The sequence below is a fragment of the Dryas octopetala genome, chromosome 1 (genome assembly GCF_963921425.1).
Source record: "Dryas octopetala chromosome 1, drDryOcto1.1, whole genome shotgun sequence".
NCBI classification, from domain to species: Eukaryota; Viridiplantae; Streptophyta; class Magnoliopsida; order Rosales; family Rosaceae; genus Dryas; species Dryas octopetala.
Genome location: NC_141366.1, coordinates 13,370,864 through 13,493,787, shown reverse-complemented (window position 1 = coordinate 13,493,787; position 122,924 = coordinate 13,370,864). Strand labels below are relative to the sequence as shown.

Sequence of the window (122,924 nt, the reverse complement as noted above, 5' to 3'; positions counted from 1 at the left end):
ACAAATCTTTTTCGTTTCTTTTTCTTGTACCCATTTATGTGCTTGCCTTTCTTTTCTAGTAGCATTAAAATTGAAAGCAAACTTGTTGATGAATCATGAATCAGAGAGTTGTTATAAAAACCATAATGACCCAAAGCAATCCTTTAGCTTTTATAATCACATGCATGAAGAATATATATGCATATCTTGTATGTCTCTTTCAAGGTTCACATTTGGTTATTAATTACTATCCCCTAGTGCAAACCTAAATGGCCATGACATTCTTTATCAACTAAGTAACACCCCATTTAAGACTACAGTCCACAACACCATGAGAACACCAATCCCAAAAACCCCAATGAGACTTGTCTAGGAATTAATTAGTCCCCAAGTGTTGAAATCAAAATCTAGAACCACCAATCCAATCTCTAATATCCAATTCCTTGGATGTCCCACCAAATCCTCACCTAATTAAGTTGGCTAGCCATGCACAGAGACACCACAATCCAGGTTCATTCAAGAGAGCATCAACTACCAAGATTTTGATCATTCACAAATTAATTGAGCTTTCTGTAATTGATACTCTCATAGAAGGCAAGCTAGAGGGCCTAGAACCCCACACACAATTTGCACACAAATCAAGCATGCTATAGCGGCAATTAGCCATCCAAATTTTTGGTCAAGCAATTGAGATTACTACAACTCCAAACGCGTGACCAACCGACGCGTGTCGTGTCGATACGATGTGGGTGTCATGTGATCCCATCTGAAATTCTGAATAATAATACTACGGTCCATGTCCATAGCCTGCTCTGATGTGCATGACACTCGCGCCGTCCTAAACACCCCATGAAACCTCGTGAAGATCTTTGCCAATCATGACCCTCCACGTCACCAACCGGGCCCCACTTTCTTTCCATTTTTGGGCCTCTCTCTTCCCTTGAGTCTTTAAGACCGTCGACAGAGAATCGGAAGGCCCCTAGCTCTTAGGCCCACTGGGGGTGTGGTCCCCTTTCTACGTGGCAGGTATGTGGGGCCCCCACGCTATAACATTTGAAGAGAGAGGAGTTGTACGGAGGGATAGGGGGTTTGGGAGGAAAAGGGGAGGGTTGTTGGAGTTGGAGGGAGAGGTTTGGTACGTGTGAAGGCGGTTGACACGTGGGAGGATTGTGTTCTGAAATCCGATACGTTCTTTTCGGAGTTGCTGGGTTTGGACAGACATGGTGGATTATCGGCTTCTGTTCAGCAGATTGTGCCCTGCATGGAATGATTGGATTGGCTTGTGTTCTCTCTCTCTCTCTCTCTCTCTCTCTCTCTCGAGGCTTTGTGTTTTTTATGGGGACCACTTCACACGTGTACTGGGTTTTTCTTGTTATTGGGTTTAGGTGTTAATACAGTACCAAGCATCCCCATAATCAAGTTTATGCAGTAGCAATTAGCAAATGTCTTTTGTTGTCCTCCTGGAATTTTATCTAGTTTTCTTATCATTCATCCCACCCTACCTCGTTCCTACCTCATGTCACTTGAGCTAAACCTCTTGAATTATACATGTATTGAGGGTTCTTATTGTATATTGTATTTTTTTTTTTTAAGGTGTTGAAGGCTAGTTTGAAGCTTGTGGTGACCGTACAATTGAACCAGTTGAATAATTCGGAGCTTTTGGGTTTTAAATTATAGTCATTTTTCAGTTTTTATCTAGGTTGGTGTGGAATTGAACTGATGGGAATTGTTGAATTGCCATTCTACTCAAATTGAGAATCAAGTTCTTCAAATCATTTTCTTTATGTGTTGGTTCTACTTACCCACTCATACTGTTTTGACATGGGTTTTATGTGAATTAGCATATGATCGAGCAATATGGTTCTGTTGGTATTTGTTATGCAGATATCTCAGAAGTTACATATTTCTGTTTTTACATGATAAAACTATTTGTACTATATTTTTAATACTACATTTATACCACAATAAATCCCGCTTCTATCAAGAATACCAGTGTGGTATAAAAAATGTGATACATCTAGCACCATTCTTTCATACATGCAAGACCCCATAAATCTCAAAACCCTCCAATACTCATTGATCCCACTAGTGCCAAAGGTTCATTCATTTAAGTAGATGGTTCCATGTATGGCTTTAAATCAAGTAGATGAGCCTTAACAATGCAAATTAAAAAGCACATATATTGAGCCCTCTCAAACTTTTATTTGGTACATACAAAATAATTGGACTCAAGGGGGTCATTATAGAAAGAATCGGCAAGCAATCTTGTGCCCTAGATGTTTCCTAGTGGTTGCTATAAAGAAACCAGAGCTTAGAGTAACTGTTAGTTCTGCCTTTATGCAGCTTGTGAAACACCTACCCATTTTTTAACAAAATAGCAAAAGGTCCCTCTCCGTTCCCCACCCTTACATATTTGTACATACCAATAAGACAGTCATAAATTGATGAGAGGACCACCCCACAGGCACAGTGAGGACTGAGGAGGAGATATAATTATTTAGATCTCAATCTTAACTGAGATTCGGTCTCTTTCTCTGAGTGTTTCTCTGAGTCAATTGTTTTTACTATATTGCCCTCAACCACCATCCCCAAATAGACAATCTGTCCCCCAAACCCAGCTTTGGATGGGATAGGACACTAGGGCAGTCCCATATGACATGCATGGCCAGTGAGGCAGTGGTACATGTAGATTTAGTACATGTCTTACACTGGGGTTTATATGGAGGGACCAGATGAGTAGCATGCAGATGATGGGGTGAATCAGGGCCGTCCATAGAAGGCAAATATGGGCAACAAATATTCGGTTTCCTATAGGCATTTATGTACACTTTGGTGAATTTTGCATGCATCAAGAAGTCGCTGTCATCTGTTAGTTGTGTTTTGGCAATGCAAAATTTTTGTACAGAACAAAGACCCAGACATAAAAGCAAGATATGTCTGAGATGTGTCTGGGGTGCATATATAAATTTGCAGTAATATAGATAATGTCTGTTTTAAAAGAAATTAAAACACTGCATTTATTCCCTTTGGACTGGTTGAGGCAATGATTCATGTAAGAAGAGTACATATGCCTGAAAGTAACACAAATAGCTTTTCATTATAACCAATGAGCAATCCACTCTTTTCTTAATTATGAGTTTTGTTTTTGAATAATATTATCTACTTGTATTTTGTGTTTTACAGCCCCCCTGTGATCTCTACATAAGTACTAAGATACAATATCAACTACACACACTATTCAATATGGAGTGATGCTATTGTCTCTTAACCTGTTCATCCCATCCACTGGCTTTTCTTATCACCCCATATTTGCTTTAAAAAGAAAAAAAAAAAAAAAAAGCAATTTACTCAACCTACTCAGCTGTTAAACTAAATATATCCAATGTGTGTGTGTAAATATATACACAAACGCACACAGGCAAGAAATGAACGGCTAGATGGACCGTGATGGCCAATTTGGCCACCAAGGAGAAACTGGCTTGACGTTCTCCAAAGAAGCCAGTGATCCAAAATTCTATTCTCCTAAGGCCTTCTACAATAGTGATCTTCAAATACCCAATACCCAAATCAATTTTGGGTATCAAAAAGTATAAAATATAGATTTTGAAGATCACCAACACAATAGTGTTGAGGCCCAAATATGAGGATATTAATATTTAACTCATTTATTTGTTGGTGGGTCAGCCATTTAATTTGGTAATAGGCAAGCCATTTAATAGCTTTTATTTGTTGGTGGGCCAGCTATTTAATTTGGTTTTGGGTATAGTCTATACCCAAAACTGGGGATAACTTTTGGGTCTCAAAAAATTATGGGGATCACATTCAAGCCCATTGTGGTTGGATTATACCCATTTTATACCCAAAAAATGAGTTTGGGAATCAGATTCAGACTGCATTGTGGAAGGCCTTAGGACTACATGTCCTTTAGCACCCTAAACAGTTTAGTTGAGAAAAAAAAAAGGGAAAAAGGAAGAAACATTTAAGAGATCATAAATCTTGGTTAGGCAAGATTCTTTTCTTATTTCATTCTCCTGATTTGGAAAACGACCCACAGAAAAGGAAAAATTTCTGCTGCATATAGACTTATGACAGAAATCAATATGGCAGCAAGATTCTTTATTTCTTTTCTTCTTTCTTTCTCCTTATTTGGAAAATGACCCACAGAAAAAGGGAAGTTTCTGCTGCAATTACAATAGAGACTTTGAAAGCAAAATCAATATGGCATGGCCTTGTTTTACTTTCTCTCAACTGAGAAACATAACAATACAACGAGTAGGACATGTCAATTGCCAACCAACAGTTTAGTTGCAAGTAACAATTGTATCTTTAAAAAACACAACACCAAGAAGACTTGCATCTCAAGGACAGGATAAACAGGACAATGGAAATGAAGAAGAAAAATTATGATTTCACAATGGTGGGATGTGGGTACCAAAGAAAATATTCCTTAAGTTGCCTATATACATACATCTAATTTATGTGCAAAACTCGAGAGGGTATGACGCACCTAAGGTTTAAACTTTGACCTATTTACATATCCAATGTAGGCTTTGCAAAAGCTACACTCTTAGGAAGGATGAATGATGCACACAACATCCATTTTCCTGGTGCAACAAGGCGTACCCTACGCATATCTACATCAACTGCCACTTCTGACAGTGCAATTCTTATTCTCTGCATTAATTAAAAAAAAAAGAGGTAAAAGATGATAACAGGAAACAACATTACCCAAAATACACAAAACACATGTGAGTATCCAGCACTGTACCTCATGAAAGTCAAACTCCGGATCTCGAGCTTTGGAGAATCCATAAACATGGATCATCGGCAAGGTAAATTCTTTATCCATGGATCTGTCTCTTAATATTCCCCGAAAGGCATCTGTTCATGGAAGCAAAATCACAGAGAGAGAGAGAGAGAGAGAGAGTTTAAGTATTGCATAACAGTAGAAATCCTACTTTAACTACCTTCAGAAACCAACCGGTTAACAGTTTACTACTCTGTCATGCATTGGAGAACTATAGTGGTCAACAAAAGCAAACAATTACCATGGACCCAACTAGCCCAAAATGTGACCCTATCCCCCAAGAACCAGGTGAACACTTTAAGTAGTAACATTTAATTAGTGACTTTTGCCTTCCCGTCAATCATGTATCACTAATTGCATGTGCATAACACAAAGAGAAACTACAAAACCCATTAATAAAGCAAAAGAAAAACTGAGCGCTACCAAGAAGATTTATCACACTTAAAATATGATTGAGTAGAGATGAGCAGTTACACAAGCCAACAATTAAAAGAATGAATAGACTTGCAAGCAAGAAGCAAAAAAAGAATCAGTCCAACACACCTAGATACTCTGCAGCATCATTTGGCAAATTCATGACCACTTGAGATATAGACTCAGCTTTATCACTTGCAAACATAGCGTTAATGAACCTCCTTCCATCCATGTTGAAGACCTAATGAGTGGTAAAAAGATCCTTAATATGAAACACACTCATTTAAATTTTTTTTTTTAAAAGATGCTGACTGCTTGGTCAACCCATGCTACGTATGGGGTTGGGAAGGGGAAGGTTACTGCCTTCAATGAAAAACTTTAATCATATTCATTAGATCCTACTGCAATGGCTACTTTCATACCTTAATCTTCCTTTCAAGTTTGTTGAGGACACTATTCCTTTCCAGATATTCAATTGCGCAGGGATTCAAATCATTGGCATATACTCGTTTGACAACCCTTGCTGCAGATATAGCTATTGGACCAACCCCGGAGAAAACATCACCTGTCAATAGATAAGAAATATGACTGTTTGAAAGTAACTGGCTCCAAATTGATATTTTAAAATGTATAGACTGGGAAAACTAAAATGCAGAAGTTCTCTTCTATAACAGTCGCTGATTTACCATAGGATATTACAAGATGACTAATAATATGCAGAGCTTACGTGCAGGAATTTAGAATTAATGGTTAGAGCACTATCGCTGCAGGGATCTGGTTGAGCACTTTTCTTCTTATTCCTTTTTTTTTTTTTGTCATTTCTTAGTTTTTCAGAACCAAGAACAAAACATTTTCTTAGTTTCAGGACTTCAATGGGTTCAACCAAGTAGGCGTGCCTTTGTATAGTCCCCATGTATTCCTTTTCCCAACATTTATTCTTTCTAAGAAACAATTAAATATCTCCCCCCCCCCCCCCCCACCTTGTCCCAAAAACAAAACAAAAAAACACAATAATTTTGTAATTTTGATCATTACGAAAGGCCCCAACAGCAAAAAAAATTTAAAACTTTTAAGGATATGCAGAATGAGGCCAAGATGAAAACATACACACAACATCTTTGCATGTAAAGCTGTTCAAGAGCCTTTGTCTTTCAGTTGCAAGCCTGGAATTCCAATAACTGCATGAAAGAAACATAAGAATGTGATCCTTGCCAGTCATTCATATTCATACAATAAACAGCAGACGTTGACAACAGCAAAAAAGAATGAAGAAAGGAAACACAAAATGGGAAGGCATAAGATGAAATTTCAGCACATTGATTCTGTCTGCTTGACACTAATTTCACCTCTGAATCTCTTATTTATTGACAATTATGAATCTCATGAAATGATAGTTATTATTATTTATATTTGAACTCCCAAGTACCAGTAAAACTCTGCCCCTAGAATCTAGAACTAAACCAAACTTCGTGTAGACTATCTCAAATCAAATCAAAGTTCTATCTCAAATCAAAGCTCATTGTCTGGTGCTGATAACTTCACGATTCCAACTATCTTATCCCATGTTCATGAACAAGGGTCATGTACTGTGAAATAATAAATTCAAGAGAAGGGAGGGGAAGAAAATGTTATTAACCAAACAGCCAAAAGTTTCCTCACAATAACATAATTAACATAGAAATTGATCAGTTTCTGCATTACTAAAACAAATATTCGAAAAATTTCAGTTGAAATTTCCATTAGATTGCAAGCTAAAAAACATACACTGTTGCTAGATCAACCTGAAACCGCAACCCATTCTCCACTACTGTCGTCACAAGGGAATGATTCCCAGCTAAAACCTCAAGCTGCATTGTTCTGTAGTCATTATGAATGACATCAATTTTATTGACAACTGTCTGAATCTTTGGCTTATTTTTATCAAGAACCACCTGCGAATAGAAGATAGCTTTCATCCATTATTAATTAATACAGCGATTGAGCAGCACATTGTTAAAATGGTAAATTAATTAGATTCTAGAATTAAGCACCTTTGCTATAAGCTTTTTGTATGGTAAATGCTCATCTCTCAGGTTTAGGTGTGCAATATGCCCAACTGATTCAAAGGCTGAAGGAATAATCATACCTTTGGGCAGCAAAGCCTCTAACATCTGCCATAGAAGTTAAACCCATGGTTATTATCATTTTCAGCTATCGATATTGAATCAAGCTTATCCAATGTAAGCATTTAATTGATAAAATTCATTCCTTGAATAAAAAGTCTTTCAAAATTTATCATGGAACGGAAGAGGGGGAAAATAAGCTGATCATGAAAAATTCATCTGATATGCAGAAATTTTTGGACTAAAAGCACCCAATGCATGGTTTAATAAATCACTATGAATCCTTCAAATGAGAAAAAAAATTAACTACGAGTTTTTTGGTTTTTTCAATCTAATTTTATGGTTCAACTTTGGTGTTGTGTATGAATGAATTGATATTACTGCCCCCCAAGAGATGGAAGTAAATCTTGAATAAAGAAATGAAAATGGCAAGACAATAGCATGGACTAAATAAACACACCTAAGATATACCTCATTCATCTGCCAGTAATCATAAAATAGAGTCAGTTTGCATCTCACAAGCTCAAGAGTTTGCCTCACATCTTTCCCAGTATTTTCTTTCAGCACCACCTAAGGGACAGAGCAAGAACATTAGACACAGTGTCACAAGCCAATGGAAAATAAGGTCATAGAGCAAAAATGGTAACAAAACTTAATAAACATTCAGAATTGCTAAAAAAAAAAACACAACACCTTGATTGCCTCAGGCAACTCCTCCACGCATTTGTTCGCGTACCGCTCGTCCAAGAGCAACAACCGCGTCGAACCCCTCCATTTCTTCCTGCCCTTAAATTCTTCCCCCAGCAAACCCTTCAAGTCCTCCCCTTCTTCTTCTTCTTCTTCATCATCATCCTCCACAACCTCCAGCACACAACACTCACCCTTCCCACTCCTCTTTTTCCCTTCACCACCTTTATCTTCTTCACTCCTCCTCCTCCTCTTCCTCTGCGTCGGTGGCCTTGACATCCTCGCGAGGTTGCGAAAATTCACGTACCCGCGCGAATTGAAAGTCTTCACCAGCTTTTCTCTGTAGAGCACGGGATTCAAGTGCTCGCCGTCGCCCTCGGATTTTCCGTACATGCGGCGATTGAGCGAAACAAGAGCATTTTCGTCGTCATCGAGCTCGTCTTTGCTCGGATTAGCAAGAAGCTCAACGAGCTCGTCTTCCACCTCGTCTCCGGGGACTCTGGCAATGTTGCGAATGCGAGGCCAGTTCAGCAAGTGGCCTCGGAGGCGGCTCTCCAGGGCAAAACAGTCTTTTGACGGGACTCGAAGCGCGGCGATGTCGAAAACCCTACTGAAGCTTTCTTCGCTGAGCAAATTTTCTTCTTCTTCTTTGTCATCTTCTTGCTGCTGAAGGTGTGAGGGTTTGGTGAATGCGACGGGAGGGTGAATTGGGGGTTTGGTGCCCTTGTGGAGGGAGGGTCCATAGAAGAGGTCTGGGTCTGAAATTTGAGCTTGAGTGGTGGTGGAGGAGAAGGAGATGATGAGGAATTTTTTGCGGAGTGAGGGTATTTTGGGGAATAAGATTTTGGAGGGGAGAGTGGCGAGGGTAAGAGAGTGGGGTCTGAGGAAGAAGAGCTTGCTCACCATTTTGGGGAGTGATGGTAGTTGATTGCGGTTTGCCCGGGAAAATCAGACCTCACGTTGACAAGGGAATTGAGGGTTTAAGATCATGTGTTACCCACGTGACCTTGGCCTCCTCTAAAAGTCTTTTTTTTTTGTTTTTCCTACTTTTTTTAGAAACTTAGGTGGAGTTGATTTTGGGTTTTCTAGCAGGAGGAATGCTATTTTGGGTTTTTTTGGCAAGAAGATTGCTCGCATTTGTGCTATTATATATTTAACTATTATTAAAATTGTTTATTTATTTAATAATATTTAGATAATTAAATAATTTTTTAATTGATTAATATTTTGTAAATACGATTTTTGAACTGACTTAGAAAATGAATGGTATCCATTATAAAACTATAATGCAAAACAATAAGAAGAAGAAAGAAAGTACCAAAAAAAATAACTAGTGTTTCTCTTCTGGGCAATAGTACTACCAGTCACAAAAAAAGAATGTAATGCTCTCCTAGTAATGTATTAGATGCCATTTTATTGTTTTTTTGGCTAGGACTTTGTAACTTTGGCATTTTAATTTTTTAAAAATAAGTAAAAATGCAATGAAAATAAATAAAATGAACAAACTCGTCACCAACACATGATTTTAATTACATTACAAACTCAGTTGCTAATACTAGAGAAATCAAAACAATTCCCAAATTAATCATGTATAAGTGTTTTCCCTTGGTCAGATCTAACAACTAAAAGTTTAAAACATTGTCATATCATCTAACACTTTTTGTTTAGACTAAAATTTGGGATAAATTTTGATGACTAATGTTATCAAACCAAACAGTAAAAAAAAAAGAGACCAAAATATACATGCATTGTATATTTGTATGCTTTTTTTTTTGGTCGAATACGTACAATGTGTTCTTAAATGACCCAAACAAATTGAATTTCTTGTCTTTGCCCCTCGTAATAATAAAGTAGATGCATAATGAAAATGTTGTACGTCATCGCCAGCGAGCAGGTCGAGGAAGCCTTGCCAGCAATCCTCCCATGACGAGTTTCTTCTTGAGATCCGAATGGTCGACCTCTAACGAATCAATCTTGGGAGGCTCAACCTTGTTCGCCGCCACCGGCGACGAGTCGTGACATCCGAAACTCCAAAATGGCACGGTAAACAGCCAAGTTGAAGCACAAACGATGCCACAAATCTTCCCCCAAAATATCAACCCCAACAGACTCATAAGCACAAAACACAACCCCATATTCGAAGGGTAACTCGCTCTAATTTGCCTCTGCTCTTCATCATTTGCATGCCCAATTTCCTCTAAATTAATATTTGAATTTGATCGAAACGACTTCGTTCTCTCCGACATTGTGGAGTTGGTTTTCGAACTAAGGGACGAGTTCGATCGGAACGACCTGATTCTGTCGGACAAGTACTTTGAATTGGCTTTTAGACTGGTACTGATGGATGACCCTGATCCGAACGACTTGATTCTCTCAGTCAGAGACGACCTCGAATGGGTGGTTGACAATGAGGAAGACGAACGTTGTGATGATGATGATGAAGAGTTCAATGAAGATTTGGAGAAGATGGAAGCATTTGAACTTAAGGACGACGCCGTTTTGGAGATTGTTTTGGGGTCCTCTTCTTCGGACGACGATAAATGATTGTACCTTAGACTTGAACTCTCATAGCCTTTTGCTAGTTTCCTTGTTCGAATCTTCCTGGCCTGCAATATGTCAATATATGTAAGACAATGTTCATGGTAATTAAGGATCAAAAATACCGGCCATCACATGAATCAAATTTTGTTAATTATGACATCACTAACGTATGTGGATCTCAAAGTCTTTGGGGGTGAATTTCATGCAATAGTTATTAGAGTGGACTTGTTTTGTGAATCGAAAAGAAAAAAACTGACCAATGAGGTCTCGAACAAAATGGCCTTCAAAAAGCGATAAATTTTGCGGCGTTCTTTTTTTGTTTGTTGGCCTCCGCCGTTTTGTGGTTGATGGTATCCTTCTTTAGAAGCCACCGGTAAAACCCTCACGGGGCACACGACGGCCGCCGCTTCCTTGTCTCCGACAGCAACGCACGTGAAAACAGGCTTGCCCCCGGTGGCCGAGCCTGGACCCGACCGAAAACATATGAACAACTTGATAGCGCTCTTCAGTTTCTTCTTCTTCTTCTTGATCACTTTGGTCGACGTCGACATTGTGCAATTTTGATCCATATTTGGTTTATGTACGTGATCGAGATCAGATCAGAAAGGGTACGTACGTACGTACGTGGTTTTTAATTTGGTTTACATGGACGAGGATCTAGCGGGGTGTTTGGGAGCCGAGAAAGTTGGGGTCAGCGAATCTGAGAAAGCGAGCTAGGGAACTAAAGGAAGATGAAGAAGAATGCGTTTGCCATTTGTGTCTGTTGGTGTGTGTGCGTGTGGGTTGTATTTGTACGTTGAGGAATTTCACTGGCCGGCCATATCGCTTCGTTTGCTCCGTTCGTTAATTTTAAAATTAATTCAACTGAGAAAATGTACAAAAATAACTTTAGTGAAAAATTGACCGATCGACTATGCCAAATACTTCGTGCTGTTCGAATTTAGATTGGGAAATGTGCTATTTTTTAACGTATTTGGGTTTTGGCGGTTTTCTGTTTTTAGGTTTTGACATCAATCTGGCCAATATTATCCAAATCCAATCATAGGATTATCCAATTGTCAACCATGTATTGAGTTGTCTTGTGCAATTTATACCAAATTTATACCGAGGTTCTAACTTAATTCGGTACGAGACCAAATTTATAAATTAATTCATCTGGTTTTTGATCTGTTTATAGTTAATATATATAAATTATTGGGATTTTTCTGATTTTTCAGCTTAGAGATTCCCAACCTCCATTTGCGCAAATTTATATATATATATATATAATAAGAACTTATGAACGGTTTTATTTGATTTTTCAAATATTCTTATTTTAGATTTTCGAATGTGTGAGTTGGATTTGAGTTGATGGATTTGTCGAATCTAATGCCTACATGCACCTACCAAGTATAGTGACTGAGGGCCTATTTGCAAGTGTTTTTCGGAGGCTTAAAAACCTCTTTAAACAAAAATATTTGCAAATCATCAACCACACTTTTACTTGCATTTGAAAAGAAAATTGTAAAAATGTTTTGGGCTATAGAAACACTAAGTGTAAGCAACTTTTAATAAAAGTACGTGTTATTGAACAAAAATGTTTTCCACAAAAGTACTCCCAAACTTACACTAAACAAAATGTCATGCCTATGGGAGATTCACCATGGACCATGGTCAATTGCACGGATGACCACCCAATTGACTCGAGTGAAAAAATTTATTGATTAGATCGAGATGTTCCCTAGATTATGGTTGTGATGAAAAATCAAAATCTGTAATTATCATCAAGAGTGGCTGGTGTGGACAGTAAGTCTCTGTAGGTACTTTAGATGCAAATACAAGTTCTAAAAAATAACAGAGTAATTTTATTTGTTTTTATTGTCTAAGAAAAGGTAGTGAAAGTCCAATTGATCATCAAATCACAAACTGAAAATGCCAAGCCAAATGATTAATCAAACATGAAGTCAACTTCATGTTTAGGTGTTGGGTTTTGTTATTTTTGTTTTATTTTATTTAGAATACTATACGCATATTTGGAGAAAACAAGATAAATAGTAAGATCGAAATGGGTACAAATAACATGCTCTCTTATAATGTTTTAGTATGTTTATAAAATTTTAACTTCACTCGTCAAAATGAAGAGGTGAAAGTTGACCTGATTCAACTCAAATTCGTCTAAACCAAACTTGAAATTTAAAACTTTGTACAAGTAGGTTAATTAAGGGAGTATGAGTTTGAGTTGACAAAATACCGTCCCGATCAAATATGTGTTAATGTTAGGAGTTGGGGTTCAACATGTCCTTGGTTCGATTATAACTTGTTGGTTTTGCTATACATCTAAAAGCCCAACAGGCAACAGGTCCTAAATTCAATCGGCAAAAAGATCCAAAGATTAGGGGATTCAGCTCAAATTTACTCTTTGTACAAGCGGAAGGGGCTAGGCCCACTCGTTATATTGGGTTGAACTTAGATTGGTGATGAAACTGCTTAAGAAATGTCAATCAAGTATTAAATTTTTTTCCTCATTTAAACCTCAAATATATTGTATTTGATGCCTTGATGGTACAAATTTGATATTTAACATAAAAACAAATAGAAGATAAAGAACATTTAACCTTGAAGTTGAACTCGAATACAAACTGAGTTCAACTTCACAAATTGTGTTCATCGAGTTGAGCTCGAGTTGGGCCCAAAGGCCCCAAACCCAACCCAAATAATTTTAATTTTTGATTCCCCTTTATTTGATATTTTGATTCCTCCTCCATATATTGTTACCAAATTATTTAAACCTGCAAAACGTACTGAACAGTCTGAACCTTCTCGAGACGGGAAAAGACTAGCTACATTTCAAAAACTCAAAAAAAGGATAAAAAACGTGTCAAGTATTGTATACAAAGTACAAACATACAAATACTTCTCCTCTCTCTCAAGAAGAGACTTTGCACTAGCTTTAGGGCAAGGAACAATATTTATTCTTCATCTCTCTCTCTCTCCCCCTAAAATTTCTAAAACCCTCTTTTTTCGCAAAGGGCTCTTCGAAAACCCTTTGATTTTTGCAGAGGCTGCGATGTTAGACCCCATGGACCTGCTCCGATCCAATCTCTCCCGGGTTCGGATCCCGGAGCCCACCAATCGCATCTACAAGCAAGAATGCTGCATATCCTTCGACACTCCGGTAACCTCTTCCCTCCTTCTTTTGCGTTTGGCTTCCGAGAAACTGCATGAACAATCAAATTCACTCACTGCCACTCACTTTCACTACTTCAAACTCGATGCTTCACCACTACTTCGTTTTAAACAGAGGACTTTTAGTAGCTGATTCTGTTTACTTGTTGTCTTCTGTTTGGCTGCTGCGGAAGTTTAGAAACAACAAGGAGCTACTGCAACTTATTTAGGATCAGCTAGTTCACTATATGGCATATTTTCTTCTTTGTTTTCTTAATTTTTCTTTTTATTTTGTTTTCTCAGTAGCTAGTGTTTTCGAATTCAAGTATTTGGTTGGTGTTTTTGGGCTTGTTAGAGTTAACTTATTTCTTATTGCATAGTAATCAAGACTCTTTTCATTTTTTGGATGCTGAAAAAGTGAAGAGAAAGAAAGCAGAGTTAGTGAGGTTTTCGGTATATTTGTAAAAGCAAATAAATAAAACCTACACGAACTAATTCTAAGGTTTCAGTTACCCGGTTTCTTACAAAATGAAATAGTATTTTGGTTTTAGGGGTTCTGTGTTTTATTCATTTTCTTTTTGGTTTCTTAATTTCGTATTATTGTGATTGATTTTTTATTTTTAAAGTCATAAGGAGGTTTCGATTCCCCTTTGGCCTTAAAATGTTGAAAAATTCTCAATTTTATATGGAATTTAATAAAATATATTTTTTTAAAATTTTATTTGGGGTTCATTTTCCCTAATTGTGCTTTCCTGATGAGTTTCAGAGATCAGAAGGTGGCTTGTTTGTCGACATGAACACATTTCTTGCTTATGGGAAGGATTGTGTGGGATGGAACTACGAGAAGACTGGAAATCCAGTTTATTTACATATAAAGCAAAACAAATTGTTGGTTCCTGAAGATAGGCCTTTGAAGAAACCAACGCTCATGGCTATAGGTAATTTTAATAAAAATGTTCTATGCCTTTGTGATGATGGAGGTTTTTGGTCCTTGAGATTATATCTTTAATAGTTTGGATGATGTAATTATGAAGGCGCCATTATCATTGTTGGATATTTACTTGTTGTATGGAAGTAATAGTTGATGAAACAACATTGATTTTCTGGTAACCACAATGGAAGCTACAATATGTATAATCATCCAAGACTGGGAGTTTTGAAAACCACTCAGTTCCCTCTGAAAATGAAGTAGTTGCTCATAATCACTAAAATGAAGTAGATGCTTATAATCTACCAAAATCGAATGTTTTTGATATTTAAGGAATTGATCTCTCTCTATCTCTCTCTACTTTCTAGTATGATAGTGCTGAGTCCTATTTTCAAGCTATATAAGTCAAGAATGTTTTTCATAACTTATTGTGCTAACAAGATAGGATGCAGATGTTTTTGATGTACTTCAGTTTATACAGTATTGTTTTATGTGGTTAGTACAGACTACAGAGTAAATGTATTTATCGGTCATATTGCTTAAAATTTGTAATATTGCAGGAAGAGATATTCTATCTCTTTCTGTACAAGGCTTAATGTTTCTATTATTCTCTACTAGCTATTAGCTGTTCTGTAGTGAAGGAAAAGTTTAATCTATATGATATGAGTTGTAGGTGTTGATGGGGGATTTGACAACAATGAACCTGAATATGAAGAAACTCACAGTATAGTCATATTGCCTGATTATGTAACTCTTCCGTTTCCTTCTGTTGAGTTACCAGAGAAGGTGCCTATTTCTTTTCTGTTTGTTTTTGATAATTATTGATGTGACATTAAAAAAAGCTATCATATGGTGGAATGAGTATAATTTTATTACTGCAGGTAAGATTGGCAGTCGATGCCATTTTAATGGCTGAGGGTGCTGAGAGGAAAGAGCAACTTGCAGCATGGACAGCTGATAAGAAGCAGATTAGTACATATGCAATGAATTTGCAACAGATTGACAATGGTATTATTGTTCCATCATCTGGGTGGAAATGTTCCAAGTGTGATAAAAGAGACAATCTTTGGTTAAATCTAACTGATGGAATGATTTTTTGTGGGAGAAAAAATTGGGATGGAACTGGTGGCAACAACCATGCCATTGAACACTATAAGGAGACCGGCTTTCCGCTTGCTGTAAAGCTGGGGACAATTACTGCTGATCTGGAAGGAGCAGGTAATGCTACCTTGTGCTGTAAAATTCTCTGCAATTTTTTATTATATTTGTATTCATGTGCTTGTGTTTATGAGCACATTAAAGTTATGCATTTTCTATGCCAAACATCATGTTCATGAATTTAAAACGTGCTGTTTGGCACAGAAAGCACTTAGGCATCCTTACAAATCCTGGAAAGTATGACTTAATAGATTGATATTCTAAATGCAATTGATTCTCTGGATATTAATGAGTTTGTCTTACATGTATGGATTGCTAATGACGAGTAACACATTGTGGCAGCTCAGATGTTTTCTCTTATCCCGAGGATGATAGTGTTTTGGACCCACATTTAGCGCAACATCTGGCATTTTTTGGCATTGATTTTTCATCATTACAGAAGGTTGATTATGTCTATTTTGAAATATGTTTATGACCTACCTATTGTTTTTTTTTTTTTGACACAACATCTCTATTCTCAACTTGTGTTGGATTTATGTTCATAATACAGATGGTTTAGTTATTTTTTTTCTAACAGTTTGATTAGGTTGTGCATTTGAATTTCTGTACTGTTAGGACTGTTATCTTGTTAATGTTAAATTGATAGAATAAGTTGAATAACAATACCATTCTTGTTTTCAGACTGAGATGACAACTGCTGAAAGAGAGCTTGACCAGAATACCAATTTTGACTGGAACCGAATTCAAGAAAGTGGACAGGAAGTTGAACCGATATTTGGACCTGGTTACACTGGACTTGTCAATCTTGGAAACAGGTAGCTTGGTACCTGTGGACTGCTGCTGAAGACATTGTATTAATTCAATATTATCTTGATTTCTTTTTTCTTTTTTCTTGCAGCTGCTACATGGCAGCGACTATGCAAGTTGTGTTCTCAACACATTCTTTCTATTCCGGGTTAGTTCATATTATATAGTTTCTATTAAAAACAATCGATTTAAGAAGGGAGTTTGTTTATGTTTGCTAACATTTTGTCATCTTATTGCATCAGATACTACAAGAATCTAGGTTTGAAAATTGCTTTTGAGAAGGCTCCAGCTGACCCCACTGTAGACTTGAACATGCAGTTGTAAGTAGCGAACAGATTCTTAATGTTGATTCTCTATATGCATTTCTGTCATCTGATATAGTTTATTATATGTTGCCATTTGTGATAAGACAGCCAAGTTGTGTTACTTGTTAGTTGTGAATCTTGTGACCAATATTGATTTGTGCCTATGTATAAAAACTTTATTTTATACATTGGTTTAAACGCAAGTGTGTGGTTGTGTATTTCTGTTATTTTACTTCTGCAAGTAGTGTCCCTCTCTTCTTCTGCCTTTCCTTCTAAATCATGAAAAGATTAAGTTGAGTCATAACCTAAATCATGAAAAGATTAAGTTGAGTCATAAAAAAGCAGGTTGAGGAGGGAATTATCTTTATGAGTCATATGTATTTAAAAGCTTTGGTGTTGTATGGTAGATCAAAGCTGGCACATGGTTTGCTATCTGGAAAATACTCTGTTCCTGTAGCAGAGGTATGTTTGTTATAACAGAATGGTTTCTTTGCTTTGATGGTTTCTGCCCCTGTTTAGTTGTTGGTTTACATTTATTATTTGCTATCCAGGAAAAAGATCATACAAATGCGACCACTCCTACAACAAAATCTGTAAGCTTTCTGGATAAACATTCAAATCCTGAGTTTGTTTTTCCCTTTTTCTTTCCCCCTTCCCCCAAAAACTCTCAATGGAACCATGGGTTGCTGATAAATTATGTTATGAGATTTTCGTCCCTATATATATATCTATCTATATAATTCTCTTCCTTTTGCAACTTATGTTTGCTTATTCATCCTTAATGTTTTGGTATCAGTAGTGCCAGTTTGACCAAAATGTGCAAGACACGTACTTGCTTCTTGTTCAAATATTTGCTTTTATATTGAATCTTGACAAGACTAGTGTATGCACATTAATAGTCTTGTGTAATTAATTGTTCTGATATATCTTCCCTCATTTGAGTAATATATCAAATATAAAAATGCCTTCCCTCCTTTAGTTAGGATATGTGAGTTTGATTTGATGATTTGCTTTTGATTTGTCCTGATTCTCTTTTATCTTGTTCACCTTCTACAAATATTAGAAACAGGAAGGGATACCCCCTCGTATGTTTAAAGCAGTTATAGCTGCCAGCCATCCAGAATTTTCTTCCATGAGACAACAGGTACATCTACCATCTTTCGATACAAGCTTTTTAATTTATTCTGTCAAATAAATGTGTATCTTGCCTTTTATTTTATTTTTTAGGTTGTCTTATATTCTATAGAGCTTTGTAGTTAAAAGGTTCTGTCTCCCCCTCTCCCCCCCCAACCACCCTCCCTTTCTCCCTTCCTCTCTTTTTGCCTATTTCTCTCTGATTGAGGGGTAGCATTTGCAACCATTTTGTACTACGGGAAAGTTCTTTTATCCTTTGGTATATAATTTTCACTGTTATCATTGTTGTTGTCTGCTCTTTAATGTGAATACTTGAAAACCAACTTTTGTTTAGGATGCCTTGGAGTTCTTCCTACATTTTCTTGACCAAGTTGAACGAGCTCATGCTGGGAAACCTGACGTTGATCCTGCAAGGAGTTTCAAGTTTGGTATTGAAGATCGTATTTTGTGTTCATCTGGAAAAGTTGCTTACAATAGAAGGCTTGACTACATTCTTTCTTTAAACATCCCACTGCATGAAGCTACTAATAAAGGTCAGTTTCTCTTGGGTGATTATTAGTATTGGAACATGTTCCAATAATTGATATTCTTATATTCTTTTTGCTATGAAAATCCAGAAGAACTTGAAGCCTTTCAAAAATTGAAAGCAGAAAAGATTTCGGAAGGCAAGGAAGTGTAAGTTCATATGGTTTCAATATCATGTTTTCACCTGTGACAACCCTTGTAGACTTTGTGCTAAGCATGTCTAATTCTGCCAGATCCAGTGATGAAATTGTACGTCCAAGGGTTCCTCTAGAAGCATGCCTTGCAAGCTTTTCATCTCCAGAAGAGATACAGGATTTTTACAGCACTGCCTTGAAGGCCAAGACAACAGCAGTGAAGTAAGCTTTCTGGTTATTTCTAGATGATGTTATTTTTGTCTGCTAAAGATTTTTTAGCATATTATAATGATTGATAAAAAATTATTTATTCGCTTTCTTCCCCTTTTATACCCTGCAGGAGCGCCGGTCTAACTTCGTTCCCTGACTATCTGGTGTTGCACATGCGGAAATTTGTAATGGAGGCGGGCTGGGTGCCGAAAAAGCTTGGTATTTTCTCTTGGCTTCCTAAATTTCTTCTTCATTTATATGGTTGAGTTTTTGTAGGCTTCTCATTGTTCTTTGTATTTGTCTATGTAGATGTCTATATAGATGTTCCTGATATCATAGATATTAGTCACATGCGCAGTAAGGGACTTCAACCTGGGGAAGAGTTGTTGCCAGAGGGTGGTATGTGTCACAAATTTTTCTCTTTCCAATATGTTATTGGATTTTATTCAGAGAAGTTGTACATATTTCTTAATTGCACCTGTATATGTGTAATTGTGTATACAATGATTAAGTATTCCCTTAAGTGTCTTTTGTGTGGAATTTTCACCCAATTTATAGTGCATCTCAGTAGCACTGTCCCTTGCATTTCAGTAGCATACAAACTTAAAGGTTGAAAAGATGTATGCATCATCTAACCGCATTATGCTACTTTGTCATGTCCTTTACTAAATGACTTAGAAAAGTGTGTCAGCATCATTAGAGAGTTCCTTTTGCAATTTTGGTCTTCTATGGTATTTGCTTAGTTATGCTTGCGTAATTGAAAATGATATGATATGGTTCTCTTTGGATTTTGTGTTGACTACTTCGCAGTTCCTGGGGAAGAGGAGGAACCAAATAAGCCTTTGGCCGACGAGAATATTGTTTCCCAGCTTGTTTCAATGGGGTTTAATCATCTTCTCTGTCAGAAAGCTGCCATTAACACCTCAAATGCCGGAGTGGAAGAGGCAATGAATTGGCTACTATCTCACATGGATGATCCAGGTAAATTGATAACTGCTATCTTGACTAGAGCTTTCCTTCATCTCGGAAAATAGTATCTTGCTAGCAAGAGTATGTTGACTTGTTATGTTTTAGGGCACTAAATGTACTCTTCTTTTTTTCTTTTTCCAGATATAGATGCTCCTATTTCTCAAGGGGGACAGAATGTGGTTGAGCAATCAAAAGTTGAAATGTTGATTTCTTTTGGTTTTCAAGAAGAAATTGCTCAGAAGGCACTGAAAGCATCGGTACAACTTTTTTAGCGTCTTCTCTTTCTGTTGAGGATTGGTATCTTTAATTTATGTATTTAAGATTTTGGCAACTTTTTTTTTTTTTTTTTTGTGTGAAGGGTGGTGACATTGAGAAAGCAACAGATTGGATATTCAACAATCCTGATGCTTCTGCTTCATCTGATATGGATGCTACAACATCAGACACTGCACCTACTGCCACCGATGCTGGACTGCCTGATGGGGGAGGAAGTTAGTATCTTATACCTTGTCTTTTCTTTAATAAAAGAGTATTGAAACAATAAATCTGCCAAAGTGTATTTTTTTTAATGTGTTTGGTATTTTGTCACTTGGCTCTATGGCAGGGTATAGACTCATTGGAATCGTAAGCCACATTGGAACCTCTACTCAATGCGGTCACTACGTTTCCCACATCTTTAAAGATGGTAGATGGGTTATTTTTAACGATGACAAGGTTGGCGCTTCCGTTAATCCCCCGAAGGACATGGGTTATCTTTATTTCTTTGAGAGACTAAACAGTTAGAGACAGACAGACACCAGGGTTTCAACATTGGAAGTTATTCAAAAGTGGGGAAAAAGAAGGTAGTGCGCAATTTTGGGGAACCTCAGCAGTGCAGTGGCGAACACATGGTGGGGGCAATGGAGCCTACCGACCCCAATAGCTTTTAATTTTATTTTTATTTTTAAATATTTATTGATAATGAAGTTTATAAATACAGTACAAATTTGGCATAATTTGTTTTAGAATAATCTCGGATTGATCCTTTTGAGTTCTCATATCCTTTTACCCATTTATCAAAAAACAAAAGAAAAAACCTTTACCCATGGTTTTGGCAACGATCAATTTCACATGGACTTGAAAAACCCTTTATTTTTTCCTATTGCAAACGCCATTCATACAATACTTGAATCTCGAAGTAATAGCAGAAATTGAATGCAAATTTAGGGGGGTGTACTCAATCAAGACTTTTAAAGACTTTTGTTAAATTAAAAAGTTATGAGGTACTCAATCAAGACTTTTATATACTTTTAAAAAATCTATGAAAGTCAGGGAGTACTCAATCAAGACTTTTTAAAAGTCTATGAAAGTCATACGGTACTCAAAATGTCAATAACTTTCACAGATTTCTCAAATCCATAGACTTTGAAAGACTTTTGGCATTAAAGTATGCATACCAAATCTTCTTATTTCTCTTCCATTCTCCTCCAAGACTTTGAAAGACTTTTGAGAAAAGTCTATCATAATTCTGAAAGTCTGTCACTTAAAAAAAGTCTTTAAAAATCTGGATTGAGTACACCCTCCTTAGTAGCGAAAAAGTTGGCAATAATGTGCTACTAAATTCTAGTGAAAGCAGAGTTCAGAGTTCAATAAGTTACTTCAACAATTGTTGATCAAGGCATCCTTTAAGAACAATGCATCTAAAATGCCTTGTGTCGTAAGAAAAAATAATTAATTTATTTCTTCTGTCGCTCTCCAGATGGTTCTGCTTCTATTTTGGGAAGCATGAGCTAATACAACAATTCAGAGAGATCATCATAAAACAATGGGGTCGTGGAACATAAAATGGCATGTAAAGGAGACTAGATAACTAGAAGAAAGTCCGTTTTATTTCCCTTATTTCTCTCAAGTACAGTATGTAATCCTATGTATCCTTCTCTTTTCTATCAAAAATTTTCCGGGGAAAGGAAATACATAGCACCTTCTTTTGGGGGCTTAGTGAAAAAAATAAAAATATGACACCTTTCATGGGGCCATAAGTCCTTCAATGGTGTAAACGAGGGACTCTGCCCAGTCAGCCTTAAACAGCAATGTCTGCAAAGTGTGCATAACGTCATATTCTGGATCAAGCTTCCGCTGCCACCCCTACATAAAGCAACAAGTAAATAGAATCAGAACTGCCCGGCATAATTTAGCACAGAGGGCACAGAAATGAATAGATTTATGTACTTCTACTAACTCATAATCATTCATATGACATCGATTACATATTAAAGCCTAAACGTGCTAAACATGGTCAGGCATGCCTCTTCTTTCTCCAACTCTATAGAATTTCAATAACTATATTGAAATCTAAGTTTTATCAGGTACAGTTATTGGGCATTAGTATGTGTCATTGTGTCAAGGTGTTTGACTTGCATGTAGATGTTGGAAGAAAGCAAGGCCTTACCTCAAGAACCAAAGTGGTTACCATCACTGTGCAAACATTGCCATCTATGCGGACTTTATGCCGCCTAACTTGCTCGAGCAATTGCTGCATGCAGTGAGCAGGATGAATGACGTCACCTTCTGGGGAGTCCCACAATTTGAAAGATCTGTCCACTTCCTGTTAAAGAAATGTATTCATATAGTTATTTCCATATAAGAATAGGTGACTGAGCTATCTACTCATAATACACATGTTAACAGAGAGCAACACATTTGCACAACTTGGATACCCAATTTGGGAAGAAAAAGAAAGTGGGAGGGCTTACAAGAATCAAGTTACTAAGGACATGTTTAAGCTTACATCTTTAGATGCAAGACTCAAGACCACAGTCTTATTATGAGGCCTCAGAATCTGATTCCAAAGTTGGACAACACCTTGACAAACATATAGGTACAATAACATATATTCTACGAATCATTATCAGTAATTCCAATTATGGTCAATTACAGCAAGCCCAACAGGACACAAAAAAAAAAAAAATTGTCCAACAAGAATAAATTTCGACTTACTTTGATTCAGCATTTACAAGTAGGAGTTCATATTGATGCAAATCATGAAGATAAAGTACCTAGAAAGTGTTAAGACATGGCCAATGTCCTTTAAGCACAGTAGCACCTCCTCCCCCTTAAGAATAAGAGTGAAGGGTGAGTCTCGGGATTCAATCCTTGGCTGGTGTATGTGTTGTGGTCTTATCATTTGTTGGAAATGTTTAAATAAATTTTATGGATAAATGAGGATCAAAATATAACAAAGAATACTACATTAACATACTAGACAACGTATGAATTTTTCTTGTTTTGGGTAGAAACGTATGAAAACTCCTACAGAAGTGGCAAAAGTGACGAGTGTGAAAGCCTTCAATTTTCAATAACAAGAACTAGCATTTTACCTCAATAAAAGCCCTTGGATTTGGGCAGTTTTGTTGTCCAGATAATCTAAGTGTGCACTCTGCAACATTTCGACCATCCCGAAGAGCAACAGCCTTAAAGAATTCCACTAAATTCAGTTGATCTCTCTTAGAAAGTTCAGCAATCATGCCCACATCAAGGAAAACAACATGAGGCCTCAGTCTAAAGAGTTGTTTATTTGGTAACGTGCTACGGTTTACTCTGACAAGAATATTTCCAGGATGCATGTCAGCATGAACAAAATTATCTACCTGCAACAAAAAATTATATATCTCAGCATATACATCAAAGACAACAACTGTCAAGCATAGGCTACTTCAAAATCACATCAGATAGACTACTAGTTTCTAAAGTCAACAAATTTTGGGTTTAGGTTCACTTGTTGACTATAATATAAAATGCTTTACCTGGCCAGTTCTTACACAGGCAAATGCCGCAAAAAGACTGAAACATGCATGTAGTGAAAACTTTCAAATCTTATACCTACCACAGAGTGGTTAAACATATAAATTTCCAGTAGCCTATGATATCTGTTTTTTATACTTGCAGAAACATTCAACTAGCCCAAGTCTGTCAGGGTCATTGAACAATTACATTTTCAAGACTGGTTAAGGGTGCAACATAAATATATGTCAAAATGGAGGAAACCAGTAAATCAAGATGAAGGGTAAACATAAACTATCACAAGTTATAAGATAACAAGAAAGGGAAGGTAATAACAATGAGAACACAAAAAATTGTACCAGAAGCATCTTTAGTAGGGCATGGGTCCCAATGTGAGCAAGGGCATTTTTTATTGGTTCATGTCCTTCAAGATCATCAACATAGTACTGAACACTTTCTCCCTGTTCATAAGTTTCCACTAAAACAGACGGGTGCACCAGGGGATATAGAGGCCTTGGAAATGAGACATCCTTCCAACTTCGAAAATTATAGATAAAACGACTCAAGTGTGCAGCCTCCCTTGACAGGTCAACTTGTGTTATCATGTAAACGGCAAATTGCTGTAAGGTTTCATCCAATCTCCACAGTTTCAAAGAAGGAATGAACCTTGAAATTTTGGCTAAACCACTAATTATCATAGAATCCCTTCTAATCGCTTCACCAACACCTGGATGTCTAACCTTAACAGCAACTACAATGGGCTTGATCTGCTGACCTGGGTATCTGTATTTGAGTATAGCTTGATGGACTTGAGCAACACTTCCCGATGCCACAGGTTCCTCATCAAATTTTTCAAATATTTCAGGCAGCTTGCGACCAAATGCCTTTTCAATACTGTTTTTGGTGAAGTAAAAACTATGTGCTGGAGCTTTAGAGTGAAGTTTTGCAAGTTCACTACACAAATCTCTTGGGAAGAGATCTGGTCTTGCAGCAGCCCATTGACCCCATTTTATAAATGCTGGGCCTGCTTTTTCCAGTGTGAGATGGACAACACGAAGCCATGTTTTCCTAAACCGAGTGCCAAGGGAATCGGCAAAAAGGGTCATAACTATGCATGGTGAGAACAAAACTGCTAGATAAATTGCTCTGATAAACAATATAATACACTCCAGAAGTGAAAACAAAAATGAGGTTAAATAATCATGTCCATCTTGGGCATGAAGATATAGAATGTCCTTTGTTGGGAGGCCTTTTGCTTCTGCACATGTTCGCTGCGTCCGAGAAAACTCTCCAGCTACAAAGGCAAAAACACCAGGAGCTACTAAATTTGAGCGCGTCAAAGCCAAGCTCACGGCACGGGCAAATTGACCTATTGGTGGTAAGGTTGGGCCCCTATAGGAACATAAGTGAGAAAGCTTTTTCCAAGCAAATTGGGCATGGTGAGAAATTTTCCTCCTTGCTGATAGGCTATATAAGTTCCTAGAACCACTACTCTTCAATAACTCATCTTTAGCTTTATGTAACATAAAAGGGAATTGCCCTCTTAAAAAATATTTATGCCACAAAAATAATCTGCCTAGGGTGTAAGGAGCTCCAACTGTGTAATATGCCCTATTATCTGCAACTTTTAAGTAGCTAGTTCTCTGAACTGGAAAAAGGGGTCGTGCTACCCTTCGTACATTTCCAGAGGCCAGAAATCTGCATCACACCAAATTTCTTCACAATACCATAACACAGTCCATCTAAGCTACTAAACTGAAAAATAGAACACAAACATGAAAATAAATTAAAGATACTACTCCAAGTATTGAAAAATATTGTCGGCTCACTACTGCTCCGAAAAGTTCAAACTATTAGTATATGAAACATCAATTTTATACTCTGACATTTCCTCTTATGTGTAGGCATCACCCATCATTGGAGAGCCCAATTAGTGAAATCCAGCATAAATTGAAAGGTCGCAGATGTAGAATTCAAATTCAGGATCTCCCAATTTGATACCATGATAAAGTTTATTACTTTAGTACTGTTTCGAAATGGTTAAGGTGTTAGAATGGGAGAGAACAATAATATTTTATACTCCAAGCATTTTGAGGAGTTTGGACTAGAGAGAAGAATGACAGAGCTAATCTAACCATAATACTGCAAAAAAAATGAGGACCTATCACAAGTTTTAGCCTTGTGATCCATGCTTATTTGGGCTCTGTTTATTTCCTAGGAAATGTACATCAGTGTAGTTCTGAATGTAAAAAGATTATAAATTAAGCAATAACTGAAACATAAGTTAAACCAATCGAAAAATTGAATAAACAAAAACCCAGTTGAGCTTGAGCTGACTGATCCTCTCTGTTAGGTAAATGAACAATTGAAAATTGATGGTTCATTATTATTCGGACCCAGAAAGCAAAAATCAGCATAAACCAAGACTAATAGAACTTTATTGCTTAGCTAAGGTGTGATTTCCCATTTGTTTTGTTTTCCCTCAGTTTTCTCAGCAACCAAACAAAGTGCAAGAAAAGAAACGATTCAACCAGACCAACAATGAAAGGTAGGAAAGGGACCTGGACATGGTGATTGGGTTCGTAATTGTCGTACTCTAGAAAACGCAGGTGGCGCAGTGGACTCGCCGGCATTTATATCAAAACAACGGCGCATAAACAATCATCAGCGTTCTGAAATGTTTCGGACCTCTGCCACCGTGGACGGTGGTGGTGGCGCATGAAGGCGGTGGTGGTTGTTGCTCCACGTGGCAGGTTCTTGCGGGTCGGAAGGTTTTGATATTCTGTTTCTTTGGGTAAATGGTGGGAGGGATCGATAAATGGTGGGATCTGCAGAAGAAACAAGTACGAATATATGATCGGGCGTTGGTTTTGCCCGACTGCACAGTTGGGTTCAAGTGTCAATGTGTCATACCATTAGAAAGTTAATTACAATTTTATCCATTCATTAGAAAGTTAATTACAATTTTATCCATGTAAATATTACTTAGAAGTTAGAAGAGTATTTTTAAAATAAAAACATTAAGAAATTGGCACCGTTAACTTAAGAGTTAATTACACTTACAACCCTTGAGGTTTATCGTCTTTTCACATACACCCTCTGGGGTTTCAATAATTACATATACACCCCCTGAGGTTTTAAAACTCCTCCTGAGGTTTTAAAACTGTTATATATAACCCCCTATAGTGAGACAAAAATGATAAGAAATTATACAAAAAAATATGCTAAGGAATTAAATAGCCTAATAAGATTATTCAAGGTGTAAGGTCCAACCTGAATACAAATATTTTTTATTTATTTATTTTTTTTCTTGTAGGAGGTTATATGCAACAGTTTTAAAACCTCAGGGGTGTATGTGTAATTATTGAAACCCCAGGGGTGTATGTGAAAAGACAATAAACTTCAGGAGGTGTAAGTGTAATTAACTTTTAACTTAATAAGATTACCCGTTTAAAAAATAATGTTTAAATCACCAAATAAAATGTCAGTATCTTATTTGGCCGCACTAAATGAAATTTAAAGTAAAAATTTGTTTAAAAAATAATATTTGAATCATCAAATGAGATGTCAGTATCTTATTTGGCCGCACTAAATAAAATTCAAAGTATACTTAATTTTTAGTAAAGAAGACAATCGTCACGACTTGGTGTTGATAGCTGGGCATTTGGGATTTCTATACTCCAGTTTGAGAGTTCTGCAATTGGCCTTTGGTTATGAGCATATACATTGTGTTTTTTTTTTTCTCCAAGTGAGGGGGCCGGGCTACTTGTAAATATAGCTGTAAGATTCAAAAGAATATAAGCACCATACAATAATACATTGTGTCTCATTTTCTAACAGTATGCATATGTAGCTACCTTTTTCTTTGTTGTCATTTGAAGCCTTTCAGAAACTCGTATCAGATTCATGTGAATTATACAATTAAAAATCCCAAGATAAAATCAGAACAACATTTTAAACTCCAAGCAGAAACTTTGATCCTCATCAACATAATATCCCGCTTGCTACGTACACAGCCTCAACAAATTAATTAATACACAATATTAATCAATTTGCTTACAAGAGTTGGCTAAACGTTTAAGCCATTGGGATTAATCATGTCATACATTAAGATATTACTGCAGAAACTATCCTTCTCATCTTCAGTACTACCACTGTTGACATAGCTTGATGAAGGTGTGAATAGAAAACTCATATTCTGAAGCTTGTGATGATCACCATGAACATTGTTGGAAATGCATGTCTGCTGGCTAATATTGATTGACTGATGATTGGAGCCATAAGAGCCCAGCTGGTTTGTTATGGGAACAAAACTCTGATCAGCTGCTACATTTGGAGCTTGATCTCCATTACTTTGCCACAATTTGGTGAGGCTTGGAGAGAAATGTTCCTCTTTGGTTTGCATGAGTTGGGTTTGATGGTTCAGAAATTGGGGATGTAAAGTGTTTGATGTTGTGCAAGATGGAATTTCTCGAACTGGGTTTTGGAGCTGCTGGTGGTTTGGTTGGAATAAGCTGCAGGGTTGGAATTGGTTTTGATTGTTAACTTGGAAAAGGCCAAGTTGGTTTTGTTGATGAACATGGTGTTGTGATAAGAGGGTGGTGGCCAAGTTGAGGAGGTCTGGGTCCATTATAGGCCCAATTCCAAGCAGATTTGGGAGATTAAGCTGAGATGATGATGATGATGATGAAGAGTTGTAGAGAGTTGAGCAGAGAACAGAGGATAGTTCAAGAAGATCAAGGCGTGGAGTATGAGTCACAGGGTCAATCCCCATTTTCAGTAGCCTCTTTCTGATGTGGGTGTTCCAATAGTTCTTGATCTCATTGTCTGTTCTTCCTGGCAAGCGAGAAGCAATTGCAGACCACCTAATCATTAAGATAGAGAGGGTGTATATTTAATTAGCTTATATTAAGCAAGAAACCAAATTTTATGATAATGGAAATATATAGGTCATGTGATAAAGTTCTTAATTAATGATGTTGTTGATTACACAAACCTTTTAATAATTTGATATGTTATGTTATCATATTCTTATTTAAATTAAATTTCGAATAAAAAAATTCACATATTCATTCGTTCAAATTGACAATTTAACAAAGTACTCTAAATTGTCTAACAACATAATATTTTCAATAAATTAACCAAAAAAGGTAGTTTAGTTATACTTTATTTGTTTGCATAAGACAAATAATTATAAGTAAAAATTGATATAAGATTAGGTAGCTAGAATAATACAAGGGAATGTGCTATTACTTGTTTCCCAAAACACTGTGTAACTGTATTATAATCTCTTCTTCTTCAAATGAGAACCTCCCCCTCTTAATATCAGGTCTCAAATAGTTTGCCCATCGAAGGCGACAACTCTTTCCACACCTTTTCAGTCCTGTATATATACATGCAATGAAACAACAAACAAAGCCTCAATTAGTATACACTTAATTACAATTAAACATTAAAGCACACCACTTTACATGAAAATACAGAATTAGCTAGCACACACTAATAAACAAAACAAACCTGCATTCTTGGGCAGAAGTCGCCATCTGCCATGCCCGTGTTTTTGAATGAAATCAAGGAGCTTCTGATCCTCCTCAGGAGTCCATGGACCCTTTTTTAATCCAATTTGGTCGCAACAAGGAATTTTCCCCATAATATATGATGGTCTGAATAACTACTACTTGGAAAACCAATTAATAATCACTTAGTTTTGAAGAGAGAAACTTGATCGAGCTCTTAAGCACACAATTAGTATACAATAATTATTGGTGTGAGCTGGCTAAAGAAGCAGAGAGCACAAATGTATGCTCTAGGGAACGTGTGAGAGTATATATAAATAGTTGGGGGAGGAAGGCGCGCAAGCCTCTAAGAAAATTGGCCAAGTCAATGGGATTCGGTACCGCCCCTGTTCACCTCTCAAGCTGACGTGTCTTGTTAATTATAAGCAAAATTTACTATTTGCAAATTCTCTCTCTCTTCTTCTTTTTTTTTTTTTAATGAATGCAAATTCTCTCTTTCTGATTGTAAATGTGAATTGTGAAATATATAAAGTCACTTATTGATCTCTTAATCAATGAGATTATGTTGCGCAATAAAATCAGTGAAAGAGTCATGCATGGACCCGAAATTGAAAAAAAAAAAAACAAACAAACAAACTGTTTCAGTCTAGCTTTTTCTTTGCTAACCATTTTATTGCAACTGAAATAGACTCTTATTTGCTGACATTTAAAAACAAAAATATATCCTGGTGTAATTGACTCTTACTTTACCTTCACATCAATAATAATTATAAGAGTTCGAATATGCCATTCAATTAAACAATATTTTGTAGTTGTTTAGATTGCTGAAAAGGGTAGGCCTCAATCTTGAAGATGACAAAAAAGTTTCCAGTTGTGATTGTGTTTAATTAATTACAAATTAAACATGGAAAGATGCACTATTTTACAATTAATTAATTAAATCAACTCTCTCTCTCTCTCTCTCTCTCTCTCTCTCTCAATCTCAGCTGGAGTGATCTGATGATGATAAACATATAAATGATATGTGAACGGGTAGTTTTTACCCGATTTGTATGTAAAGTCGTTAATCTATGTGTGTGTGTGACACATTCAGATCCCTTCTAGCTAATGTCTAATTAATTAATCAATTAATTCTCTCTCTCTCTCTATATATATATATATTGTGTGTGTGTGGGCTAGCTTACCACAATTACTAGCTAGCTGTCACCAAAACAATGGCACCACGTTAGCCCCTACTGACGCAATAGTAGACCCTGCTACAGGGAATTATAACATCATCCTGTTCATACGTACCCAATAGCATGAAGCATTGCCAATTTCACACATGGCTTCGAGCCTCCAAGCCGCTGAGCTAGCTAGCTAGCTACTGTCAATTATTTGATTGAATGAATTGATTCTTTTTCTACAGAGCTAGCTAGGCAACAAATTAAAACGACCCGTACTAAGTGATACTCTCACTAATTGATTTATTTTTTTCATCCTAAAGAAATTGCCAATGTGGCTGATTGGTAGGAAATAGAAGTACGGACTTTAAATTATTTTGATGTTTAATCATATGCATGTAACGACAAAAGGAAGAGCTAGTTGTTAAAGCAATTTCAGAAAGAAAAGTTTGAGAAGCTAACTAGTATATAGAAAGATAATATATATAGATTTGGACATCAATGACTACTATGCATGTATATATATATATATATATTCGATTGTTTCCGCCCAAGAGGTCAGTCAGTCAGTAAGTCCAAAAGAAAAAGATTTTTAAGAAGCAAATTGGTGCTGTATATAAGTGCACGGCAAATTAGCCACCTATATTAAGATTTCTTTTTGGTAAATAAGTAGAAAGCTAAGTTTGTGTGGTTCTCTAGCTAACACGTGAATTATATATATGAACGTAGTATTTTATCTAAAATCACTTGGTAATGAATTGAGAAGCTCATAGAATGATATACTGTACGTACATGGGAGGTAAAGTTTAGCATTCTCATACTCTCAACATAAATTTGAAATTAACTTTATTTGCAACTATATATTACTTCATGGTGACTGATTGGATAAGGTCTAAATCTTCAACATTATTAATAAGTCCTACTAATTCTTTGATAAGGAACGATATGTAACAAGTACATGCATGCGTCAAACAAATCCATGTATATACCCACGCACCCATATATCTAAAGGATATTAATTAAGGGTACAATTTGTCAAAAGTAAGTAGCTGTATAACATGTAGTTTTTTAATTAACATGCAGGTAAAGTTTCAGTCTATCTATGGCTGTGAGTCAATATGTACAGTATATAGTATAGCTAGCTACCACATCTCAAAACTAATACCAAAGGCCAAGGGAGGTCAAAGAACACGAATATCCATATATATATATATAATGCTTTTATATAACATATTGCCCATCATGATAGGACTGGACATTTTGACTAGCTAGAAATCAAGCTGAAATGTTGACAAATCTTGCAGCAGTGGTACCTAGTACTCTTTCTAAAATGCTTGTGTTCAAGAGTAATGTGGTACAGGTAGTCTTTCACTATTAATGTTTCGTGTCACGAACATGCAATAATTTGCTTCATGGTCAATTGTCCCTAGCTCACCACTATATGCCTAGCTACGCTCTTAATTTTCGATTGACAGGAAATATAACAAGACAAGAAAGATGCCTATCTAGAGACGACTATGAAAACCATGACTTTTGACTAATCACATCATATTCCATTTATGCTAGCATCTCTATTTCTGGTAATTTTAATTGACCATCCATATATAAGAAGCTGGCACATGATGTACTGAGAAATTAAGAGTCCATTCTAGCTGTATTGTACAAGAGGATGATTGCGATCTGGATAATACGTACATAATTAAGTGAGGAACTGATTTTTTTTGTCCCATGCAAACATGTCAATTTTGTATATATATATATATATCATTGTCACAGACTCACTGTATGGCACGTAGCTTCTCGTCAAGAGAAGTTTGGGAGAATTAATAATTAAGATTGAAAGCACATGTATGATGAATGAAAAATATAAATGTGGTGAGATGATGGACAGATCTATGCGGTCATGAAACTCTTGTGGACTCTTAGTGTTCAAACATTGAACATGAAACATGTTCTACTTCTTCAATCTCAATTTACTCCTCAAATTTAGCTATACGTATGTACACATAACCTAGCTAGCTAAGGAGAAAGATAAGGTTCATTAATTTCTTTTTTTGGTAACAATCGGGGCTCAAAAGCTCAAACACAAAAAAACTACACTATACACTACAAAAACGAAGAACACTACAAATATCATTTCTAAAAGATAATTAAGATTTATTTCAGTAGCTAGTAGTTACTTATTAATTAGTATAGTTGCTTGTAATTACCTCTAGTTTTGATAAACATTAATTCTTTAATATAAGATGACCCCTAAAAGGATTCGTTCACACATGTTTTTTTTTTTTTTAAGAAAAAAGAAAATTTACTATATATATTGATTAAGGAGTACCTCTGGGCTCTGGCTTCAAGGTTGGGGATTATTTAGGAATGCATCAATTTCTAAGCTATAAATTGATGGTCTCACATTTTACTTCAATCAATCAATCATCACTTCATCCTTATGCACCACGCGCGAATGACAGATTCATTTGAAGCCCATAAATGATTGATGTTTGGATCAGCGCATCCAATATGCATGTAGTAATTTTATGTACAGTTAATCTACAGTCTATTTTTGACAACCTCTATTATATTATTGACCGAAAGATTTTACTTAAAAAAATGTGAAATTTTGCATAATGACTAATAAGAATTTGGATTTATTTTTTTTATAATTAATTAATTTTAAGATAAATGTCTAAATTTCTTTATATAAATATATTTTACAATAAACAATGAATTAATATATAATAGAAATTTATGTATAATTTAATGAGGTTAATTATGAACGCGAAATCCTCCATTTTTGTCTGTGAGTAGTAGTTTAAGCCATGCTTCGACAAAGTGAGCTCAGTGGCTAGCTAGTACTAGCTAGTAGATATATAACTAGCCTAGCTACATGTACGTATTGGTTAATGTATTAGTTACCACTTAACCATCAATCTGATCGACCAAAAAAATAATAATAATGATCAATCTTGTTAGTCGTAGCATGAATGCATGATCATCATGAGTCATGACCAGACCAGAAGGTCTTATGTCCTTAAGGACAAGCTAGGCGGCTCCTTGTTTACAATTAATATTTTTGGTTTTCATTTGCTAACGTGGCACATGACTATTTGTTATGAGAAGATTATAAAGGAAATTAAGGTGTTTGGAGGACCATGGAATCATGGATTGTGTGCTGATATCTTTTAGTTAAATACACACATATATTAGTGGGCCTGTTTTTCGATTGAGACTAGCTAACTGTGAGGGTTACCTAATCAGGTAACTTGTATGAAATTTCTTTTAAAAAAAAACACAGAGATACCTTTTATATATACTTGCGCATTAATATATATTAGAATATCTACAGGATATATATGCATGAGGTAATAGAACAAAAATTAACCACTTTAGAATATATATATATATATAAGCAAATTATTATGTATTTTATTCCCCGTTTCATCCTGCTAGATTATGTAGTGACAGGATGCAAAGGATTAAACCATGTAACTATATATGTAAATGTAAGTAATTGATAAGTGTTCTATTAGCTATTGAATTTTCATCCAGGGTTGGTTTAGAGCATAATAGCGTCTTATTAAAATCCAACAAGTGTTTGAGTAGTATTTCTATCTTTCTCCATTTTTATAGCGTGTACAAATTTTTTATGGGTGATATTCCTTTTGTGAATTTAAATCACACATGCAATTAATAATTTAAATTCACAATCTGATCAACATAAAAAATTATTATATTGTCAAGCATCTAATATATAAGAGAATTATGTATCTTCAATTTTTCCTGGCCAAAAAAAATGTATCTTCAATTTTTCTATAGTATTCATATATATTTTAATGTAATTTGTTAATTAATACAAGCCCTAACAATTATATTTAAAAAATATTTAATTTCATTTAATATAACGATCTTAATTGAAAAATATTTTAATCTCTAGCGCTAGATCTTAAAATATTTTTCAATTAACTTCAAATTTTATTGTAAAATACAGCCTCAAATATATGCATGCGCATGAGATGATCTGGGATGAATATTAATTGATCGAGTTGTTTTTTCGTAGGAAAAAAATAATAAGGAGAAGTTGTTTTATGCTTTTGGCAGACATGTCCCATTAGAGCTAGCTATATATACTCCAACATTTGTCATGGCATGCATGTACACCAATAATGTGTGGGTATTATTAACACTCATAATCATATCTCACATAGAAAAAACAATAGAAAATATTTCTCTGATAGGATCATAATTAATCTAGTCTTATATATTAAGTGGTTTAATCACTCAAAACGACAAGACTATGGTCAAATATTATTTTATCAGGAACTGAGATATACACAAACCTATACATTTTTTATTTTCAACAAATCAGAGCTTTTGTTGAATAGAAAAATACACCGAAAGCCTCCATCATTTTCATTCTTTGCCATACTCATCATTTTGGAAGTCCCTAGAACTCCTTTCTAATAAAATAGATATATGCTTATGTAGGTATCTACCATTATAGTAATTACACTACATTAATTAAATTAGTTAAAGCATAATATGTTAGCATCATATCCTCCGATTTGGTGGCATAAAATTCTAATAGGGTTTCTAATTATGTTTTGAATAATCTAAAACACCAAACTAATTGTCCTAAATATTAAACTTTGAGTATTCAACCTAAAAATAACAGTAATGCTACATTTATCACATTTTTATACCACAATTTTATACTACTTTACATGACATTCATACATTGGACACTAAAAAACAAAATACTCTATCCAATAAAGTAATGACACATAAGGTGAGATACAAATGTAAGGAAAAAATATGGAATAATTAGCATTATTGTAAAAATAATTAGTAATTGTGAAGAGAGGTATATTCATATTATATAATGTTATGCATGCAAGGCAAAAAATTTCAAATATGAGATTTTATTCTCAACACACCTCACTATGAGTGATATGACTAATCGAGCCAAATACGTGGACAACTTACATTAGATGATGTGATATATGTGTGATTGTTGGGCTTGACATGTTGATTAATTACCCCCACTGATATTTTGGTTTTTGTAGCATTATTCGAATATAAATTTTAAAAAAAAATCCTAATTAAACGTTAGATATATGCTTAAGTGGTAGAAGGCTTACATCTCTCCTACTCGTTTATGGTAAGCAATATGCACTTGGCATAACCATATCCATAAGTAGATTTTCTTGTGGAGAATTTATACTAATAGATCAATTAATTGACAATATATATTGTATTGTAAGCCTTGACTCACCAACTTATTATTTCTAATTTGGTACATCGACTACGTACCTACACATGCATTATTATCAAATATTTCTGCTATGATGTATATATACATTTAGTTTCAACTAACCTCGATCATCTGGATGTTATATATTTTAATTAATTTGTACGTGCATGGATATATTAATTATTTATAGGGGTTTCTAATAGATACAAGATCTATGCATTGTGGACATGGGTTTACGTGGCATATATTGCGTGCTAATTCTTAACTTTGTTAATTTTCTCTTCATAGATTATATATATGGGGAATGCTATAGTGCCCTAATTTTGTGCCTTAATTACATGAAATTTCATGTCAATTAAAATGTTATAATTCAATTTTTTTTTTCGGTTACATGACTGGCTTAACGCCAAGAACATTATAATTCATTTGACACATAAGCATTTTGAAAAGACTATTTTACTATTTGTACCTTTCTTATAATATATATATATATATATATATATATCTACAGGGCCCTTCCAATAAGGGATTCCTCATTTAGTGTTAAATGAGAGATCACCCTATGTGGCCCACACGAGTTGTTTTGTATTAATCCGAACAGTCCATTTTTTACATCTTCATTGATAGATCATCTCTGCAAAAAAATCAACCAAAACCGAAAATCGTTTACTCGTTTGTTTAAGCGGTCAAAGTTTAAAACAAATAGACGAACAACAAATTCCTCTATAAACACCTAAACTTTGATGATAAATATATTGTCATATCATTATTTTTGGGCTTATGATCAAAGATCAATAATTGACCAAAATTGATTGTAAGGTTAATTTTGTAACCCCGAACTAATAGATATTGAATGTGTGCTAATTACGCATACTGCTCTCAGTAAGGTAATTTAATCAGCTGTTCCAATTGAATCTGATGATTTAAATGTACCAAATTACCTCATTGAGGGTGCACTCAGATTCACTACTAAAAAACAGTTCATCTACCACGGACATTGTCCGTGGTAAATTTAAATTAACCACGGACGGGCCGCCCGTTATGTATTGGGATGTGGTAGATTAGCGCGGTCATCTACCACGGGCAATGTCCGTGGTTGAATATAATATTGACCACGGACAATGCACGTGGTAGATTCTTATATATGACCACGGACACTACATGTGGTAGATTATCATATACGATCACGGACAATACACGTGGTAGATTATCACATACGACCACGGACACTACACGTTGTAGATTATCAATGCCCGTTATAAATTACCTTATCAACTACGGTCAATGCCCGTGAAGAAAGTTAAATAAGCATAAAAAAAATAAAATATATTAAATAATATTTTAGCAATTTTATTTGTCAAAATAGACTATATAAAGGAAAAATAAATATATAAATATTGAATACATATTATAACATAAGAAATGATAATATCATAATCAATATTATAAGTCATTACAATTAAAGCTACCAATTAATTAAACTAGTTTCATATATATGTCTTGACATAAACCAAATAAGTCTTAGGATAATATAAAAGCCAAGTGGTTGACTAACATCAAAATATAGTCTAACTAATAACTAAGGTTCTTCAACACTAATGTATTTTGATGGCCACGCAATCGTACTCGCTATAGCATCTTCAAGAATATGAAATTCACTCGTAGCACGGTATAAAGAGACACCCTCCACTTTCACTTTCCTTACCCAAACTTTCCAACAATCAGGACCAAGCACCATATGATGAACCATAGCTTCAGGATTTGTAGATTCTATGCCTCCTTCTGCAACAACTTTTCCAGTTCCTAACCAATGTAGTAGCTTGCATTTAGACCCTCTTGAAGCATGAGGTTGCAGCTACATACCAACAAGAAAAAAAAAATCTCAATATATGAACAAATTGGTTTACTAATGCAGAGGTTCTGTTATTTCTAGTGGGGTTGCCATTCACTTTTTTGCCCAAATGATTCAGCAAAATCAGTATCTTAACCATTATGGCAATCAAGATTCTTCTGCCCAATGCATTGCCTTGGTCTAATAAAACACTTCCTCCTCAATGTTTTCAACATGTTTTGGCTTGAAGGGGAAAAAGGAAAAACAAAAAATGCAAGAAATGAGTCCCCTTCGTTTTGGGTTTCTTATTATGGATGCAATGCAATGCAATCACTTGTGAAATGCAAACAACAATTAGATCAGCCTCAGAAGGATATTCAGCATCAAACAAATTGACACATTACAAAAAACAAAAAAATGATAATTTAAGTACCATTAATTCAGCCTCAGAAGTATAAAACCATATATACTTAAGTACCATTAAATTACCCTGTTGTGGAATTACCTGGGAAGTAGCTCTGCAAGTTTTTCTTCCATCATTCCTACTTATTTGCAGACTTGTTTCACATCGTTGTGACTACAAAATTTGAAAGAAAAAAAATTAAAAGTACAGACTTAAAGTACAGATCATGTGCTCTTCATAAATCATAGACTGTATGGTTGGTATCCATCATCCTCCCGAGTCTTCTAACCTCTACAGAATCTAAGCCAATCAAATGAAAAAAATATTACTGCAACTACGATGCCAAAATATCAATATATTTATTGATGAAAGTCCTCAAGTCAAATATTTTCTCACAGAGACTCCAGTAGTTGTAATAGAAATTATAGAATTACATCACACAACATCTCACCTCTTGAGTTGCTCCATAATGAGACATAAAAACATACATACGAAAAAAACTTTTGATATTATTATTGTTTAGGATCAACAGTAACTTGATATGGTATTAGAACTTCGTTGTCTTTGACATCTTTTGGATTGATTCCCGATAACCTGTTTTTCTAGTAATTCCTTCAGTTCCGCATGAGTATGCCACATTTTGTTCCCAGTTATAAGTTACTGAGCAAGCCTTACACATAAGGGGACTGTTAGTGTTTTTCCATACAGCTTGATGTATATCGTTGGTCCAGTTCCTAACAATTCAAAAAACTTAAGCTGTTAGTAACAGCTTAAGTTTTTTGAATCAGTGGTAACTGTGCACATCCATGATACTCAATAGTTTTAAGTTTTGCCTAATTGTAGGTTACGAAAAACCCAAAGACAAGCCATTTGGTAATATTGTGCAGAAAAAAAATAAGCTAAACACTCGCCCTCAAAGCAAATGCTCATGTGATGAAGCTGAAACTTTGTGAGCAGTATTGAAATGAACAAAAAAGGAGCCAAATCATTGCTTGACCCTCCCCAGATATAAACCTTTAAGGCCTCCTAATCAGAAATACATCTTAAATTCTCAGCATGGGCAGCATAGACAATGGAACATATTTTGTGTAATGCATATCAGAAACTAGGAGTTTTCAATCATATATAGCTAGTAAAACATGCAACTAATTAAAAAATGTACCTGGACACTATCTTTAGAAGCTTGTTTCGAACCACTATTACTGCCTTTTAAACCTGCTATATCATGTTGTAACTAATAAAAAATAAAATAAAATAATTAGTGTGCACTCAATTAAAATATGATAAATCATCCACAAACAAATCATCCAGTGAACAAGTAGTGAATCAGACTACATTACCTGCTGAGTAGGTTTAGAAACTTGCCCTCCATCATTCTTAGCTCTTTGAATATTTGTACTACCTCGTTGAGATGACTAACAAATATCCAATAAATGAAAAAGAGGTAATAAAACAAGAGTTCAGTAATCCAGGGCAATGACACATGTTTTAAATAGACATATATGTTTTTACCTGAGCCTTATTTGTAGAAGCATGCACCACATCATTATGACCTACATTGTTACCCTTAGCTCCTGTATCATGAATCTACAATTTCAATAAAGTTAGACTTCATGAGGTATTAATATTAGTGACAGGATTAAGAATTAACATTTTTATCTTAATTTATGATTACCTTCAAATGGTAACTACCAAGTATAATAGCAGTTAATTCTTTCACCGTCTCCCGAAGAGCTCGAACATCTTCACTAAGTTGAGCATTACTCACCCTACCAGCTGCTTGGGCCTCAAGTTTTGAAGGTGTTATTCCAACACCAAGTGCTCGAACACGACCTCGATGTTCAGGTCCAAGGGCTTTTGTTATGGCATCATTCTTTATACTAGAATTATCTGTAGATGGATCCTGTTTAGCCAAATTTATCTCATCCTGCATAATTCAAAATCAACTATCTTAATAAAACCAACCAAGAAAAAAAAAAACATAAGGCTAATTATAACCAAGTTTTCATACCAATTTCTTTGCAACTGTTTCATTAACTGGTTCACCGTTCTTTCATGTACGTGCAGCTACCCAAAGATCTACTCTAGTCAATTCTTCATCAGGTGTACCATTGTTTCTCTATGCATGACATTACATTACATTACACAGTTTACAATCTATAGGTAAGACATTGTCAATAGATGAAATTAATATATGTAGAACTATTCGTACCATTTCAGCCTCCAAACGTGCATATCCTTTACGACTAATCAGGTGGGGTAGAGTATGATGTGCCTTCAATTTTTTGAATTTTTCACTAGTTTCCTATAAAATATAAACATTTAAATTGAAATTTCATGCTCACCCACATTTTAACAGTAGAGAAATGAGAACTGATTGCAAACTTAGAAACTAACCGCAAACTTAGAAGACAATGCATGTTTAACAAAAGCAGCCCACACATCTTCGTCATCAATATTATCAGGCTTCAATTTTTGAATGTCGGTCTCAGGATCAGGACCCTCAGCAGCTTCTCTTATTTCTCGCCTCAAATTAGATTTGTGGTGACGCCAGCACCCAGACATTTGGTTTAATAGATGCTTCTTGTGGCACTCTTCAATGTCATATTTTTGCTGCATGAAATTTATGCAGTGAGAAGATCATTACATTGAGTACATATTACATGAAATCCATCCATATATATAGATATGAAAAATCAGAAAAATAAAATGAATCAAAACTACGAAAAATATGTTATTATTATCTTACCTTCACTGCCACCCATAAAGCATTGTGAACAGTATCAGGAACATCACTCCAACTATCATAAGTTACCGGTACCATTTGTCTTGCAAGAATCCCATACGATGAACTCAATTTAACTGAAGCAGCACCATAATGTCGTCCTTTGTCATCAAACAAAACACCAACCTCTCTAGCCTTTGACACGGAACGATAATCCAATTGTGTTTTTCCCCTCGCTTTTCTCTTTTTGGATTCATTTGCATCATTTTCAGGGGGTGGAGGGTTAGGCTCCTTCTCTATGGAATCAACATATCTAGACATCTAATTTAGGTAAACCAAACTTTTGTCAATTAGAAGATGTATAAACATAATTAATTAATATATCATATAATTCACATAAACAAAACTGGACAAGTAACACATGATATAAAAAATAATATAAACAATGAAGGAAGTACACATAACTAAAATAAAGCTTTTTTCATTCCTTAAAAAGTCAAAATACATTTATAAAAGCAAGGCAAATTACACTAGAGTACCCTCACACCCCCTCCGAACATACTCTTCATCTTCATCTCCTATATTCTCATCAAGTTTAGATATATCTAATGGTGTATGTGCAATGTAAGCATCCTCGTCGAAGGTTTCTAGGTCATGATGAAACCCTCTTGGAGGTGCTCTTAGAACAACAACCCTAATCAATTAGGAGCCAGAACAATGGAACCAAAGAATAAAGCTAAGCAAAAAGAAATTCCATCCCATTCCCAGATAGTAACATTTCACTGAGTGCAGTCAAACCTATATTATTACACAAATGACTATGAAAGAACCATGAGTGTGCACTTATTTTTTTATATCTAATAATTAAAGAACTTATGCAATTATAAACTAGTCAGCCTGACACCTCAACCCAAAACCAAAAAAAAGGCAGCTTGGTATTCCATTAATCTAACCAAGATCTGACCAAATATAGAAAAGAGGCATGCAAAATCAGTCTAATTCCACAAGATTTTCAAGGATAAACCTCTTCCTAATATGGAAAAAATTCATTTTCAGAGAGAAAATATTATAAACTAAAGTTTGCCCACCTTTATTGTGTTATTAAATGACAGTACGGCAAATTAATTTACTAGAAAAACTATACAATACACCTTTAATTAAAGGCATCTTGAAGGTGTGAAATTATATAAAAGGTGTCCATACTATATTAAAAAGGATTCAGAGATAATTACACATATGTTGATACTACTTTAGCAAAAAAACATGGCACTCATGAACCCTTTACATCAAAAAAACAGAGGGAAGAGTTGATACAATTAGACATTCAATTGCAAATGAGATTGGTAGACATATATAAGATGGGGAAGGCAGGGCATTTGCCATTGTTTGAGTCAGAGAGAGCAGAGGGAAGAGTTGTATATAGGCTGTTTTCTGCGTCCATTTTTGTGGGCATATGTTTGATTTGGGTTTATAGGGTGACTCACATCCCAAAGCTAGGAGAAGGTGGAAGGTTTGGTTGGATGGGTTTGCTGGGTGCTGAGATATATATGGTTCAGTTTGCTGGTTGCCATTTGAAAGTGGTCAATGGAAATAAAAATTGTTGCAGGACATTAAAAATTAAAATTCTGGAAAACCAAATATAAGGAAAACCAAAACAAACAAACAAACAAAAAAGAAGAAGAAGAAGAAAGCCTTATTAAACAAGCATACAATTAGACATGAAACCTTATATTACTAGACAAGCATACAATTAGACATTCAATTGCGGAAGAACCACCCATGGGGCCCAAATTAGAGAGTAGCTATTCATTTGCAATAAAACCAAGTAGAAACCAGGAAACCAAACACACAGAGACATATATAAACATCTAAACTCAATTATATATGTTTGTGACTACACAGCCACTGCACACTTACCAATCTCACATCCTAAAGCTTCAAATGAAATTAATATAACTACAAGAATCTATCAAAGCATCCACAAGCTGTAAATGAAATTATATATGTTTGTGACTGCACAGCCACTGCACACTTACCAATCTCACATCCTAAAGCTTCAAATGAAATTAATATAACTACAAGAATCTATCAAAGCATCCACAAGCTAAAAAATTGTTTGCCCGTAAACCCCATATCCTTGATGGTCTGCTTGTGGTCATTTTAGTTTTTAGTTTTTCATTTAATTTTATTAAAGGTGGAGAAGGAAAGTTCAAAGGATGGTGAGAAGGATAGTTCAAAGGAAAGTTCCTCCTACCTTGTATTTTATTAAAGGTGCAGCTCTGGAGGTCTGTCTTGGAAAACCTGCGAGGGAAGGTGTGCCCGGAATTAGCAGCTGCGACAAGAACAACAACCTACCAAAATACAAAAATGCAATTACATCAGGTAGCAAACAATATATCAATATCAATTTCTTTTCTCAAATCTAAATTTGTCCACAAATCGAAAGAGAGAGAAGGAGAGAGAGAGAGATCGAGATCACTCACCGAACCGAAACGGCCAAAGATGGAGCTACTGGTGCTGGCGTGCTTCGGAGAGATCGAGAGAGTAGTCACTGCTAGAAGAATAAAAAAAAATTAAACTAACAAATTTTACATAAATCCAAGAAAAAACGAAAATCCAAGAAACCCACCCAAGATCGAGAGAGTAGTCACTGCAAATTTTTCTTCTTCAGATCGGGGCAAAAGTGAACTCTCTTTTGCTGGGTTCAGTATAGGGCGCGCGCCAATCTCAAAAAATTTCATTAAAGGGCGCGGGACTGGAAAAATTTAGGACAAAAAAAAAATCTTTCCACCACGTACATATCTCGTTGTACATCAAAAAAAGGCGCTGTGGTTATTAAAATTATTAACCACATACATATACCGTGGTGGAATAGAAAAATGCGCTGTGGTAATTAAAATTTTTAACCACGTTCATTTCCCGTGGTGGATTGTATTATAGACCATGGGCATTAAATGTCCGTGATAAATTAACTTCTTTTAACCACGGGCCCGTTATTGACCGTGGTAGTATAACTTTATTTATAACGGGCTTATATTGACCGTGGTAGATATATATTTTTAACCATGGACTTTTCTTAACCGTGGTAGAATTAATGTGGTAAATAAGCTATTTTCTAGTAGTGATTGAAATGTTCTCTCCCCTCTTTCCTACAGCAAATGGAAAAGTTTACATGCAAAATGTTAGGCCCACATTCTACCTTGATCCCGCCCAAACCCAGCCCACTACAGAAGGCCCACATTGTAATGTCCTCACCCTCGCTAGCCCACCTTATCGGAAGTTGCCATTTGGCGCGTTCCTCCATGTGACATGTCAGCGGAATCCAGTGTGGAACCCACCTCACATCTACGCCAATAGCGGTTGAAAACAGTTTGCTTCCGCCGCAATTTTGAATCTTAGAAGCGACGCACACACCGCGTGTCTCCACGTGTCAATTTTCCATTGGGTTAGCCACTACAAGACAATAGATCCTCTCCCACAGGATAATGAACTACCCCCACACAGCAACACCCCAAAACATAGACTGACGAGTTCAAATTTTTCTCTCCAATTTTCTCCGTCACCCGTCACCTTATTAAATGAACCTCTTTTCTTGCTCAGGCAACAGAAAAAAAAATTCATAATTGGATTCAGATATTCACTCCTTGTAATAAGATGGAAAGCAAAATCAGGGAAGATTCGAATTCCTTGCCTTTCTCCGTACCTGGTTTATTCTTGAGAGCATTGCTTGTTACCCAAACAGTGGTTTTGTCTTGAATCTCTTGCTCCGAAATTTCTCTGAAAGTTCATGTCCAGGTAAAGCATATCAATCGATTCCATGTCAAACCTTCTTATACTGCATGTACTCCTCTGATTCCTTTGTTCACAATATCACACAATCTGTCTGTTCTGTTTGGTTGTAGAGAAAACTCAGGAAAAATTTAAACACATATCACACACGTTAGGACCTGTTTCGTTGAACACGACGATAATGGAGTTTCTGAACCGCGTTTCGGTTCGTTCCGTGAATCGCTTGCGCGAGTCCTCGTTGAGGTCTCAAATTCACGGTTTTCTTTCTAAGAGGTCGAAACTTGGAAATGAATTGTCACAAACTACATAAATTTTAGTTTGCTCTTTTAATTTTGATTTCTCATTGTCATTGCTTTGAAATTGGTCCTTTTTTGCTTATGATATATGCGGCAATATTAATTAGTTCATAGAATAGAATTATTCTGATTGATTAAGAATCGCTGCTGCAGTTGGGAGGCAGTGATGGGTGATGTGAAATCCGAGAAGTTGAAGGACTTTTACATTCCGAATTACATACTTGTGAGCGGATCGGATGTGCCTAAAGTTAGACTTGTCCCTTCGTGTCCGGTAATAGTGTTCGTTAATGCCAAAAGTGGTGGTCAGCTTGGAGGGGAACTTCTTCTCACGTATCGAGCTCTTCTCAATGAAAACCAGGTTACTTTGGTCACATGTCTTTTGAGTTTGAGGTAATGGGAATCATGTATGGGATGATTGGTTCAATTTCCACTTGTCTTTCAGGTTATTGACTTGGGAGAAAAGGCTCCTGACAAGGTGCTACAGAAACTTTATGTTACCTTAGAAACGCTCAAGTTCAATGGAGATGTGTTGGCTGCTGAAATCGAGAAGAGGTTAAGAATAATCGTGAGTTTATTTGTTGCTTCTTCTCTATTAAGGGGTGCGCTGTGCGCATGAGCTTGCATGCATAGAAAGTTGTGTTCTAAATGACCATGATTTCATTCTGTTATTTCTGAACTGATAGACACTCGCATTGATAGGTTGCCGGTGGAGATGGTACAGCTAATTGGCTCCTCAGTGTAGTTTCTGATCTTAAACTACCTCACCCACCTCCAATTGCCCCGGTGCCTTTGGGAACTGGAAACAACCTCCATTTTGCATTTGGTTGGGTAATATGCTGTTTGCCAACTTTGTGTATTTGAACCTATGTTAATCTCTTGATGGTCATTGCTTCGGTTTTTTTCTCTTATTGTAATCTCACTTGCCTTGATCCTGTAGTCAGAACACTTTGTAGTACACGAGCTACTAATAATTAAATGGTGCAATTTCCTGCATATTCTTCATATTTTTCTATTTTACTTTTTGGCATTGGAAGAAAATACATCTTTGCTGTTAACAAGTATCAAGTGAAAGGTCAAGTGTCATGTCATCTATTTGCAATTGTTGGTATTGTTAGTAATTCAAAGTTGCATACATCGTTCCATTCATGTACAGATGATATATGTTAGTAGCATTCTGTCTTAGTATATATAAACTCAATAAACATTATAAACTAGTATATGTTAAGTGTTTGTTTGTGTGTGTGTGTGTGTGGATTGCATCGTGCAATCTATTTCTTTATAGTACATATCTGGCCTCTGCTGGATGCATTCACTCAAGTCAGCATTAGATTTGTGAACTAATCAGATCCTGAATTCACAGGGAAAGAAAAATCCTGGCACCGACCGACAATCTGTGCAGTCTTTCTTGAGTCAAGTGAAGACTGCAAAGGAAATGACAATTGACAGGTGAAATCCATTATATTTTGAATTTATTATGCACACACATGTAAAAGGTCCTTATGGCTTACATTACTGCTCAGTGAACCAATCTTCAATGAAGAGTGGAGACGTAGTTTATTTATATTACCTGTTTTTTTTTTTTTTTGGTGTATCTCAGCTGGCACTTAATTATGAGAATGAGGTCTCCAAAGGAAGGTTCGTGTGACCCTATTTCACCTCTAGAACTACCCCATTCTTTGCATGCATTTCATCGGGTCTCCCAAACTGATGCACTCAATATGGTATGTTTCTTGTTAATTGATCAAATGTCAATCTGATAAGTGATAACTCAATTTATCTTTCTCTCTCCCCTTTTCTTTCTTGATTATACTTTTTTTTTTGCTTCATCGTAACATGCCTTGCTTTTGCATACTTACGACTCATAACTTGTTGGCTGTTCTCAGGAGGGTTGCCTGACTTTTCGTGGGGGATTTTGGAACTATTTTAGCATGGGTAAGAATTCAAGAATGTCTTTAAAATAAGAAATTTAAGTGTCATGTCTGTGTCTGTGCCTGTGATTGTGCACAGAATCTTTAGGAGGCATGTGGTGGAGAACAACCATTCTACCATTCAATGTATTGAGGAAGGGATTTGAGGATAAAAATTTAATTTATTTTTTAAGTTCCATAAATAAAGATTCTCAGATCAAGGAAAACTGGAATTAAATAAGCATGGTATTGTGCTCATTTCACGCATCCTATATCTTATTAAGTTATTATGAGGTATCGTTACATAAAGTGTCAGTATTGTTTTATGGGAAAGTTTCCTATTTGATGTTTAGAAGCTCACATATTATGTACATTATTGCCTCATGCTGTGATATGCATGTCTACCTCCCCTATGGGATGGAGTTTTAGGTGATTGCGCTTTGCATAAACCATACAGTCTATCAGCTGTTGTCAGAATCAAGCTTATCATGACATTCTATGGAGAGGAGTGATGGTAATCATGCTAGTTATTCATAAAAGGAACAATTTGGAAGATATTAATCATTGATGTCCAGTGTACTTAAGTGAAGCCCCTTGTTGCTTTGATTTTATAAGTTAGTGTTAGAAAAGAAATAAAGAATAAAGTTTAACTTCCTTATTCACGTTGCATAGTCCTTCCAACAGTTAGAAGTGAATATTGGTTTGGTTCAGTAACTAGTGGCAAGAACTATTACATGAACCCAGTTGCGAGGTTCCTGACAAATGTATTTTTTTTATACAGGAATGGATGCTCAAGTATCATATGATTTTCACTCACAGAGGAAGCTGAATGCAGAAAAATTTAAAAACCAGTTAGTCAACCAAGTACTAAATTATTTTCTGTGTCTTTAACATCATGGTCCAAATTAGTATAATAAAGTGTATTATGTAATAAATATTGTTTATGAAGTCTGCCAACCATCCATCTTAAATAATGGTTACTTAATAGGTGTTTCCATTTGTTATAACATGGCTCTAACTTGTCTTTTGCCTGATTAGTTGTAAATGAATGTGCTACTTATTATCATTCTTTTGTTTTCTAATTGGGTCAGAGTACTTACTTGAAGCTTGGATGTACTCAAGGATGGTTTTGTGCTCCTCTAATGCATCCCTCTTCACGGTCAGTCTTTTGGCAGTTTTTTTTGGTTGTTCTTTCCCCAGATATTTGAAACCGTATGTTCCATTTGCAATTTTTTATTTTGCTCAGCTGTACATCTTCTTGTTTTTATATTTATTTTTGGGAACAACAGTACCGTTTCTTTTGAAAAAGGGGAGGGGGGGAGGGTCTTTAACAAATGCATTCTTGAAAGAGATGAGTGGACGGAAGCAAATAAAAATAATTGATATGTTGTGGTACTTAAAGTGATAGTTCACTTTATGTCTGCAGTGTTCTTAATTCAGGTAATGGGTGAATGCATTTATCTTAAGACCTATGGTATTAACCGTGCTTCTAGTTAGCCTTTTGTTTGGTTTCCCATGTTAGTGAGAATGCCTTAATTTGAACACAGGAACATAGCACAGCAGACAAAGGTTAAGATCATGAAAATACAAGGTCAATGGGAGGACCTCCACATACCTCACAGGTGATATAAATTTTTTGTTTTAACTTTACGATGACTTTTATGCTTCTTTTAATCTTTGTAGCCACTTATCCCATGAAGTTGTTTTCCCCATTTGTTCTTCCAGAATACACATGTTTGATTAGAGTGACATGTACTTTGAATAATATGTTATATATTGATCAATTGAATTAACTGATTAGGTGAAGCTTATTTTATTTCCATTTCTTATGCTTCCAATCAACATTTGTAGCCTTGTCAAAACCTTTATATTTTCATCACTTCAACTTTTTTATTTTTGATGTACAGCATTAGGTCTATCGTTTGTCTCAACTTACCTAGCTTTTCTGGTGGTCTTGATCCATGGGGAAAGCCTAATAGGAAGAAACAGCAATATGTCAGTTCTTATTGCTTTCCTATCTGTTTCAGACATATTGGCTCTTTCCTAAATTCCAATTGAAAATGCAGCAATTTATTTTGCCAACACACTTCGTTGACTATATCCAAATAATGTGTGCTTTACAGAGGAATTTAACTTCTCCATATGTGGATGATGGCCTCATTGAGATGGTTGGTTTTCGAGATGCCTGGCATGGGCTTGCCTTGCTTGCTCCTAATGGACATGGGACTCGTCTTGCACAGGTATGATATATTATCCATTGATCATTTAATGTTGTCATCTTCATATAACACAAATCAAAGTAGTTTCCAACTGATCATGGTTCAAACCTTTTATGGGGCGTCCCATACCTAAATACATTAGTCCCTGGAATATGGCTGCCCTTTCATCTCTCTTGGTTAGAAATGTCAAGCTCTCTCTCTGAAATAAATTTATTGTTCAACTTTTATACTTCACTGTAGGCAAACAGAATACGTTTTGAGTTTTGCAAGGGTGCAGCCGACCACACATTCATGAGAATTGATGGAGAGCCATGGAAACAACCTCTTCCAGCTGACGATGATACATTGGTTGTAGAAATTTCCCACTTTGGCCAAGTGAGCATGCTTGCCACGCCATTAAACCGAACAAAAAGTGTATATGACCCCCCCAGCTCACCAGCCTGTTCCCACGATGAAGATGATAGCAATGAGGAAGACTTTGTAGAAGCTGAGGAAGAGTTTGCGGAAGCTGAGGAAGAGAAAAGGAAGTTTGGTGCATCTGACACATTTAAATTTCCTGACGGAATTGACATAGCTCGTCTTAGCTAAGCCTCTAATTCTCCACACGCTCTCCCCCTGCATTGGGGTTTTTCACTAAAGTCACAGTAGTTTTTGTCCAACAAAATCTTCTTGGGCTTCAATGTGATATATCACACCATCCTGACAGTGTACAAATAGATTTTCTTGTCATTGAGTAGCGGTTTGTTATTTTGTGATCGCTCATCTGTGAACATCCTGTGGACTCGATAGCTTGTGCAGAAAAACTCTATGGTAGTTAGGCTGTAAAAAGAGAGCTCTACTGACTCAATATGTCAAATGGACTGGGACTGAGGCTGATTTCTATCATACTTCTTACTAAAGTTGGAGCCATGTACATTTTCCCAAGTGACTTTGCAATATGCAATCATTAGTCCAGTACTGCATCATTAAAATCAGGTGTTCAAAATTTGATAAGCATACCCAGCTCATTCATTTTTCTTTTGTTTTTCTCGTTCTGTATTGTCTAAATGAATTTGATTCTCAATTCCTCAAACAAAACAATTCAATTAGCTACAATATTAAATATATTAAAAACTACCTATGGTGAAGACACATAAAATTATTATGTTTGCCATTAGCAATTTTATTCGAACATAAAATTGAGAAAGGAGAGAGGTGGTTCATGAGACCAGTAGGGAGAGGGAGAAAAATGCAAAGGATAACCGATAACCTAATTAAGTTTTGGTTATAAAAAAAAAAAATCATGATGATGTGGAGCTCTTAAAGACCATTAGTTAATTAAAGGGTGAGGAAGAAATGCACATAGCCTAAGAAAAGGAGAGAACCCAAAGCTTTGAGGGATATGAGGTGAAAGGGAAGGAGTGTGGGAGTGGCCTCCCAAGTTTATTCTTTTTTTTTTAAACCAAAAAAAGGAAATTTATTCTTTTGAAGAAAAATAATATATAAGCACGTGGCAATTGATGGCTCCCAAAAACAAGGGCTGAGAGCACATGGTTTTGGTACCTATTACCACAGATTCTCTCCTAAACAGTTGGTAATTTGGTGCTGGTTTTCACTTTTTTCTAATACCATGCTGCCTATATAAGAGTAGTGGTCTATCCCTTCCCCCACAATAACAATCAAGCAAAACCCAGATTCTCATTTCAAACTCTCTCTCTCTCACCAACCAACCCCATAAAGCTCCTGATTCATATTTCATAGCAAAAGCAGAAACAAAGAAGAAGCAACAACAACAAAAATGAGTGCAGCTTGCAAGTCTTGGATTGTGGCAGCAAGTATTGGAGCTGTGGAGGCTCTGAAAGACCAAGGAGTTTGCAGGTGGAATGGTGTTCTGAGGTCACTGCAACAACATGCCAAGAACAACATCAGATCATATTCTCAAGCCAAGAAGCTCTCTGGCAGCTCTGCCTCTGCAGTTTCTAATAAGATGAAGCGGTCAAAGGAGGAGAAGCTCAGAAAAGTCATGGAATTAAACTGCTGGGGTCCCAATACTATTAGGTTTTAGAGATTAATTATGACTCTGAGTATGTGGATGTCATCCATTTTTCCATGAATTACATATATTATTTCGTTACTCGTTAATTTTTTTTTTTTCACTTTCTTTTTCTTTTTCTCTCCCCTGTTTTGGATGCAAACAATTTTGCTTACTGCAAAATTAACTTGAGGCAAAAGAAACCCAGTTTCTCATTAGGAATGTGGTTTGGGATTTGTGAATAGACTAAATGCTGCCTTCCTAAATTGAATTGAAGGCATATTATTACCATATTGGTGCTGATATTTCGGTTATGTATTTCTTTTAATTAATATGGCATCATTATGATCATTATGGTGCCACTGTGCCAGCCATTATTAAATAATGGGTTTGAATGTGGATGCTTTTTACCTTTTAATGTTTTGGGGTTTTCTTGTAAACAAGAATTATCATGATGTTCAATTCCAAAATTCTGCGTTTGATGTATTGGGAGGGATAAAATTAGAATAGGTTCTGATCTCATCCCTTGACCCTATTTACGATAGACGGTGGATGCATTATCGCATCATTGCCTCTCTCTCTCTCTCTCCTTGTTTTCCTTCTTTTTTGGAATATGTTATCTTTTACGTGATAATGAAAATTCAATGTAGATGAGAATTTTGGAGAATTTGAAATCCGAATTCCTTTAAATTTGTTCTTTACATTGTATTGAAAGAAATCTCACATTGAAGATGTGAGGGCTTGTTAGTGGCTTATAAGGGTTTGAATTACTCTTTTTATTGTCAATTAGTTTTGAAATTGATGCCTAAATTTTTTCATGGTATCATAGTGGATTATCCATGTGATGCGCCTAACGGCCACACGTGTTTTCACGTCACCTAATATAAATTGTTCACATATTAGACTTAAATGACGTCACACATGCAGGGGCGTGTTGAAAGAAATTTCATATTGAAGATGTGAGGGTCTTGCTAGTGGCTTATAAGGATTTGAGCTATTCTTTCCATTGTCAATGATTTTAAAATAGATGTCTAGATTTCTTCACATTCTAAATGCATTTGTTTTGAATTTTTAACCTAACCCCATTATAAATTGAAAATATTATTTTTAATTATAATAAATAAAGAATAGAATTGGAAAACTGTAAAAATTTTGATTCTATAATTGCCTAAACCAAACATTGACATGAGAATAAAAGTTATTTCCTAAGTACCATTTACCTCTATTGTCGTTACCCTCACTCACAAAGTCACTGTTATTGCCACATAACCATCATCACCTTGAAAATAACTTACCTGCCCCCGTGTTAGGGGGACAGGTGGTGTCACAAGAGAGAGAGGAAGAGAGAAAGAGAGAAAAAGAAAAAGAGGAGAGAGATAGGGAGAGAGGGGGGGCTGGGGATAGCAGCTGGCATCCCTTAGGATGCAGGTAAGTTCTTCTCTCATCACCATTATTGTTTTGTTGCATCAATTCTATCGCTAAGCTAATGACTATTTGGTGTAGTAGATACTGTGTTGGAACATTAATCAGAAATATGGATTTGATAACATGAAATTTCAATAATAAATAATAATAATAATATAATAAAATGTATACACACTTTAAATAAGTAAAAGGAAAAAAATAGACACAAAGAAATACTAACTGATTATGATTGAGGCTTGCAAATTGCAATGTCCTAAAGACAGAATTTTACCCCTGCACTTGTGCTTGCAGTTCTTTTGGCGTCCGTCCTCCCAGGATACAACAATCAATAATTCTAAATTGAAGCACTACAATTTTGAACTCTAGCAAACCAATTATATATTTGTACTCTCTTTAGTAAATGATAGGAGGAGAATAATAGAGTGACTAGAAACTAGAAAAATTACTTCAAAAATAATACAGAGCATCATGGGTTTATATAGAACTCAAGAGGTGCTTGTGAAAGAACACAACTAAACACTAAACAATACACACGGTGGATGTTCACAAAGAAAGATGCAACTTTTGCATCAGACATATCCTTGTGAAGAGGCACAACCAACTACTGCAATATGTGGCACTGCTTGGCAAAAAGAAAGTGATTGTTGGATTGTCAACAACACTTTTCAGTTTTCATTCAATATTAGAAATTAAATATTATAATATAAAATGAATATTATAACATATAATTTCCAACATACTGTTCAGTCTCCTTTTATCGAATTAAGTACTAAGTTCAAATTTTATAAACAATACTAAGTTTAAATTTGATAAAGGATAGTTAATTAATAAAATATAAAATAAAATAAAAAAACTCTAGCACGTTTCCTCTCACTATCACTACCATATCATTTCCACCTTTTAAAAATGTCGTCATTGTCGCTGCACCACCACCACTGACGCTAATCTATAGAGTGATGCATCTGAAAAGAAAAATTATAAAGTATGTATTTAAATTTCATAATACTTAAGAGGAACAATTTAAAGCTAACTGGTTAGTATGATAATATGAAGCTAACTACTTTTTTGGGCTTACCACATCACTAATCTCATAATCCGAACCGTTTATTTTTTAGGATCCACTTCAAATATCATTATTGCAAAAAAAATAAGTAAATTGGAAACCATTTAGTTAACTAACTGTGATCAAATAAATAGCCAAACATTGTTTTTTATAGAAATATATAAATAGCTGTTATTATAATCACATGGTTAAATGACTTCTGCTTTTGAAGATTTTTTACAAATATAATTTTTGAATTATGGCCTAAAAAATAAACAATTTGGATTATAAGATTACATCTTGTGGTAGACTCAAAAGAGTGATTAACTTCATATTAACTTATTAATCAATTAGCTTTAGTGCATTTTTGTAATACTTAATAAGTTATACAAACAAGAAATTTTGTAAATTCTAAAATTTTGAATTTCATTCTATAATTTTGAAATTTCCGATATTTTGAGATACCTTATTTTATGAGAATAGAAAAAAATTTGAATGTAATGATTGTATACGTCAGTCTTCCATGAAGAAGAGCAACCAACCCCTGGTGCGTTTGGATGAAGTAGTTTGAAATTACTAAGGAATTCACAAATGACGGAATTTAAAACGATGTGATTTAAAATTCTAGAATATGTAAATTCTCTTGTTTGGATAACATGTAAACATAATGGAGTTTAAAAACGAAATTTATGGTAGTTTTAATTTTTTATGCATCAATTCAAAAGAGTGATGGTGATGGTGGCAACAATAAAAATTATGTTTATGGTGAGTTGAATATATTGGTAGGGGTGATGGCCCACAAGCGGTGGGAGAAATGGTGGTGGCTAAAATTGGGGTGTTGGCGGTGGCGGTGGTGGTGGTGGTGGTGTCGGCAATGGCGGTGATGGTGGTGGCGGCGGTGACGGTGATGGTGATGGTGATGGTGGTGGTGGTGGCGGTGGTGGTGATGGTGGTGGTGGCGGCGGCGGCGGTGTCAGTCTCGGTGTTGGTGGTGGTAGTGGTGGCAGGGGTGGCGGGGGTGGTGGTGTTAGTGGTGGTGACGTTGGCGGGTGTGGTGGTAGTGTCGACATGGTCGACATGACTTATTTTCCTTTTGTAAAATTTGAAATTTTGAAAATGACACCAATTTAGGTGGAATTTAAAGTTGGAATTTACAGCCTTCAAATCCCAAGTTTTTTTCCACCTAGAATTTACAAAATTCTGTATTTATAGACCCAAACAAGGAAATTAGAGCATGTAATTTCTTAAATACTGAGTTTTGTTTAAATTCTGAGTTTTTTTCCTCCATCCAAACGCACCTAAATGCGTGTTTCAACCGCATTCCATTTCCACACGCATCTATCTCTAAGTTGCTTTGTATATTGCGGAATTTACAGACAAACTTCAGGTTGAAGCACTGCCAAATGTGCCTATGGTTTTGTTACCCAAACACGCACTTATTTTTTTTAAAGTAAAAAACAGCCAATCATGCACATGCAAGGTATACATCGGGGGGACCTCTTAGCGCAAATTTGGGGCCAATCATGATCAAAATCAATTAATCGTACATTCATACTTACTTGGGCCGGTCAGTACCCAAACCTGTCCATGGTTATCCAAACCTTGGGGCTAGCCTTTTAGTTTCTCCCAAACAACTGGTAAATCACTAAAACCAAAGCTGCCCTCTGGTTTTAGTTCCCCACAAACAACAACCATACAACAAGTTATGTAAGTCACCATCTGTCTTTATAGCATTACCTAAATCAATTGCAGATCACAAAGTATACCTCTCCCCACTCAAAGACCAAGGACTGTGCAGATGGAACTATGCTCTAAGGTCACTGCAACAACATGCCAGGACCAATATCAGATCTGCTCAGTCTTCTTCAGCTATATCCAAGAGGATGGCAAATCACAAACAGTCTGAGGAGTCTTTGAGAACAGTTGTGTATTTGAGTTCTTGGGGTCCGAATTGAAATGGACCAATTCATAGATTCATACTATATTCTCTCTTTTTTTGTTTGTTCTGGATCAATTTGTATTGGTTTAAATCCAACTTACATGAATGAAGGATCAAGTAAAACTTTAATTGATGAGGATGAGTGGGCTGTCTTTTTGCAATTCAAATGCCACTTTGATTATTCATCTCTCTTCCACAAGCCAAAAAGAATGCTTATTCCCTAATATTAAAATGTAATTTCGAATTCAATTACCATCATCAATAAACTACAAAGATTCTAATCAGATTCACATATTAAAATGGAACTTAAACTTAATATTTTGCATTTTATCTAATAATTTTATTGGGAAATTGAACTCAATAACCTAAGTTTTTTACCAAATAAATAAGATGATTGAGTTCAATTTTCCTAATTTATTTGAGTGGTACACGGGCTGATGTGACTAGCCGTGTGCTTACACTAAAGACTAAAGTGTAGCAACTAAAAGCTCTCTTAAGTCTTAACCACGTGGTAAGCATTAGAAGATACCAGAGAAAATAAGCAGCGGATTCCTAAAACCAGTGGCCCAGTGCCACAAATCCGGCCCACAGGTCACAACCCCTCCAAAAAAAATTTCCAGCCCACTTTCTAATCTCTAGAGATCTCAGCTTCCCTATATGTATATATATATATATATATATGATCCAACCATGCTTTACTCAGCAACACCACCACCACCTTTGCTCAGTGATCGATCATTGATCAAATCCTCAAGAATTATATATGTAATATATATATATTTACTGCTTTGTGAGTGTGATTTTGATCAAATAAAGAGGTAGAGAGAGGAATATATGGGTGGTCAGAGGCAAGTGTGCAAGTTTGAGATGAAATTCAAGTCCATGCAGCACAAGATAAACAAAGCTTTGGCAGCAGAGGAGTCATCATCAGCTGCTGGCATATCTGGCAATGAGGGAAAAACGACTTGTCGCATTGCTGGGGGTGCTCCTCAGGCAAAGAGGATGACCCTTGATGATCATCACAACAGAAGGAGAGAGAAGGATGAAAATGTGATGCAATTAATCTGTTGGGGACCCAATTAAATACATTATTTGTTACAAAGAAATTAATTTTCTTTTCCTTTTTTATTTTTCTGGGGATAGAAATTAGAAATGCTAGGCCTGTGAAATTTGAATTAGTTGTGTAGAAAAAAGAGAAGTTGAATTAGAAATATATTTCTGGTTTAATGTTAATCATAATTTTTTTTTTTTTTGTTTTCTTGCACCACTTACTTAAAGAGAGTACCATTTTCAAATCACTTTTGAGTTTGACACATGTTGAGGTCATTGTTCCAAAAATAACAACAAAACAAGGCCCATTAAAGACAGTAAAGCCTGGCCCAAAGCGAGTGCAAATAAGTACAAATTCAACAACCATAACTGGGCTTAAACTCATACACAACAGAAGCCCAATATGGCTCAACTCAGAACCAGGGAGTAAAATTTCGTTTTTTAGGTGTAGGAAATTTTAACACCATACCAAATTAATTTTGAAAAATTTCGGAGAAATTTTCGATGTATAGACCGGAGGGAGAGAGGGAAGGCAGAGGTAGAGCACCGTCGCCGGAGGGAGAGAAGAGATCGGAGAGGAAGTGCAGCGGCGCACCGTCGTCGAAGAGAGAGTAGAGATCTGGGGAGGGAGAGGAGGAAGAGAAGGAGATTGGGGGAGGGAGAGGGAAGAGAGAGATTAGGAAGGGAGGAGGGAGTGAAGGACTAGGATTAGGAGAATAAAAACTGAAAGTGATGGGGGAAGAAAAGAAAAAGGAAAGAAAAAAGAGGAAGACCACTAGAAGAAGACGAAGACCTGGAAGTCACGGGGGAAGAAGAGGAAAAGGAAAGAAAAAAAAAAGAGAAAAAAAAAATTTAGAGTCGATTGAGATTTGGAGTCTTTAAGCAATTGGAAAGAAAAAAAAAAGTTGGAATTTTATTTGGGGTTTGATTTGATCATTTTGGTGTTTCGTTTAGTTGTAAACATAAATTATGAAAAAGAAATTTATCCCCTCACCATAGAGTTTCATTCCCTTAATGTTTAGTTTTCCAATTTTGAGAATTTGTGAAATTGAAATTTTAGGTAAACCGCTGTCGCCGCTGCTGCCACTGGATTAGTTCTCTTTTAACCCAATTCGGCTCAATTTGACTATCGAAGACCATTTCCAAGTCCCTTTGAGTAAGCTCGCTACTTTTCGTTGCCACATTGGTGATTTATTCGTGTAATTTCATTATGTAATTATTAATTAGTGAAGCATTTTTTTAACAGTATTGCCTTCAGTGCGCATTATATTCATCACATATCACATAAAACCTACCATATAATTTGATTTTTTCAATGTTTTTTTATCAATATAGTAGAAAATATGTTAAATAAACATATAGTAAAATTTCATTCAAAATTTATGTATTTTAATAGCAATTTTCGTCGTTTTCATCTGATTTTTGTCGAAATTAAAAAATTTTAGAAATTTCTATCAAAAATTCCTTGCAACTCGAAATTTTATTTCTTGCTCAGAACTAACAAAGCAAACCCAACAAAACCAAATAACAATTCTAATGGGACAGAACACAATTAGAGACGGATCCAGGATTCCCAACTTGGGGGGTCATGTTAGGTGGAGCTTAGTGCCGCGAAGCGGCGGCAAAATTTTTTAGGGACCGGGCAGGTGACCGACTTCGGTGGTGGATCTGTGTGGTGTGGGTTTTGGGAAATTTAATTAAGAAAGAGAATGAGAGTAACTGAGTGAGGGGCACACTGCACACACACACAAGTTAGTAAATTCTGGAGATTTTTTTGTCTTGAAAAAATTCTCAAAAATATTGAGCAGGTGAGGCGTTGAGACCATTTGGCCATTTTGTTTTTTTCTTAAATTGACAATCAACCTAAAAAAAAAAAACATTTTAGTTAAAAGGGCTGCTCCACCAACTGGTATTAGCCCATTCCAATTGGTTTCCTTTTCAACTACGCCCAGCCCACGTAGCTTTAAGTCAACAGTCTCAGTCTCTGTTCTCTCACTCTCTCAACTCTGTTCTCTCACTCTCTCAACTCTCATCTTTCACTCTCTCTTACTACTCACCAAGCATCCAATCATCACCACCCTAGGCTGAGAGAAGTGAGGCCGTAAGGATCGCCGTCCAGAGAAGGGGGGTCGCCGTCCAGAGAAGGGGGGTCGCCGTCCAGAGAAGGGGGGTCGCCGTCCAGACACTCGGGGGGTCGCTGTCCAGAGAGATGGGGTGTTGTGGGCGTCTCGGCTGGCCGCCGGGGGGTCGCCCGACCCCCCACCTTTGTAAGTGGATCCGTCCCTGAACACAATCCCAAAGCAATCAAAGCAATAAAACACATTGTCCAAAATTCAAAAACAGCATACTTTATTTTTCTCAGACCAATTTGTTTTTTTAATTTTCTTGGTTTCTTTTAATCCCCAGTCAGCCAGAATTCATTACACATCTACTTATATTACACACAAGTAAGGTCATTACTCACCTAATCAATTCCTAACCCCCACACTATTAATACTCACCGACAACCCCCCCACACTGTAAATTCAATACACAAAACCACACCTAATTAATTTTCTCCATTCTCATAATTAATGCCCTACAAACAATCACACCTAATTTCCAAACCATCATTAAGAACCATACCCACCTCAGGTCCTCAACTGCTCAACCCAAGTAATAATTTCCATTATGTGCTTTTTAGAAAAATAAGAATTTGCATTCCATTAGCAATAATGCCTAGCCAAGGTTCGTTGCACTTTGGTAAGTAGCATGCAGCAAGTCACCTACTACTAGTTGATTGGCCCCAACACCGAGCCTATGATCGTTGGAACTTGTATTATCATTTCCAATAGGAAATCTTATTTTGACATTTTCATGGATTTTACTCTTTAAAAAACAAGCTAATTCCAAGGTACAATTGTACAAATACAATTAGGGACAGGAATATTTGCCCACACACTATATAAACTTATACATGGATCCCAAACGAAACGACACGTAGTATGCCATTAAAGAAAAACCACTCACAAGACTCAACAAGTCACAAGTCACAACAACTGAACCCTCTCACTCACTGAGATCCGATTTCGCACGGCAGTTACAAAGCCCAAGATAATCTCCATGGACAAGTCGAGAGCCACGTGGCGAACTCCAACACCAACCTGTCACGTAGCCACCGGCAGGAAAAGGACACTCAAGCCAACGAATAGGAAAATTACACGCGTCGCAGCGGAAGCGAATTAAATCCAAGTGAGTGATAGCTGAACTGAAACCGCCCTCTCTGATCCGATTTATGTCTCGCACCATTTCCCAACCTTCACCTTTGACACAGAGACTGAGAGAGAGAGAAGAAGGGCTTCCGAGTTCCGACGCTTCTAGTTCTAGAGACCTACAAAACGCGAATTCAATCAGCGAGTTTCTTAAAGACCCGAATCGGATGGCCTTAAACTGAAACCGCCACGTGTCAGTTCCCGGTGAAGAAACCATGGCCATCGCTGACAGCAACAACCGGCAGAAGTCGTACTCAGACGCGAAGCTCTTCACGCTCTGCCCGTTCTGGCAGTCCGGGGGCCAAACGTCGTCGTCCTCCTCCTCCTCCACGCAGAACCTCCACGGCCACGTCGACGGATCCAAATCGAGGCCCAAAACGGTGTCGTCCGTCGCGAGATCGCTCCTCCCTCCTCTGCGTAGGCTCCGGCTCGACCCTGCCAACAAACTCTACTTCCCTTGTACGTCGTCGTTTTTGTCATTTAAAGTCAAGTCAACGCCGTCATTGACTTTGAGTGACGTATTGTTAACATTCCTTCCACCAGCATCATTTTTATATAAAGCGCTTTAAAAAAAGTAGTTGGTTATCGCTTCACATTTGGCACTCACTCACCATTTGTGTTTATGTGTTTAATTTTGAAGATGAACCTGGGAAACAGGTGAAGAGCGCAATCCGGTTAAAGAACACTAGCAGGTCTCATGTAGCATTCAAGGTATTTCCTAATTTCTATTCAGCCCTTTAATTTTTTTTTTCCGAATATAATAATGTTGACTACTTGTATTTTAAATTTTTAAGCAATAATTTAAAATTTTATAGGTGTGGATTTTGAAATATGTGTGTGAATTAGTGTCAAACTGCATTGACCCATTTATTGGTTTGTGTAGTTTCAAACTACTGCACCGAAAAGCTGTTATATGCGGCCTCCGGGGGGTATCCTTGCTCCTGGAGAAAGCCTAATTGCGACTGGTAATGGCCTTGCACTTGCTCCCATATTCCAAATGTTCTTTATCTTACAATTGTCTGACTTCCACTTTATTGTTTTGACTATATGATGGACAGTGTTCAGGTTTGTGGAACAACCTGACAACAATGAGAAACATATGGATCAGAAGACCAAGGTTAAGTTTAAGATTATGAGTCTCAAGGTGAAACCAGGAATGGACTATGTGCCTGAGCTGGTAACATAATGCTCTTCCCCTACATTATTAGCTCATGGTCATGGCATGTTAAGCATTTTAATGCATAACATTTTAGGGTAGTATTTTAGTGCTCGTTTCCCAGTTGGTTCTATCATCTGTGGTACTTTATATCTATCCATTGGTATGGTTTCTTGCAAATTGAAATACAGAGTGGAGTACATGCATGAATAATATAAAATCCCCTTTAGGGGAACAGTAAGATTGCAGCCATACTTAATTTTGTTTATAGCTTTTAGGATAATACTAGTGATGACCTTAATTTTGTTCTGATTCTTTTCTTGCAGTTTGATGAACAAAAGGATCAAGTAACAGTTGAGCAAATTTTACGGGTTGTATTTTTAGATGTAGAGCACCCTAGTTCTGTAAGTTGAATTTGACTTGTTTAATGGTATTTCATCTACTAGAAAATACTTTTCCAATGATGACATTGTGGTTTGTTTACAGGCTCTGGAAAAACTGAAGCGGCAGTTGGCTGAAGCTGAGGCTGCAGTTGAAGTGCGAAAGAAGCCTCCCTTGGACTCAGGCCCTCGGGATGTTGGGGAAGGCCTTGTAATCGATGAATGGGTATCAATATTACTTCTAATCTGTACATGCATGTACAATGGGCTAAATTTTTTTAACTTATGTTCCTCTAAGTCTTTTGTTTTGTTCTGTTTTCCAGAAGGAACGGAGGGAGAAATACTTGGCTCGACAACAGGTTGAAGCAGTGGATTCTGTATAAACTGTGATTAGCTTTTGCTGTAAGTGCTTATGGCCTTGGTGGAAATTGCTTTTGTTGTAACAATGTACTCTTTCTGCTCATCAATCTTTGGATAAGTGGTAGGGGAAGGTGGAGAAGTAGTTAGCATTCAGATATACTATGGTAGTAGAGAAAAGTAACATGTTATTATGCCGTTATTTGTGTGAAGAATGGAATTGTGGTCATGGTGGTACCTGGCTCGAGGCTGAGGTGCCCTCTTGTAGATAATGAGTTTTGTTTTAGGATGAAAATAAGTGAACGACCCTATAGGTATCAGCGTATGTATTTCTTAAGGTTGAGGTGCCCTAAGTTTTCTTTCTTGAAATGATCATTTCAAATAATAAGAACTTTCATGGGTTTCTTGTAAGTACCGTGTGTCATATTTGACTTTGTGATGCACCGTTTTGCTTTATATTAACGGCTGGATTAGCGGTATTGGCAATTACTACAATTCCAGAATGCTTGGTGCTGCCCTATGATCTCCAATTTGAGCTTTTCTCAGCTTGAATTTCAGTTCTTTTGTTTCCATTTGTATGATTGGATATGTCAAGAACCATACATATTTGCTTGACAACCTCCTAGTTTTCCAACTATTAAACCTCTTGTGAACATCAAATTTCATAAACTATTTGGTTGAGTGGCCCTGACTCTAAACTCAACAGCATGAAAATACAGGCAATGGAAGCATATAGTGGTAGGTGTTACCATAACTATTTTTTGATGGGAAATGAAAGAAAGACTCGTCTCAACTATACCCTACTTCTAATTAGACATGAGGCTACGCCTACTGGTAAAACAAAGCATGTAGAAGTCATTGATAAGACATAATAGTACTCTACTTAAGAAAAACAATGGAACATAGAATTCAAGTTTTCCATCCTCTTCTCTCAATCAGGAAAATAGTGATTCAAGGACTCAAATTCAAAATCAGTAAACAATCATGAGCCAATTTCTCTCGCATCTTATAAACATCAAATTCCAGAAATAAGAAATAAAGAAAAACACAAACATGAAAGTTCAGAAAAAGAAAAAAGAACTCAGTACGCTACTATGTAACACACCCTGTACATAATGGCCTGCCATCTCAGTCGCCAGTCGTCCGAAGTATAATAGCGAAGAACAGAGGGACTATTAATTGTTCGGCACCTGAAAGTTCTGCGCGCCAAAATTCTGGTGCGAGTTGTTTTGAACGAAGAGGACTAACCCACACTTGGTGGCATTGAAGCCTTCCCAGAGGGGGAAGGTGAGAGTTCCTGAAATGGTCTTCTTGGGAGCTATGTCTTTGACAGTGCAGAGCTTTTTGAGTCTTCGAACAACATAGTCATTAGACAGAACCCGGCCTTTGTTCTCTCCCTGGGGGCAGTCAGTGACCAACCCACTTTCATAGAGCGCCACCATCACATTGGCACCATTGCTATCCACCTTTGTCCTCAAAGCTCCTGTTAGAGAGACTTGCAAGGAGTCTGGTGTAGGTCTTTGGAATGTTGCCTGCTCATCCACAAACAACAACCAAGTTCAGTTCCCAGTTATGTTCTTCATCATTCTCTAGTGTTCTATAATTAGACTCTCAATTTGGGCATTTGTCATGTATATTTTTGTTTGAAATGTTGTAAAACACATTACTAGAATTATGAAATGTTCAAGACTTTAGCCGCAGTAGCTTTTGCTTTCAACTAAAGTTGAACCCATTGAAATATTGAAAGTTCTCAAAGTGAAAAGTGTCAAAATTGCTTTTAGGTGTACCAGAAAGTGGACGATCTTCACTTTAAGATACACATGTGGTGTATATGTCATGTAATAACTTCTATAATCCATTACCACTTCAATAATACTTCAACAATGAGTACATAATTACGTTTTTCTTTTCCCGCTTATTAGATGGTGAAGATGACGGTGAAATATTTCTTTTAGGCCATCAATCTTTTATGAGTATTGTCAAAATCTTAAATTTGGATTCATATATGGATTTTTACACTTATTTATTTATAATAAGACGTAAGACGTAAGACGTTTATGCATATACTGACATTATTTTAGATTCAAATTTGAGTCCTTAATATTATTCATATTTAATTTTTAAATATTAATGAATTTAGATGTAGTAAGGTGACAAGAATATTATATAAATTTTCGAACCATATCGTAACCATTCATATCTCATCTAACGATTAACCATTAACATGCAAATCTTCAAGTTAATAAAGTATTTGCAATTATTTGTAACTCTGATTTAGCGATCTAAATGGACAAGAATCACAAGATATTAACAAACTGAATCCAAATATTTCTAAAAATTACAAAGTAACAGAGCACCTCTAACCTGGAACGTGGGTGCAGCGTATCTTGGTGCCTCCTTGATGGAGGCCAGCAAGGCATTCTCATCATTGCCAGCACATTGGGCCTGACCTTGAACCACAATCTGGGGGGTGAACATGGTGTCCAATTTCAAGGACTCAATGTAGGCCTTTTGTCGAACGGTCCACTGGCTCGACCCATAAGGGTCCTTCCAGCCCATGTAGTCCCAGTAGTCCACGTGGTAAGCCAGCACCACCACAGGAGGCAGGTCCATCTCATTAAAATCCCCCCTCCCAAGCCTTGACACCAGCAGCTCCGCCACCGGAGAGGTGGCGCAGCCCTGCGACGAGAACAGCTCCACCAGCACTGGCCCGCTGCGCCGCTGCTCCTCGATCGACAAGTCCGCCGTGGTGGCCGTGGCCCCGGCTTTATTGTCGACCGAGGTGCCTTTTATTCCCAAGCAGGCGAGGAGACGATGACCACGTGCCATTATGTCGTCGTCTCGTCGCCTAAGTGGTGGTGGTGCTAATAAAAGCTCAGCTCTTTTAGGGAGAGATATACGACAACAAAAAATACAAAAGAGGAGTGAATAATATTGTATGTGTACCAATATAAAGAGATGTGAAAAAAGTTATGTTTTGGTTGTATGAGGGCCGGGGAGGGACAGGTATGTGCAATGTGGGAATGAGAAGGAGGAGAGGGGGTGGATGGTTGAGAGGTAAAGGTGGCGAAGAATATTGTTATGAGGAATTCAATATTGGGGGGAATGGGGAAAATGACAGGTGGTGTGATGTGGTTGGGTTGGGGGAACGTTGCGTTGCCGACAAGGGTATGTGGGTGACACGTTGATAGTCAGGGTTGGGTTGAATGTCATTGAGAAAAAACGACATGCAGTTGCACCATCCCTACTACTAGTACCAGGGAATGAAGGATGGTTTGACAAGAAATCTTAGCTATAAATAATTTCGGAAAACTGTCATAGCGATGCACCATCCAACTACAACCACATCATTTTGCCAGCTTCTTTGGAAATCTCTGGAATATGCTTATTTAGCCCCTCATCTGTTTCACATTGTTCCAAGAAATTAAAATGGACCATACTAGAAATTGACAAAATATGACCACGCAATCATTTCTTGTACAGGATGCACACATGTCAAAAACCCAATGATAGAGCCACAGAGGACAAACCGCCTGTCCAAGATCGATTAGGACCAGAAACAAATTCACTGTAATTTTCCATGCCTCCCCTGCACCTTCAGTACATGCATTTGCTGCTCATTATACTACTAGTGGTCTTCCTTTGAGCATAAGTTACCAAAATGTTTCATTAGGTTAGCTTGATATGCATTACTCGCTCATTTTCAAATAGTTTAGTAATTGTTTGATATAAATATATCAAAATTTTGATTTCAGGAGGTCTTGTGTTCAAAACTTCACCCCATCTCCCACTTTCCATTCATCTCCTGCAGTATCAAACGGTAATTACAAGATTTGGAATGACTCCACAACATAAGTTGGTGGCCACAAAGAAAGAATATCTGTATACACGTGGCTGACCCACTAGCACCAGCCCTTTTGCTCCAAGCTCTCAATATATAAGCTCCACAACTAGCACCTCTTTATCCACATGCTTGGTGCAAAACTAGCTCTAGTTCAATTTGCTTCACTATTGCTCCGTAGAAAACTTTAGTAAACCCCCCACTCTTTAGCCATGCTAGAAGGTAAGGCAGTCATTGTTGAGACTGACATGCTTCAAACCATGCAGCAGGTTGCACTTGACCTTGCATCCAAAGCCCTCGATTTCTTTGATGTCACTGAGGCCACTGAGATTGGCCGCTTCATTAAGAAGGTTAGCTAGCTACTAATATTAATTAAGTTGTACAATTAATTATGTGCTTGCTCAATTATTAACAATTTAAGACATCAATTTGATTAATATAATGGAACATAAATTAATTTTAAGTTACTGAGCTGGATGTGTGTTTGTTTTGCAGGAATTTGACAGGACATATGGACCTGGATGGCAGTGCATTGTAGGAACAGATTTTAGTTCCTTTGTGACCCATTGCCATGGCTGCTTCATCTATTTTTGCATTGGCAGCCTTGCAATTTTGCTATTCAAGGGATCTGCAGGTCCAGAAGTTGAGGCAAACCAGTGTGCAACCTTAGAGGCAGTAAAAGCATGAAATTCTTTCTTGCATTAAATTATGCTTAATTTTCTTGTATCCTGAATTCCTGACCTTGGTAGTGTAGAGTAGAAAGAATGAAGAAAGTTTCCAGGGTTGAATTTTAGATCCACCCATAATCCTGTATATATTTTTCTTGTTTCAAAGGATTGTATGGACTGCATTATATATGTTACAGCTACCCATTTGGGAGTTTCTTCTTAGCTAAAGCCACTAGTGAATTAGTGATAGCAGACAATTAAAAGCATTCATTGTATATGTTGAGATGAAAAAGGAGATGGAATACTTTATCATGTGAAATAACTCTACCCGCAGTAGGTGAATTTTGATTGTATAGATTGGAGAGGCTCAATACCCTTATAAACTCACATTCTCACACGCCCCTGCATGTGGAACATGTGTAGCCACTCGGCCTAACACACGTACGTGGGTGAACCTGCTCTAATATCATGTATCTAGGCATCCAATCCAAAACCAATAGACAATGAGTGGAGAGACTCAATACCCTTATAAGCACTTACACAATATAATTTTCAATGTAGAAAAACACTCCACATTCTCAACTGGTTGTTACATTTTCTAGAGAGAATTAGAGTGTTTGGGAAAACTAGAATTTCTCATTATTCAGAAAAAAAAATACAATGAAGCTTTTATAGGCTTTAACTTACACCATGCTAAACTAACAGAAGGAAAACTAACTCTGCTGACCTGGCAATATACTAAACAGCTAAGACTACCTCTATCACTGATTACCAAATTGCAGTATGGAAATTGATTCTCCACACTGAAAGTCTGGGCAGACTACAAATTAATATCAGTGTGAAGATACAAAATGGGTGTGAACTGTGAAGAGATAATTTGAGGGGTCTAAATAGAAGCACCCATTTATATTTGACTCTATTGTCATCTCCCTTACATCCTCATTAGTCCAATCATTACCAAAGAACCCATGCATCAATGTCAAGGGCAATTCCCTTGTTGTATTCATACAAAACTGAGACATTTATAACATAACACTAAACTTCACAATGCATAGTACACAGCTTTTGTATTTTGACTTGTCTCAATAATCAATCAAAAAAATCATCTTGATCATTAGGCTTTGGTGAAGTCAACAGAGCCGTATACAACCTTAGCCTGTCCTCTCCCAATGAAGAACACCTTGAAACAGGTCTTCTAGGCCTTATAAACGACAATGAGGTGAGTGTCAAGCGATGCTTGTACCTCCTCCAAGCCAATTGAATTGCCACAGCAGCCCAAGTCCTCCAACCAGGTGAGTAGTACCTTGCACTTCTCTTAACCTTTTCGTTCACGAATGTGTACCGAAAATGCTGTGTCACGTATTTCACATCCTGTGCTTCAAGGCTAAAGGCCTCTGTGGTTTCGAGAGTGATTAGTGTTGAGGAAGATGGTGGGAGTCTTTCTATGAAGGGTCTTCTGAGGCACCATGACAAGAGCTCGTCCCCACTGAAGTTACCAGGGCCTAGCATACAGCAACTCTTCACACCGTCTCGGAGGACTTGGCTGCTTTGGAGGTGACCCCTTACTACAAACAGCATTCTTTGAACTGGGTCTCCCTCTCTGGTTATCTGTATCAAGATTATAAATAGTGTAACTGCTAAAATCAAAAATGTTGGAGGACAAATTTCATGTTGAATATTTAAGTGTACGTTGGAACTCAGTAACTCACTGTTTCTCCTTTTGGGAATATGAGAGACTTCACCCGGTCACAAATGTTTTCAAGAACCAGATCATCCATGTGTTGGAACAATGGTACCTGCACCAAACTTCAAAAAGTTATAAGAAATTTGCAACACACATAATAATTGAATTTTTCCCATATTAAAAAAATTTACTTAAGCCTAAGGGCCCATTTGGTTACAGCCTTGTTTCTTTTTCTTGGGAGCTTCAAACTGCACTCAACATGCATTTTGGGGCTAAAGTGAATAGTTTGTTAATTAGTGTGTGTACACTAACAGTAACATATATATATATACCTGTCTGACTAAGTCCAAGCAGAGATGATACTTGATGTCTCTCCTAAGGCCCTCAGGGAGGTTCCTGATCATCTCACATTCGTCGACGCCGCGCATGGCTGCCCATCGTTGGCGCTCGTAGTTACGAACCCGCTGCCTATACCCCTGAGGCAAGTGCCTCTTCCTCATCCACCACTCTATGTTCCTCATCTTCAATTGCATTGCTTGTTTCTTGGATGTGGTCGCATGCAAAAACACCTGCACACATAAAAAGATTCAACTTCATCATTAATTTCGCTAGACTATAAATTACAACTATTGATTAGGTGAAATCATGTACGAACGTGAATGTGTGCACGACCTTGATTTACAATTTTGGTAAACATGCTATATATTTATTATGAGATAATTCTTCAAATAAATAAACATTGAGATGGTTAATGTACCTTTATGTTTCCAATCAACATGGTGACCAAAAGGAGTCCACTGGTTAGAACAATGATGTTGAAGACAACCTCTAGCCATTCTGTTGAGCTTTCCAAGTTCCCAAAGGTGCTGCAGATATAAACAACACATACACACACATATAATTCAATTAATTAATTAAAACCGGCCATGAGTACTGGTAAAATTAAAATAAACCAAAAAGAAATTTTGAAAGGATAGGAATAATTAAAGTGCCTGAGAGTCATTAGGCCCCAAAAGATGGGAAAAAGTATCTTTTCCAAGCGGCTATCATTTGTGACAAGTTGAACAGTCCATGCATAAGCTCCATAATCGTAATGATCGGCACTGTCTAAGCAGGTAGACCTTGCTTTCTTGTTCTCTGCCCATGCCAGTCTTGCTCTGTCTCTGAGAGTGGTGGTTGTTCCATAGTAAATAGGGTCTTTGCAAGATAGTATTCTGAGGCCACAACCAACTGTTTCTCTGCATTGCTCTTTCAGGCACTTCTCTGCCCTTTGGATTCCCAACAAGTACCAACATGCTCCTGCAGCCTGCAAACATGGGATTATAGAGATAGAGACAGTGAGTGAAATATGGTTAACTCATTAAGCACTTGGGGTTAGTATTAAAGTAGGTCAAGGGTTTAGAATCGATTTCAGATTTCAGATTTAGGTGCAAACCCCAATATCACTATCCCAAATCTATTGAGACCTAATTTAAGGCTCAATAGTGGTACACCTCGCACTCACGCCTAAATGGACCAAACTTCACTTTCGGCCAACTTTGACTAAACAACTGGTAAACATATCTCTCTTTTAATTTAATTAACAAAAAACAACTATGGTTAAATCAATTATCTAAATTATGTGTTTGTCATTCAGATATCTACATATGTTTTTTGTTCTAATATTGTGCATATATTTTCTTTGCACATATTTATCAATGTACTTGTTATCATATTATAGTCCTTTAAGGGGCGTTTTGTCTACATGGGTGCCCAAATCTTAGTTAAATGACATGTTTCTGGCTTTCATAGCACAATAATGATTAGAATTCACTGCCTAAATTTGAAGATATGGGGATCCTTGGGAAAACTTGAAGTGACTTTTTTTTGGTGATCTGTTTACGTTTCTTGGCAATATGGACAATGTTTCCCAACACATGGATCACGATTGCCCCAATTCTTGTTGTTTTCATGCCTTTTTATATACACAAAACAGTAAAATAAGAAAATAACTCCCCCTCGTGTCTTATCTGTCTCTTTATTGTCGGTTGAGTTGGACAACTTTTTACCCGATCAGAACACCCTAAACATAGTACTTTTAACTTACATTACATCGAAATTCCAACTCTTTTTAGGCAAAAGTATAATATTAAAGCACAATATCACATGTGACTATAAATTATGATTATGCTGGTAAATACTACAACATATAAGATCCTACCTGATAAAGAAACATTTTCCTATATTATATTATATCAATGGCATAGAGGAATATAAACTTCGATACAAAATGAGGGATTAATGTAGCTATGGAAGAGGTGTATACTTACATGAGCTGCAACAAAATATGCAATCAAATTGAGAGCTATCCCCCACCACACAGTTCCAAAGATGTAGCCAGAGAGGTTTTGCATTCGACGCAAGAGGCATACAGAGTGATAGATCTTGGGCAGATATTGGATGAAAAACATCAAGAATACTGTCATCACTACAGTCACCGATCCTCTCTCCAATAGCGAAGGGATTACCACCCATAATATTATCTGAAATTTGTATTTGCATTCATTCATATAATTAATAATTTAATTGTCAACATTAATAAAACTTTAGACAACTAAACTTTAATAATATAAATAATCAACGTGCACAAATGCAATCTAGTATATATTACTGTTACAAAGATGCCATCATTTCTATATATAAACGTAATTAATTACACAAAGTCAATGACTCACAATGCTTTTGTACATTGTCATCCCACTTTGTGTGAGCTGTTTTCACCTAGTGCATATAAAAATTGTATAGAATGATTGTTATGAAATTAAAAAAGGTTTATACTAGCTTTAATTAGTTTCAATTTTTGAACTCTAGCTTCTACTTTGCTATGAACCAGGCACATTGCGTCAGGTAATTACAAAAATGTGCAGCCTACCGTACAGAAGTGGGCTCTACATGATGTTTTGTGAATGCCCATCGGCCATCACATTAGGCTGCTGGACACATACAATCATTTCTGAGATGGAAAAATCATTTAATATTGAGTAATCTAACTATTGATGCAATCATGCAAAATTACGCTTTATATTCTCTAACTTCGTAAAAATTAATTCATCAAAATATGTGTAAACTTTAACTAGAAACTATGTATAATAGGTTCAATAATATTACTTCTACACCCCTAAATTTGACTCGAGTGGTATGGATTGGAGTGGAGAATTAAAGAACGAACATAATTTTAGAGGCGTAGCTAAGCTAGAGTTGGCTAACGTACCCAACTATATACAATAATATTCCCACCTAAATCCAATAGAATAATGCCATGACTCATATGCTAGGTATTACTTAATTGGGACAAAAAGGTATTTCTATACTCCAGCTCAAAAAATAAAAAAAGGATAAATCTAGCGCCACCCAAAAACAAAAAACCTATAATTCTTCGATGAAGAAAATTGTTACTTTGTCTTTTTCATCATAATTAATACTTTCTTTGCGTCAACATCATAATTATTACTTCGTTTCTCAGAAATAATTATCATGAAATTTATTAAATACCCATATATAAAGAAAAAAATAACATGACAACAAAACAATTAGAAAAAAATCAAAGACACTAGATTTATTGTTATCTTATCTGATCAGATAAGAGAGCAATAAGTGTCTTTGTATCAAGACTCATCAACTGAAAATTATAGGGACCTAATAATTGCACAATGTATAAGATCACTAAAGACCTGATATATACAGAACCAAATCTCACTCACAAAAACAAAAGAGAGGCATACAAATATTTATACACACAGATATATAGGTTAAAAACAAAGAATTAAATGTACTACTCATGATTTTTACACGGTACTGTCTAGCCTTTCTAGAAAGAAGAGATGAGGACATGGCTACATCACATGTTACAACCTTTCCGCTGCATTTTATGTGTGTCCTCAGTCTGCATAAAAACAACTCATGCCATGCATCTGTCACCCTCCCCCAAACCCACTAGCCTACGACCAACCTTAAAACAAGGGAAAACATTTTCACAATGACGACAATAATCATGAAAATTATATACGAAAAAAATTTCAATCCAAGGGTCATGTCTATCTCTCTTACCATATAATCATAATAATCAGATTAATTATAAGGACAAGTGTCAAAATTATAAAACAGTTGAGAAGATTTATTTCTACACTCAAGATCTCGAGTTGAAATAAAAAAGGAAATTAAAAAGGATAATGATGATTGTTACTGGGCATTAATAAGGTACCATGTGGAATGAATTAGTTGGTCTTACCTGTGGCACAGGAAGAATGACAAAGAGGTCAAAGAGAAAGCCCTTCTTAGCTTTCAAGTAGGTTAGGGCGACGGAGCGTGGGCTGGTGTCGCGCAGCCCAATGGGCCCTTCGGCAGCGCCGCCGCCACCAACCACGGCGGTGAAGTTGCGCTTGGCCATTTTGAGCTGCAGCCACATGTTCCACACGTGCAGCACATCCGTCATGCACCGCAGCACAGTCACCGTGATCGCGAACCACCCGTCCACGAAGAGACACATGCACCGCCCGCTGATCGAGAGCGCGTAGAAGAAGAGCGGGTCGATGATCAGCCCCGTCGCGCAGACCAGGAGGAAGACCCGGTTCCATTCTTGGACCCATTTCGCTCTCGGGTCCAGCACCTGCCCGAACGACCACCCCGACCGCCTACGACCGGACCCGCCGAACAAGGCTGGCATACAATTATTTTCATCACCACGAGAAGTAGTTCCGCTTTCGTCGTCGTCAGAGGTTTCTGGGGAGTCTTCGACGACGTCGTTTACTTCTTCTTCGTCAGTAGTGTCGTCGTCGCCGTCTGTGATGTAGTGCATGCGACGCGAAGAGTGGGGATTGATTTCTGGGTGGGTAGGCATGGTGGTGGTGGGTGTGAGTATCAGAGTATGGGGTGTGGAGGAGGGGCCTTCTTAATTAGCTTATATGTGTTTGATAAAGGACAATATATAATTGGAGAGGTGGGAAGGAACTACTGAAATTAGGTAAGGTAGTACCGTAGTAGAGGAGAGGAGGAAATGCCAAAAAAATATATATTTGTCAATTTACTGGATTGCCCTCCAGTTAAAATCCACTCTGGAATGTAAATGTTACGGTGTGGTTGAGCACGTCCTGTTAGTGTGGATTTGATTGGACCGGGGATAGTTTAGTCAAATTACAGTTGCCAACGAATATTGTAATAGAGTTGGATTGACAGGTCAGCACAGATTTGCAAGTGAGTCGGGCACAACATAATTATTATCTTATCGTGTTCCGAAATTCATAATTTCAGTTTGAGTCAGATCATGAATTTCTTCGAGATGTTTCTCAAGTATTTCGAACAAAAATAAATAAAACTCTCAAGTATAATTTTGAAACACAGCATCTATGTCTGATAAATTAATGCTTCCAAGTTTCAATATTTCAATAAGGTCCATAATAAGTCCTCGAAGTCAAAGAATTCATACAACTTCATCGTATGCTAAATTCATCCTCAATTGTCCTTGTTGGGATTACTGTAATAGTTAGTTTTCAAGTGATACAGCTGTAAAATATAATTAGTTGTGAAATAAACAGTATAGTAATTGATAATTTATGTTTATAAAAGTATTCCAATTATTTATAAGTATAAAAACTCACATCAAAGTGTTTGGTGATTTAATGTAAAAGTGTCCATAACAAATCCTCGAAGTTAAAGAATTCATACAACTTCATCATATGCTAAATTCATCCTCAATTGCCTTTGTTTGGTATTGCTGTGAGAATAGTTAATTTTGAAATGAAACAGTTGTAAAGTATAATTAGTTGTGAAAAAAAGCAGTGTAGTAATTGGTAATTTATGTTTGTAAGAATGTTGTGAGTGTTAAAACCACATCAAAGTAGTTGGTAAATTTAATATAAAAGTATTGTACTTGTGTATAATGACTAAATTTTAATGTAAAAAACAGCTTTCATTCACAAATTTAAAATGCAAGTGGATAAGAGGCATTAAATTGTGAAAATTTAAGCTACTTTCATTTTATTTACCAAACACTATGGTGGTTAATCTGTAATTTTGAGAGAAAGTTGTTTTTAATTAGTTTATAAACCATAGTCCGAAACTCATCCTACATATTTTGAACGAGGCATCTTTTTATATTAAGGTGGGACGTACCTATAAACAAACATGAAACATACCTCTTTGAGGGTGAAATTATTTGGTGTATACTATACACCGTCACGTGGTGTAATCAATTTAATGTGTAAGAGTATTATTGGATGACATATTTATATTAGTATAGTATAGTATTAATAACATTCACTTATATTATGAAAAGTTTAATTGGTTATACTACATGACGATGCATCGGTTACACAAAATATTTTCTCCTCCTTGAGAGAGGATGCATAATGAGGCATTCCGTGTGTAAGAATTGGACCCTCACAGCAGCTAGCTTACACAATTTTATTAACATAAGGGTTTAAGGGCCAGTTTAGTTCAAGTTTTGGAAGCCTGTGAATGGGAAATCAATTTCATTTCCACGTTTAGTAAGTACAAGGAAGGGAAATCAGTTCATAACCCAAAGAAATCTGATGCCCTTATTGGAGGGAAAATGAAATATTTACTCCAGCTTGGATTTTGTTTTCCCCCCCTTTTTTTGGACAAAACTAACCTTGCTATTATTTTAAAATGTCATCTCTATTGTCATTCCTTAATTAAATATTCGATGAGGGTATATTTGAAAAACTGACATTTTTCATTTTCAATTCCTGCACAACCCAAACATGAGAATGAAAATAAAATAATAATTCTTGGTTTACTTTCCCAGAATTACCAAACACAAGAAAGAGAATTTTACATTCCCTTCCCCTTGAAAGATGCAAATGAATTGATTTATTAGGAAATCAATTCCGTGAACCAAACAAGCTCTAAGAGTTATTTTCATATATATATATATATATATATATATAACTTTTTTACTTTTTTAAAAGCTATTAGTTTCAACAAAATACTTTTCGGTGATCCAAAAATCAATCCGACCAGGAAGAGAGATAAAATTATTATTTGTATCACATTCTTTATACTATACGTAAAATTCATTTTTATTGGAAAAATTAAACACAAATAATATAAAAAAGGGAAAATTCATTAAATAACCCTTTTTAATAAAATTCTAACTTTTTTAATCCTTTACTCACAACTTTATCTTTTTTTACTCTTTGCCCTATTTTCAGACAAAAATGCCTTTCTTTCTCTCCCACCCTCATCGACATCCTCTTCTTCTTCTCCACAAATCATAGATCTAAACTCATCCACCCACCGATCTAAAACAATCCACCTCCCTCCCCCACCAAATTTGAGCCATCGTTGGTGAGATAAGATGTGCTTTCCTCCCACCTCTCTGCAATCTTCCACAAAGAGAAAACACCAAAATCCAACCCAATAAAACCAACGAAAGTCTTGCTTTGTCAACCTCAACGACCACCGCGTCCCTTCCTTCACCTCCACCACCTTCTCCTCCCCCCAGACCGTCGTCAACGTCACCAAGCTCCTTGTCTCATCTCATATTACATCTCATTTCAAATTTTTTTGTTTACTTTCTTCTCTTTTTTTTTTCTTTGAAATTTTGTAGGTTTTGGATGTAATTGAAAAAAAAAATTATCAAAACATTGTATTCATTATTGAGCAACAAAAGGAAAAAAGTTTAGATTGAGACTTGGGCTTTAATAAATTCATATTTTTCTATCACTTTTTTCATTTTTAGATATAAGTTTAACAAACTCTAATCTGGATATGTTACTCCATAAAATTTCGACATAGTTTTGTTGTTTCAAATATGAAATTTCGATCTAATTTTTTTTTTAGATATGAAATTTTGATTTGGGTTTAATGTTCTAGATCTGAAAATTCAACCTGAGTTTTTTATTTCAGATCCGAAATTTTATCGTCAATGACAAATGGTGCTACAACCACTTTAGATGGTATTGCAGCCAGTTTATCATATTCATCATTTTTTACCTTTTTTTATATTTTTGTTAAAATCAATTTTTTTGTCGATAGAGTGTCGACATGTCGACGATGTGCCGATTAAAAAGATATTTTTGTCTAAAAGAAGGCTAAAGAGTTAAAAAAAATAAAGTTAGGAAGGAATGGTTAAAAAAGTAAAAATTGTATTAAAAGAAATTATTTAATAAAATTTCTCTATAAAAATTGATACACCTAATTTTACTTTACGAAGAATGTTTAGCAATCATTAAAAGGGACTAGTGGGCGTGTTAAAATGATTACCCTTATGCTCTGATAGGTGCACAGTAAGCTAGAAGCTTGATAGACTTGTGCTCAGCCCAAAAAGGCAAAAGATAGGCATAACCAGTCCTGTCTTGTCAAACCTCTTGCATCTTGATTAAATTATAAGCCTTTTCATAATTCTGTTCCCCTTCCGTCCTTTTGATACACACAAGATTTCTTCTTGATTTTGAGCAAATCTCCAAATTAGCATTCTGAACTTTTTTCTTTTTAATCCGAAAGAGAGAAAAATCGAATTTGAGATCTATTCCAACATTAGCAAGAGAAATACTATTAAATCATAGTTAAATATGTCCGATGCATTGTGTTCAAAAGTGGGTACTCCATTTTATGTATGAGAACTTGACATAATTTTTCTGAGAATACACCAATATTTTGTGTAGCTATTGATAAAAGTGTCTTATTTATAGTTGAATAATCATAATATGATGTGGGTAGATAGTGATTAAACAACGTTAAGGGCTATACGGGCTCTAGTCCGGTTCTTTTTTTGGTTTTTTGTTTTTAATTATTTGTAATTTACTTTAACCCACAACTCAGTCTATTCTCAATTAATCCATCCTAAACTATTTTTAAATACGTCTAACTCAACTTATTTTAAAATTTTAGTTCAGCTCATGATTGTGGGAGTTTAAGATTGTTCAAACACGGGATGAAGCAAAGAAGAGAGCAGTTTTGCTCACCTACTTTAACTAGGGTGTATACTCACCTCCCTTCTCAAATCATAACATCTGTTTAAAAAATTAACCTGAGTTAAGATATTGTATATTTAATTATTTTTTATTTTTTTACACAAAACTCTCTCTCTCTCTCTCTCTCTCTCTCACACATTCTATCTTTCTCCTCTGCCTTCTCTCTCTCCCCCCGACTCACCTCTCGCCTCTCTCACCTCTCTCAATCTCCCCTGTCGCCGCCACCCCCCAAAACCCAGCCCCTCTCACCTCTTTCATCCGAATCCAGACGCATTGCTTTCTTCTCCTCCTCAATTCTTCTCCCAGATCCGGACACCATGTTTGAGTTGCTTTTCCCTTTCCCATTCCTATTCCCAGCTTTTGCATTTAATCTTTCCATCCTCCGCCTCACAACATACTTTTCCAGAATAAACACATCCATAATTGAACTTAATGCTTACTCCCTAACTAAATTTGGTGCCAAAAAGGAGGATGATTTGCTGAACCCAAATGTAGGATGGCGAGCAATATATATAGCCAGAGAAGAAAGTGGAAGATACCATATTACCATGGTCATTGGACCCAATGTTCTAACTTCAAACAACCAAACAGTGCCTTGGAATGAAGTAAGCAAGGGACACTTGGTTTTCGGGGAGGTTTTGGCTCCATGTTCTGCTTGGGTGTAACGGTTGTCATAGAGCATGTGTAAAGGCAACACCTTTCCTTTCACAAAATTACTGATTTAAAACTGACACTGCATTTTTTTGGGATTTTGGGGATATTAGCTGGGGGCGGTGGTTGCTGGAGGCAGAAAGAGAGGTGAGAGAGATGAGAGAGGTGAGAGGGGCTGGGTTTTGGGGCATGGCAGCGGCAGAGGAGATCGAGAGAAATGAGAGAGGAGAGAGGTGAGTCACGGAGAGAGAAAACGCAGAAGAGAGAGTGGAGAAAGAGAGAATGCGTGAGAGAGAGAGAGTTTTGTGTAAAAAAAATAAAAAATAATTAAATATACAATATGTTAACTCAAAGTTAATTTTTTAAACATATATTATAATTTGAAATGGGAGGTGAGCATTGTAATTAAACGATAAAGCATATATACATGCACATTTGTGGACAAATTTTCAAAAGCGAATATATACATAAAGATTAAGATTGAGTTGGTGTGATCTTTCTTTTCTTCCTTTTATAGCCCACGATGGTAACGTGAGAAGTAGCACCACGTATGTTATATGTACGTACCACCATCAAAACTCAGAAGGTGCCAAAATATCACGCACTTTTTAAGTACCGGCCCCAATTTGGCTCCAATTTGCATGACATTAGGAACGAGATCACCTTTTTCAAAATTGAATCCGTTATTACGATAACGTGTCTAGATTGTTTGCTTACTTTTATTTTGGTATTTATTGATAAATTTTTTTTTTTTTATGTAATGAGTGTATATATTTATGTTTTTGTAATATCTTCTTATATGCTAGTCATGTGACCACTTATTGTGAAAGTATAGGTGTATACACCCATTGCATATATGTAAGTTTTCACTGATTTATAACTTTACATAGTGTTTTATAAATAGTTAGACCTCTTTATTTATTATCAATTAATTTTATATTGAATATTTAAATTTCTTTCATGGTATCAAAGTGGTTCACTCACGTGTTTAGGCCAAATGACCAGTAGTGTAGCCATAAATTAATCATAATAGGCGCATGATAATAATAGAAAAGTCTTCAGCTATTATATCTGCTTTTAGCTTATTAATAACTGTTGTGAGAATTAACAAATTACATTTAACAAAAAGATATGTACAATCTTTTGCCATCTTTATTTTTTTAGGAGACATAACATAAGTATTCATGAAATTAACAGGGAAAACAATAACCAATTAAACTAATTAATAGAAACAAACACAACATAGCAAAAAACACACACCGAAATTCATGTTTTAATGTTCATAAAAAAAGGTTTAAGTTTTTTGTCTAAAAGGATAATGGGGTAAGACCCAAAATGGTAAGAGTGAAACAATCAGGTTCTTGGGATTGTGCGACCCCAATGCCCCAAATGTGGCTTCATTACTGTAAATAGTCACACGTGCTCCACATCATCTAATACCTAATATGAATTATTTATGTGTTTAGCTTAAATGACATCACACGTGTAGAAGTATGAGAATATAAAGTATTATCTCACACTGAAAAATTATAACAAAGGTAGATAGCCATGAGTTTGAAGAAGCCATGTCTTACATTGGTATAACACGTGCCCCCAACCGATCTCTACTTATTTTTGCTTGACTTCTAAATTTAGCTATGTATTTATTATCCAAATATAAATAAAATAAAATAAAATAAATTTGTAACATTTTTTTGGTATGAATAGAGTAACATAAATCTTTAAATTAATATAAAAAAACCCAGAGAAGTAATATAAAAAATTATAAAACTATATTATTTTATAAAAAAAACTATTAATGTATAATTTTCGAACAAGTAAAATATCAACAATAAAACATAAATAAAGGGCACTATTTCAACAATAATATACAATCCACTGCTATGGATGTTGAAAGCAATAAATCATTATTATGATTTTTGTTTGGTTTGAAATAATTGCTAGAGATCGAAGAAAATAAAAAAAGAGAGATCTTGGTGGGTTCCATTGGTGACTACCGAATAATGACGAGCATCGATCATTCCAGTCTTTGGGAAAAATCTCGAGAAATTATAATGATGACAGTAATAGTGTAAATTAAAGGGTAGTTTGGGAAATTAAACATAGAGGTCGTTGCTAGGGGTGGGGCAAAGAGTCAGGAAAGGGACTGGATGGGGAGCGTGGGCTCATTCACATATAAGTTTGAAGAAGCCAGGTTCCATGCAGCTTCGTCTTTTTGTTTGTTTCCTCATGAACTATCATTTATCACCATCTATCTATCAAAATGCTGAGTAGTTTATGTGTACACACCTTGCTTGCTTCTATGAACTGGTGGTGATGGGGGCTGTTAGCTACCTGGACTTGACACATATATTTCTATATATACCACATGCATGTTGTGGTAACCATGTAACCTACGTTTGAGCAACTCTATTATTTTCTCTAGCTACACTCTATCCCTTCCATCTAGAATGCCTTCATTTCAACAGTATAATCTTTGATTAGTAGAATTTGAGTTCTCCGGTGGGATTTGTTTTTGTTTCTTTTAATCATAACCGTTCATTACAATTTCAATGCAATTTCACTAGACAAATCTGAGTTGGATTTTTTCCAGTGTTATGACAATGTTGAATTACATATCCGTTTTAGTTAGAAGATGACATGTGACAAGAGCACGCCTACCTAAATTTATTTATTTATTTTTGGGCTTGGCACCCAAATTAGAATTTTCAACACATGTTATCTTATAACTTCATCTCTACACATATTTTCTCGTAATCCACATATAATCTAAAATATGTTATGAATCTATTTTTTATTTTATTCACACTTTTAGATATATAATATTTCATCATGAATTACAATTAAAAGTTAGAGTTTATTATAGCAATAGTCAATGAATTATATTCCGATATCACTTTAGTTCATGAATTTCATTTTAGAGTTCTGAATTCCATGAACTATTGTAAGTGTATCATTTTAGTCATTTTCGTAACTTTTGTTACATTTTTCATCTAATACACTTATCTGACACGCATGTGACCCATATTTGAAGTGTATTTTCGTCCTCACAGTATCTTACCTTTCCTACAATGTCTCATATATCCAGCCCTTATACATTCATCTTGCCCTTATCCGATCCATGTGTTGATTGCTTTCTTATTCTTCTCAATAATTTTAAAAATTATTATATAAGTGTTGGATGAGAGTTAATTTGTTGCTTCTTCCTTTTAATTATTGTTGAATTTGTGTTGCGGTAACACTTCTTAATTGTTTTGGTAAATAGTTTTTTTACACTTCACCATTCTGCATGTCATGTACAATATAAACCAACTAACCAAGGATACTTGGCATTTTGTTGGAACTGGGGTGACCCTACACGTCCTGTCACTGGGTTAAGGTTGACAGTTGAGACCCAGGGCTTCAGAATTCAGATGATCTTCGGTGCCGGCCGGTCCCGGCCGTTACTGCCCCATAATGAAACGCGCGTACAGCTAGTACCATAATTAGATTGTTTTGTTGTAAATCGTAATTAATGTTTTATTTGTTAAAAATTCGGGTCTATATTTAATATGAGGAGCTTAATATAATATGATGGACAAATGAGGGTCAATCAATGTATATATATTTTAAGGGTTAAAATTATTTTTACGAATTATTGATTTACAATCATCAGTTGTCAGCTGAACCGTATTTATACATATTGTTTAGGCTTTATGCTTATTTACCACACAAAAAAAAAAAGGGTGAGATTCACGTACATAGATTAATCTTATTAGTGGGTCCATACATATGTACAGGAAAGAAATAAATACATATGAACTTAATTATATATTAAGAAGTTAATTTCCTTCTAAAGTATCTAGCTTCCTTGTGGTGTTAAGAGTGATAATCAACTACCCCGGCCAATTAGCCTTGAAGACACTGATCGACTTAATGTCCCTACTGACAGACTGACAATTGTCATATTATCAAGTTCAACCATAAGATGATAAGACTAATAAGTAATAATTACAAAAGATGAGGGACGTCATGACCTTAGCATTGTAGGGCATTCAACTTGCCAAGGACTGAATAAGGAGAGACAAGGACACTAGAACTTGTAAAATAAATGTATGCATGTGGTCCATTAGGACCATTACATTAAAATGCCTTTTGGGTTTGGTCTACAAAATTAATATATTTGGCTTTTATATATCAATGTCCGGATGCTTCCAAGACCATATATGTACACGTCCCCACTGTCCGTTACAAATCGCTACAGATATGATACTCCCAAATTACAATCAACTTTCTGGTACATGAAAACGATGGGTCTAATTACTTACTAATTAATAGTTAACTACTGCACTGCTAGGTGCTAGCTAGCTTTTGGTTTCTTATATAGACGTCATACACTGCACAGCCTCTAGAAGCTGAAATATCCATTTCATATGATATATTGAATTTGGTACCAACGTACGTCAGCCAACTCGTAGGAATTATTATTATTGTTATTTTTTCGAGAGGCATAGGAAATCTTTTTACTACAACCCTTATATACAAGTATACAAGTATGCAACCCGTCTTTTATATTAATAGTAAATTTAAGAAACCCCTATCAAAATTTTATTTCTCCAATTAAAACCCATGTATTTCTTTTTTTCAAAATTAAGTTCTCTAACTAGTTATCAAATGACTTACTTTTCATATATTAATTTCATAGTCAGCATTGTTTAAAACTGTAATTAAAATGAAACAAATGGCAACTTTTGAATGGATAGTATTGCCACTCAGAGAGGTGAGTTGGCAGGGGTTGTTCCCACTGAAGCTTTTTTAACCAAATAAGTAACTTATAATAATTAAAGAACCTACATAAAATAAATCATCTACACTAACAAATCAATGTTATGGACCTACAAACAATTTTCAATTGTAAATATTCTATTTGACCTACTTAATCATGGTCTGGTTCTTAAAAAAAAAAAAATCATGGTCTGGACTCGAGAGAAGAGAGAGAGAGATATATATATATATATGTATATGAGTATTTTAGAACTAACTAGTTAGTAAGATAATATGACGCTAACTATTTTTTTGGGTCTACTATACAATGTGATTTCATAATCCGAGCGGTTCATATTTTAGATCTCCATTCAATGATCAACCTTACAAAAAATCAAATAAATCAGAAATCATTGAATCAAACTATTATTAAGCTAATTGTGCTAAGAAAATGAACGAACACACTTTTTTTATAAAACCTTGAAATTATTGTGATGACAATTAAATGGCTAAATAATTTTTGATTTGGTTAATTTTTTGCAAGGTTGATATTTGAATGAGGATCTAAAAAATGAACGGTTTCAATTATAAAATCACATTGTGTAGTAGGCTGAAATGGTTGATTAGTGTCATATTATTTTACTAACTGGTTAACTTTAGAGCATTTTTTGTGTATATATATATATCACATTATAAAATGTGTCTTAGATTAAGTGTTTTAATGAATCTATTTAATTTATGGATTTTTTTTTTTGATGGGAGAATAACGACATTTAAAGAATGACACAATTTAAAAACAAATTAACATTTAATTACATAATGATGCAATTTGTAGAAAGTAGAGAATTAATGAAATATTATTATTTTTCGTGTACCATGATTTTAAATATAGGGTTTAGCTATTAAAAAAAAAGTAATAGTATTAGACTCTTAAAAGATATAATTCAATGGATTAATATCCAAATGACCCTATATTGAAGTACGTACTGTAACATCACATTCAAGTACGAACAAGACATGATTCACATTCGAGTGGGCAGTACGTGCTAGTAGCATAATAGAAGGAAAAGAAGATTTCCAAAATATTTAATGTAATAATAATTATTAATAATGAGCCATACGAATAATTGAAATTAATCAGTTGCCTGTCAAACGTCATTGGACATTTGGACCACATCATTGATGGTATAATACCAAGAATATATCACCCATATATGATTCCATCTATATATATTCAAAGCTGCTAAAATGGACTTCTAATAAATTCATGTCCATTGCTACAATGCTACTTGAATTCAATATTTTAGAATATGTAGAGAGAGTATATTTTCAATTGCTGAGCGTGGCCTCATGAATTATGATAAGTTGGTATTTGCATTCATTTATATACTAATGTGATCATCATTAATTAACTACATTAATCAAGTACAATAAGAATTATCAACTATCTATTGGCTTTCTTAGCAAAATATATATTTGAGGTTCATTCCATCTTTCCTTCCCTTAATGGTTTCCCCTCTATTTGTTTTTTAACTAATTGTTGTACTTGTGCCTCAAACCACGTTGTTATGAACAATGTCACTTAATTAAAAAGATTATGCCAAGATTAAGCCAGCAAAACACATAACCTCTCCCGATTCACCAGCCAAGCCATCACTCGTAATTAATTCCTTTCCCACACTTCCTCCTTTCTCCAACTCCACCACAGTCTGCAATTGCTCGATCGTTCATATCTTTCCTACAATTAAAAATTCTTAGATCTGCCACTAATTACGTACACACGTCATTTGTAATATATTATTAAAATTAAATCTCTTTATTATTTGATATATGGGAAATGGTAAATACATCGTTATTATTTAGAAAATATATTGGCCAACCAGTTGCAATGATAATATGGTAGTGGGACATCTGATAATTGAAGGAAAATAAATGAAGGAATTAATAAATATACCGTTTGGTATCCTACTCAAATTTTTTTTTTTTTCAAAAATTAAGATTTTTTTTTTAAATGTGAGTTTTCAAAATCAATTTTTAAAATTTGAAAACGTGTTTTGTATGAAATTTGAAAACAATTTTTAAATTTAAAAAATGATGACATCTAAGAAAAAAGGAAGTGTAAAAAAAAATTGAGAAAAACGATGTTTTATCATTTTTAAAAAGAGGCATGTTTTTGAATTTTTTTAAAATTATTTTTAAAAATGATCTACCAAACACGTTTTCTTGACTAAAACTTATTTTTTTATTTTTGAAAACAAAAAATAATTTTTGAATAGGCCCTTAGAATCCCACATGACCAATGTTGCAAATGTGTTTGGCTGCATTCGGCCTCATCAAGTCATCAGCACTTGTTTGTTTGTAAGCGTTCACATGCAGCTTCCTATGGATGGTTGTCCATTCATCCGTACATTTTTCTAGAGTAAAAACAAATTTAGGAATCTGAATCTCATCCTTCCTTTTTTTTTTTTTTTTTCCACAATACACAAATTTGATTATCCAGCACAAAAATAAAAATAAAAATTTATGCTGAAAATTAAGAAAAACCCTAAGCAGGTCCCTTTTCCTACATATGATTAATTAGATAACTTAAGACTAGGGGTGATATTCTTTCTATTAATTGATGCATTTAATTTCATACCAAAATAAATTATGCATTTAATTTTGCTAAAAGAATAGGTATAAATAAAAACTTTCAAAATGAATACTGAGGGCCCAACCGGGTTCGAACCGGTGACCTCTTGATCTGCAGTCAAATGCTCTACCACTGAGCTATGGACCCAATATTAATATTTTTGAAAATTTTTCTATTCATTACTTTATTAAAATAGAAATTAAATAGATAAAAATGGAAAGTTTCACAATTTTTGTGAACAATAAAGCTTTATACACAAATGAAATTTCAGTTTCCAAGCTTGATAGCGCAAGCCTGTGACCAAATAGGACCATTAAGTGGGTTGAATATGGTGCTTATCTTGTACATGATTCTAACTGAAAATGAAATGTGGATTGCTAATTTTGTGTAGAAAAATTATAAATTTAATAATTTTAACAATCGTTATAAAATAAAATTCCTGTATAAATCTTCATGAAAAATAATTTTGTATAGATTATACTATTATAGGGTGGATTGAACCTAAATTCTGTACTTTCGCCAAACTCATCCCATGCATGTCACTTGAGTTAAATAACTTAAATCTTAATCGCATGTATAAATTTATTTTACAAAATTTACAAGTAATATAACTTGGTCCTTGACAATTGACTTGCCCAATCTAGACTCAGGCCATTTTTTTTCTTTTTAAGCCCAATGGGCCTAAACAAAACTGGGACACAATTGTCAATAGCTGAAAATAGCAGGGTACAAAATACCATGCCACCGTTCCCGTTCCCGTTCCCGTTTTTCCAGTCTCTTCGCTCTGCTTTTAAAATTCCCCGCCACCAGTTCCCTTTTCCGTTTCTAAGTCTCGCTGACTCGGCTTTTGCACTGACGTTCACATTCCTATTCAGAACTGTAGCAGAGGTAATCGTCTCTCATTCTTTGTTTGGTTACCGAGAAAATGAAAACAAAAAGAAAAAAAAATCTCGGTATTTTTTCATGAAACGGTTCGATGAATTTCTTACTATTTTTTTTTTGGTCTGAGTTGAATTCTTACTATAGGATTTTAATTTTTGTTTCCTTTTATTTTTCACACATTTTCTCAGCAGCTAAAGCATTACTTTTTTTACTCTTATTTTGGCTTTCTTCTTCTTCTTTACACTTGTTGATTTTGTGTACTTGTGCTGATAAACCCTGTACTAGGGTTTTTGTGATTTCACCTGAGCCTTTTGAATTTATTTCTCAATGGAAAATTGAAACATTGGGTTTCGGTTCATTTATTCTAACATTTTTAGCAAATGCATTCATTGAAATTGAAATTTTGTCCTTTCTTTTTGTTTTTTTTTTGGATTTTAAATTGAAATTGGGTGGTGGAGATAATGGCATGAGTAAAATTAAATTCTAGTTGAAATTGGAGCTTCATTAGCTATAACACTTTTGTGGTTTTGCACATGTTGTAGGTTTAAATAGTAGCAACTATCAGCATGGGAGACTTGTCAAGGTAAAACCTGACTGCTCTTAATATCTTTGTACCTAGTACTATGTTAAGGAAGCTCTTGGTGGAGGAACGTGCTTTTTCTTTGGTTAAACCCACAGATTGAGTAGGTGTTCTATAGTAAGCTTCTTAAAGTATTGCCACTTACCATAATGCTATGTTTAATGTGAGAACTTCCCTCGTTTGAAACTAAAAACAGAAAAAAAAAAAAATGCGGTGGGGCATACCCCAGTTGCTAATCACACTTCTCCTCTTAAGAAGGATCCCACGTTTAAAATCCCCCTCCCCCACTGTTGTAACTGATTAAAAAAAAAAACATAAAATAGGAGACTCTTTTTGGTTAGACCTTTCAGATTTGCTGGACAAAAGTTATTTCTGTTGTTATGTATAACAAATGCGTTTTCAGGGAGGAATTTAGTAATACACTTCGAATACTTGTTGCTACGGACTGCCATCTGGGCTATATGGAAAAGGATGAAATACGGCGGCATGATTCGTTCCAGGCATTTGATGAGATATGCTCAATAGCAGAACAAAAGAATGTAGTGGCTAATTTTCCCTTTTAGCTGTATTTGTAGTATCACTCAATGCAATACCACTTTTCCAGTGTGGATTGTTTCCCTTCTTTTATTCCTTTCAATTTCAAGTCCACATCTGGAGAAATATTGTATTGCAAAGCCCTATTCAATTGAACCCGTTTCCTTCTACTTTCTGTGTGAACTTATGATTTTAACCAAACATATTTATGCACACATTTTGACATTTATCTGCTATCAGGTGGATTTTTTGCTTCTTGGTGGTGATCTGTTCCATGAGAATAAGCCCTCAAGGTCAACACTAGTTAAGGCCATTGAGATTCTCCGTCGTCATTGCCTCAATGATCAGCCAGTGCAGTTCCAAGTTGTTAGCGACCAGACTGTGAATTTTCCAAATACGTAATTGCTTAAATGCACGTTTGTTTTTTGGCATGCCTAAGTTGACCTTTGATTTAGAACCCTGTATAGCCATGAGCTGTACAATAGGAATAAAACTTTCCTGTGCTGTTGAGTTGTAGGACTAAAAAATCTACTTTTTTATTGTAATGCGAGTTTGCATTGATTTTTATTTCAGAATCCTTGTTTTTTTGTATAAAATTCAGGGATGCTATTATGGTACAGAAATGCACCCATCAGTTTATAACAACATGCTTGTTTTAACAGATTTGGTCATGTAAATTATGAAGACCCTCACTTCAATGTTGGCTTGCCAGTGTTTAGTATTCATGGAAATCATGACGATCCTGCTGGAGTGGTATGAATTTTTTTGGTAAAATTGTGTGTGCATTTGGTTTTTTTTTTTTTTCATTATCAATGCTTTTGATCAGAAATACTTTTAAAGCCATGGTTGTAAGATTTTGTTAATAAGAAATTTTCATCCTATATATTTTTTTGCTTAAACCTTAATATGCTGCAAATGCAAAATAGTTCACTGGTCAAATTTGTTGGTTGTAAATGTAATAGGTGAGGTTCTAGTTTCCATGGGAATCAATTTAGAAGCCTCATCAGCTGTGCAAAAAAAAAAAACCTTAGAAGCCTCATCAGCAAATTCAAACATACATTTGCTGTAGTGAGGTGTTTTCTTAATATACAGATTTACAGTTAGTAAAGGATTTGAATGGTCTTCTGTGAAGATCTTATGAAAAAATAAGCTTAACGGTAATACATCTGCATCTAAATTGACCATGTTTAGGAACCATGAGACAAGAACCCTTAAAAACGAATCAATGTTAAAAGCTTACCAGTTTTTGTTGTCTTCTGTTCTTTTATATCCAACTACTATTACCTTCAGTGGGGAGATTAAAAAAATGAGTGTGTGAGAGAGAGAGGGTAGTTGATACTTTGGAAAATGTTTCCAGGGCTTGCATTTCTTTTAAACTCCCAACTAGAAGAATATTTTCTTTGGAAATAACAGTTTTATTATTCCCAGAAAGAGAGCAAGGAGCCCCTCTTTGGTACTTCCATACATATGTTGCATTTATCAATTTTCTCAATGTGTTTGCTCTAGCTGTTCTTAGTACAATGAATTTGTAGTTCTTAATGTTGTGACTATTGACAGGATAACCTTTCTGCTGTTGATATTCTCTCAGCATGCAATCTTGTAAACTATTTTGGGAAAATGGTTCTTGGGGGTTCTGGAGTAGGTCAGATCACTCTGTGCCCTATTCTTATGAGGAAGGTTCGTCTAACCTTTAGATATGATAAATAGCAGGCTTGAGAGTATTTTAGCTCTTTTTGTTTGCAAGCCTATAACTCCATCTGGATTGTAGGGTACAACAGCTGTAGCTCTCTATGGTCTTGGAAACATTAGAGATGAACGGCTCAACAGAATGTTTCAGGTATTTTATGTGGGGCTTCTGCTTTCTGCTTTCTGCTGTTTACTTGCAGACTTTATGTGGAATCACAGATATGTTGGGTATTCATATTTCAGACACCACATGCTGTTCAATGGATGAGACCTGAAGGTCAAGAAGGGTTGGAAGTTTCAGACTGGTTCAACATTCTGGTGCTTCATCAGAACAGGTTTTGTGTGTGTGTGTGTGTGTGTGTGTGTGTGTGTGAAAGAGAGAGAGAGAGAGAGAGAGAGAGAATTTATTCATGCTTGAAGGAAGAATGCTGATTTATGTAAAAATTTCCTTTGATTTTGGTTTAAACCTGAAGTTGTCCAGTCTTCCTAACTGCGAAGTTATCTTATAATGCCATCTGCAGAGTGAAGACAAACCCAAAAAATGCCATAAATGAACACTTTTTACCACGCTTCCTGGATTTCGTAGTGTGGGGACACGAACATGAATGCCTTGTGGATCCTCAGGTGCCAATGAATATTGCTTCTTCCCATGCAACACGCATATATGCATGCTTGCACACACAAGCTTGAGCGTGTGTCTGTGAGCGTGTCCATGTCTGGGTGTGTATTTTTGCTTTGGTTGGGGGGTTCTTAGTTCTTACAGAATTAGACATGGATTTTGCTTTTGACAGGAAGTTCCAGGGATGGGATTTCACATTACACAACCTGGTTCTTCAGTTGCAACATCACTGATTGATGGAGAATCAAAGCCAAAGCATGTGCTTCTCTTAGAAATCAAGGTTATCCATAAATCAATCTTTAGATGTATTTTTCCACAAAGCTGCATCTTTTGGTCTTTTTTATTTCCAAACTGTGTTTGATATTGATACACAAAAATGTAGGGGAATCAATATCGTCCAACCAAGATTCCTTTGACGTCAGTGAGGCCTTTTGAATACACAGAGGTGATTCAATGTTTACCTTTTTCTATATATTGCAACTTTTGGTGAATAACTAAATTTATTTGATCCAGGTCGTATTAAAGGACGAATCTGAGATTGATTCCAATGATCAAAATTCAATTCTTGAACACTTAGACAAAGTGGTAAGTTTAATTGACAAGTAATATTGGACTGTCTTGGTTTCTTTTGCCTTGTATTATATGCCCTGATGCATGTGCTATATGATGATAATATATCTTTGAATTTGTTTAGGTTCAATCTCTGATAGAGAAATCTAGGAACAATGCTGTTAACAGATCACAGCACAAACTTCCATTAGTCCGAATAAAGGTAATATTTCCATATCAGGTGAAGATGGTGGTACTGTCAATGGCGGTCCTGATATTTGCACCCTCGTATCTCGCTTAGTTTTTTCTCATATCCCATTTCTTGCCTCTGGACCTACAAAATATTTGTGCATATATTTATGGTGGTTTGTCTCAGATGTATCTTTAACCCCCCTTCTAGTGTCACCAATTGACTTCTGTGGCTTATTTGGCAGGTAGACTATTCTGGATTTATGACAATAAATCCTCAAAGATTTGGACAGAAGTATGTGGGGAAGGTACCTTCACTCCAATCTTAGATCAGTAAGGACTAATTTTTGTTGAGTATCACATCTGAGAAAAAAATTATTGTTATTCTAATGACTTTTAGGTTGCGAACCCACAAGACATTCTTATATTTTCAAAGGCTTCAAAAAAGGGTCGGGGCGAAGGTATCAATCACACTAGTAAATTTTGCATTGGTTGATTCTTTACTTTTACTCCATCACTTTATTTAGTTTTGAACCACAGGTAACTTGGTAAGTTGCGAGATGTTTTTCATGTTAACCTGATAAGTCAATTGTATCAACACAACCCCAAAAATTAAATCTTAGTGTTGGCAACAGTCTAAGGACTTTCACATACTAATTTTACAATTTAGTTAAGTTATATCTCAAGACAGTGAAAGTAATGGTAAGAAAACTTGATGGATTTTGTACTTTGTGGTTGAATTTTACTGTTTGAACTTCTTTGGGTTACTAATTCTGGTGCTCCTACATCACTTTAACTGTGGAATCTTTTATCATAATCAAGTTTCTGACCTTTTTTTTTGTTTTTTTCCCAGAACTTCAATGTTGATATGCTAAAAGAAGTGTTGTAGGTTTATTTGATTATTTATTTATTTTTTATTTTGTTGTAGGTAAAATTGATGACTCAGAACGGCTTCGCCCAGAAGAACTAAATCAACAAAACATAGAGGCTTTAGTTGCTGAAAATAATTTGGTATCAACCATCATCTTCCTAACTTTCTTTCATTGCATGTGTTCTGCATATTTCATGCCATCTTGTACTTCTGATCCAGTGAAACGCTAAATTGGCTTGTATACAGAATAGAGTTTGTTAGTTTCTTGTGAATAAACAGTTTGTCAAGTTTTGCTGAGAAACACAAACCTTAAATGAAAACAGAATGTGGTTTGCAACTACCAAATTTCTTCTCAGGCATCTTTGCTAGTTCCAATCGTGGGTTTATTGATTCGAAACTATGATTTTGTTTATGGGTTACTGTTAAAATGGAACTCATGTAACAAATATTGAAAATTATGATAAAGTTACTTACAGCATGATATGTTTTATTTTAAGGCTAAAATTCTCATGACAATATCTGATCATGCAGAAAATGGAGATCCTTCCTGTCAATGATTTGGATGTTGCATTACACAATTTTGTTAGTAAGGACGACAAAATGGCTTTCTATTCTTGCGTGAAATACAATCTTGAAGAAACTCGAGTAAGTGCCTTTTAGACCTGGTTTGTGTAGTTAGAGTGATTTTTTCTTTCTATTTCTAATAATTTCTTCTTGCTTTAATTGTTTATTGTATTTTTTTGAATTATGCTAATAATAACTTCACTTTTCTACTTAAACAGAACAAAATTGCTAAGGATTCAGATACTCTGAAATTTGAAGAGGAAGATTTGATCCTTAAAGTTGGAGAATACTTGGAGGCAAGAATTTTCTAATATATGCTTTTATCATCAAATTAGCTAACAAGTAATACATATGCTAGTCATAGTTTCACAGACACAATTATTTTGCCTTGCTGGGGCCTCAGTGCTGTCATTGAGGTGTAACGTGGCAGGCAGTTCCAATATTTGCAGTCTCCATTTGGTCTCTTGTGACCTCTTGCACTCAGTGTAATTTCATTTATTTCCATGGTTTATTTGTTAGATGTGGAATAAACAAATATATGTGATCCAAAAGGTTAGAATTTTATTCATAAAAGGAGGCCATTTCAACAGAAAAGTCTAGGTATTGGCCAAAGAAAGAAAAACTTCTAGGTATTTAAGGTTTGGGTTATGTAAAAGAAAGTGCTATTCTTCTCTCACCCTCTTGTGGCCTTGCATCACAAGGGCATTTAAGGAAGGCTCACTTCCAATTTACATTGGCCATACATTATATATTGTTTATACCTGCAGGAACGTGTCAAGGAAAGGTCTGCCCACTCTAAGAATAACTCACAATTCCCCTCCAGTGCTCCGTCCTTGGAGGTAATTCTAATTTTAGTCATCTTTCAAGAAATTGCATCAATGATCAACGTGGCATCCATTTCAGCATCTTTTGGGCTGATACATGTGCTGATGTGCTGATTACTACCTGCATTTTAAGCTTCTGTTCTTCATGTAGGATTTCAGAAGTAAAAGTGCTGCCGGAACTGCAAGTGCAGTTTCCTTCAGTGATGATGAAGACACAACACAGATGACTGGCTCAAAGTCTACTGCAAGAGGCCGAAAGGGGTCATCCAAGGCATCTTCTTCGGAAGTTGGTAAGGGTAAAACTTCCACAAGAGGAAGGGGTAGGGGCAGGGGAAGGGGCTCCTCCAGTAACTTGAAGCAGACTACTCTTGATGCAGCTCTTGGATTTCGCCATTCTCAAAGGTTTTTCTTTGACCTTTATTCTAAATTGTAAATTACGAATAAAAATAAATCAGTTTCTATTATACGTGCAAGATGAGAAACATGTGTAGGAAAAAGTATAGTGGTAAGATCTGATGGGTTGTATCATGAGGAAGCATAAGTAGTTGAATGCATGCAGTCAGAAGTATGCTGCACCCTTGGTTTATATTGCATTAATAAGTTGAGACCTTCATGTTGCTAGTGAAGTATATTAGCTAATATTGTTAATGCAGATCTGCATCAGTTGCTGCAAGTGCTGCAGTCCGAAGTATTGCCGATGATGTGGAAGATGTGGATTCTGCTTCAAGTGAAGAGGCAGGGAAATTAGGAATTGAAGAGGTTGATAATAGTTCGGTATGGATTACCTTCTTGCTCAATTCAATGATTAATCTTGGAATTAAATACGTGGTAGCTAATTGAGTGTGCGCAGTCTCTTTCATATGATTTTGCCGAGTCCACTAATACACAACTTCATTTTGCCTTGAGTCAGCCATTATAAAATTTTTCATATACTATCCTAGACAAAAAGAAGAAAAAATCTATTAGATTCTGACACTTTTTATACACGTTCCACACACCAAATCAATGTGGTTTATATTATTTGTTTGATAAGGCAATGTGGTTTATACTATTGAAGGAAAATGATGAAAGTCTTCAAGGTAAAGGACGGAAAAGGGCTGCTCCAAGGGGGAGAGGTGGAGGTTCTATTCAATCCTCTAAGCGTGGAAAGAAATCAGTTAACTCTCCGGTTCATCGAATGCTTATGAACAATGATGATGACGATGATGATGATGAGGATGTGACAAGGAGATGGAAGCCTCAACCTCGGGTTCTTACTTTTTTTACTCTTTCCCTTTTACCTATATATTTTTAAATCAGTGTGAAATAAATAGTATTGTAAATTTTTCTATATTAACGTCTTACAATTTTTTCTTCTCCTTCTTTTGTAGGTCACAAGGAACTATGGCAATCTTAGAAGGTAACAACCATCAAAGTTTCACTCATGCTTCAGCATGGTAGGCCCCACCCTGATGTATTGGTCTCATTTTATGTATATCCACTCTGGTGCATAACTGGTAGGTGTTAAATAGTGCAGAGCTGGGACAAAGACAATCCTTCCATAGAATAGAAGCTTCTGCTTGAAGTCTGGTCAAACTGCTTGACCATGTTTCTTGTGTAAGGTGCAGTGGAGATTCGGGATGTAATTTCATTGTTGGAAGAGTGGATGACAACTTCTGTTGACTTTCTCACTACAAATTGGGTAAGTTTGAGTGATACATGATGCGAGAGATGACGGGGTGTGGCAGAATTTCTTTCTAATAACTTGTAGTTACCATTCGCATTATATCTGTTGAAATTGCAGTTTATTCTATTGAGTGGTCAATTGTAAGTTTAGGTGTTTTTTAATTGGCATTTAAAGTGATTTTGCCAGATGTAATGGGTTTCCAGAAATATGTTTCTTTAAGTCTGTTTTGATGGAATTCATTTGTTTGCCAAATTTTGTTTGTTGACAACAAGCAAAAGTTATGCTTTCATATCTTTGCTAACCCTCGTCAATATAAGAGGGAAAGTAATACTGGATTTAACTGTTTAAGATTGGAGGCCTTGATTTCTCTATCAAATTAACACGAAAATGAAAATGAAAATTAATTTTAAAAGGCCCATTAGATTAGGGGTGGAATTGGTGCGATAACTGAATCGATTCCACAAGATCGACGATCGAACCGCTTGGGGTGGATGGCACAGAAATGGACCAGCACCGAACCGACTATTGTTGGTTATTGAAGTTTCAGGTTTAGTAGGGGTCGATCAACGGTCGGGAGGCAGTGTGATACTGATTTTGGTGTTTCGAGAGGGGTTGTTTCCAACCTATTGCCAATACTGCCCATGGTGGAAATCGCAGTCAAACAATTGACATTTCACAACCAACCACTGAACCGATCGGTTTGGAAGTAGGTCGGCATTGGTTGTTCGGCACAAAATGTCAGCCCTACATTAGATGGTCTTTCTATCTCTAAATGGATTATTCTTTTCTAAATTAAAAATTTGGGATTTTTTAGATTGTAAGCAAATTGATTTTAGGTACCAAATTGACAATTGCTTGTCAGAATTGTCCTATTGCAGAGACCAAATTGGTAATTTTCAAATCAAATGAATCAATCCAAGAAATTGGGTTTGAAAAGATCTGGTTCTTAAAGCAAAAGAAATCCCGTTATTAAAACTCTAGTTGAAGGAAGCATGTTGCTAGAGATAGAATAAGTATGGTAAATAATAAAAAAATTGACAGGATCTAAAGGGCCTGGTGTCATTTTTCGAAAGACTGTTTTTTAGCTTGAATTTTTTTTTTTTTTTTTTTTTTGTCTTTGTGGAGTATAGGAAGAGAATTTCAATTTAGAGAATCGCTGTAATTTTCATGAGATGAATAGAAGAGAAGACAAGGTTTTACAAGTGACATGCTCAACACATTGGTATTCTCTATAACATCTATCCGCCCCTCTTAGTCTCTTCTAAGTTTTCCGGTGCATACAGATCCGTAGGCTGCAGTGCACTAGTCTCTCATCTGAAAGGGGGCCTCTCGGAAACATCCTTCAGGTTTACCCAATGGTTCTGACTGCTGACTTTTCCCTGCTCAAAAGTTCAACGATATCAGATTTTAAGTGAAAATGCCTTAAAATTAGTACAAAAGCCCCTTTATAGAGTTTTGAACAACCTGCAATTAATCAGCAAAACACCAGATAATAAGGTGATATCATATTGTATTATGGAACATAAGTTTAATTAGAGAAATCTAATTAGTAACCACAAAACTAAGAATGATGAGAGAAATTGCATATGTTTAGAGTTTAGACAATAAGTAGCCTAGCAATATCAACTAAGATCACTGTCCAAAACATGATACTCCAGTCTATATGGCAGCACATATAAAAGTCCAATGAGATTCGTCTAATTCAAAAGAAATGGCACGAATGGTACATCGAGAGGAGGAGACTATGGATTTTTACATGGCCAATCCAAACTAGACCATGAAAATTAATACAAATTATTTGACTATGCAGGTGATGTTTATAACTGATAAGTCCTAAAGAGCTACTGATTCTCTGAATTGAGTCAGCATTTCCAGAGCTTTTCTCTTAGGTATTTAACCGATTACTTTCCATACTAGCTTATCTGAAAATTGATTTATTTTCAGTCAAACACTGAAAGTCAAAAGAGTTGTTTTTCTCTAAAGACTTCATATAGAGAGAAGGATGAAAATTTTGATGCTTATCAGCCAAGGCAAAAAGGTAACAATGGACCAGTGTAATTGAAAATTTACTTATGTACCTTTCCAGCCAGTCCTCTTTTGCCATTCCCTTGCAGAATGCTCTCTTTTGTCGCTTTCTGACCTCTAACCATCATTACAGCAGCTACGTCTTTGCTATTGCATTTCTGACTTCCAGCTGGTATCCCTTTAACATTCTCTTTTCCAGATTCAGCCAATCTGTAAGATCCACCAACTACTGGTTTCTCCTTATATTTTACAGTAGCAGTAATTGACTTCTTTTCATTAACTCTAACTGGCTCCAAAGGTTTCCTTTTAAGAGTCTGAACTTGAACCCTTGGTTTTGCAGCATCCTGGTGGGTTGACATTGCAACATTAGGCCCCATTCTGTAGTTAGAAGTCCCTCGCTCAATCTTATGAGTAGATGTCTTGGATACTTTAGAAAAAATTATTTTGTCCTTGGCTGCATAAGTGCTTCTAGCCACATTCCTGCTATCTGGTGTTCTTTCTTTGTACTGTATTGATGTAGATGTTGAACTCTTGACATCAGAACAAGGATTTGAAGATGACCCCACACTAGACTTGCTGGATGAAGACTTACGGCCTCTTGATTGCCTTCTATCACCATTAATTTCAACTCTAGATGCTTTTCTTGTAACACAGCTTTTCCTCATACCAGTCTTTATGACTGCCAAAATCCCACTCGTTTGATTTAGAGCCCAACTTGATTTCTCCATATTCTGTTGTTGCTGCTGACCTCTCTCAGATGTAATGGCGCTTGTTGTATTGCTTTCATCTGCCTTGTTTGTCATAATGCTCAAACTACATGTTGAATCCCCACTAGAAGATATAGGCTTAGAGCAATTTGGTATGCCATTTCCAGTTAAACTGCTTTTGCAAACCCAACTTGATTTTGAACCGGAAGTTCCTTTGAAATGTATAAAGCTTGATTTGGATTTCATCTTATCACTAGACCCTGAATTCACGCAGGAAGATGTCCCACTCAGAGCATTGACCGGGTGGTGCTTATCTAATGACAAATCCTGGTTGTCCCCTCCCCATTTATTGCTTACATAGTTTTTGCCTCTTGACTTAGAGACAGAAGATGGAAGCATGGGAGAAGATGGTCCTAGTAAGTCAAAGGCAGTACCCTCCTCACCAGAATGAGAAAATGCAGCCTTCAACTGGAGAGAAGAACATTGGTGGAACCTAATAATTCCATCAAATTACTATAGCTCAGCATTCTTATTTCAAAGACAAGCATTCTAACCCAAAATAGAAAAAAAAAAAAAAACACTTAATTCAAGGGGAAAAGGATGCTTACGGGTGACTTCTGTAAAACCACTCACCATCACTGCAATGTATCCAAAAAAGAAAGATTAAATGACATCACATAATAATTTTGAATTATTTTTCTGAAAAAAGAAACATGGGAGCTTTACTTGATAATATCTTATAACTGATTACATAGAACTCACATATCTTGGTGGTTAGAGTTGGCTTCTAATCTGAGATCCACCCACATAGGCGCTTCAATTTCTTCCTGTATTAATCAGCAAAGAAAGAAGTAAATGTTAATTGTAATCTAGTAAACTTCAGAAATTGCATGAAATAAAAGAGATTGCAAGTTAATTCCAATATAGTGGGGTTTTAAAAAGATCTACTCCAAATCCTTTTCTATTCCCACATTTTGTAAACAAAGAATCAGAACGCAATTAACTCAGAAATGACAGCCGGACATAGATGCAGAAAGACAATTATAATCACGAGACCGCTCAGTTGATTAGGAATGTTTGGTTGCTAAGAGAATGTGGAATGAGGAAAAGAAATGGAAGGCAAGGGAAAACATAAACATGAATAAAGAATGCAACATTCAATACGAAAACGAGGAAACCCAAAGAAATTAAGGAAATAGAACAAACCCAGAAATTGAAAACAATTATAAGCTAAAATAAAGCCTAGTTAGAAAGAATTGAACCAGAAATGAGACTAAAGAGATCAAATTCAATAACCTCGACAAGACGACCAACATTTCAGACAAACCAGATATGAAATAAATCCAATAACATTTGAAAAGCAAAACATAAATAAATAAATAAAACTCAAGCTTTCATACCCAAGAATCCATATTTCTAAACCCATAAACACCACCAAAAACACCACAAACAAGTTCAAGAAAGAGGACATTTTTACCAGAAAAGCCCAATGATCATTGTTGCTATCCTTAAGAAGCTTATTCATGTCTTCTTGAACCTCTTTCTGACTTTCTGCTATGCAAAGAATCCTCCAAAAGCCTCGGACGAATGGGCTCCTCCTATGAACATTTAATCTTCCATTTTCTTCTGTTTGGCGATTTGGAAGCAACAGCATGAATTTTCTACTTTCACGGCCGCGAACCCACAACGACGTCGTATCCTTGTTGGACGGCTGAGATTACTCCGCACCTCCTGGATGGCGCATGTTATTGTACTATCCCACGAAGCTCAAACCTCTCGACCGTTTGTGGCATTTAAGTGTCTAATTATACTCCCAAATCTATTTTTCAAGTGTCTAATTTAAATAATTTTGCCTTTTAAATTATATTTACAAACCAAAAAATAAAAAATAAAAAGAAGAAAAACAAAAATTGCACTTTTTTTTTAATGAAACAAAATTGTTTTATCTACATAATTTTGCCTCTAAATTAGAATTAAAAAATTAAAAGGGTGCTTTATCTAAATAATTTTATCCCTAAATTAGTCTTGAAAAATTTTAAAAAGAAAAAAAATGTGTTCTATCTGAATAAGCTTTCCTTGAATTAAATCTCAATTAAAAAAAAAGTTTTTAAATTGTTAATTATATGAATTGACCAAAATACCCTTTGAATTAACAGAAAATTTAACAAAACTTAACATTAGGTGCTATATTGTTACATGACTGTAAAAAGGTTTTTTTTTTTTTTTGGTAGTATATCTTCATACCCCTTATAATTTGATTATAAGGGATATTGGTGCAAAATACCCTTTTCAGAATTACTAGAAGTGCTACATGTTATTCAAGGTCGCAAGCAAAGGTCGCATGCCCCATCAATCTGAGACATCCAGTCACAACCACCACTGATGGAACCATCAGCAATGTGCCATAGGCCCCAACCCAATAAAAAACCAAATCTATCATCTATGTGTGCCACACGGTGAAAATTTTCCCAGCAAAATAAGATAATATGTGGATAGAAAGATATAAGTTGGAGATACTTAAAATCCGTTGGAGCCTGCTCATTGGTTGACTCAAACCTCAGAATCCCCACCACTGCTTCCCACTCCTGCATTTTCATCCACCCATAGCTCCCTTAATTTCTACACAGCCCAAGCCTGCAATTCATTCCCAGCTCATCAGAATACAAAGTACTCAACTGAATTAACTGAAAGCTTGAAAGTCATGGCCTCAATGCTAATGGCAGCAACTGCTAGCTCCAGCACTCTTCTTAGACCAACCCCATTTCTTGGCCAAATCAGAGGACCAAGTTCCAACACTCTTAGAGATGTTGTCCAAGTGGGAAGTGGGAAATACACCATGGTATGTATACATGTTCTAAACTCTCTTTGTAATTGGTTTGGTGTTTATTAAGTGGGTGGCTAATTAAGGCTAATATTTTGGGTCTTAATTATTTGCTTGTGGCATGAATAGGGAAATGAATTGTGGTATGGACCAGACAGAGTGAAGTACTTGGGACCCTTTTCTGCTCAGACTCCTTCATACCTGACCGGAGAATTCCCCGGCGATTACGGATGGGACACTGCAGGGTTGTCGGCCGATCCAGAGGCCTTTGCCAAAAACAGGGCTCTTGAGGTACTATTATTTCATCATGCACTAGTGTTATTTCTTTGTCTCATCAGTGGCCAATTTTGCTTCACAACTACCTAACCTAAATAACCCAAGTACATACAAAAGATAGAGAGAAACAATGAATGGAAACATGAAAAGATGTTCTCTTGTCACACAATCTGACAAGTCAATAGAGAATCAAAACCAATGATTAAGAAGAATATGTTTGATGAATGTCCGATTCACAATCTGACAACATAACATATCAAACTTTAGGTGATCCACGCGAGATGGGCCATGCTCGGAGCACTAGGCTGTATCACCCCAGAAGTCCTTGAGAAATGGGTGAGAGTGGACTTCAAAGAACCAATCTGGTTCAAAGCAGGAGCTCAAATTTTCTCAGAAGGTGGGCTTGACTATCTGGGCAACCCCAACCTTGTCCATGCTCAGAGCATACTAGCAGTTCTTGGATTCCAAGTCCTTATGATGGGCCTTGTTGAGGGGTTCCGGATCAACGGCCTGGATGGAGTCGGAGAGGGCAATGAGCTCTACCCTGGAGGGCAGTACTTCGACCCACTTGGGCTTGCTGACGACCCAGTCGCATTTGCTGAGCTCAAGGTGAAGGAAATCAAGAATGGCAGGCTGGCCATGTTCTCCATGTTTGGTTTCTTTGTCCAAGCCATTGTCACTGGGAAGGGTCCCCTAGAGAACCTGCTGGACCACCTTGACAACCCTGTGGCCAACAATGCTTGGGTCTACGCCACCAAGTTTGTGCCCGGATCTTAGATTGATCTTGATCAGGCCTCTAATTAATCATGTTTATTGTGAATGGAATGGAATTGAATGGAGAATTTTTATGTAGATTTTAACAGTTTCACTATTGTCAGATTTTAAAAAAATTCACTTTGTGTGGTCTCATGGATGTTAGGGTCAGATGGATTAGAGATAGAATCAGCTTAGAGATTGAAATCAGTTGGAAAATTCAAGGGAGAGTTGAGAAGTTTTCTGCTTCAAAAGCTATGAGAAGGTGTGTGTGTGTGTGGTGGTGAGTACACTAGTCTGTTTGGGTTGGAACATTAGTCTGTGTGGGTGATTAGGTTTTGAATTGCTTTATTAAAATTAAAATTCAAAATTTTTATCAAAGATAACTCAATAATTACTAGATGTGTAATTGAATCTCATTAAACTTATTAGAATTTGATACATAAACTCTAAATCATAAACGATAAATGAGATTTTTAGAAAAGTAATGTAGCCCTAGAGATGTAACTATATCACAATTTGCATATGTAAGTTGGGGGTGATTAGAAAACTCTAAGACACATGGGCTATGAATTAATTACTCTTTCTTTAAAACCAATAGTTAATATAGTTAAAGGACATTATAATATTTCAAAACAAATTGGAAATAAGTTGGGAGACTTATAAACTGCTAGATAAATTAATTCCCAATTTTAATAAAAAAGCTTATATATAATGACATCTCAAGTCATGTTTTGACGTTTTCAAAGACATACCTTAGAGTTTCTCAATCGTTCCTTAGGGCATCTCAAATCATTCATTGAGAATTTTAAATGTTTATATCCTTGATTCATTTCAAATTGTACCTAATAACATCTCAAGTCATGTTTTGACACTTCTAAAGTCATACCCTAAAGTTTCTCAAGTCATGCCTTAGGGCATCTCAAGTGGTTCCTTAGGCATCCCAAGTCGTTCATTGAGAATTTCAGTATGAGTAGACAAGGGTCAGTTTGGCCCCCAAACCATAGACCAGACCAATGCTTTCGAGTTGGTGATTTTTCAGACCAAACCAACCCAATGAAAGTGGAAAAATCGAACCAAACAAAACCAATTAAAGTCAGGTTGGGTTGGTCGGTTTGATCGGTTTGGGTTTGGCCCAAAATACAATTAAAATTTAGGCCTAAATCAGAAATAATGAATGAAACTCTATTTAAGTTATAAAATTAATATGTCTCTATTTTCTAAACTTGAACCCAATTCAGTGCATGTCTGCTTTAATAGTGGAACAAGTACAATCACACGTAAAACAAGAAAGCCATATATATGAAACATTAATATTAATATATAAAAGAACAAAGCCATGTGAAAGATTAATATTAACTTATTATGATATTAAAGAACGCAGGCCAAGAAACTAGGGAAGGTGAGATGAAGTCTCATTGCTTTGAATCTTTGACCATTCTAAACAAGGTGAGATGAGAAACTAGACATGTGAATATTTAATTTAATTTTTTTAATTTTTAGGTCGGGATGGGTTGGGTTTGATCGGTTATTTGGAACCTCAACCTGCTAACCAACCCATTTGAGGTCTGGTTATGAATCGACCTCTTTAAATTGTGTGTTAGAAACTGGACCAACTAAACCCATTTTGGTCGAGTTGGTCGGGTTGCATCGGGTTATGCCTATCTCTAAATTTCAGTTCGTAGCTCGAGACATTTAAATGTTTATACCCATGAATCATGATGCATTTCAAATTTTACCTAGTGACATCCCAAGTTATGTTTTGACACTTCTAAAGTCATATTCTAGAGTTTCTCAAGTCGTGCCTTAGTGCATCCCAAGTCGATCCTTAAGAATTTTAAATGTTTATTCCCTTGATTCATTTCAAATCGTACCTAATGACATCTAAAGTCATGTTTTGACACTTCTAAAGTCATAGCCTATAATTTCTCAAGTCGTGCGTTAGGGCATCTCCAGTCGTTCCTAAGGACATCACAAGTTGTTCCTTAGGGCATCACAAGTCATAGCCTATTGTTTTTTAATTCGTTGCCCGAGGCATTTTAAATGTTTAAACCCTTGATGCATTTCAAATTGTATCTAGTGACATCTCAAGTCATGTTTTGACACTTCTAAGGTCATACCCTAAAGTTTCTCAAGTCGTTCCTTAGGGCATCTTAAGTCGTTCTTTTGGGCATCTCAAGTCGTTCCTTAAGAATTTCAGTTAGCTTGAAGCATTTTAAATGTTCATACTCTTGATGCATTTCAAATTGTATCTAATAACATCTCAAGTCATGTTTTGACACTTCTAAAGGCATACACTAGAGTTTCTTAAGTTGTGCCTCAAGGCATCTTAAGTCGTTCCTTAGGGCATCCCAAGTCGTTCATTAAGAATTTCAATTTGTAGCTCGAGGCATTTTAAATATTTATACTATTGATGCATTTTAATTGTACCTAGTGACATCTCAAGTCATGTTTTGACACTATTAAATTCATACCTTAGAGTTTCTCAAGTCGTGCCTTAGGGCATCTCAAGTCGTTTCTTAGGGTATCTCAAGTCGTTCCTAAAGAATTTCAGTTTGTAGTTCAAGGCATTTTAAATGTTTATATCCTTAATGCATTTCAAATTGTACCTAGTGACATCTCAAGTCATGTTTTCATACTTTTAAATTCATACCCTAGATTTTCTCAAGTCGTGCCTTAGGGCATCTCAAGTCGTTCATAAGGGCATCCCAAGTCGTTTATGAAGAATTTCAATTCGTAATTCGAGACATTTTAAATGTTTATACCCTTGAAGCATTTCAAATTGTAACCAGAGACATCCTAAGTTATGTTTTGACACTTCTAAACTCATACCCTAGAGTTTCACAAGTCGTGCCTTAAGGCATCCCAAGTCGTTTCTTAAGAATTTCAATTTGTAGCTCGAGTCATTTTAAAAGTTTATACCCTTGATGCATTTTATATTGTATCTAGTAATAACTCAAGTCATGTTTTGACACTTCTAAAGGCATACCCTAAATTTTCTTAAGTCGTGTTTTAGAGCATTTCAAGTCGTTTCTAAGGGCATCCCAAGTCGTTCCTTAAGAATTTCAGTTCGTTGCTCAATGCATTTTAAATGTTTATACCCTTGATGCATTTCAAATTATATTTAGTGACATCTTAAGTCATATTTTGACACTTCTAAAGTTACACCCTAAATTTTCTCAAGTCGTGCTTTAGGATATCTCAAGTCGTGCCTTAGGACATCTCAAGTCGTTCCTTAAGGCATCTCAAGTCGTTTCTTACAGCATGCCACGTCATTCCTTAAGAATTTCAGTTAGCTCGAGCCATTTTAAATGTTCATACCCTTGATGCATTTCAAATTGTATCTAGTAACATCTCAAGTCATGTTTTGACACTTCTAAATGCATACCCTAGAGTTTCTCAAGTCGTGCCTTAGGACATCTCAAGTCGTTTCTAAGGGCATCCCAAGTCGTTCCTTAAGAATTTCAGTTCGTAATTCGAGATATTTTAAATGTTTATACCCTTGATGCAATTCAAATTGTAACTAGTGACATCCTAAGTCATGTTTTGACACTTCTTCACTCATACCCTAGAGTTTTACAAGTCGTGTCTTAGGATATATCTTAAGTCGTTCCTTAGGGCATCCCAAGTCGTTCTTTAAGAATTTCAATTTATAGCTCGAGGCATTTTAAATGTTTACACCCTTGATGCATTTCAAATTTTATCTAGTAACATCCCAAGTCATGTTATCACACTTCTAAATGCATACCCTAGAGTTTCTCAGGTCGTAGCTTAGGGAATCTCAAGTCGTTCCTAAGGGCATCCCAAGTTTTTCCTTTAGAATTTCAGTTCGTTGCTCGAGGCATTTCAATTATTTATACCTTTGATGCATTTCAAATTGTATCTAGCGACATCTCAAGTCATGTTTTGACACTTCTAAAGTCCTACCATAAAGTTTCTCAAGTCGTGTCTTAGGGCATCTCAAGTCGTTCCTTTAGGCATCCCAAGTCGTTCCTTAAAAATTTCAGTTAGCTCGAGGAATTTTAAATGTTCATACCCTTGAAGCATTTCAAATTGTATCCACTAACATTCCAAGTCATGTTTTGAACTTCTAAAGGCATACCTTAGAGTTTCTTAAGTTGTGCTTCAGGGCATCTCAAGTCAGTTCTTAGGGCATCTCAAGTCGTTCCTTCAAAATTTCAATTTGTAGCTCGAGGCATTTTAAATGTTTATACCCTTGATGCATTTCAATTGTACCTAGTGACATCTGAAGTCATGTTTTGACACTTTTAAATTCATACCCTATAGTTTTTCAAGTCGTTCTTTAGTGCATCTGAAGTCGTTCCTTAAGACATCTCAAGTCGTTCCTGAAGAATTTCAGTTCGTAATTCGAGGCATTTTAAATGTTTATCCATTGATGCATTTCAAATTGTAACCTATGACATTCTAAGTCATGTTTTAACAATTCTAAACGCATACCTTAGTGTTTCACAAGTCGTGCTTTAAGGCATCTCAAGTCGTTCCTTATGTCATCCAAAGTTGTTCCTTAAGAATTTCAATTTGTACCTCAAGGCATTTTAAATGTTTATACCCTTGATGTATTTCAAATTGTATCTAGTAACATCTCAAGTCTTGTTTTGATACTTTTAAAGGCATACCTTAGAATTTCTCAAGTCGTGTCTTAGGGCATCTCAAGTCGTTCCTAAGGGCATCCCAAGTTGTTCTTTGGGAATTTATGTTCGTTGCTCAAGGCATTTTAAATGTTTATACCCTTGATGCATTTCAAATTGTATCTAGCAACATCTCAAGTCATGTTTTGACACTTCTAAAGTCATACCCTAAAGTTTCTCAAGTCGTGTCTTAGGGCATCTTAAGTCGTTCCTTAAGAATTTCAGTTAGCTCGAGCCATTTTAAATACTCATACCCTTGATGCATTTCAAATTGTATCTAGTAACAACGCAAGTCATGTTTTGACACTTCTAAAGGCATACTCTAGAGTTTCTTAAGTTGTACCTCAGGGCATTTCAAGTCGTTCTTTAGGGCATCCCAAGTCGTTTATTAAGAATTTCAATTTGTAACTCGAGACATTTTAAATGTTTATACCCTTAATGTATTTCAATTGTTCCTACTGACATCTCAAGTCATGTTTTGACACTTTTAAATTTATACCCTAGAATTTCTCAAGTCGTGTCTTAGGGCATCTCAAGTCATTCCTTAGCACATCCCAAGTCGTTCCTGAAAAATTTTAGTTCATAACTCGAGTTATTTTAAAAGTTTATACCCTTGATGCATTTTATATTGTATCTAGTAACAACTCAAGTTATGTTTTGACACTTCTAAAGGCATACCCTAAAGTTTCTCAAGTCGTGTTTTAGGGCATCTCAAGTCGTTTCTAAGGGCATCCCAAGTCATTCCTTGAGAATTTCAGTTCGTTGCTCGAGGCATTTTAAATGTTTATACCCTTGATGCATTTCAAATTGTACCTAGTGACATCTCAAGTCATGTTTTAACACTTTTAAATTCATACCCTAGAGTTTCTCAAGTTGTGCCTTAGGGCATCTCAAGTCGTTCCTTAGGACATCTTATCTCGTTACTGAAGAATTTCAGTTCGTAGTTCGAGGCATTTTAAATGTTTATACTCTTGATGCATTTCAAATTGTAACTAGTGACATCCTAAGTTATGTTTTGACACTTATAAACTCATATCCTAAAGTTGCACAAGTCGTGCCTTAGGACATCCAAAGTCTTTTTTTAAGGCATTCCAAGTCGTTCATTAACAATTTTAGTTCGTAACTTGAGACATTTTAAATATTTATACTCTTGATACATTTCAAATTGTACCTAGTGATATCTCAAGTCATTTTTTGACACTTCTAAAGGCATACCCTAGAGCTTCTTAAGTTGTGCCTCAAGGCATCTCAAGTAGTTCCTTCGGGCATCGCAAGTCGTTCTTTAAGAATTTCAATTCCTAACTCGAGACATTTTAAATGTTTATACCCTTGATGTCTTTCAAATTGTTCCTAGTGACATCTTAAATCATGTTCTGACACTTCTAAAGGCATACTCTAGAGTTTCTTAAGTTGTGGCTTAGGGCATCTCAAGTCGTTACTTAGGGCATTACAAGTCATTTCTTGATAATTTCATTTTTTAGCTTAAGTCATTTTAAATGTTTATACCCTTGATGCATTTCAAATTGTATCTAGTGTCATCTCAAGTCATGTTTTGACACTCCAAAGTCGTAACTTAGAGTTTCGCAAGTCGTGCTTTAAGACATCTATAATCGTTACTCAGGACATTCCAAGTCGTTCCTTGAGAATTTTAAATATTTATAATGTTGATACATTTCAAATTGTATCTAGTGACATCTCTACCATATTGTGAGTGGGTGATTCAAGTCTCGATAAGTTTTCGTACCTTTTATATATAGTTAAAGTAAATGTCTTCTTCTCCCACCTAAAAACGTACACTATGGAAAATGCATGCTCTTTTAGATTCCTTGCAAATCAAATGTATGAATGCTATGACCGAATAAGAAATAAAGTTATAAGACCCTTATAAGTCATGAACCCTATAATTAAATTCTCTCTGAAATTGAAGTGTATATATTGTATATTTTTATATACATTTCAATATTTCGTACGCTACATTAGTACTTTTTGTTTTTTGAAAGGCTACATTTGTACTTTATATTTAGACATAAATTCAATTTAGACACATAACTATATATGCTATTTCAATGAAGTTCATGAACTTTCAAATATTTCAAATATACACCTAATTTATTATGTAAATTGAAAAATGAAATTTCATCCATCAATTTATTGAGAGATCAGTTAAATGTCAACTTGGTTTTTGCTAACGGGGATTAATTTGCGACGTCGCACCAACTCAGCATACATTTCCCGCCAAATGAGCAACACATGTCCACTTGACACGGGCCCACACACCTATCACCTCTTTCCCTCTCGTTGAACGCTCTCCTGACCATTTAGTCTCCAAAAAATATCACGTTTCCCCCAAATTAGAATATAAATCTCTCACTTGTGTTCAACGAGCGAGAAAGAGATGATGACTTTGTGGACCCGTGTCAGGGGTTAGGTGCCAAATGAGCGACACGGGTCCACCTAACCCCTGGCACGGGCCTACAAACTCTCACTCTCTCTATTATTATTAAATTGTGGGCCCGTGTCGCTCATTTGGCGGGAAATGTTTGCTGAGATAGCGCCACGTCGTCAAGTAATCCCGGTCAGCAAAAGCCAAGCTGTCATTTATAGGGGTGGGCATTTAAACCGGGAACCGGGTGCACCTAACCAAACCGGGGGGAAAAAAACCGTAAAAAACCGCTTTGACCAAAACTGGTCAACACCGGGACCGAACTGGACCGGACCGGTCCAATCCAATTCCGGTTCCAGTTTTGCACTTCACAGAACTGGACTGGACTGGACTGGACCGGATAATTAATATATATTTTTAATTTTTATACATATTTAATTTTTATACAATTTTATACACTTTTTAAACATTTTTATATACATTTTTACAAACATTTTTACACACATTTTTACACACATTTTACACATTTTAGATAATAAAATTAATATTAACCTAGCTATATTTTAGACTCTAAAATATATTTTATATAACCCTATGGCCTATATTCTATATATATAATAATGTTTTAGTATATAATTTTAATTATACCTTTTATAATACAATTAATATATTCTTTATATATACACTAAACCTTATATATTAAAATTATTATAGTTATAGGGTATAGTATATAGTTATAAACTTCTAATAGGGGAAATTATGTATTAGGGTTTAGGGTTTAAAGTTTAATCGAAACCCTATACCCTATACCCTAAACCCTAAAAGTAATAAGCATATAACATATATAACTAATAACTATATAAGTATATATTATATAACCCCAATTAGACTCATAGTCAACTATAACCCTATACCCTAATACAATTATAACCATATACCCTAAACTATATTAATTACTCTATACATATATAAGTAATAAGTATACAAGTATATAATATATATAATTATATAAGTATATAACCCCAATAAAACCTTAATTAGACTCATAGACAACTATAACTCTATATCCTAATACAATTATAATCATATACTCTAAACTATATTAATTACTCTATATATATATAAGTAATAAGTAATAAGTATATAACATATATAACTATATAAGTATATATTATATAACCCCAATTGAAACCCCAATTAGACTCATAGTCAACTATAACCCTATACCCTAATACAATTATAATCATATACCCTAAACTATATTAATTACTCTATACATATATAAGTAATAAGTATATAACATATATAACTATATAAGTATATAACCCCAATCAACCCTAAACCATTTTTGTTTTTTGTTTTTTGTTTTCAATTGCCTAAAGGCCCCAAACCCCAAACCCCAATCAACCATAATTGAAACCCCAATTACTCTTAAATTAGTCAATTACCCAATTGAAATCCCAATTGAAAGTTGAAACCCCAATAAGACTAATTAGTAATTTAGTATCCAATTGAAACCCTAATTAGAATTAGTCTAATTGAGTCAATTACCCAATTGAAACCCCAATTACTCCTAAATTAGTAAATTACCCGATTCAAAGTTTGAAACCCCAATTACTCAATTAGACTAATTTAGTCAATTGACCAAATATTACCCCAATACCCCCAATTGAAACAACCACTCACTCACTCATCTAAGTCAATTTAGATGACTAAATTAGTGAGTCAATTTAGTGTATTGATCAGTGATCACTCATTCAGTCATTCATTGATTTCATTCATCACTCTCGTCTCTCGACACTCACTCAGTCTCCACTCTCCAAACCCTAAACTCGCGTCGCGCCGCCCTCTCTCAATCTCGATCTCATCACTTGCATCAGCTCTCAACCTCTCACGATCTCACCTCTCAGTCTCGCATCTCACCTCTCATCCTTCATCTCTCACTCTCTTGTCTCTCATCTCGAATCTCTCATCTCAGAAGGCAGACTCGCAGCCACCACGAAAGGGTAATCTCATTCTCATCTCTCTCACTTTCATCTCTGACTCTCATCTCTCATCTCTGACTCTCTCATTTTTGTCTGTCATATTATGATTGAACTGAAATTAGGGTTTCGAATTGAATTGGGGATTTGAGGTTTAATGGTTCAGGGTTTAAATTGAGCATATTCTCTCATCTCTCTTCCCGTCGAGTTCACTCTCTCACATCTCAGTGTCTCAAACAGTCAAACCCACGATCGTCTCAGTCCGTCGCCGTTGCCGTCGCCGTCGCGATCTTCCTCTCGCGACCTAAACAGAAACTCAAACGCCTCTCAATCTCCCTTCAGTGTCTCAGTGTCTCGCCTCTTGACTCGCCTCTCGACCCGTCGGTAAGTTCTCTCATCTCTCATATCTCATATCTCATATCTCAGTATCTCACTCTGTCTGATTTACTAATTTAGGGTTTAATTTTGGGTTAGGTTTAGGGTTTGATTTGGGGATTTAGGGTTTGATTTGGGGATTTAGGGTTTGATTTTCTGATTTACTTGATTTTGAGTTTGATAAGTTTGATTTACTAATTTACTTGTTGTTTGGGTTTGATCTTCTAGCTTCCAGAGTCCAGACCCATTCGTGGAAAAAAAGACTATATGAAATAATATAGTCTAGAAACTGATGATCTTGCAATTAACCAATTCGTCACCTGCCATTGGGTTGCTTTTGATTTCTCTAGAGGCATGTATTGCACTTTATGTTTCTGTTTCTTCTATTTCTTTTAGAAGGAGATGGTGAATTACAGATGGGTAAACATAAGGGTAATTCTGGATAGAGTTCTTTAAAGAGGGATAGCTCCTTGTGTGATAACTGAGATTATAAATGGTCAGGAAGGAGCATTTTTATGCTGGAACTTTTTTTTCTAGTTTGAATTTGATAGTTCATGCATAAGGAAGAAAGGAGCTGGGATGATTTTGTTCACATAATATGTAATAACTGAATCAGATGAGTATCTGTATATGTCTATTCAAAAACTTTAATTTGTTAAGTTGAATTCTATTGTTTAGTTGCTTAGTTATTTATTTGGAGTGTTTGAAGACAATTGGTTGTTGACAGGGGTTATTTGAAGACAATTGGCTGCAGGGGGTTGATGGTTGGCTGGTGGCAGGGGGTTGATGATTGGCTAGGGTATTTTAATTTAAGTTATGTAACTTAATTTGTATTTGATTGGTTTGTACTTTGTAATTTGTATTAGGTTGGTTTGTAATTTGTATTTGGTAACTTGTAACTTAGTAAGTTATTAACTTCTTTAGCTTTGGTTGGTTTTTATTTTTTAATTTACTTGCACTTGGAGTGTTAGACAATGGTGAAATGGTTATTGGTTGATATCTTGTAGGTTGTGGAATGGTACAAAAAATGTAATGGTTGAATGTTGATGACTTGATGTCTTATATGTTAATTGTTAAATGTTGAATTGTTGTGATTTGTTGTGACTTGTGACTTGTGACTTTAACAACAAATGGTTGATTTGTTGTTAAAAAAAATGTTTTGATTTGTTGTTAAAAAAATTGTTGTGATTTGTTGTTAAAAATTAAAAACAAAAACATGTTTTAAAATTTTTTTGGCCCAAAAATTTAATTGGTCTAAGGCCCAAATAGTGAGGCCCAGTTTCAAACAGTGAACTGGACTGAACTGGAACTGGTCCAGTTCAGTTTGGTCCAGTTCTGAGCCAAAATTTCCAGTTTTCTAGCACTGCACTGGACTGGATAAGCTTTACAGTTCAGTGTACAGTTTGGGGTGAGCACTGGACTGTACTGGACCGTGCCCACCCCTAGTCATTTAACTGATCTCTCAACGAATAAATGAACAGAAATTCATTTTTCAATTTAGATAATAGATTGGGTGTATATTTGAAATATTTTAAAGTTCATGGACCCCGTTGAAATAGCTTATATAGTTATGTGTCTAAATTGAATTTATGCCTTATATTTAATATGATAAAATTGTTTTGAAAATGCAGAGGCCTATTACATATATAAATTTCATTAAACAATGCCCCTCACTCCACCGACAGTTTCATTTAAGGGATAAATTTTGAATACTAGTGAATACTTATTACACCCAATAAATGAATACTAGCAAATTGCAAGTTCAATCCAACGGTAGTTATACATTGTCTTACACCGTTGCTCGAAATTCATCCCTCATCCAATTTACAATTTTATATAACTTTAAAAGATTTTAGAAAGAAGAAATGCTAGGGGGTAGTATAGAATTTTCCTTTTTTGGTGTCAAAACTAAATAAGTGTAGTTTAAGTAATTTTGCCCTGTAATTACCATAACTAATAATAATTCTATATTGCATAACACACGATCCTACCTATTTTTTCTTGTTTGATAGGAAATGAACTCATATTACGGCTCAAGGCATCTTCAATGAGGATAGAAGACAACCATCCTCACTGAAGACAACCATGGAAGGGACTCCATCCAAACTAACATCAACTATAGATAAAGAAAATTGAGCTAGCAATGGGCTGCCCTATTACAACTACAGGGTCGAAACTGAAAAAAAACAAAAAAACAAAAAAACAAATGGTTATCCTTTTAAGAACTTTGGAGAATAATTCTATATGTATAATTTTAGAAAAACATTAAAAAAAATAAAGTACTAAACACACACGCGAGGCAATATGAACATTTTTTCTTCCATTTCTAAGAAGATCTACATGGTAACACATTACATCAATGCCAACAGATTATACACAAAATGACCTGAACTATTTAAAGAAGAAATAGGGGCTGAAATCACTCAAGAATTCCCTATTTGGCTGGCTATTCACATGCTTGCCAATATTTCCACCAAGTCACAAAAATTTGGTAGATCTACAAATTTCTCACCCTAAACTACCCCAACACCAGGATTCACCAAAATGTGATGCCACATATATAAACAAAGGAGCAGCTCCTGAAGAGGGAGAGGTAGAGTACTGAGAAAATTACTTTCCCCAATCATCATCTATGTATCTTTCCGCACCATAACCCAGAAGTGATGATAATCTGAAACAAGATACTAGGATCCTCTATGTATCTTTCCCCACCATTTCCTACGCCTTTTTTCCTCTTCTGCATGCCCAAATTTATGAAGTTTTGACTTTGTCTCCCGTAATCTTGCCTTGTATTCTTTCTTCCATGACTCAAATCGTTGTTTAAGTCTTCGTAGTTCTTCATCATGATTCATATTTGGAGTTGACTGTCCCGGTTTTACATCAACTAGAGCTTTCACATCATCGTCAAAAGTCTGTTTCCTCTGCTCAAATTCCTTCATCAGATTGCTGACTGCATTCAATGTACCGTTAGTCTCACGCCCTGCTCCATTGATGGGGGTACTTGCACCAGGAGTTCGAGATCCCATGGACATGGCTTCTTCAGAATCATAACGAGGTGAAGCAGCACCGTGTTTTCCAGGTTGACCAGCAGCATTTTCAGAAGCAAGACTCTTTCTGGCTGCAGTAAGACTCATCTGCACAATAATAACAGAAAATCTTCAGGCATTTCAGTAGTTTCAGTTAAGGTATGCCTCTCAGTCTCAATAACCTTTCACACATCTTATGGTTTTTCCAATCTTATTTTACTTTATCGTTAGATTCATAGGTTGGAAATTGGTAAAGAGTATTAATGGTGAGACAAAGTTCAAGCTCACTAGGAAAGCTGGCGCATACTTGATAACTAATTGCACCAGATTCTTTCCAAAGAACTGGTCATTTAGATCTTTTATTTATCTAAGACGGAAATCAAATGTCTTTCAACCATCAATAAGAAACCACCCATTCTTTTCAATGGAGACAAAAATTATATAAATATAATATGAGATATATGCAAGTGTGTACCTCTGCATGCTTATGAGTGTGCATGCACAATGGTTGTCAGGTAAACTTTGATCCCAAAAGCTTAGGACTAGGGTGTGGGCCCAACAATTATATAGAGCTCAACTCAAAGCAAACAGTTTGTTTCTTCTAAGTAGACATAAACCTTGGTTTTAGAAAAGCATCTCCAGGTCACAAGAACTACAAAGCTCACTGGTCAATTTTGGTTTGCCTCTTAAGACTTTGCAAAAATACAACTAATTACTAATGGACAGACATTACATCCTCAGCATCATTGTTGCTTCTAGGACCGAAGTCTAAGGCAGTCATCAGTTTTATTGGCCATCTCTGGTGTAACCTTTTAATGCATTCATTTAAAATGCATCATTATTTTAGCATCCAACCAAAGCTACAATCCACTATGTGATTCACTTTTGAATAAAAAGGATTCAGATTAATTGGATGAGTTGGATCAACCATACAAGTTGGATCATTTTCCCCAATTTCTTAGACCCATTTCAGGCTTCCTTTTTGGTTAATTAACTGCAATACTATTTGATCGTATCTTTCAAAACTGAGATTAAGCATGCACAAGCAAACTCACTTGCAAAGACGCCATCTGTGTTTGCCATACGTCCTGCATAGATTTCATCTTTCCCTCATACTCTGACCACCTTGTCTCAAACTGTTGTAGTTGCTCCTGCAATTCAGCATTTTCCTCTTCCTTGCGCTCCAGAGTTGCTTCAGCCTGAAGAACTCGCCTTTGAAGCTCTGCCAAATCTGAAGGCAAATCCTGCTCAGAAAAAACACTCCACTCAGTTATTGAGCTGAAAACTTCGGATATTTAAAAGAACAAAAATGCAGCTGACCTTTCATTTACAAAAATCCTCCAAAAGCAAAAATTTACTATGATGCACAAGTATTTCAAGAAACTTCTAAAGTTTTTAAGTGGCAACATATCTCCATACCAAAAGAATACTGCTTACAGAAAGCAGAAACCAGATATTTGCAATATGTAATTTTTGGACCCTTGTTAAAACCCTAATATACATTGGCATCGGAAATTTCATAACCAAGGGGAGCAATGTGTCCTTCTATTGTCACACCAAAGTGGAAAACAAGTATAGGGTAAAAGTACAACTATAACTATTTAATCGAGTTTTAGACAAACAAGTTAAAAGGGATCGAGTATTGGGTAATACAGGTAAAATAAGAACCCTACAATTTCAAATACGCAAGAAAAAAAAATTGAAGCGAAGGAAGTAGTTGGGAAAAAAAAAAAAAAAAAGAGAAAAGGAAACCAAGGCTCAACAAAAGAAAACCATTGAGAATAGAACTATATTCAAGAGTTCCATTGGATAGGTTCAAGGAACGGTGGCCAAATATGAAGCAAAAAAAAAAAAAAAGAGTGAAATATTCTTGCGAATAGGTAAGTCCTTTATCGGAAGTACCTTCACATCTGAAATCTTCCTGCCACCCCTCCGTTTAGATTTCGCATTAAGAGTTTTAACTGCACCAGCTTTTTTTCCATCTGCATCTTAAAAGTAACTTCCATTAAAACTGAAAAGTTGTCAAAAGAGATTGTTCCTCAATATAAAGGAGTCAGACAAAAATTGGAGCTCGAGCCACAAAATCAACTGTGTTAGAGACTTAACAACATAGGAAAACAGTGCAGTCCAGCAAACTACAAGGTCCTGAAGAGATAGTCCAAAATTGAATTAAATTGGGATTTTGTTTTTTGCAAGAAATATCCAATCGTACAAAACACTGCTATAATGTATGGTCATAAAACCAGCAAAGTATCTCAACAAAATGAAATTAGAAAAGTTAGCATGCATTACTTGATAAAAATGTGGTAGCTCCTTCCTTGAGTTGATGAAAACGACGACGAGCCTGGTCACCACGGAAGTATTTTTGGACACCAATTATTCCTCGCAGAACCCGCTTTCTCTTATCCTCCAATGAAGCAATCTGTGAACAAAAAGACTCAACAGCATTAGGCACACCATCAGACGAAATAAACTTAAATCAACCAGAAAGAGATATGTTACATCACTGCTACATTAAAATGTTTGAAATTAAGGAAAAATAACAGGCTTTAATGAGCAGTAGTCGACCAAAGAAAAAATTTCATAAGCTAAATGGGATATAAATGAAAAGAAAAATTGAAAACCATTACAGGAGCTTACCTGCCCTGTTCGAAGAAACACTTTAGTATAGCCAATTTGATACATTTCAGGGAGGACATTGAATTGTTGTAGAACAGCAATTGATAGACTTAATGGATCCTGAGGTACACTGGCCTTCAAAAGTAGGAATCCATACCTAAATATGAACAGACACATGAGAAGAGATAACTCAGCAGTGGTGAAAACCAGTAACAAACTAGGGTTTCACTTTATACCAACCTTCCTGCAAACTCTTGATGTGTCATTCTAGTAGGATATCCAGATCGTGATATCCTAACAGCCTCCAAAACTCCACAACACCTGAGCTGTTGTAAAACAAGGTCTACTTCATACATACCAGGAAGGTGCTTACTATTTGGTTTAATGCAGCGAATGAAGTGAGGTGTGCTGCTCTCCAACTGGTGCATCAGTTTAAATAATTGACCCTACAAGAAGACATGATATACGTTAAATGTTGAAAAACACTATCAGCTATGTCTCAGTATACTGTTACATAATTTACAAGAAAATGTAACTTTCTGAACAAAAAAGGTTATTGAAAATCATCTCATAGAGTCGCATCTTACTCGAATGAAATTCATAATTTTGGCTTCTGATCTAAACACACAAAAGCTACTCATATACATACATATATATATATATATATATCCAGCTCAAAGTTGTGCAAGCATATGTACCTTGACCTTGATACCAACACTTGCTGCTGGAGGGTCCAATGCATCTATCTGGCATGAAGTATTTGCTGGTTTCTGGAATTGCTTAAGCACCTTGGAGGTAAACAACTGCAGAAGTTGGCAACTGCATGATGACAGGAGTTGGATGGAAACAGAGGGCGAAGGATCTCTGTTCTTTTCCAGGAAGCCACTTGTGTCATATAGAACCTAATAAAACTCCAAATATTAGTAAAACTAGAACGCATTATAAAAATAATTAACATTTTTATGTATGTAAATGTCCTCAACCTTGAGTCGAATAATTCATCAAGTTAGCTTGTAGGTATAACATACTGCAAGTTAAGCCATCGTACTAAAGTTTGTGAACATGCTCAAGTAAAACCAACCTCTCCAGCATGATGACGAACACTGAAAACTCTGCCTCTTTCTGCTTTAAAGCAAGAGTTATCACTCAAATGTTGCTTAAGTTTATTGGCAAGGGTCAAATCAGTTGCCTTGGGAAAGTTTGATTCCTCGTCCAACAAGGATAGTAGCCCTAAAGGTTTCTGCACATGACACAGAAAACAGTAGCTTTAACTATAAAGGCAAATACTTTGTTCATCTGACGAGAAACAAACAGATAGATGAGGAGATTATAAGCACCAAACTAAGGCCAATTACTTTTATAGCTAATGTGCAATGTATAACTCTACTAAAACATAGCAAAGCACTCAAATTAAGGTAAACTAAATATGGAAAGAAGGTTCAAGCTCTAATTATCACAAATTATACAAGAAGAGTTGAATATTATAGACACTACAAAGGATAAGAATCTAATTAACTCCTGAAGACAAATTAGCAGGCCAATGATGTAGAAGGCTTAAATCATTGGAATACCTTCTCAAAGAGATTCAAGCACTCTTGGTTGTCTTCAAAATCTACTTTAGTCCAATCAACCCCATCCAATTCACATTCCTGAAGTAAAAGGAACCAATACTCACATTAATATTCATACATCTACTCATAATGTATAGTCTGACAAGATCATCATAATGAAGAACACTCATAAGCTGCTTTTGTTTAAAATAAGAGCATCAAAACACCAAGCAATCTTAAAGCTACATTGCATTTGAGATGCTCACCTCCTGCTCAAGCTTGTATAAATGCCGGGTGAAATGTTGTTGCAGCCTCTCATTTGCATAATTAATACACATTTGTTCAAAGCTGTTCTTCTGAAAAATGAGGCACTAAGATCATTACCCATTATACAAATCTCAGTAAAAACAAACTAAAAATGAAATAAATATATATACCTGAAATGACTCAAACCCGTGAATATCAAGTATAGTGATGGATCTCCCAGTTTGGCATTTGCCCACTTGAAGTGACTTGTTAATTTGTTCTACAAGCCAGTCAAACAAGCTCACATAGATAAATTTTGCCAATGCATCCCTTAAGTCAATTGCCTGAATATGAGAGAATAAATCAGCTTCATCTTTCGCTAAAAAAATGCATTTAAAAGCTGTCAGAAATGAAGGGATAGATTGTTGTGGTATTTAACAAACCTGCTGCAATGTCAATCTTTTATGAATACTATCCTCAGCAGCATGGATGTCATTGGCGGATAAAGCTAGCATCAGCTCCTGGGAACTACAACCCATCAGCCTGGCAGCATTGGTTAGAGCTGCCAAAAGGAAAAACCAAGAGATGTTACTTATATGTAGGCATCTATCATGTCCTCATGTGTCAGTTTAAAAGTATTATATGTTTGACTTGACAGCAGACAAACAAATTGAGATAGCAGATGGTGATAGCAGATGGTGATGTCATGGAATGACAATCAGACACTAGGACAAAACTTCTGAGAACAATCTGACAGAAAATTTAAGGGTCTGTCTGGATAAATAAGTAAAAAAGCAGTGCTTTCAGATCCCATTATCTGTAAACTGTTTGGATTACCACTTTCAGAATTGGGATCTTTTCTCTCTGAATTGAAGGCAGCCGCCATTAAACTGTAGATGCAAAAAAACCCAAGGCTTAAGACCCCCATTATCACTATGTAGTTTGTAGACCTCAAAATTGCGTTCTAGTGATCCAGTTTATGACCAAATAGAAAACCCCAGTAGTTACAACTATCATAAAAAATCTAAAGTGAGCAATGCAACTGCCTTAGAACCAGCATCAGGTCACCAAGCGAATGGCATATATCTTACCTTCATCAGCCAACACTTCCACATGATTTTCATTGTCCATTACTTGAAATGATAAGTTTCCCAGCCACAACACAGCAGCCAGCAATGAAAACACATGCTCTTGATCTTCCTTACAAATTCGAACAACGTCTAGCGCTTCCTGAAAAAATGGAAAACAATAACATAAGGGGGAAGTGACACTTTGGTTGTTTAAGGATAAACAGAAAAACAAGGTACATTGAAGTGGTGATAGTAACAACTATCTTACCATGAGCTTATGAAACTTCCGAGCATCATCTACACCATCAATTGCCAAGCAATCACTCTGGTTAAGATACTTGTACTCACTAGCCATTTTAAGGTTCAGTCTTTCTGCAACCAAAAACATAGAATGATTCCCAGTAGAAGTGAATAATATCTTTACAAATTGGCATGTATAGACAATGTTCATATTACAATACACAGCATACCATTGAAGGTTCTAATTTTATTAAAATGGAAATGGTTGTTATAATACTTGTATATGAAACTAACTAAAGGTTTCACACCAGCTTTTAAAACACAAGAAAGGCCATCACCGACCACTGATCATTGCTAGAGTACCATATGATGACAGTTGTAAGAAACAATCAAGAAGAAAGGAATAAGTCAACTCAATGAGTCTACTAATACCTGCCTCACTCACCCTAGGGGGACAAGTTGACTTGTCCCACAAATAAGGTTTGTTGGTTCAGGTCTAGCTAATTTGACTAATCACATATATTCTGTAGTCTAACTTCCTATGATATTTGACGTGGTAAATCATTGGTACTAGTGGGTCCAAAAGGAATTGAACCTAAGATCATTGGTGCTAGGTGCTAGTGGGTCTAACTTCCTATAATATTTGACTAATCAGGTTACATGCCAACTACCATAAAGCAAGTTTTCTTTTCCTTGCTTACAAAAGGAATTGAACCTAAGATCTACCCCATGCTGCTTAAGCAAAGGCTCATGGGCCATACAGCAAGATTGTCTGCGGCATAGCTTCCTAAAATTATGATGTGACAATGTCCTAATCATTGGAAATCTAAATATCCCATAAAGAGCACAAATTTAGAAAAAAAAAAAAAAGTTCAGGGGATTGGCCAGAAAACAGTGAGGAGTGGTCTCCTATTTTGCCACATTGCACCCAGACGCTGAAACAAAAAAACTATCAAAATAGGAATGATGATTATATAGCATTAAATTTATGTTAAGCTAGAATGGATTGAATTAGAAAAGAACTTTCCTACCTTTAAGCATTGATGGAGCACCAGCACAGAGTTGATACAAGATATGGTATGACCTCTCACCATTTTCCAGTTGAGACACTCTTGACTGCTCAAACGAGACATTATAATTTCAGATAAGGCACATCAAAACAATTAAAAATACCCGACTGAAACTCAAATGGGGCAAACTAATTACCTTTTCTAAATAAACTATTCACAATTATGATAGGCGAATTGGTTTGGCACGTACATGAAGTGGTAAAATCAAGTCAGTTACTGTGATTGAAATGATAATCAGGTAATAGCATACCAAAACAGCAATTTATTCAATTTAAAAAGCTTACAGGTTTGGATTTCTGCACCACATATTTTTCCCAGTGTACTAAAATGAATTTCAATCAACTTCCCCTGCAAAAAATTAAAAATATGTTTACCCAAACTGAATATCCTTTAGATCTCATATGTATGAATTGGGAAAAAAGGGAATGGCTATCATTGAGAAAAATCAATGACCAAATTTTAAAAATAATCTTGAATGCTGTTATATAAAAAAACAAATCAAATAACACGAGAAATCAGGGACTGCAACAAAGAAAGTAATAAAGGAACTTACAAATCGGCTAGCATTATCATTTCTGGATGTTTTTGCATTTCCAAATGCTTCCAGTATACAATTGGTCTGAAGGACTGCATGCTCTATGCCACAACTACCACCACCAAGAGCAGCCAAGTATTGCATTGCAATTTTTGCTGTCTCAGTTTTCCCAGATCCACTTTCCCCACTGTAAGAGAAAATTTAATGACTCTTTATAATGAACTTCATGATCTGGTATAGGACAACAAATACAAAGGAAAATATCCATAAACAAGCTTCTAATATGAGGAATACAATATTGAAGAGACTCTAACCTTATGATTATGGACTGATTTACATCATCTGCAAAATAAAATTATAGCCAGGTTAAATAATGCCACCAGATAAAGGGAAACATTTAACTATGGAAAATAAATAAATAAAATAGGTGACATGTACCTCTCATCATCTCATTATAAGCAGCGTCTGCTGTAGCATAAACATGAGGTTTGTGTGCTAGTTTCTGCCTATAAGCTGTGACAAAATCATCTCCATACATTTGGACGTCTTTGAAAGGATTGATTGCAATCAAAACTGGCCCTGCTTTGCTCTACAGAAAAAAAAAAAAAAACACAGATAAATTTAACAGGAGAGTAGGAGGAGGCGTGAATCTAACTAGCAAGCATGAGCAACAGGAAAATTTGACACTTACATAAATCATGTCCTGAGAATATCTACATTGAAGATTGTAAAGAACAGAAGGCTCATTCAAATAACTAAGCTGTATAAGATCATCCACGCCTCCCAGAACATCTGGGTTTGCAGGTAAGAGCTCAGCTCTGGGCACTTTGATTACCTACAGTAACAGCACAAGGGCATAACAACCCACAACCTAAGTGCCCACAGTTGTACAAGAAGCTTATAATGGTTGAAACATATTTAAGATAAGGCCAAAAGGCCCCAAATGATGAACTTACATGGCCACTAGTGAGTGAAACATGTGCCACATCCCCTGAAGTTGATTGTATTGTTCCCGACTCCCACAGTCCACTAGGAAGCTGGCACCAAACACGAAGTTTCTGAAACAAAATACTCACAACATCAATTCACGTTCCACAAATAAAGCACCTAATTTAACGAACAAACTGGCCAAATTTACAAGATGATTTCGTACAAGCATTAATTCAATGCAGAGCTAAATGCATGCTTTATCACAGTGGGTGGGTACATTTACTTCAAGACCCAAAACTTGTAATATGAACTAATTAATATTCTTGGATATTCATACTCCAAATAACACTGGAAAGTCCAGTGAAGACACCAAGATTTGCCAAGACTAAAGAAACATAAAAATAAAACCAACATCAGTGAATAAAACTGTTACCAATCTAAATTACCTTCTTGAGGAAATAACCAACGTTGTCATTCCAATCCGACTTCGCCATCTTCGCCGGCGAGCCCTCCGGTGCCACAACGTATGGCGACTCCCCATTTTGCTCCGTCTTCTTGACGCCGAAATGACCTCTCTTGAACCCCAAATCCTTGTCTTTCCTACTAGCCGAGTCCTCCGGAAAACCATCTTCAATCTTGAAGTTGTTGGGCAGAGACCGGCGCGCCGAGGGCAGCCGAGCCTTGGAAGTCGGCCGAGCAGGCAATGCCGGCGGCAACTCCTTCTGCGGCTTCTCGTTCTCGTCTCTCCGCCGAAGCGAATCCAACATTTCCTCCAGAGAGCTCCTCGCTATCATCGACGGCGACGCCGATACCATCATTTTTTCACAGAAAAGGCTATCGATTCAGTCTCTTCAGAATCCCCCAATCCCCAAATACACCGAAATTCACACCTAAATTCTCAATTCAACACCTGAATTTTCTCAATTCAACCTCTCAGACTTTGACTCCGAACCAATTCAAACCGCGCATTGCGAAAAGAAGAGCAAAAACCCTAAGATCGAAGTATCCAAACCACCTCTAATTCTCCAGATTATTACATGAAACTGAAAGAAATGTGCTTTCGGAAAAACCCAAAGGAAAAGGGAAGAACCGGGAGCTGAATTAAAGATTTCGGAAGCGCTGTGATTGTACGGACGGCGAGCTCAGGAAATGTGCTTGCTTTGCTTCTGAGGTTGGGGAGAAAAGAAACGATTCCAGAGAAACGAACTCTAAAACTCGGTTTGACGAATCGAGGGGTTTACGTTTGGTTTGGGGATTTTGATACTGAAAGCGTAAGTTTCGAGGTTTAGAGAGAGAGAGAGAGAGAGAGAGAGAGAGAGAGAGAGAGAGAGAGAGAGAGAGAGATGGAGGTCGAGTGAGAGGAGGTTAAGTTTGTTGAGGAAAGGAAACGAACCTCTCTCTGTTCAAAAAGATAGAGATAGAGAGAGAGAGAGAAGAGAAATTGAATTGGAAATGAAGAAAAGAAAATAAAAAGAAAAAGCTGCTGTTGTGGAACAGACGAAGGAGCCTGTAATCCCTGTTCTGTTCTGTTTGTGTTGTGTTTGTTTTTGTTTTTGTTTTTGTTTTTGTTTTCTATGTTTTTCAAAAATATAAATTGGAAGGTGGTGGAGGTGGTAAGGTATATAAATATAATAATAATTATGCATGTATGTTGTATGTTGTTGCTTTAAAGCATGGTTTTGTTTGTGGCCAAAAAAAAAAAAAAGCATGGTTTTGTTTTTTTGTTTCGGAAATTCAAAATTTTTTGGTGGAGGTGGGCTTCGAAATTCGACTGTTCAGAGAGCCGTTTGGACTTTGGAGTAAAATAACAGATTTTGAGCTAAACTGCTAAAGTATGTGACAAGCTGAGAGACTGACAGTTGTTAATTGGGAGAGAGGTGAAGAATGGGGTTTCGGATTGGCCCGCGTAGTTTCTAGAAATTACACGAATGGCATCCTATATTTGCATTGGTCAATTCTATTATACCTTTTTTTGTTTATCCCACCCAACTAATTCCATAAGTTGATGTGATAGTAAGATATTGAATGCAAATAAATACACCGATTTGCATTTTTTGGTAAAATTCCTTTTAGACTTTTTTAGGAGTCATTTGGATTTTTGGATCCACAATTTTATATGATATTGCATCATCCATTTAGAAATTATAGCTATTCCTTTTCTTCTAGTCAATTTGAGTATAATGCTAAAAAGTATAACTCTCATA

The 122,924-nt window shown here is 35.9% G+C and overlaps 15 protein-coding genes, 1 long non-coding RNA gene and 1 other non-coding gene across 25 annotated transcripts; 8 read left to right on the top strand and 9 right to left on the bottom strand.

Annotated features, from left to right (window-relative positions):
- Window positions 1-4,361: 4,361 nt before the first annotated feature.
- Window positions 4,362-8,924, bottom strand: LOC147298130 (Met-10+ like family protein). The gene is made up of 9 exons (XM_086251379.1): window positions 7,996-8,924; window positions 7,774-7,872; window positions 7,231-7,350; window positions 6,965-7,131; window positions 6,308-6,378; window positions 5,623-5,765; window positions 5,330-5,441; window positions 4,748-4,860; window positions 4,362-4,653 (listed from the first exon to the last, which is right to left on the bottom strand). The coding sequence occupies exons 1-9, from the start codon at window positions 8,893-8,895 to the stop codon at window positions 4,510-4,512; spliced, it is 1,869 nt and encodes a 622-aa protein (XP_086107505.1). The 5' UTR covers window positions 8,896-8,924; the 3' UTR covers window positions 4,362-4,509.
- Window positions 8,925-9,866: 942 nt separating this feature from the next.
- Window positions 9,867-11,081, bottom strand: LOC147298129 (uncharacterized). The gene is made up of 2 exons (XM_086244304.1): window positions 10,788-11,081; window positions 9,867-10,595 (listed from the first exon to the last, which is right to left on the bottom strand). Exons 1-2 carry the CDS (start codon window positions 11,079-11,081, stop codon window positions 9,867-9,869), a joined length of 1,023 nt encoding a protein of 340 aa, XP_086100430.1.
- Window positions 11,082-13,417: 2,336 nt separating this feature from the next.
- On the top strand, window positions 13,418-20,929 carry UBP14 (ubiquitin-specific protease 14). The gene is made up of 20 exons (XM_086240785.1): window positions 13,418-13,684; window positions 14,441-14,612; window positions 15,276-15,388; window positions 15,484-15,820; window positions 16,108-16,202; window positions 16,442-16,575; window positions 16,659-16,715; window positions 16,810-16,887; window positions 17,280-17,334; window positions 17,424-17,465; window positions 17,936-18,016; window positions 18,341-18,539; window positions 18,624-18,681; window positions 18,765-18,887; window positions 19,006-19,094; window positions 19,185-19,274; window positions 19,686-19,856; window positions 19,986-20,101; window positions 20,203-20,335; window positions 20,449-20,929. The coding sequence occupies exons 1-20, from the start codon at window positions 13,577-13,579 to the stop codon at window positions 20,625-20,627; spliced, it is 2,430 nt and encodes an 809-aa protein (XP_086096911.1). The 5' UTR covers window positions 13,418-13,576; the 3' UTR covers window positions 20,628-20,929.
- Window positions 20,930-21,689: 760 nt separating this feature from the next.
- LOC147298127 (uncharacterized) lies at window positions 21,690-26,448 on the bottom strand. Of its 3 annotated transcripts, XM_086228961.1 has the most exons (6): window positions 26,165-26,448; window positions 23,963-25,301; window positions 23,201-23,470; window positions 22,880-22,935; window positions 22,273-22,428; window positions 21,690-21,968 (listed from the first exon to the last, which is right to left on the bottom strand). In XM_086228961.1, the coding sequence occupies exons 1-5, from the start codon at window positions 26,170-26,172 to the stop codon at window positions 22,317-22,319; spliced, it is 1,785 nt and encodes a 594-aa protein (XP_086085087.1). In that variant the 5' UTR covers window positions 26,173-26,448; the 3' UTR covers window positions 21,690-21,968; window positions 22,273-22,316. The 3 variants fall into 3 exon arrangements, with proteins under 3 accessions (XP_086085087.1, XP_086085088.1, XP_086085086.1); XM_086228962.1 differs by lacking the exon at window positions 22,880-22,935 and having other exon boundaries at window positions 23,963-25,358; XM_086228960.1 differs by lacking the exon at window positions 22,880-22,935.
- Window positions 26,449-27,672: 1,224 nt separating this feature from the next.
- On the bottom strand, window positions 27,673-29,253 carry MYB49 (myb domain protein 49). The gene is made up of 3 exons (XM_086228963.1): window positions 29,121-29,253; window positions 28,857-28,986; window positions 27,673-28,468 (listed from the first exon to the last, which is right to left on the bottom strand). Exons 1-3 carry the CDS (start codon window positions 29,251-29,253, stop codon window positions 27,673-27,675), a joined length of 1,059 nt encoding a protein of 352 aa, XP_086085089.1.
- A 14,887-nt stretch (window positions 29,254-44,140) lies between these two features.
- Window positions 44,141-49,571, top strand: LOC147298125 (diacylglycerol kinase 5-like). The gene is made up of 13 exons (XM_086255797.1): window positions 44,141-44,281; window positions 44,725-44,929; window positions 45,014-45,136; window positions 45,271-45,399; window positions 45,932-46,017; window positions 46,169-46,292; window positions 46,455-46,503; window positions 47,260-47,342; window positions 47,570-47,637; window positions 48,026-48,100; window positions 48,386-48,473; window positions 48,602-48,718; window positions 48,938-49,571. The coding sequence occupies exons 1-13, from the start codon at window positions 44,274-44,276 to the stop codon at window positions 49,283-49,285; spliced, it is 1,503 nt and encodes a 500-aa protein (XP_086111923.1). The 5' UTR covers window positions 44,141-44,273; the 3' UTR covers window positions 49,286-49,571.
- A 754-nt stretch (window positions 49,572-50,325) lies between these two features.
- On the top strand, window positions 50,326-51,013 carry LOC147298124 (uncharacterized). Its single transcript, XM_086242665.1, has one exon. The coding sequence runs from the start codon at window positions 50,475-50,477 to the stop codon at window positions 50,739-50,741; it is 267 nt and encodes an 88-aa protein (XP_086098791.1). The 5' UTR covers window positions 50,326-50,474; the 3' UTR covers window positions 50,742-51,013.
- Window positions 51,014-59,291: 8,278 nt separating this feature from the next.
- On the top strand, window positions 59,292-61,719 carry LOC147298123 (vesicle-associated protein 4-1-like). The gene is made up of 7 exons (XM_086238042.1): window positions 59,292-59,874; window positions 60,056-60,126; window positions 60,299-60,380; window positions 60,474-60,592; window positions 60,898-60,975; window positions 61,058-61,177; window positions 61,275-61,719. The coding sequence occupies exons 1-7, from the start codon at window positions 59,631-59,633 to the stop codon at window positions 61,332-61,334; spliced, it is 774 nt and encodes a 257-aa protein (XP_086094168.1). The 5' UTR covers window positions 59,292-59,630; the 3' UTR covers window positions 61,335-61,719.
- Window positions 61,720-62,172: 453 nt separating this feature from the next.
- LOC147298122 (uncharacterized) lies at window positions 62,173-64,326 on the bottom strand. Its single transcript, XM_086229261.1, has 2 exons — window positions 63,673-64,326; window positions 62,173-62,840 (listed from the first exon to the last, which is right to left on the bottom strand). Exons 1-2 carry the CDS (start codon window positions 64,135-64,137, stop codon window positions 62,484-62,486), a joined length of 822 nt encoding a protein of 273 aa, XP_086085387.1. The 5' UTR covers window positions 64,138-64,326; the 3' UTR covers window positions 62,173-62,483.
- A 942-nt stretch (window positions 64,327-65,268) lies between these two features.
- LOC147298121 (Dynein light chain type 1 family protein) lies at window positions 65,269-66,118 on the top strand. The gene is made up of 2 exons (XM_086229514.1): window positions 65,269-65,499; window positions 65,645-66,118. Exons 1-2 carry the CDS (start codon window positions 65,362-65,364, stop codon window positions 65,834-65,836), a joined length of 330 nt encoding a protein of 109 aa, XP_086085640.1. The 5' UTR covers window positions 65,269-65,361; the 3' UTR covers window positions 65,837-66,118.
- Window positions 66,119-66,684: 566 nt separating this feature from the next.
- On the bottom strand, window positions 66,685-72,451 carry CNGC4 (cyclic nucleotide-gated cation channel 4). The gene is made up of 7 exons (XM_086247117.1): window positions 71,769-72,451; window positions 69,811-70,023; window positions 68,494-68,807; window positions 68,259-68,367; window positions 67,834-68,070; window positions 67,527-67,613; window positions 66,685-67,425 (listed from the first exon to the last, which is right to left on the bottom strand). Exons 1-7 carry the CDS (start codon window positions 72,375-72,377, stop codon window positions 66,907-66,909), a joined length of 2,088 nt encoding a protein of 695 aa, XP_086103243.1. The 5' UTR covers window positions 72,378-72,451; the 3' UTR covers window positions 66,685-66,906.
- A 12,123-nt stretch (window positions 72,452-84,574) lies between these two features.
- Window positions 84,575-84,646, bottom strand: TRNAC-GCA (transfer RNA cysteine (anticodon GCA)). The gene has a single exon. It is a non-coding gene; the product is annotated as a tRNA-Cys (tRNA).
- Window positions 84,647-85,251: 605 nt separating this feature from the next.
- On the top strand, window positions 85,252-93,692 carry MRE11 (DNA repair and meiosis protein (Mre11)). 4 transcript variants are annotated; one of them, XM_086245935.1, is made up of 24 exons: window positions 85,252-85,387; window positions 85,924-85,964; window positions 86,365-86,500; window positions 86,736-86,893; window positions 87,158-87,248; window positions 88,053-88,172; window positions 88,264-88,332; window positions 88,425-88,516; window positions 88,703-88,805; window positions 88,973-89,080; window positions 89,183-89,245; window positions 89,314-89,385; window positions 89,495-89,572; window positions 89,784-89,846; window positions 89,939-89,999; window positions 90,467-90,549; window positions 90,941-91,054; window positions 91,192-91,269; window positions 91,741-91,812; window positions 91,949-92,199; window positions 92,451-92,571; window positions 92,855-93,046; window positions 93,168-93,196; window positions 93,314-93,692. In XM_086245935.1, exons 2-24 carry the CDS (start codon window positions 85,948-85,950, stop codon window positions 93,339-93,341), a joined length of 2,199 nt encoding a protein of 732 aa, XP_086102061.1. In that variant the 5' UTR covers window positions 85,252-85,387; window positions 85,924-85,947; the 3' UTR covers window positions 93,342-93,692. The 4 variants fall into 4 exon arrangements, with proteins under 4 accessions (XP_086102061.1, XP_086102063.1, XP_086102064.1 ...); XM_086245937.1 differs by having other exon boundaries at window positions 93,168-93,233; XM_086245938.1 differs by having other exon boundaries at window positions 93,168-93,233; window positions 93,309-93,692.
- Window positions 93,693-94,618: 926 nt separating this feature from the next.
- Window positions 94,619-97,943, bottom strand: LOC147298117 (uncharacterized). Of its 2 annotated transcripts, none has more exons than XM_086256825.1 (5): window positions 97,673-97,943; window positions 96,958-97,022; window positions 96,804-96,833; window positions 95,542-96,688; window positions 94,619-94,842 (listed from the first exon to the last, which is right to left on the bottom strand). In XM_086256825.1, the coding sequence occupies exons 1-5, from the start codon at window positions 97,847-97,849 to the stop codon at window positions 94,774-94,776; spliced, it is 1,488 nt and encodes a 495-aa protein (XP_086112951.1). In that variant the 5' UTR covers window positions 97,850-97,943; the 3' UTR covers window positions 94,619-94,773. The 2 variants fall into 2 exon arrangements, with proteins under 2 accessions (XP_086112951.1, XP_086112960.1); XM_086256834.1 differs by having other exon boundaries at window positions 94,794-94,927.
- An 822-nt stretch (window positions 97,944-98,765) lies between these two features.
- Window positions 98,766-100,163, top strand: LHCB3 (light-harvesting chlorophyll B-binding protein 3). Its single transcript, XM_086235430.1, has 3 exons — window positions 98,766-99,034; window positions 99,146-99,307; window positions 99,560-100,163. The coding sequence occupies exons 1-3, from the start codon at window positions 98,897-98,899 to the stop codon at window positions 100,067-100,069; spliced, it is 810 nt and encodes a 269-aa protein (XP_086091556.1). The 5' UTR covers window positions 98,766-98,896; the 3' UTR covers window positions 100,070-100,163.
- Window positions 100,164-108,862: 8,699 nt separating this feature from the next.
- Window positions 108,863-110,519, top strand: LOC147298115 (uncharacterized). Of its 3 annotated transcripts, XR_015119906.1 has the most exons (4): window positions 108,863-109,083; window positions 109,185-109,443; window positions 109,663-109,786; window positions 110,162-110,519. It is a non-coding gene; the product is annotated as an uncharacterized LOC147298115 (long non-coding RNA). The 3 variants fall into 3 exon arrangements; XR_015119907.1 differs by lacking the exon at window positions 109,663-109,786; XR_015119905.1 differs by having other exon boundaries at window positions 109,663-110,519.
- A 1,219-nt stretch (window positions 110,520-111,738) lies between these two features.
- Window positions 111,739-122,264, bottom strand: ATM2 (myosin 2). Its single transcript, XM_086243748.1, has 23 exons — window positions 121,167-122,264; window positions 120,747-120,848; window positions 120,482-120,625; window positions 120,229-120,379; window positions 120,105-120,132; window positions 119,809-119,977; window positions 119,540-119,603; window positions 119,392-119,405; window positions 119,217-119,301; window positions 118,214-118,317; window positions 117,967-118,105; window positions 117,319-117,437; window positions 117,067-117,219; window positions 116,896-116,985; window positions 116,651-116,728; window positions 116,161-116,319; window positions 115,778-115,981; window positions 115,320-115,525; window positions 115,101-115,236; window positions 114,753-114,882; window positions 114,363-114,448; window positions 113,516-113,704; window positions 111,739-112,568 (listed from the first exon to the last, which is right to left on the bottom strand). The coding sequence occupies exons 1-23, from the start codon at window positions 121,536-121,538 to the stop codon at window positions 112,119-112,121; spliced, it is 3,372 nt and encodes a 1,123-aa protein (XP_086099874.1). The 5' UTR covers window positions 121,539-122,264; the 3' UTR covers window positions 111,739-112,118.
- Between the last annotated feature and the right edge of the window lie 660 nt (window positions 122,265-122,924).

What these genes read in the sequence shown, in the direction of transcription:
- LOC147298130 (XM_086251379.1), bottom strand. Translation starts at nt 8,895, where the DNA reads ATGGTGAGCAAGCTCTTCTTCCTCAGACCCCACTCTCTTACCCTCGCC. An exon ending in CAGGTTGATCTAGCAACAGT is followed by an intron (nt 6,379 to 6,964) that starts GTATGTTTTTTA and finishes TCTTTCATGCAG; the next exon opens with TTATTGGAATTCCAGGCTTG. An exon ending in TGATGCTGCAGAGTATCTAG is followed by an intron (nt 4,861 to 5,329) that starts GTGTGTTGGACT and finishes TTCCATGAACAG; the next exon opens with ATGCCTTTCGGGGAATATTA.
- LOC147298129 (XM_086244304.1), bottom strand. Translation starts at nt 11,081, where the DNA reads ATGTCGACGTCGACCAAAGTGATCAAGAAGAAGAAGAAGAAACTGAAG. An exon ending in TTTTGTTCGAGACCTCATTG is followed by an intron (nt 10,596 to 10,787) that starts GTCAGTTTTTTT and finishes GACATATTGCAG; the next exon opens with GCCAGGAAGATTCGAACAAG.
- UBP14 (XM_086240785.1), top strand. Translation starts at nt 13,577, where the DNA reads ATGTTAGACCCCATGGACCTGCTCCGATCCAATCTCTCCCGGGTTCGG. An exon ending in GCATATCCTTCGACACTCCG is followed by an intron (nt 13,685 to 14,440) that starts GTAACCTCTTCC and finishes GATGAGTTTCAG; the next exon opens with AGATCAGAAGGTGGCTTGTT. An exon ending in ACTCTGTTCCTGTAGCAGAG is followed by an intron (nt 17,335 to 17,423) that starts GTATGTTTGTTA and finishes TTTGCTATCCAG; the next exon opens with GAAAAAGATCATACAAATGC.
- LOC147298127 (XM_086228960.1), bottom strand. An exon ending in CCCTACTAAAGATGCTTCTG is followed by an intron (nt 23,471 to 23,962) that starts GTACAATTTTTT and finishes TTTTTGTTGCAG; the next exon opens with GTAGATAATTTTGTTCATGC. An exon ending in ATCCAAGGGCTTTTATTGAG is followed by an intron (nt 22,429 to 23,200) that starts GTAAAATGCTAG and finishes TTTCTTTAACAG; the next exon opens with GAAGTGGACAGATCTTTCAA.
- MYB49 (XM_086228963.1), bottom strand. Translation starts at nt 29,253, where the DNA reads ATGGGGAAAATTCCTTGTTGCGACCAAATTGGATTAAAAAAGGGTCCA. An exon ending in ACTTCTGCCCAAGAATGCAG is followed by an intron (nt 28,987 to 29,120) that starts GTTTGTTTTGTT and finishes GTATATATACAG; the next exon opens with GACTGAAAAGGTGTGGAAAG. An exon ending in CACAGTGTTTTGGGAAACAA is followed by an intron (nt 28,469 to 28,856) that starts GTAATAGCACAT and finishes CTTAATGATTAG; the next exon opens with GTGGTCTGCAATTGCTTCTC.
- LOC147298125 (XM_086255797.1), top strand. An exon ending in AAGGAAATGACAATTGACAG is followed by an intron (nt 46,018 to 46,168) that starts GTGAAATCCATT and finishes GGTGTATCTCAG; the next exon opens with CTGGCACTTAATTATGAGAA. An exon ending in ATGGGACTCGTCTTGCACAG is followed by an intron (nt 48,719 to 48,937) that starts GTATGATATATT and finishes ACTTCACTGTAG; the next exon opens with GCAAACAGAATACGTTTTGA.
- LOC147298124 (XM_086242665.1), top strand. Translation starts at nt 50,475, where the DNA reads ATGAGTGCAGCTTGCAAGTCTTGGATTGTGGCAGCAAGTATTGGAGCT.
- LOC147298123 (XM_086238042.1), top strand. Translation starts at nt 59,631, where the DNA reads ATGGCCATCGCTGACAGCAACAACCGGCAGAAGTCGTACTCAGACGCG. An exon ending in GGTCTCATGTAGCATTCAAG is followed by an intron (nt 60,127 to 60,298) that starts GTATTTCCTAAT and finishes TGGTTTGTGTAG; the next exon opens with TTTCAAACTACTGCACCGAA. An exon ending in TGGACTATGTGCCTGAGCTG is followed by an intron (nt 60,593 to 60,897) that starts GTAACATAATGC and finishes CTTTTCTTGCAG; the next exon opens with TTTGATGAACAAAAGGATCA.
- LOC147298122 (XM_086229261.1), bottom strand. Translation starts at nt 64,137, where the DNA reads ATGGCACGTGGTCATCGTCTCCTCGCCTGCTTGGGAATAAAAGGCACC. An exon ending in ACGCTGCACCCACGTTCCAG is followed by an intron (nt 62,841 to 63,672) that starts GTTAGAGGTGCT and finishes GTGGATGAGCAG; the next exon opens with GCAACATTCCAAAGACCTAC.
- LOC147298121 (XM_086229514.1), top strand. Translation starts at nt 65,362, where the DNA reads ATGCTAGAAGGTAAGGCAGTCATTGTTGAGACTGACATGCTTCAAACC. An exon ending in TTGGCCGCTTCATTAAGAAG is followed by an intron (nt 65,500 to 65,644) that starts GTTAGCTAGCTA and finishes TTTGTTTTGCAG; the next exon opens with GAATTTGACAGGACATATGG.
- CNGC4 (XM_086247117.1), bottom strand. Translation starts at nt 72,377, where the DNA reads ATGCCTACCCACCCAGAAATCAATCCCCACTCTTCGCGTCGCATGCAC. An exon ending in TGGGGCCTAATGACTCTCAG is followed by an intron (nt 68,368 to 68,493) that starts GCACTTTAATTA and finishes TTATATCTGCAG; the next exon opens with CACCTTTGGGAACTTGGAAA. An exon ending in TATTCCCAAAAGGAGAAACA is followed by an intron (nt 67,426 to 67,526) that starts GTGAGTTACTGA and finishes ATCTTGATACAG; the next exon opens with ATAACCAGAGAGGGAGACCC.
- MRE11 (XM_086245935.1), top strand. An exon ending in ACAATCTTGAAGAAACTCGA is followed by an intron (nt 91,055 to 91,191) that starts GTAAGTGCCTTT and finishes CTACTTAAACAG; the next exon opens with AACAAAATTGCTAAGGATTC. An exon ending in AAGTTGGAGAATACTTGGAG is followed by an intron (nt 91,270 to 91,740) that starts GCAAGAATTTTC and finishes TTATACCTGCAG; the next exon opens with GAACGTGTCAAGGAAAGGTC.
- LOC147298117 (XM_086256825.1), bottom strand. Translation starts at nt 97,849, where the DNA reads ATGCTGTTGCTTCCAAATCGCCAAACAGAAGAAAATGGAAGATTAAAT. An exon ending in AACTCTAACCACCAAGATAT is followed by an intron (nt 96,834 to 96,957) that starts GTGAGTTCTATG and finishes GATACATTGCAG; the next exon opens with TGATGGTGAGTGGTTTTACA. An exon ending in AAAGAGGACTGGCTGGAAAG is followed by an intron (nt 94,843 to 95,541) that starts GTACATAAGTAA and finishes ACTTTTGAGCAG; the next exon opens with GGAAAAGTCAGCAGTCAGAA.
- LHCB3 (XM_086235430.1), top strand. Translation starts at nt 98,897, where the DNA reads ATGGCCTCAATGCTAATGGCAGCAACTGCTAGCTCCAGCACTCTTCTT. An exon ending in GAAGTGGGAAATACACCATG is followed by an intron (nt 99,035 to 99,145) that starts GTATGTATACAT and finishes TGGCATGAATAG; the next exon opens with GGAAATGAATTGTGGTATGG. An exon ending in CCAAAAACAGGGCTCTTGAG is followed by an intron (nt 99,308 to 99,559) that starts GTACTATTATTT and finishes ATCAAACTTTAG; the next exon opens with GTGATCCACGCGAGATGGGC.
- ATM2 (XM_086243748.1), bottom strand. Translation starts at nt 121,538, where the DNA reads ATGATGGTATCGGCGTCGCCGTCGATGATAGCGAGGAGCTCTCTGGAG. An exon ending in ATGATAATGCTAGCCGATTT is followed by an intron (nt 119,604 to 119,808) that starts GTAAGTTCCTTT and finishes AATTTTTTGCAG; the next exon opens with GGGAAGTTGATTGAAATTCA. An exon ending in TGTTTCTTCGAACAGGGCAG is followed by an intron (nt 114,883 to 115,100) that starts GTAAGCTCCTGT and finishes TTTTGTTCACAG; the next exon opens with ATTGCTTCATTGGAGGATAA.